At 35.2% G+C, this 132,362-nt stretch overlaps 3 protein-coding genes across 6 annotated transcripts; 2 read left to right on the top strand and 1 right to left on the bottom strand.

Moving 5' to 3' along the window:
• Positions 1 to 15,212: 15,212 nt before the first annotated feature.
• LOC110186968 (hdc homolog, cell cycle regulator) lies at positions 15,213 to 130,465 on the top strand. Its single transcript, XM_020956314.2, has 6 exons — positions 15,213 to 17,815; positions 57,114 to 57,210; positions 113,305 to 113,493; positions 116,673 to 116,761; positions 116,857 to 116,956; positions 117,127 to 130,465. Exons 1-6 carry the CDS (start codon positions 16,521 to 16,523, stop codon positions 117,310 to 117,312), a joined length of 1,956 nt encoding a protein of 651 aa, XP_020811973.2. The 5' UTR covers positions 15,213 to 16,520; the 3' UTR covers positions 117,313 to 130,465.
• On the bottom strand, positions 53,258 to 87,485 carry LOC110186969 (uncharacterized). 4 transcript variants are annotated; one of them, XM_086840693.1, is made up of 5 exons: positions 72,233 to 87,485; positions 53,930 to 54,101; positions 53,778 to 53,860; positions 53,588 to 53,723; positions 53,258 to 53,529 (listed from the first exon to the last, which is right to left on the bottom strand). In XM_086840693.1, the coding sequence occupies exons 2-5, from the start codon at positions 54,048 to 54,050 to the stop codon at positions 53,396 to 53,398; spliced, it is 474 nt and encodes a 157-aa protein (XP_086696819.1). In that variant the 5' UTR covers positions 54,051 to 54,101; positions 72,233 to 87,485; the 3' UTR covers positions 53,258 to 53,395. The 4 variants fall into 4 exon arrangements, with proteins under 4 accessions (XP_086696819.1, XP_086696820.1, XP_020811974.1 ...); XM_086840694.1 differs by lacking the exon at positions 72,233 to 87,485 and adding an exon at positions 54,208 to 54,387; XM_020956315.2 differs by lacking the exon at positions 72,233 to 87,485 and having other exon boundaries at positions 53,258 to 53,536.
• heca (hdc homolog, cell cycle regulator) lies at positions 117,745 to 130,465 on the top strand. Its single transcript, XM_086840692.1, has one exon. The coding sequence runs from the start codon at positions 117,745 to 117,747 to the stop codon at positions 118,624 to 118,626; it is 882 nt and encodes a 293-aa protein (XP_086696818.1). The 3' UTR covers positions 118,627 to 130,465.
• Positions 130,466 to 132,362: the final 1,897 nt, after the last annotated feature.

Below are 132,362 nucleotides of genomic sequence, written 5' to 3'. Positions count from 1 at the left end.
TCTTTTCTTTGACATGGAGGGGGAGCAACACAAATTACGTAAGTCCACAATTGAGGCAATTCCAAAGTCAGAACTAAAAAAAAAAAATAAAATAAAAATAAAAGGGGTAATTGGAATCCTGTGGGAAAGTCTGCTTTAAATAATTTAAAGACACAGCAAGAAAAACTAGGAAAGAATTTGCAAAAATAAAGCTAAGATTTATTCAATCCTTAAGATATTTTTCAGAATAATTCAAAGAAACATTATAAGTAAAAAAAAGTAAATTTAAGCATATTTAAGGTGTTGTAATTTCAATACTATTTTTTATCTTAAAACTATCTCTACAGCTTCTATTTTGGCCCTTCAAAACCTGTATTTAAAATTCGGAAAAAATGTGTTTATGATCTCTGAGGTATTGATTTTGTTTTCAAATTTTTAGACCTGTGTAATTTTTAATCTATAATATTTATAAAACCATCATAAAGAACTCATTTAAATTAATATTAAAAAATTCGTCAATCTATCTATTTTCTTAACATTTTCGTAACACTCTCGCACTTTTTTTCCGTGCATCGATGACGGTCATGGTCTAATTGCACCCAAAAGGGTTAAACAGACATGCAAAAAGTTGATCATGGGAGGAGTTTTAAGGGGGGTTGCGGTGTTCGTTTTGGGGAAACTCTTGACCAAACGAGGCGCATTAATCCAATTCCGATTCCAATTGTCACAATTTTTCCCCCAACAAGAGCGGATGTAACGGTCCGCAGGCGAATGAAAACAACAACAACAAAAATCGCATGATGCGATATTTGTGGAAAGTTGCAACAAAGGTACAACTGCCCGATTTTTTTTAATATATCCCTTTCTGCATCGCTTTTTTTCTGCCACAAATAAAATTGCATGACAATGGAACTGGGCTTCAGCGAGAGCCAGGTTGCCAAAATTGAGTCAAGTGAAGTCACTACGGATAGTTTTATACCCAGTAGATGATGAAAATAAAAGTCGATATAACTATCTATATTTCGATATATACATATATCGATTGTATCGAAATGTTGTTTAATTTTTTTATTCCTAGCTGTAACTGTTTTCAGGAAAATGTATTTTTATACCCTTGCAGGGTATTATAATTTCAGTCAGAAGTTTGCAACGCAGTGAAGGAGGCACCTCCGACTATATAAAGTATATATATTCTTGATCAGGACCAACAGCCGAGTCGATCTAGCCATGTCCGTCTGTCCGTCTGTCCGTCTGTCCGTTTCTACGCAAACTAGTCTCTCAGTTTTGAAGCTATCTGAATGAAACTTTGCAGTTAGTCTTCTATATACTCTCACTCGTATATATGTCGGAACGGGCCGGATCGGACGACTATATCATATAGCTGTCATAGGAATGATCGGAAAAGTTTTACAAAAAAAATTATAAAATTTTTAGTTTTCAACAGAATTTGATCAAATTTGAGATATAGCCATTTCATATTATTCTACAATTTTGTGTAAAATTTTATGAAAATCGGACGGCTATATCATATAGCTCCCATAGGAACGATCGAGAAATTAATTCAATTAATAAGTATAACATTTTCAGTTTTCAACAGATTTTCATCAAATTTGAGATATAGCCGTTTCATATTATTCTACAATTTTGTGTAAAATTTTATGAAAATCGGACGGCTATATCATATAGCTACCATAGGAACGATCGAGAAATTAATTCAATTAATAAGTATAACATTTTTAGTTTTCAACAGAATTTAATCAAATTTGAAATATAGCCATTTCATATTATTCTAACATTTTGTGTAAAATTTTATGAAAATCGGATTACTATATCATATAGCTCCCATAGGAACGATCGAGAAATTAATACAATTAAATAATAAAAAAATGCAAATCTGTGAATGTAAAACTGCAAATATAATATGTATAGGTGAATGAAATGAAAGAAGGTATTACTTCATTGTTTTTTAACACAAATATATCTAATTTATATTGTGTGGATTCCTATTCATAGAAGTTCTATCTGCAAGGGTATATAAACTTCGGCGTGCCGAAGTTAGCTTCCTTTCTTGTTAATTTAGATATTTTCGATATTTATCCTTCGCTTTTTCCATAAGTAATCCATATATAAAAGTCTTATAATAAAGGAAGTAATCGTATCGTATTAGAACTCGTAGTTGTTTAGGGGAATTCGCTTACTTTATTTACAAATTTACGTACTTTATACACCAAAATATTATCAAAAGATTTAAAATTTCTATTAATCCTTTGATTTATTTTGAAATAAAAAATTGGGATATATAAAAGTACTGAGAATCTATAAGTCTAAAAAACCTCATGAATCCAGACTTGTTGCAATTCAGTGTGGGAAATGGGGGAGTTCGGGAGGTGTGGTCTGGTCCCATGTAATTAACCTGCTAAACCGCTGTGACGCCAGTTGGCCTGATATTCATGTCGCAGACTGCACACACGCACACATCAGTACAAGTGAGAGCGAGACAGAATACTGGGGCCCTAGCGCAAAATTTTAAATTGCCATAATAAATGACCAAAAATAAAAATAAAAAATACAAAAAATAAATGAAATTTTAAGCAGAGGAGGAAGAGTTGGAGGTGGAGTGGTAATTTCCTGATGGGAGGAGCTCCAATATTTTGTGGAGCTCTTTCTGTATACCATATTTCCCCGTCTGTGTGTGTGTGTGTGTGTTTTGGGGGTTGCTCCAGTGTGTATTTGTATTTGCCAGAACTTTCATTTTCATTCGCAAAAAGCAGCAAAAAGAATTAAAAAAAAAAGAAAAGCGGAAAAACAAAGGAAAAGCAGCCAAGCGAATGACGTGGCACAGAACAAATTTCTATAAATTATTACAAATGGAAGAAGGGGTAGTTAATAACAGTGACAGAGGTGATGGGAGTTTTCTTTATGCTTCGGAAAATTCCTGTGGTTTAAGCGAGTCGCTGAAATGATTGAGATATTAAAAAAAAAAAATTTAAGAATATAATGTTGGTATGAAAAAATGTTTAAAATTAACAAATAGTCAGATTGGCATTTCTTTATTGGTATTTTGTAAATTTTACAAAATAAATACCAAACAAAATATTATTGTTGTTTTTCTATGACATTTATTCAACAAATCAAAATTTAAAAACTCATAACTCAGCCAAAACAGCACAAATTTTAATTCGGAGAGGTTTTCTATGTTAATTTTTGTCAGGTTAATAAATCTGCATACTTCATTTAAATTTAAAAAACTTTTAATTTTTTTGAATTTTTTTTTGACAATTTTAACAATGTAACTTAAAAATTTTGAAAAAAATTTCTACAATTTTGTTTTCTTCCAGACATGGCTAAATTGATTCGGCTGTTGATGCTGATCAAGAACATACATATATGTATGATGTATAGGGTCGGAAATGACTCCTTCACTGCGTTATAAGCTTCTGACTGAAGGGTATAATTAGATATTTCAAAAACTCTAAAAACATAAAATAGGTTTAAAAAAAATTCCTTAAGCTAAAAAAGTAATTCTTCGATTTTATTTACTACCAACTTTTTTCCCCAAGCTTAGCTTCTTCCCCTTTCTATTTTATATTCAATATATTGCTCACTTCGAACTTTATTAAGGCGTGTAAAAGACTTTGTAAAAACCTTTGGCTAAGCATAAAAGCCACCCCATCCCATATCCCCGCCCCCTGAAGAACTTTTATGAGTCACTCGGACGACCGCAGAAATAAATAGGAACATAAATATGAGCACAAATATGGACATAAATATGTGTGTGCTGTTACAAATAGGAAATCTACGCAACAAAATCGGCTAACAAAGTGCGCAGTAAAAATAAACAGATTCAGAATGTGAAGCAAAGTGCACTAAAAAAAATAACTAGCTGTTAAAGGATGCCTATAGTAAGCTGATATTAATAACCTTTAATTGCAATATTAGCAGAAAAAGAAAAAACATTTTATATTTTATAAATTTTAGTTTCTTAATGATTTTTTCATATCTGTTTCCTATTTATGCACGCTAAATTTTCTCCCAGTGCACTAACAAGCCGATAAACCGAAAGATCCCAACAAAAACTTTCCGTGGAGAGTGTGATAGCTGAGGAAACGCACAGAGTGTGGAAGTGGAGAGATGTTCGAGTCTCAACATAGAACACCTTGTGCCTCCCACTTTTACTCTTCCCCATTCTCTTTCCCCACCTCCGATTTCTACCACTACCCTACCCACCACACAGGCACACAGGCACACACACACTTACACATAGAAACACGACCTCGGTTAAGGAAGAGAATGTTCAACAAAACTTCTAGAAAAACTCCGCAGAACATAGAAAAGAAAAATTGGTTGAAGAGATGGGCGGAAGGGGGAGCTAGGAGAGTTTCGAACGAAGCCAGATGAATGCGATGAAAAGGAAACCCAAGAGGCGGAAAATAATGCAAAAAAATAAAAACCGGCCTAGGAAAATGGAAAAATGCCCTGCAGTACCTGTCATCAGTAATTCATCAACGTTTCATCAACAGCGAAGGGGGTGCTGTTGATGATTCATCGATGACAGCCCATACAAACTGTTGATGAATTTAACATGGGCATGTCCTAGGCTGTCATCAATAGAATTCATCAACAATAAATCGATGATTCATCATCAATTCATCGATGTATTGTTGATGACACATCGATGAAACATCGATGTTTCATCAACAATTCATCGATGTTTCATCATCAATTCATCGATGTTTCATCATCAATTCATCATCAATTCATCGATGAATTGTTGATGATACATCGATGAAACATCGATGATACATCGATGAAACATCGATGATACATCGATGAAACATCGATGTGTCATCAACAATTCATCGATGTTTCATCAACAATTCATCGATGTGTCATCAATAATAAATTAATTAAAAAACATAAATAAGGGATTTCATATTTCAATTCATTCATTTTTATTATATCCTCTTAAAAACTAACATAATAAAATTAAAATTATACATAAAATAATACAAATAATCAAATTAAAAATATTTCTTATAATAATACAAAATACATTTTAAAAAATAATAATACAATAATAATAATTATAATAATTAACATTAAAAATTAAATATTAATGTATTGAAAAACGCTCGGACCACATTCTAACACGTCTTCATCCCTTTTCCCTTTTTTATGTTGCGCCTCCAAATTTTTTGCGCAAGGAAGGCTTTTAGTTAAACGGTTGGCAAGTGGCTCCGTTGCATCAACTTGACTTATTGCATCTGAAAAGGAAAATTTGGAAAATAAATTGATATCAAAATCTAAAAAAAAAATACATAATTACCTAAGAGTGCAGAGTAGAACTTCTTATGGTCTCGAAGCCTTTTCTTACACTTCGCACCATCGATGTATCACAATAGCTGCATGCAGACACGAAGTGGGAGGACGGGAAGATGTACTCAAAATAGAAGACAGAATTGATACGAAAGTAAACTTTTTTTAAATCTTTACATAAAAACTCACCTGATATATAATTTCAATTATTGAAAACTAAACAGAATATTTATATACATATGTATGTAAAATTTTTTTTTTTTAATTTGGCCTGCGCAGTGCGCACACTTCTCACTTAGTTCACTGTTTAACTGCAAGTGAAAACACGAATAAGCAATAGAAAAAAAAAAGGACTGTGCCTCCAACAACAAAACGAACCACGATCCGGAAAAACGGATCCTCAAGTCCGTTTTTTTTCTCTTATTGTTCGTTTCGTTTCACAAAGTCCCGTTTGGCTATCTTGTGTCCGAGTGTTTTGCTTCCTTGTAAACAGGGTATAAAGGATATATCCGACGAGGCAACAAGTTACTTAAAATGTTATTGCAGCTCAAACAATTTTGTTCGATATGCAATTATTTTTTCATTCGCGTTTTATATTTAAAGAATATTTATTCCTAATACCATCATTATAATTGTTAATGATAATATATTATACACATAAAAATGCTAAATTTCTAGGGTGCGAAACAGTTGGTTCGATTTTAATTGTTAACTTATTTGCTTTTGGCTCATCTCACTCGTTTGAAGAGTGAGTGAGGCAGTGAGATAGGCAATCACCATGGCAGCATTAGAGCGTAGGCTTCGTACAAGTCGCAGTCGGCAGAGCGTCGACTTTATAGAAGTCGCAGCCGGCAGAGCGTCGACTCGGTAGAAGTCGCAGTCGGCAGAGCGTCGACTCTATAGAAGTCGCAGTCGGCGCGTTGATGACGGGTTGATGACAGTGGCTATTGATGACACGCGGTACTGCAGGGTGTTCCATGTGCAAATATAAGTACACCCACACAATCATGCATAGCCATACACATACAGCTGTGAACATAATAGGAGTATCTTAATATAATTAAATATGACTGGATAATGTTCTTTATATTTATAACAGAAACTGAGAAACACCAAAAGTTAATTAGCTAAAGTTAATATTTTTACAAAGTATAATACATTTTAAAAGAATATGGAAACATTAATAAAGAAATAAAGTTTTTCTAGTTAATTAATTTGTGAATGACATTTATGATACTATTAAAATTACCGCGAGTGTAAAGTGAAGTTCTTCACTCACACATACTCACAAACGTAAACTCGCAGCTCCAAAGGAGCGAGAACAGGAGGAAAGAGTGAAGCAGAGACAGCAGTTTCCTTTTGACGCACTGACGTAATGCGGCAAATGCTGCGCCAAACTCCCCCTCCCCCCCACGTCACGCTCCCACTTTCCCCCACTGTCAGCCTCACTCCCCCCGCCACTCCCTTTCGCTCCACCACAACAATTTTTCAAGGTTTCAAGGCCCCAGTAGCATAGAAAATTCACGATCAAGAACATGGAAAGTTCTCTGCTGCTCTCTGTCTCTCCCTCTCCCTTCGCACTCCTTTTTGGAGTTTTAGGAGTCGAGAGAGCGACACGCGCAAAAATGTTCGCAAGAGGAGCAAGCGAGAGGGGTAATGAAAAAAGTTCGAGAGAGGGACTGAGGAAGGGGAGCAGACAAGGCGGAGTTGCCGATTGCCTTTGGTGGTGTTTTTGTACGGCGGCTGCGCTGAGAGCGAACGAGAGCGAAAGGAGTGGGAGACAGCTTGGTTGGGGTGAGTGAGAGAGATTGGCAAGTGGAAGGGGGGGATGGGGATCCAAGGCACCCACAGAAGTGAGAGTGAGAGCAAAGGGAGTTTGACTTGTATTCCTTGCTCGCTTACACCCAAGCAAAGCAATTGCCTTTTGTTGTTGCCTGTTATGGGAGAGTGGGTAAGGAGGAGAGTTGGAGTTTCCAGGGTTTCCAGGATTGAGGTTTATTTATGGCCCACGGCTTTTCGGCCAGCATTTGATACCACGTGTTTTGTTGGAGTTTGCAAAAAGCAAGCACACACATACACACACACACACACAGGCTGGGCACAGGAGTTTGGGCCAACAGGAAAACGTTGGCATAGATAATGGCAAAACTGAAACGGGGAGAGAGCAAGAGAAGTGGGAAATAGGGAAGAGGGAAGGAGAACAGCAGGACAACAGGACAACAGTTGCGAAAAAAGGAAAACAAATGACTCATTTGTTCCTGCCAATGCCAAAAAGGGAGTGCAAAACAAAACGGTTAGATGGGAAAATCAATTGAATGGAATATGTTGATAAAGAATGGTATATTATCTGAAAAATTTTAATAAAAACAAGAAAAGTAGTTGGAAAATAATACAAAATAGCATTCATTTATTAAAAAACAGCCAGGAGTTAAAGTAAATTGCAATATTTAAAATTATCTTAACGTTTGATATAAGTTTATTTTAGATTAAGTTTTTTTATTTAATGTAATATACATATTTTGCAACAAAACATATTAGTATAACTTCTTTTGATATAAATTTAAGTCATCATTGAGGAAGTGCTAAAAGTTTTAAAATTATCCTAAAGCAAAGTAAAGTAAATAAATCCCCAAATGTATACTACAAATAAAACGCCTTCTATAATTTATATTTTATTAAATTTCGTTAAAAACCTTATTACAGAAAGCCATATAAATATATTTTGCTTTAAGTTTAATAATAAAAAATATAAAACAATGTAAGGGCCCCCAAAGGCCTTCCATAAAAATATCTAAAAACTTTGTCCGCATTTTTCCCTTGTGCAAATTCGATATTTTCCTATCTTTTATTAAAAATAAAGAAACGAAGAGAAATTTCATTCAATTTCGATACATAGAATGTTGTCACAAAGCCCCAAGCTGCAAACACGTTTCATCGCGTTACATAAGCGAATCTCCATTGGAAAGGGGGATCGAAAAAGGGAGAGGAATACGAACGATAGGAAGATGGACTGGACTTTTGCGGGACAGGATTGTGGTTCCAAAACAGGAAAACGGGCAAAACAAAAACCGGAAGAACAGGATAAAGTGGGCGAAATGTCAAAAAGTGGGCAGTGCAAAAAGTTTGATGAAGTCAGAGACGAAAAAGACGAAAGAAAAACTAAGCTTGCTCTACACTTTTGCCCACGCAAGACTTGTTTTGCATCTTAAACATTAAAAAATACGATAGAAAGAAAGGTTTGTCAATTGAATTGTTTTTTAATATAAATAAATATACTTTTGCATACTTAAAAGTAAAATAAACAGTCAAAATAATTTAAAATTGCATTAAAGATAGTTCTCAAGAAAAATAAAAAACATAATTAATTGCAAAATGAGTACAGATTTAAAGGATCAAAACCTAAAGCTTGAATATTTTTATCATTATTATAAATACACAATATTAATCCTACTTTTCGCAGTGTAGGAGTTGCAAAAAGAAGAAGAGAACAGGAGTGCAAATGCTGCTTTCAAGGTCTGCAGAATAGAGAGAGAAATCGACATCGTGAGAGAAAGAGAGTGAAGTGCACAGAAGTTCCAGAACCTGCTCTTCTGCCGCTCCTCTGCCGACGCCTTCCAAGCGCAGCGGCTGCTCTGCCGCTGCAGTTGCCCTTGGAACTTGAAAAACTCGAACGTTTGTGGTGGTGGAGCAATTGGTTGAGTACGGGGTGGGGGGTGGTAAGCACCTTGCACTTGAAAAACGAAGCAGGAGCAGCGCTGTCAGCGGCGACGTCGTTGTTGCAAGAGATTCTAATGCGCGCGCAGCTCCTCTCATTCCATGCCACAGAGCATCTTCGTTGCAACTCCAACTCGAACGGCAGCGGCGACGTCGACAGCGACACCGACAGCGACTGCGTTTCATTTTCGGCATGTTGCAAATTTCGTTTTCATGCAGCAAATTTCAATTTCATGTTATAAAATCGCACGATTTGTGTTTGTATTAGTGGTTCGGCGGCTTCTTTGCCTGTGTGCGTGTGTGTGATGTGCATGGTTGCATATTTTTAGCTCTCCGTCAGTCCGTCACTTCCTTTTCTTCTGTACATAAATTTTTTTTTCTCTGCCTGGGTCTGTTTCTTTGCCTCTTTTTACCTCACTCCCATCTCTCTTACTCCTTCCATTAATTCAATGTTGAAGGTCAGCGTGTTAGCAAATATTGCATTATGCATTTACATGTGTATGGGTTAGCTTATCAAACTTGGTCACATCGAACTTTTTTGGGTTGGAGTCTGGTCAGTTTGGAAAAGCAGGAAGAAAGGAAGAATTCGGAGTAATCAACTTACAAACATTCACGAAAAAGCATGTAGAAGACAATTTCAAATGGTTTTCAAACTAAGTTGTAAAATAAATAGTAGCATAGTTATGAAAGTAAAGTTAGGAAAGGAATTAATAACAATTAATAACAGAGTTTCTTTGAGATGTAAAAATTGTATTTTCTCAAAAACCTAACAATTTACATTTTTTATTAGTTTATTCCTTTAATTATAAAATAAAACAATTTTTTGTTGACATTTATTTAAAGAAGGGTTTTTACTTCAATTATCTGGGTATTTTTCTTCAGGTTTTCTTTTTCGGAAACCATTTTTCTTTATTTTCTTCATTTTTCTTTTGAGCATGTTCACTTTCCAGCCATTTCTTGATTCATTATTCATTTTCCTGCTTACCTGTACTCTCCTACCTGCTACCATTAATATTTTGAGACTAGTGGGCGGAGTCTCTCACTCCTTCTAGGGATCTAGAACTCAAATTAACGGAACTTGCCACATGGAACACCCTGTTTAGTTATTATTTGTATGTACAAAAGTATTATTTCGTATGTGTGTGTGTGTAAGGATACCGGCATAAAAAAATACCCCCGAAAATGTTGAGCCAAAAAGTGCGTGCGCCTCGTCGTCATCCTTACTTGTCGGCTCTTCTCCGCTCACCACACCCACTCATTCCAGAAATATCCTTGTGGTTGCTGCCACAAAAGGACAAATGAAATTTCAGCATCGAATTTGCCGTCTCGCTCACTTTCACTTGGCGCCACTGAGAAAGGTCTGCACCAAAAAGGAGGATACAGGAGGAATACAGGACTACGGGAAAACAGGATACAGAGCAAAGTGGGAGGGAACAATGCGAACCCCAAAGATATCATTAAAAAATATATGTTGAAGAACAGCTCTGAAAAAATTAAGAAAATAAAAACAAGGATTATTGTTAAAAGAACATTTATAACATAAAAAGTTGGTTACTGTTTTTTAACATCAAAATATCCTTTGAACATATAACATAGAGCCAAGTATTTGAATTTTTACTTTACTTTTATTTTAGTTTAAAATTATATTTATTTGTATAAGCATTGCTTTTGCTTTAAAAAAACAAATATATATATATATATAATATTATATTATATTAACATCGAGAAAATATAAAAGTTAATAAATGGATAGAGCATTATATTCTCAAATCAAAATTTAAGTTTAAATGTTATAGATTAATGGAAAATTGTTCTCCATATATGTATGTAAGTATTTTTTTATACATACATCAAGGCTTATATACATTAAAATTAATCGAAATCCTTTGTAAAATTTATTCCAAATCCGATGCGAGTGTATAATATCCCTTTCGGTAAATGAGAATATATATGTCTATAGGGCGAATGCTGACTTCATTTCGCTTATGTAAGCAAAAATGGAATGAATCAGACCCACATCCTGGGAGAAGAAAGGGAAGAAAGAGTCCTGGGACTCCATCATCCATCCATCCTTCGGCAAGTGCTTGACAAAATGGAGTTTGGGTTATTTTTGGCAACGAAACGAAATTACGACACCCTTCTTCGACGCGACGCCAGCAAAAACACACAACTCTCTCTCTCCCTCTTTATGTCTCTTTTATGTCTACCTACATATATATTCCATATATATACAGGCATTATGTTTACCGTTATATACAAAGTTATCCAGGGGCCTGGGTCTGGGCATGTTGCCATGGCAGTTGAATTTCAAACCCTATTTTGGGTTTCAAAGTTGCTTCCGATTGGATAGATGCGGGAGTATGAGTAATTACAAATAATGCCCAGCTCTGTCAGTGAGAATAATTTTTTGGGAATGGTGAGGAAGTGCTTCGAAATGGAGGAGTTTGAACACATCTGCCCGACACACCCTCAGGACTCAGAAGCCAGGCCAGAAATAGAGGTCTAAATAAATGGTAGAATGGTTAAATTGTTAGTTAACGTTGGGGGAGGGGGATCTGTAACCATCTGTGTGATGTATCTTGTGGACGCTTCTTACACCACCACAGAGTTCCTTCGAGAAACACACTTTCACACTCTGGTTTTGGAACTCAAATAACAGGAAGTTTAAGAAACACGCAGATTGTTTGGAAACCCCAAAGTCATCATTAAAACTTGATTAAATAAAAATAAGTCATAATATAATTCTTTTGCTTATGAGTAACTTTAATATTACCAAAAATATTATGTATTTAAAATATATATACTTGAAAAATTAAAAATCTAAATCAATTTCAGTAACCTTTAATAAATATTATAACGAAATTCATACGATTTAATAGCTTACACGAAAAAATGTGACCATATTCCTTTAAAAAAAGAACTTGAATCAACTTGCACTTCTTCCAGTGAGCCTGCATCCCTGTCGCCCTTGAGGCGTTGCCAGCGTTTCCATTAATTATGCAAAATTTAACTTGATGCGTGTCGCCGAAGAATTATGAGCTCAGCTTTTAGCCCGAGGGATCACCGACTCTCTCCTTCCTCTTTCTTCCCGCCTCCTCTACACGTTTCTTCCCCTTCCAGTGAGCTCACACATGCCATCAGGTCTTCTGTGCTTCTTCTTCATCATCTTCATCTTCTGTTTCTTCCGCCTCTTCTTATTATTATTTTCTTTTTCTTTTTTTTTTGTTATGCATTGGTCATTAAAATTAGGTCAGAGTCGGGAATGGAACACAAAAGCGAAATCCTTGAGATGACAATAACAACAAGAACAAACTAGTTCAGGCTTCTCCTTTGTTCTCTGTGCCTTCCCTCTCTTTCTTCATTGTTTTTTTCCTTTCTTTCTTTCTACCACTTCGATCCTTTTAGCTAGAACAACAAACAACAAACACACGCACACACACATGTGTATGATCTTATTACGCAATGGCTGCCTACCTGACTTAATTATTATATCAGAGAGATCCCTGCTATTCCTACTCCCTCTCTTCCCTACTTCCTCGCTAACCCTATTTTTTTTGCGATTCTCCTTGTTCTCCTCTCATTCGTGGCAGGTCAAAAAGGAGTGCTGGAAACTGCGCAGTTTTGACTGGAAATTGGACCTTGACTTTGCACCACATCGCCGCCTGAAAAAGAAAAGGTACCCTAGATCCTTGCGAGTCCTATAAGAAATCTTCATTTGGAATTGTTCAATTCCAATTCACGTTCCACCTCCTTTTCCCTTGTTCTTCTACACGTGCCCTTATTTCACTGCTTCTTCTCATTCGTTTTCGCATTTTTGTTGTTTTTTTTTTGCAACACGCGCAGCGGGAATTTTATATAAAAGGGAGTCAGGAAAGAGGGAAGTAGAGAGGGAAGAAGCCAGAGAGAATGATAAAAAGAGGGAGGGAGAGTGGGAAACAAGTACATACATGAAGCCTGACGAGGATACAATAAAAGACTCTACGGACAAAAGCTTAATTCAATATTGGCAGTGCCAACAATACCCTAGACTTTAGTAAAATTGATAAATATTTACATTTTAATTGAAAATAACTAATATTTAGTAAATAAAATAAAACTTTTAATTTTAATTAAATATTTAGTAAATAGAATAAAACTTTTAATTCAAAGAGACACTTAAATTAGAATACTTATGAAACAAGGAACGATTTTTATTTGACGATTTTAGTTGACAAATAAAACTTTAGAAATCACATAACTAAGCCAAAAAAGCTTTAATTTTATTTCGGGAAACTTTTTTATGCAAGTTTTTATTAGGTTAACAAATCTGCATACTCATTTAAAATTATAAAAAAAAATTCAAATTTGTATTAATATTTTAAATATTTTAATGACTACAAAATTAAAAAAAAAATGTTCGAAATTTTTATTTTTCCACCGGAAATGGCTAGATTCCGACTCGGCTGTTGATGCTGATCAAGAATTAATAGGATATGTAAGGTCGAAAATGATTCCTTCACTGACAAAAATTATAAAACCATCCGCAAAGGTATAGAAATCTTAGTATTAATATCAATTTGTAGGAATTTATCTAAATTACATTTATTAATAACGGAATCTTAAAAAGCATGAAAGTTTCAAAATTTAAATAAAAATTGCTTCAACAAAATTACCTAAATAATAATAAGCCTTCGAAGGGTATTTCGTATCGCTCTAACATTCAATTTCATATTGCCCCTTCTTTGTGTCTTTGCTTCGAGTATTTTTTTAATGCCTCTTTTATTACCGGCATTCGCATGGCGTTTCATATGTACATATGCATGCACACGCACATGACTGCACATAGAGAATTATATACTAACTCGATACGCAATCAACGAGTGCGACAGAGATGGCAAGTCCGGGGTAAAGAGAAAAAGAGAGATGGCGAACACAGTTATTCCAGTGGCATTAAGAGATTAGCCAAGGAAAGCAAAAGTGCGCTGGCAAATTCAAGGCACTCGGCAACCCTGTTTCCATATTGTTTACTTTGCCGGTTTTTCGCATAAACCCACTCATACACAGGCACACGGGCACACAACCGTTTGACAGCGTGACCGAACCCAAACTTGTTCAATGTTTCGCCGCTCTGCAGTCGAGCACGTTCGAGGGGAAACGACGAACGGCGAACATGCAACGAACCAGCTTCGAGCCGCAACGAAAGTGAATTTTAAAAGTGTAAGTCGCAAGGAAAATTGCTAGGAAAAACTATAAAAAATTAATTTTTGAAATATATTTGGAGGTATTTTTTTAATTACTTATTCAGACTTAAAATTCATTAAAATTAATTTTTAGTACTTAAATAAGTACTTTCATGTTTATGAAGGTAATTTCTTTGATGAATTTACGTATTTGCGAATCTTAATTAACATAAAATGTTAAAAAAAAATAATAAAAATGAGGAAAATATAAATTTTTTATAATATTATATTTATAAACAAAATTAATCAATATCTTCTTTATTTATTTGAAATAATTCGACAAATAAAAATATTTAAAAAATAAAATATTACGCTGTAACAATATCACGCTGTAAATTTTTTACATTTAAAAAAAATTCCAAGACCTAAAAATCATACTCCAAATAAAACTCCCTCCTCCGCAATCCACCCCCAAAATTTTCCCCTGCACCATTTTCCTTTTTTTTAGCGCCAAAATCATTCTTTTTCAAACGCCAAATGAAAAGCGAGCGGTTTGGCGATGGTGGTGGAAAGTGAAAACCAGCCAACCACCACCCACCAACCCCCGAAAAAAGGAACAGCGCGGAAAGCCAAGGAAAACAACGTTGGAAAACTCCAAACTCCGAACGGCGCTGCCAATGCCAGCAGAGCCGCAGCCGCTGCAGTCGCAGCTAGTTCGAAGTTCGAGCAGAACGAGTTCCAACGCGCGCCAGCTCTCTCGTGCTCGCTCACACCAACAGCCAAGGAGAGAAAGATCTTGTTAGCTCTTACTAAATTTTACTTCCTACATGAGAATTCGACCCCATAAAGCGAGAATTCTACCCCGTGTATCTGTTATCGTGTAAAATAGTTCTTTTCACGCGAAAGATGTAAATAACAAGCAACATTTCAAAGCGCTCAGTCTCAGTCTCAGCCAGCACCGGCGTCGACGTCGGCGTCGAAGTTCGAGCGAACAGAACGAGCGCACCGAGCTCTGGCAGCAGAAAGCGAAACGACACAAAAGGCAATTCGAAAAAAAAACTCGACGGTGGCGGTTGTGGCCGCGGCAAAACGTACAGTGAATTTGCAAGGAGAAAATTAAACTTCGTGAATTTGCGAGGAGAAAATTAACTACCGTTGGCTGGCATCAGGGAAATATTAACAAGAAAAACAGTTTGTTCTTTCCATTTACACAGTTTACTCGCTTTCGGACAGATTTTTGGATATTATACAGAATATGTGTGTTATGCGGTGTGTGTTATAGGTGGCATGCTGGTTGTGTTGAGAAATCAAATGAAATGAATATAAAAGAATAATAATAGTACAACGGTTCTGCAATTCAATTCTGTCGGCAAAGATTTTTGCGCTTATTCCTTCACCCGGTTTCCCTTTTTTTCTTGCCGGCAAAAACAAACGGTAAAGCGAGCGGCGGACAAAAACAAAAAGCAAAACGAAGGCAGAGCAAGATGTGAAAAATTGCCGAACATGGCGTCGCGTGTGTAGAAGAGAGCAAGAGCAAAAGCAGATAAACAATAGAAACAATTTTTGATACTTAACGTTCTACAAATATAACAAAACCAACAATAATAAACTCAGCTCAGGTACAACAAGAACAACAAAAATTAAGGAAACTCATTAAAAATAGACTGCAAAACGTGAAGCGCGTAAGAAAAAAAATTCGCAAATTCTTTTTTGGAAATATTTTTGATACACACAGCCAAGAGGTGTATGATAAAAAAATAAAATAAAATAAAACCAATAAAGCAATAAAAAAATCAAGCAATTTAAAATACAATCAAATAATATATACAATTCCGAAAACAACAAGAAAAAATCTTTAGACCATGCAAATTTATTAAGCATTTATACAAGAAAAACTCCGACAATTATACAACTTAAAAAAAGGATCAGAAACAATCTAAGAAAAATTAATGGAAATTTTTCCATTAAATTCAACCGCTAAATTCTACAAATAAATAATGCACGTAAAATCAACAAATAACTAAAACTTCGCGAAAAAAAAATACAAGAAACCAACGAAAATAAACCTCCAAGCTCTATACAAAAATAAATTCTCTATAAATAAAACACTGGAAACATTCAATAAATAAATACAAAAATCTGCAAGCATTTATAGAACAACAACAATAAACCATAAATTTCCAAAGCAATATTTTGAGATATAAATTCCCCATTGCAAAATGCTGATCCGTAAAAGAAATTGAGCTTTTATTCTCTTTTAAAAAAGAAGATATTTTTTCCATAAAAACAAAACAAATATAAATTAAAATAAAAAGCAGCCAGCGTGCATTTTGAGGAAAACCAAGGAAATTTATGGCGCCGCGTCGCAACAGTAATATTAGCAGCAGCGGCAATAGCAACACGCAGCAGCACACGCATCATCAACATCAGCAGCAGCAGCAGCATCAGCATACGCAGCAATTGCTGCACTTTTACTCAGAGAACTCCACTTCCGGTTCCGTTCTAATGGCGCCCATGCAGGGCACCGGAAACGGAGTAGGTGGCGGCGGCGGCGGCGGAGGAGGAGGAGGCGTTGTACGTTGCTGCCTGCCCAGCGGCGATTGCCGCAAACTGGACTCACTGATTGCCCTCAACGAGATCTCATTGGCGGACTGCATCCGTGTGCTGTGCAACAACGAGAATTGCTCCGCTGGACAGTATATGCATCGCGAGTGCTTCGAACTCTGGGAGGCGGGTGTCCTGCAGACCCTCAAGTCCAATGGCAGAACAAGATCCTGGTCGGAGAGGCAGAGATTGCAGCATCTGTGGACCAAGAAGGGCTACGAACTGGTCCACAAGGCCTGCAGCTGCAAGTGCGGAAGAGGACAACTGCGCAAGGACCTCGATTGGGTGGCTCCATCGGTTGCAAATAATTCCCTGATTTACCTAAATGGTGGCACTAACAGGGGCTCCATCAATGGCAACCTCAGCGAGGATGATGACAAGAAGAAGGCCAAGAAAAAGCGAAATCGTAACAACAATAACAACGCAGGAGGAGGAGGAGGAGGAGGAAACAGTGGCGCCGCAGGAGGAGCAGGAGGTAGTAACTCCAAGACGCCATTGAGCCAAAATAATGGCAACACTTATGGCGGCATCACTCCCAATCCCAATGTGGGTGTCATAGGCTCTGGTTTGCCGCATAATAGCAATGCTAATAATAATGGCAGTGCCGCCAACAACAACACCAATGGATCGGATCTGCTGCAGCCCAGCGTGGTGGCCACTCTGAGCAACATCCTCAATCCGAATAATGTCCTGGGCCTGGATCTAAGAGCTCGTGCTGGTAGTCTATCCTCCAGTGGTGCCGGAAGTGGCTCCACCTCGCCCTCGGCCTCGCAGTCCAGCGGTGAGATATCCGTTTCCCCCGTGCAACAGTTGCTGCAGCAACAGCAGCAGCAGCAGCAACAGTCGCTCCTCATGCAGAATGGACTGGGTCTATCCAAGAATCTGCTGATTGCTCCACAGCAGCCACAACAGCAGCAGCAACAGTTCCCGATAAGGGCTTTGGCCAACATTAGCAACTTTAAGCCATTGGCCAGCTACGAGCAGCAGCAACTTGTGCAGCAGCAGAAGAACAAGGAGGTTGAACTATATTCCGAGCGAGTGCGGTAAGTGCAGAAATATATATTTTTTTAATATTTAAAACCATAGAATATGTTTTATGAAAATTTAAACTTAAAAAATTAAAGTGAAGTTCATGTATTTTTTTGTGGGCATATAAAGAATTTAATTCACTTATAATTGAACAAATAGGAATTTCCATGTTTAGCAGACCTAAACCCCTAAAAAGTTAGTTTACAAATATTGAAAATTCCTTAAAAACCTATCATTACTAAAATAACATTAAATACAAAAAGCTTTTAACAAATTTCATAAGAAATATAATTATATTTTATTTATGATATAATTTTTATCATCAAAACCTGGGTATAAACAAATAATCTCAGAGGAGAGTGCTTATAAATTTATTCAATAATTCCAATGAAACAAAACAATAAAAAAAAGTCATAAATTGTATACTTTATAATGTGCAAAAAAATAATAATAATACAAAAAACTTGTGGCTTTCAAAAGTAAAAATCTGTTTATTAAAAAAACACTATTTACATAATAATTATTAAATTTCAAAATGCAATTTATATCTAAATTGTTTAAAAAAATATTTTCCCAAAGAGAAATTCAACGAAATTATGAATAATACACAGTTTTTGATAAAAATCAATATAATAGAAAATAAAATTCTAGGAAAATTGATTGCCAGAACTGATATTCTTTATTTTTGCACTCTGTAAAATCCAAAAAAAAAAGAAAGAAAAAAGAGGCCAAGGGGCAAAGCAAAAAAAAGAAAAAAGAGTGAAATGTGTGTGGCGAAATTCCCCAACATGTGGTAGTCGGGGCTCACATCAGCAATTTCAATATTTATTCACAAAACTTTTATCAATTACACTGAACGGCAAGGCAAAGCCAAAGGGCAAAGAAAATACAAAAAAGTTCTTGCAAGAAGTTTCCCGGGAAATTAAGTTCTCGTTAAAAGCGAAAATTATTACAATTGTTAAGAAAACTTTTGGGAAATTAGCAGACAGATAAAAGGTGTGCAAAAATAAAGTTCTTGTTTACTTACTACTTATATCTAAAATACTTTTGCTTAAAAAAATCCCACTCCTATAGTAAATTAATATTTTCTTATTCCATTATCATGTTGCTCAGTGTTATCAACAATTGAGGCGTTTGTTTGCCCATTTTTCGTTCATTTGCCGATCTTCAACGGCTATATATTATATAATAACCTTGATGTTTCTGTTTCCTTTGACTAATTCGCTGGCTGAGAACAGCTGCAGTCGAATATTTGCAAAAATATTGAAATATAAAATTTGAAGAAAAAAAAAATGATAAACAATTTCTGTCTTTCGAGGAAGTTGACGATTTTTATTTTATTGTTCCAGTAAATTAGCAAGAGACAGGCTGTCTGTCGTCTCCTCTTTTTTTGAGATTCCTTTTTTCATATTTTCTTTTGCAATATCTTCTTGTTTTTGATATTTCTTGCTGTGTTTTTATTTCCTTTTCCTTCGTTGAAGTCAGAATTTTGCTCTGTTCTTTCTTTTTCACTTTTATTTGGGTGTTTGTTTCTTGTTCTTATGTTCTTGTTCAGTTATAAATCATAAAAAAAGGGAAATTATTGAAATTTATTTGCTGCCATATAGCAACAGATCCATCCATCCATATGTATCATCATCTGGAATTCAGACACATGTTTTTCTTCTGCTTCTTGTTTCCTCTTATTTATTTTAAAATGCCTGAAAACATTAATATTTCCGTTTCCAAGCGGCGCTAAAAAAATATTATTTATTTCGGTATTTCTCTGGATTTTCCTATAAAAAAAAAAACTTGAGCAAGAAAAAGGAAACAACAGAGTGTAAGAGAAAAAAAAAACAAGAAAAGGAATTAGATCGTTTTTGTTGTTTTGAACGCGATCTTCAGGTTTTTGTTGTTCTCTTTTTTTTTTTCTTCTTCAATCTCAACCCCCTCCCTATCATGCCGCATTCTTCGCTCTTTTCTTCTAAGCTGAGAACTTTGTTTTGCCTTTTATGGCATAATTCCATTCATTCTTCTGGTTTTTTGTGCGCTGTCTTTCGCTCTCGCTCTCGGTCGACTTTTATTTTGTGTGTTTCTTATTTTTATTTTGCCCACTTTTCAAGGCCACGATATTTGCGTTATTTTTTTTGTTTTTGTTTTTTTTTTGCGTGTGTTTTCACTCTCTTTGATCGTATTTATACCCTTATAGGGTATTATAATTTTAGTCAGAAGCTTGTAACACTGAGAAGCGGTAATTTTCGACCCTATAAATCATATATATTCTTGATCGATTTAGCCACCTTATGAATCCAATTAAAAGTAAGATAGGAAAACTTTCCGAATTAAAATCAATTCTTTTTAGTCTTAGTTATGAGTTTTTTAACTTTGATCTGTCAAAAAATGTCATATAAAAATAATAATAATAACTATTCAAACAATGCAAATATTTTAGGCTTGTTTATTTTATAGATTACAGATTTCATATTATAAATTAATTGTAAACTGTAAGGGTATATAAAGTTTGGCTTCCCGAAATTATTATATCTTTTCTTACTAAGCTCTATTTTTGCTCCCTCTTTTTATTCTCATTTTATTTTGCCTGCAATTTTCGGTTCTTTTTTGGTCTGCAATTCCTTCTTGCTTATCAGCAAATTTCTGTGATGATTTGTGTTTAATTCAAAAATAAACGTCCATAAAATTGTTTATCGCTCTTTTTCGTTTTTTTTTTCTTGTTTATTTCTTGTTTTGTTTGCATTTACTGATGTTTATTTTTAGCGCCACACGCGGCCCATTTTTATTTTATTTAATTTTTTGCACAGTACTTTTTTTTTATTTCATTTTTATTGTTATTGTGTGTGTTGGTAAACAAACTTTGCTGATTTATAAAAAAACGTTGAATTCTTGCCTTTCCCTTTAAATTTATAGCTCCTTCTCTGTTTAATGAATGAAATCCTGCTCAGTGCGTCTCTTTCGCTCTTTTAACTTGTTTTGCCGGCACATTTTCAGTGTGTGTGTTTGTGTGTGTGTGTAAGTATGTTTTTTTGCTGTTCAATGTCAAGGTTAAGACACATTTTATGTATTCATTTTCGGTGGGTGGATGAGGCGGAAGTTTTGTTTGTTTTTGCTTGCCTCTTCCCGAACTTTTTTTTTTATATTTGCAGAAAGCTCTTCCTGCGCGGTCTCTCTTTCTCTCTCTCTCTCTCTCTTCCTGTCCCTGTCTGTCTGTCTGCCCGTCTGCACATTTCCTAATCCATAGGCCCAAAAATCTCAAGAGTAGGGTGCCCTCACTCTGTCTATACCCTAAGCTTGTAATGATAAACGGGTATATTGATTATTATTGAAGGAATTTTAAAAGAAATGCAAAAAACTATATAAATGTCGCTTTTTACCGGTAAATTAAACAATATAATAAAACTATATAAATATATTTAAAAAAAATAATAATAGTTTCATATGGATATTTTTTGTCTTATTTTTTTCTTTTTGAAAATACAACTATTGTCGAAAATTGGTACAATATTATAAAGAAAAGTAAGCAGAAGATAATATTTTTAACTATAGTATTCATTAAATCGACTATTAGAGGTATTTTCTAAAAAGCATGTTCAATTTTTGGCTTATAAACCCCCCAAGTTAATAAAAGAATCATATTTTTAAATGATTACAGGGTACATAAAAGTCTTAGCATATTTTCTCTATAATTATTTCCTATTATTTGTATTTTTCGCGCCCCATCTCCCAAATAATGGCGCAATATGTTACTTTCCCGAACGTTCGAAATATCGCGCTCGCACAACTGCAAATAAATTGCGAAAGGCACGCCAAGAATAGACACACAGCAACAATAACAACAAATAACTACAAATTGCAATTCCAACTAGAAACCGTAATAACAACAAAGTAATAACATTTCTTTGCATTTGCATTTGCCCCTCACAACGGGGCGCTAAAAAGAGTGTGACTAACCCCTTAGTTAAACGTGAAATGGGGTAAATAATGACTAGATAAGGGGAAGTAAAATTATGAAATTCCTTTTGAAATAGCATTTATGGAATTCTATACGAGATTTTAATTGTTCCTCTATTTTTGAAACGAAATATACATACAACCGGAAATGTATTGAGAAAGATAATTTTTATATTAATCCCATAATTGAAAATATAAGCACTAATTCATGGACAATTAAAAAGAATACTTGTATTTTAGTTATAGGTTTCTGTATATCAAGTTATAATACATGATTATCCCAAGTTTCAGATCATTACCACTATTATTTATTATTTACTTTGTCAACAGAGGCGGAAATGCCTCAAAGTAAAGTATTCTCTAGTCGCTTGTCAAAAATACTTGCGTAATATTTGTTTTTAAATAACCAGACACAAAAATGCCACTCCCCCCCTGGGGTGAGTGTGAAAAATACAAAAAAAAAATAAAACGTAAATTAACAACTTTCGCACGACTTTTGTTGTTAAATATTATAGTAATGGAAAGTGCGAGTGAGAGGTACATATGGAATATGCAAAGATGTCTTATAGTATATATCCCCATATCGGTGCATAGTTTATCTTTGAAATTGTGAGCGGAGGGAGGGATTTCTACACACAGTAAATATGATTGAATTATAGTCGTGAGGCATGGCAAAAATTTCATTTAAATTCTGCTTTTGTTTTTCTCGTTATTTTCCATTGCCCCCCTACCACTCCCCTCCCCCCTCTCTTAGCTTCATTCTGTAAAAGCAACTAATTGAGCACGTTCCAAAAAAACTGTCGTCTAGACTTGAAGCATAAATTTCTGCACTGTAAAATTTTTATTAACGCGGAACCCCCATTACAGCCATGTCGATTACGATTTCTGTTTGTTTCTGCCGATGTTTCACGCTATTGTTTTTGGATGTTATGTGGAAGGGAAGGGGAGACCATATCATCATCATCATCATCATCATCATCATCATCATCATCATCATCATTCGTATTGGATATACTTTTTGTGAGGTTAGGGTTTCACTTTTTTCTCAACGCGGTGATAAATAAACAAAAGACGCATGTGGATGGGTAGCGGAGCATGAAATGAAATGGTGCGACTTGGATCTGGATGGTTATATGAATATATTTAGCTTATAGCAATGCAGAGAAAAAAGTTACAGGTATTTTAGAAATATTCTAAAATCCTAATAAAAATAATAACTTAGGCCAGATACAAGAAATAAGTTACTAAGAAATTTAAATACATTTTATTTAAATTTAATTAATTAACATGAAGCATTTAAATGTATATATTTATTAGTTAATAGTTATTCTCCGTGTTATATATCTACATTCCATAAAAGACCTTCGAGGGGCTTGGACAAAGAGGCAGAGAGCAATTAACGACCTTTTTTTTGGGCAATCAAATTGAGGAAACATTAAAAATAGCAGCGCCGCTTCTAACACTTTTTGTTCTTTACAAACAATACAAATTGTTGCTGAGTAGTTTCATCACAGCGGGTTATCACTGTACTCCCCCGCATACAAAATTTGTAACCGCAACCAAATCTGCAAAACCATTTGCAAATTAAAGCGCATAACGATGTGTGGGCAGAAATGGAAATAGTGAGGGAATTGGGAGTATAGGGAGATGTAGTCGAGGAAAAAGTACGTTACGGGGGGTACCACAAAAGGAAGGAGGTAGTATCTATGTAGCTCCAGGGGATAGCTCACCTTTTGTTGGATATCAAATCATGTATGCATTGCTTACTCGGTTTCCCTCCTAGGTTCCCCATTCGAAACCACAAGAGCTATTAATGAAATCTTTTGCCAAAACGATACGCATACTAAAGTTTAAATAAACATTTGCATATCCAAGGTATTGCATACAGTGGTTAAGTGAAATTCTAACGTTTTGGTTTATTATATATTCTATAAATATTTTGAATATATTTTATTTAAGAGCATTAGGCTATAGTAAACACTTTTTTGCCCATATCAACAGGCTTCTTTAGTATTAATTGCTGATGCTCTGAATTCTTACTTGGGAATTTTAAGCACACTTTTTGCAATCACTCTTAGTAAGCTGAAAAATTAAACAAATTTTAAGTTTTACTGATTTATTAAGGTTATTCTAATTTTTGATATAAATTGCAAGTACATTCTCTTTTTAATAAAGATAATTAAAGAAAAACAAATTAAGGATACTCCTGCTCCTTAACCCCGTGAAAAACCCATTACTATGCCATCGTATCTGATGCATTGCAGCTGTTGTCACATCCACACACCCACTGTGCACACACACACACTCACACATACACACACGGAGTAGTGCAGTACGTGGCATGTGTGTTACCTTCTCTTTCTCGCTTCGGCTGAAAGTTGCCTCGACGTCATTATTGTCGTATTTTCATTACCAACAGACAATGCCAGGGCAACTCCATCTCCGCCTCTTCCGTTCTCTTCTGCTTCTTCCTCTTCCTCTTCCTCCTGCATTTACCACCCACATCCGTATCCACATGTACTCACACGCACACACATGTATGTGCAGCACCCATCCGCAGGCTTTTTGCCAACTTTAAAGGCTTCGTTGGCTCAGCAGTTTCGGTTTCTCGCTCTTTCCAACTTTTTGTCGTTCTCGCTCACTCTTTGGCAGAACTTAAATCTACACGGGGGAAAAAAATATATACACTTTTATTAAATTGATCATATTTATTAATTAAAAAAATATAAATATATATAAATAACAATATTATTAACAATTTGATAAATATAATTTTATATATTACATTTTTAAACCTCTTTATGGACGCGTAATAATTAATAAGGGAAGGATAAATAAATGAAAGGATATTCAAAGTCACATTAAAGTAAATTCCTCAATTAAAACAAGATCAATTAAAAATTCAAGTTAAATTAATAAATAAGAAAACCTTGAAGGAAATATATATATATTTTTAAATAAATTTTTGCTAGTTCATTTACCATTCTTTAGTTCCCTACTTAGTTCCTTTTCTCACAGTGCACTACTTCCCTATTTCTGCCCACTGCTTGCTCTCGCACTGCTTCCTCGATATATTGCCAGCATGATGTCCTCTGTTGTTGTTTTTGCTGGTTCATAAGCCAAGCTTTGTGCCTGTGTGTCTGTGTGTGTGTTTATCTGTCTGCCGCCTCCTCTGACGGTGCATCTCTCCGTTCTCTCTGTGTGTATGTGTGCTTTTAGGCTTTTGTGTTGGGCCATTCAGCCAAATGAGAATGAGAATGAGTACCCAGGCCCCAACTCTCTTTCCTCTCTCTCTCTCTCTGTCGCTTATCCCCCCGCCTCTTATCCACTGCAGGCTGAAATTGCAATCAATATTGTTGTTGTTGTTCTTGTTGGCTGGCGAGCAGCTGCCAGACACAAAAATAAAACGCAACGTGCAAAAAAAAAGTGTAGAAAAAAAAAATGAATGCCAACAGTAAAAACGAGCCTGGCGCAATGAAAGAGCAAGGAAAAAGGAGTGAAGGTGGGGGATGGGGAGGAGGTGTAGAGGAGGCGGAAATGGGGGCGGGCGTGGATGAACACGTTGAAAAGCGAAAAGTAAAACAGAAAAAAAACAGAACACAGGCAAGGAATACAAAACATGAAATGTTTGTGCAAATGAAACAAAACTGCAGTTGTCCTGCTCCTTTTTTGCCCCTCGTTTTCCTTACTCTCTCTCTTTTTTTTTTGCCCAGTTGGAGTTCTGATTGGAACCGCCTGTCGCAGTTCAGATCCTATTGGAGGGTACTGGAAATAAAAATGTTGAGTAATTAGGAGTATATCAATTATTATACTAGATAAATAATAATTAAATTCTTATTATAGAAGTGGGAATATATAAGAGAGTGGAGAGTAGAAAAGACAATATATAAAATAGTATTTTGTATATATATTCTAGGTATTCAAATTATATTAATATAATAATATAATGTATAATCGATTATTCTTTAAGTTTAGAACATTTATTAAAATTTTGTAAACGAAAAAGCTTGTTTCTAGAATGTCACTGAATTTAGATTTGGGAATTTTAAGGATAAAAAAATCTATGTCTTCGAATTAAAGTCCTTGCAATTTTCGCCCAGTGCATTTATGCATTTGCAGGCTGGCATTGCCTCTGTATTTGTGTGGGAATGTTTGTTTTGTTCCCTATTTGATATCCATTAAAACGATTCCACATTTGACTGTGTCTGTCTGTCTGCTGCCCCTGAACCCTGACCCTGTCCCCTACTTTCTCCCCCCCCCACCCAACATAATGGGAGTGTGGGGAATCCCCTTGATTTTCCCATTCAATCTGATTGCGAATGCATTCAGAGTTTTGTGGGCGTGGTGGTGCCCTCGGAACTCTTGTGTTATGTTGCATTTTGCAATTTGTGTCGCTTGCAGTTCCTCCTCCTTCACCATTTCCCCCAATCCTTTACTGTTTTTCTTGTATATTTGTTTATTAGTTGCAATTTTCATTTCGTGAGGGAGCTAGATAGAGAAAATGGTCGGGAAGGGGAGAAATGGAAAATTGACAGTCTGGCAGTTTTTTAACCCTTTCCATTTTTTTTCGTTGTTGCCTCATTCAACATTTGACACCTACTCAATCACAGTCCCCTTTTACTTAACCATGGAAAATCCTTGCTTACACCACAAACTCTCCATATTTTCCGCGACGAACCAGCTTTTTCCAGCCACGAGAAGAAGTCAGACAAGAGCAACAAATGAAGCTTAAATTTTAATCGTCACTCTGCCGCCATTTCCCTGACGATAATGTTGATGATTCTCTCCACCAGCTGCCCCGCCCCGCCTTTCCTTTTGCCCTTTATTTTTTCTTATTCTTCACGCTTCAAGCGTCTCAGTTTTCGGGGTTTGTCTTCGCCTCGTCTGCCTCGTTTGCAGTTTCCTCTTCTTTAGCTTCATCCTGCATCCTGTCAAAAGGACAACAAGCGGCGAGAACGTTTCGACGTCGTTCAAAGTCATTTGGTTTTATGATTATTAGCTTGTTTAGTTCTCATTCTACCATTTTGGTGGATACCCTGTAATCTTAGGAAGAGAATGTGGGATGATGGATTCACAGGAGAAAAGTTTGTAATACCTTTAAAGATTTAATAATATTTTGAAAACTATTTAGATACAACCTTTTAAGTTCCAAGTTCACTTTAAAAATGTATTTTTTATATTTAAAAAATTTTCAACTTAAAGCAAGGATTTATAGACATCTAAGGTTCTATTATAATACATACAACTATTCATAGTTCCTTTAAAAATAAAACTACCTTGCTATAATTTTAAATATGACTTAATAGGTTCATTATTTATTCATCATTAAAATTTCATAACAATTAAAGTAATATTTTTATTATTATTGTAAAATTCAAGGATATCCTTAAGGCTTTACTAGTTTTGTTGTAACATTTTTTTCAAGTAGCTAAAGCTGCTATTTTTTCCCCTCTCTTATTTTTGTTATTTGGTGTTTGAATGCGTGGCTGAAGGCAAACATATTCTTTATGCTTATATAATATCTATTTAGTTGCACTCAGCCAAGTGCTTACCCCGCCTTCATAGTTTGTTTGCTTGTTGTCTGTGTCAGGATCGAGCTCATTTTATATACTATATCCTTGCTCTATATCTATTCGGCGACACGACTGATTGCGCTTGTTGTGCGATAACCGTTGCCATTTGTATCTTTTCCATCTTTTGGCCATAACAATTTGACGCTTCATGACTTTGGATAGGGACAATATGCCACACAGGGGCGATGTTTGGTATCGTGTTAACAACAATTGCGTTTTGTTTAATTGAATAAGTGCTTGGGCGGTCCGGCAAATGTCAATGGCTCTTCGGTTTAAGAAAATAAATTTACAAATTTGAGCTTGAGGCGAGCCATATTTTGGTGTTGATTCTCGGATTTGCTGCGGTCCAAAAAAAAGGGGAAAAAAATATAAAAAAGTGGAGCCAGCAAAAGTACCAAGGAGGACATAAAACGCATTAAAGTTTCCCTGTTTTTTTTTTTTTTTTTTTTGGGTGCATGCAACAGCAGCAACGGCGGCAACATCATTTGCCCCGTTTTGGGCAATAAAAGCAAATTATTTTTACGATCAAACCGCCGCAAATAAATAAATGCATTTTTGTAGGTTTTCTCTCTCTCTCTTCAGCTTTATCCCTGAGTAGCATCCCCATTTTGGATTTTATTTTTATTTATTTATTTTTTTTTTTTTGCCCCCATTTATTTCGGAGGCGACGACACCAAATGCATTTTTATGCGTTTCGCCCCGGGGCGTGACAGATCATTAGCAAAAGCCACAAAAAATAAGAAACAAAATTCGCTTAAACAAAAAAAGGGAAATGGGGAGAAAATGCAGAGAAAGAAAGAACAGAAAAAATCGTGAGAGCGAGAGAGAGTGTGGAAAGGAATTAAGCTAATTGCAGGATAATCACACAAAATTCATTTCCTGTGGCCCATAAAAGAAAAAAGGGAAAAACGATGAAGAGAAGTTGAAAAAAAGGGAAAGAGATAGTTTGGCATAATTATTCAGTTAAGTTATAAATAATTTGATTTAATATTTCTTAAATTTTGAATGTGAATAAAACTTGTGAAACAAATAAAAGATCCATATATTCTTCATAAAACTTGATAAAAACTTCAATCTTGCAATGCAAAGTACCGATTTATAACCATCTAATGTTCTATTACAATACATTTAAATGTTCATTGTTTCTCTTTTTACAAACCTACCTTGCTATAATTTTAAATATGCCTTAATAGGTTTATTATACATTTATTAGGTGAATTTCATCAATGAAATTTAATATATCAATTTAAATTACTGAAACACTTACTTTTTGATATTAAATATCATATATCACCCAATCAACTCAATATCTTCAGAGATATTCCCGCTAACCCGATCAATATCAGGGATCCACAACACTCCCACAAAGCCGCAAAACTTTCTCACGCCATTATTTCTCTGTTTAATATTGTGCACTGTTGCCGAGGAGCAACCCAATCACCGATATTTGTAATTAACAAAGATATATATATATATATATGACTAGAGTTTGTATAGTATAAGCCACATGCAACTTGGGGCAACGATCGCTGCTTTTTGATATCCGATGATCGAAGCGGATCGGTTGGTGTTGATGGCAGTGGAGGGGGCCAATGGCTCCATTTCATTGTGTGGCGGCGGCAATTGCTGAAAGGCTGCACGTTGCACATGCGAAAATTGCAGCGTATCTATTGCAGCATGCCACAGCAGCAGCAACAGCAGTAGCAAAAGCAACAATAGCAGCAGCAGCAATAGCAGCAGCACCAATAGCAGCAGCAGCAATAGCAGCAGCAGCAATAGCAGCAGCAGCAATAGCAGCAGCAGCAATAGCAGCAGCAGCAATAGCAGCAGCAGACAGCAGCAGCAACAGCAGCAGCAACAGCAGCAGCAACAGCAACAGCAACAGCAGCAATAGCAGCAACAGCAGCAGCAGCAATAGCAGCAACAGCAACATCGACTTAGACAAGTTTATTGAACTTGGGCAGGCGGCGCCAGCGGCAATTAAAATTAAATGTTAAATGTTGCAGGGAGAGCGGGACGCAACGCAACAACACTGTGTCCAACCTTAAACGGGCAAAATGTTGTCGTTGATTCAATTAAAGCAGGAAAAAAAATTACACAAAAACAACTAAAAACTAATCAACAAAAATTGGGCTCCCAAAGACGGGGTCCGAAAGAGAGCAAAGAAAGATACACACACAGCACAGCACATGTGTGTTAACCCAAGATATATATTTTGTTGTTGCCTTAAAAAGTTAACTTTCACTTTCGAGTGCAACTCCTTTTCCCTACTTCTCTCTCCACCTGATGACAGCCCCCAATAAAAATGCAACATTTATTGGGAAAATGCGAAAGAGGGGGGCGAGGGGTTATACCCCATTATCGATGATATGGTTGCTGCTTCGATCAACTTTACTTTCGTTTCGTTTTTATTAAAAAAGTGAGTGCAATACAAAAAAAAAAAAAACACAACGACATTTGCCTGGGATTTAAATCAATAAAAATGCATAAATTCAGAAAAATGTGTAAAATGGTTAAAAAGCAAAAGAAAGTGGCACTTTAAAGGTTTGCAACAAAAAAAATATCGGACTATAAATAAATATTTACTGTTCTCGCCTTCGATTGTTGTTACACTCTGTGTCCTCGTTCCTTCTTCCATTGCTGACCTGAAAAATCGAAAGCCCCTGAATATTTTATAATATCGCTATAGCTGTCGATGCTTTTGTAATTGCTGTGAAAGATAATACTGCAGCAGCATCTTCGACTTTGTATTTTATTTTTATTTTTCTTTGCACACTGCTCTTTTGCAGTTGATGCACGGATTTCTTTGGGTACCCATTGAAATTGATGTTAATACTCTTTAAAAGAGTATTAAACTTGCTGAAAAGGTTGAAGTTTGTTTAATAATAAATTAAAGGTTTAAAAGTGATATTTATTGCACTAATTTATAATGATAATCCCTTAACGAGATCGTATGATACAATTATAATAGGGTTTAAAGTCTGTTATTTCGTAAACCTTTTAAGATATCTGCCTGAAATTTTGTAACTAGCTTAATCTTTACTAAATATATCATCATATAAAGTTTCAGATCATTCTGGTATATATAAAAAATAAACCACCTCATAGAAGTTTTCAACTTAAATAACACATATATCTCTGCTTTCTTAAAAGGCTTAAAATCCATTTTAAAATCTGGTCTTATTATACAATCTTAAAATTATAAATAAAAATACTTCCTTAAGAGTATTCATTTTTTTTGCAAGATCTCCTTCTTAACCCACAAAATATTTATCTTCTTCACTTTCCTTTGTTTGTTGCCGTTTAACCTTCTTTGCCTGGTTTGCTGTAAAAATACATAAATAAATGCAAAAAAAAAATTGTTTACCCTTTGGCGATTCGGGCAAATGTCCTGCAATAATTTGCAGCATTCAACTGACATCGAAAGGCGCGGGTGAGACGGGTAGCTAAAGTAGAAAAGAGACAGAAATACCCATGACCGTGTTGCATGACTTTGTAGTAAACCTGATATTTTCAGTGTGGAGTTGACTTCGTTTCGTTTTTTATACACACATATATATATATATATACATATATATAAATATCTTTTATTTTGTTTTTTTTTTTCTTGTGGCTGTCCCGCATCTTGTTTATGCACGCGATAAAATTGTTGTACAAAGAAACCAAGGAAAAAAAGAGTGAATATAAAATGTTTAAACGTAAATTCAGGCTAACCAACAACAAAATCCTTGGGAAGAAGTCCGTTGCCAAGTTGAAGTTGGAAGTTGAAGTTAATCTTAAGGTAGCATCTGCTGGGCAGCCTGACATCCACTTCTTTTTTTTTTTAATTTTATTTATATTTTGCTTTATTTTTCTCTGGTGTATATTCATTTATTTCTTATCATTACTTGAACTTGTCAAGGCCTAGGCTATTAACAAGTTTCAGAACAGAAACGGGATATGCAGGCGTGTCTGAGTTTATTTTGTTTATTTTTCTTAATTATATTTAAGCAAGGTGAATAAATGGGAAAATAAAAATGAAGGATAAAATATAAGAAAGGTAAATAAAGAAGAAAATAATGGATTTTTCATGATGGAAACTTAAACAAATCAAAGTAACTAGCCATGAATCTCAGTTTAAGTGTGTTTCCTTTATAAAATACCTTTCCCTTGAGGCTTCTCAACTAGAATTTAATTATATTATTTTTATAGCTATTTTATATACCCTTAAACTATCCTTAACTTTATCTCAAATGTTAACCATTAATTTTAAACTAATCCCAATATATATATTTTCTTTCCTTTCCTTTTACAGGTAAGTGAAGCTACCTGTATAAGATGCGATTTTCTCCACCTTTTCCTCAACTGCAAGAGGCCATAAATCGCGGCAAGTGGCAAGTGCAGAACTTAAGCTTTATGGCCAGGTGGGAGTGTGGTACAGGTAGGAGGATGGGGGGAGGGGCTCTTCTCCTTTGAACTCCCTGAATTATTTGTTTGCCACTTTAAGTTAAATGCTCCCCGTGGCGTCATAAACAAACAAAAAAAACAAAGCGGCTAACGTTTAAGAGCAGTTTAACAGTTCAATGACATAATGAATTTAATATAAAGGGAGAGAAATAGTACAGATTTTTCAATGGTTTTTATAGTTTATTAAACAGGAAATAAAAATACTTGATTTAATTTGGAATTGAGATTGTAATTTGGTCGAAATACTTATAAATAGTTAGTTTACAGAGTTCTTGTGAGGCTTGTTTCTTATTTTATCATTTACCCTTTGGGTTATCTACCCTTTTCTCTCTGTGCATTTGCTGCAGCAGCTTGCAGATGAAGCCTGAAGATGGCTAACAAAAGCGTGACTCTGAGGAGGTGCTTTTGGCCAGGACTCTTCGTCCTCGTCGTCTGCTTCCTTTGCTAATTAGCTGCATTCATAATTTCGTGCACATTATTTACATGCTAAGCAGGCGCAGACATTAAAAAAAGGGGGGAGTTTGGGGCCGCAGACAGAGGCAACCGCAATGTGGTTGCCAATGCCCTTTTTCAACCTTAACCCCTCCCTCTTCTTTTTTGGGCTCATTTACAGTTATGCAGAGCAGAGCATTCTGGCTGGCATTCTTGGCCAGAACTCTTACAACTGCAACAGAGCCGCTAAAAAGAACACTAAAAAGAAGGCTACAAGTTCAGGGGTAACCAGAGAGGAGAAGGAGTAGAGTCTCCTTCAGGGTTTTCGGGTTGAAAGAGGTGCCAGCTTGTTGCAAGTGGAAACTTTTTTAATTGAATACATTTTTCAAGTTTATTTTCAAGTATATTGAAAGTAAGCAAAAGAGGAGTGAAGTTTTCTTAAAGAAATATTTAAATATTTATAAGGTAAAAAAGTTGATGAGGTTTTTACTTAGGTTATATATTTTTAGAGTGTAAAGGAATGCACTTGACTTTAAGCCTGCTCAAGCTAAAGTTTATTCTGGCTTTTCTAAGGTTTCCCTCACAGCATGAGGTCTTTTTTGCCTTATCCTTTGGTATTTCTTGGGTTATCTTGGGAACTTTAATAATATTAACTTAATATGATGGTTATTTTTCAAGACATGTTTATTTTTAATATAGTTTTTATATATTTTCTTTTAAAGAAATATAAATTTTCTGAGAATAATTATCCACGACTTTATGTCCCAAATTTGTTGAGGGTTTTTATTTTGAACCTTTAGCTTTTTTATACCCTTGCAGGGTATTATAATTTCAGTCAGAAGTTTGCAACGCAGTGAAGGAGGCACCTCCGACTATATAAAGTATATATATTCTTGATCAGGATCAACAGCCGAGTCGATCTAGCCATGTCCGTCTGTCCGTCTGTCCGTCTGTCCTTCTGTCCGTCTGTCCGTTTCTACGCAAACTAGTCTCTCAGTTTTGAAGCTATCTGAATGAAACTTTGTAGTTAGCCTTCTATATACTCTCACTCGTATATATGTCGGAACGGGCCGGATCGGACGACTATATCATATAGCTGCCATAGGAATGATCGGACAATTTTTACAAAAAAATTTATATGCCTTAAGCTGGCTTCTCTCCAATCGATAAAATATTTAAATGCCAACAATCAATTTCCATTTCTCGCTGCTTGAACGGCATTATCCTGGCGCCATCTTGGCAGACACTTTGGCCAAGAGCCTGGTATCAAGTGGCTGCCTTCCACCCCCACCTCCACCTCCTCGTCCTTTTTCTGTGGCATTGTGATTTATAGGGGGGAGAGAGAGGGAGTGAAGTACGGGCAGAAGGTCAGACACGCTAATTACCCGATCAACTGTCGTCCCTCCTGGAAAAACCACTCAACTTCTGCCAGGGCAACTCGGAATGGCAGCCAGACATTTCATTCATCCAACTTTATGGCCAAAACCCCCTCGGCACCCCCTTCTATATCCATACCCCCCACAGTCGTCTGGCTAATACGTAACTTTTATTTTTCAATTTAGCCCGCAACTCTTTTTATATACACAGGGTAAGGTTTGGAGTAAGAGGGGTATATAGGTTTTATGTTTCTTATAATTTTGTTTCAAATAATTTGAAATAAACATGTTAACCTATACCTTAATCTTTATAATACATTAAGTCTTCAATGAAATATTGAATTAAATATTAAATTGAAATATCAGGAAATACAAACAAGTATGTAAGTTGCAAAAAAGCCAGGTTTTAGGAGTTAAATCTAAACACAAACTTAATTTTTTCACTAATTACCTATGAAAAGAATTGTGAACAGTTAAAGTTGAAACCCAATTTTCTTATAATTATAAAAAAAATATTTTTTAAATTAAATAAATAACAATGAATAGGTATTCCATGGTTCTATCACTTGGCTCCAACTTTCTTTCCAACTATTGTTTCCCCCCTTTTGCTGTTTTTCATGTTTTGTCAACATTTTCCGCTTTGTTTGCTTCGCCTTTAGACTGTCTGGGTTTTCCTACGCTTTTCTTTTTCCTCACTCCCCCCTCACAGTTTTTCCTGAGTATTATTATCATCCTTTTGCCTTGTTTATGATTACAGTTTTGTGGCTATTATGCAGTTGCATCCACAAATCAATTTGCCCCACGTCCCAAACTCAATTTCAATTATTCAATAATTGTTTATTATTGCCATTAATTTTGGGCTGTCATCCCATCCTCTCTCTATCGCTGATTTGCATTTTGCCAATGGAAAAACAGTCGCGAAAATCCAAATCGTATATAGCGAAAAAAAAAAAAAAAACAAAACAAGTCAAAGCTCAAATTCGGTTTTGTGGCCATAAAAAGCTTTGTTTTTGGCCACTTGGCTGCCAGCTGCCATTTTTCAGTTTTCAATTTTTGGACTTTTTTATATTTTTTACGTTCATTACGCGGCCTGTCAAATTAAATTTGACTTGCAGTTGCCAAATTCGTAAGAGCTCTGAGAAATAAAAACAAAAACAACAAAAATATCAACAAATAAATACAAACAAAAATGTCAAAAGCACAAAACAAAATAAAATAAAATAAAATACGCAACTTGCTATGCGGCGTTTTATTCAGATATGAGAATGCAATTTTAATTTCAATTTTGGGATTTTTATTTCTGTATTTTTTATTTTTATTTGAAAGTGTTTTTGTTGTTCTTATTGAGTGCTTTTAAAATGTGTATTCTGATATTTTACTGTTATGTTTATTTTGTAGATATTTTATAGCAATGTGTTAAATGCTTTTATAAATTAATAAATTCCTTTGCTTTAGTATATTTTTTTGTTTCTTGTGAATTTCAAATGGTATTTCCTAGTTTATATTCATTTTGTGTCTTGTTTATTTTTTTTTTTTGTGTAAAAAAGTGATAATTTTTTAACAGGTCATAAATATATAAATTCCCGAATTCTAGTTATGAATTTTGTTTATTAAATTGTATTTTTTTACACACCAGATGCTTGCTTTATTTAACTAATATTTTCAAATTCTGAATTCATTAGCCCTTTTTAGTTGTTTCCATTTCCATTTAATAATTTTCTTTGAACGTCTTTTTAACAATTGATGATTCATTGATTTCCTTGTAAAAGTTCTTAAATTACTTTGCTTCGGTTATTGCATTTAATTAAATAAAAATTTGTTGCTGTTTTGGCCCCACTCACAAATATTACTCATACGCCCGATCCGCTTGATCGCTGAAATTGGCCATAGGAAAAACGCGTTTGAAACGAGTTGCTTAGCAAAGTATATACATATATAAAAAATACAAATATTGTGCGTAGCCAACTCTCTTACCTTTTCTATATATATATGTATATATATATTTGTATATCTATTTTTTTTTTATTTATCAAGCTATTGCACAAAAAAACGTGCCACGCATTTGAGTGAAGTCAATCACATGCCGGTTGTATATTTATTATATCTTTTTTTTTTCCACCCGACTTTACTGCAGTCAGAGGTAAATGCACTTTACACACGCCGGACACGCCCACTTTACCGCCCAGAAAAGCTACACACACCCATAAGTAAAATGTACAACAAAAAATTTGCAAATTTTGCATGAAATATGCACATTGGCATTAGGCGACAATTTCTGACTTTTAATTAACCATCAAAACAAGTCGACAAAAAAAAAACTGAAAATAAAGAAAAACAAAATATTAAACTTTCAATTTTCATAAACAATTTGCATATTGATTGAAATGTTGCACAGAAATTGAAATGAAATTTTTGAAAAGACACAGGGAGTAGTAGTTGGTAGGATCAACTTTAATTTTCCCTCATTTCAAATCTATCCATTTAGCTGTCAATTTCTAGTTAGCAAATAACCTGTAGGGAAAAAAATCCAACTAGATAAGCCAGTTGGTGTGACGATGGTTGTGGGAAGCCTTGAACGTGCCCTGAATGAATAAAAGAGCGAAAACAAAGGCATTCGGATTTAGTGGTATACCGTCAATAGTTCTCCATTTCCACCCACTTTTAAGTACAGTGGAACTTCGAGGGAGAAAACTTGTTTAAATAAAATCCTAGAACAAAATAAAATTAATTAAGGGTTTCTGTAAGATAATAAACCTTGAATTATTATATTATTAAGATATCATATCATAACAGAAAGATCTTTATAAATGCTAAAACTAAACAAAATTAAAAAAAGTTATTTTTAAGCTTGGAGAAAATTTGATTTTAATTTCAATTTAAATAATATTATATTTGTTATATAATATTTTTATATTTCGCATCATTTAAGACTTTTAAAAACATGTTTTCCCATCCTTAACTTCTCTTCCTGAGTCCATCCATTTGTTTGGTTTTTCTTTGCTTTTGTTCCTTGTATTACTAGGTTTGTTTTTTGTTTTTGTTTTTATTGTTTGCTGTTTGCTGCGATTGTTGCTTTTGCTTTTACAGCCTTGGGGCTTTGTTTCATCGGGCATTAAACTATAACTACGACTATGTGAAAGAAGAGGAGACTTCAAGCACACAATATCAGTGTCAATATTGCGCGCGTATGCCGTGTAATTCTATTAATTATATTTATAAATTACACGCATAGCCATTGCACTGGGATAGAGAAGTAAGGGAGAAAAATATATAATATAATATTATTTATGCAAGTTGGGAAAACCCTTTAAAAATCGTACAACCAATAATTATAAATGAAAGAAAATACTTGTCAATACTTGCTTTTTCATGCATATTCTTGCTCGTGCTTGTCAGATTTCAGCCAGATCTTATATTATAGAAATTTTATTAACTCATTTACAAACTTTTTTAATACAAATTCAACAATTCAAAAAATACAACATTCATATTTATTTTTATATATTTTATGATTCAATTTTTTCCTGAAATTATTTTTATGTCTTGATGACTTTTCTCTCAGTGTAAACCAACCAAGAGATCCGTTGCAACAGTCTCGGCTGCTTCAACGTTTTTCAATGGATCTGTCCTTGGCAAAGTGCATTGCCGGCATCGACTTTAACGTCGCAGTCAGCGCCAACAGAGCGTTGCATTGCGCGTTCATTCGCCTCGAATGCAATTGTTGTTGCAACTGCAATTGCAGTTTGTTTGCTGCCTCTGCCTCTGCCTCAGTCGCTGTTGCTGCTTTGGGTTTGCGCCCGCCTTGCTTTTGCTTAATTTATTGACTTGACTGTGGCAATTTATTTGCCAAGCGACTAAAACTTCAATTACGCACGCACTTTCTAAAAATACAGACTAAAAAAATACAAAAAAAAAAGAAATAAATTAAGGCCCCTGAAAAAAGTGTTTAGTTTTTATTTTAATTTTTTTTCGGTTTTCAGTTTCTCGCGATTGCTGCAAATATTTATGAAACAAACTTAAAAGTTCGTGGGCACAAAAGAGTTGCATTGTTGCCCACTGTTTGTTTGTTGGTTGGTTTTTTTTTTGAGGGCTGTGAAAAGGAAAGTGTGTGTTGCTGGCCGATATGCAAACACACGCTAAGTGGGTCACTTGAAAAGATCAGCTGTCATTGCTATATGTACAATTGCTTATATATGTATATGAACATGACTGGGGTGAAAATTTTAGCCCTACAAGCTTCATATTTATGTAGTTCTTGAGAAATTAAACTTGCAGCAATGTCTTTGCAATTGGGATCAAAATATTTCTAGGTTTTTATAAAAAGAAATATTTTAGGGCACGAAATATTAGTAAAGATTATAATAATTCATATCCCAAAAGAATTAATTCTCTGAAATGAACAATGGAAAATGAACAGTAGAGAAATGAACACTAAGGAAAACAGAAGAGAATACTAGGGAAATTAATACTAGAGAAATTAATACTAGAGAAATTAATACTAGAGAAATTAATACTAGACAAATTAATACTAGACAAATTAATACTAGAGAAATTAATACTAGAGAAATTAATACTAGAGAAATTAATACTAGAGAAATTAATACTAGAGAAATTAATACTAGAGAAATTAATACTAGAGAAATTAATACTAGAGAAATAAACACTAGAGAAATAAACACTAATAAAAGTTCATTTCTATAACAATAAAATGAACACTAGGACTTGTAACAATAAGCCCTAGTAAAATTAACACAAGTCACTTAAGATCAAAAGAAAAATTATAAAAATAAAACCAATCAAAAATAAAACCAATCAAAAATAAAGCCATAAATCTTAATTTTATCTAAAGTTAACCAATGCCAAATTATCAAAATGACTTAATATTATCAAGTATTTTACAAATATCGTCTTGGGACTAAATACATATATTAATTGATCTGCAGCTGTGTGTATATAGCAAAGTTTTCAGGCTCAAGGCTTGTGCGTTGGAGAATTGATAAGAAACTTAAGAACTGAACAAAGGAAAGGGGCCGGGCTTTATCACATTTATTAATATATATATATATATTTCTTAGCTTGCAGCTGGCACTTGAACAAATATTGGAATCGAAATCGTAATCGATGTCTTATCAGGACTAAACTTTGACTTTCGTTTACAAGATTTCGCATTCAGTCAAAGAAAGAGGACCCTTTCATTAGCTAGCCATTAAATGGGAAATTATATTGACAATTGTTCTGGATTTGTTGTTTGTTCGTCTCTCGATCAATGGTTTTGCATTGTATTCGATTGGTTTGCTTTTCCCCCCATTCCTGGCGCCGTCCTCTGGTCACTTGGCTTAACCTTTGGCAACGCCTACGACCTGGAAAAGAAAAATGAAGTACAGATGGTTCACATGAGATAAAGATACGGAACAAGTTTTTGTATAATTTTTTCGTATTTTATTTTTAGTTGAGTTAAAAATTAATATTCTCACGGCGCAAAGTTTTGGTTTTCGTTTTCTCTTTCTCATTTTTTGCAGTTTCGTTTTCAATTGCATTTTACTGTCGGTTTATTTCCTGCTCTTTGCCATATGTCTTGGGTGCACTGTGGAAAATTTTGAAATTAAATAAATAGAAATAATGGTATTTAAAATATTAAAACTGATGTATAAATATTTAACATGGATATTGTACTAAAAAAATAATAATACTAAAAGTAGAAAAGTTCTTTTTTTCATTAAGGTTTTGGGTTAGGGTTAATGTTTAAATCCATAATACATTTTCGGACTATATTTATATTTTTGAAATTCAAAATATTGAAACATCATTTCTATATCTACATTATTATTTATTTTTCTTGCTGTGTTCAACATTTGTTTCTTGTTTATTGCCATCGTCGTTGTCTGACGATTTTTGTCAGTTGATCTTTGACACATTTCAGGGTGCGGCTCTTGCAGCTCCTCCCCGTCTGATTTTTCGTTTATTTTGGCCTGCTTCAATTTGGTTTTTTGTTTTGTATTTTATTTATTTTTGGCTGTGAGTAGGTGACTTTTCAGCCGATGCTTATCATGCCTTTTTTTTTCCCTCCTCCTTCGAGCGACATGTGCACGTACAGCAATTGTTTGTATTTGTTGTTGATTTTTTTTTTATAAAGCCATGTGTTTATATTGGCAGCATGTTCCTTTGTGATGCGCGATTAATTGCATATTAATTTTGTTTATTTTTTAAAAGGGGTGACCGGGGGAAGGCACCTCCGATCTTGGCACGTTTCCTGCGGTAAGTGGGTGAAAAAAAAGCCAAACAAAAGCTTAAAATCCCCCAGAAATCCACATTAATAATAGCAAATAAAATGTGTTTAAAATTTCGTGCGCGTGTTGCGAGTTTTTCTCTGTTTTATTTTATTTTTTTTTGTCCCCCTCAGCGTGAGAACAAAAAAATAGCTCTCGAAATGAAACTCTGTCTTAAATTATTTTAATTATAATTTTTTTGGAAGCACCTGTCACCCTGAAAAAAAAAAATGGATTTCCAAACTGCAATGACTGTAAAATGGAAAGCGAATTCGCTTTCAATTTTCAAGTTATAGTTTCAGTTTGAATGCAATCTTGTTGTAGCCATCTCTTTCTGTTTTTACCACGCCTCTTTCTGATTTTTTTTATATTTTTTTGTTTTGTTTTTGAAGTTGGCAGCTGGCAACGACCGTTATTTTTCTATTACCCATATTCGAGGTGTTTTGTTTTAATTTTCTTGTTTCTTTTCTTTTTTGGCATATCATCTTCATTAGGAGCGCCCCCTGGCGTTAGCGATCGGTAGCAGTTGTACGGTGGTAACAAAGTTATCGATTGTCTGATATAATTTTGATTGATCATCAACTTGAAGATGACTTGCTGTTTAATAATATATTTGAAATCTATTATTACAAATAGGAGGATTTTCGTTATTATTTTTTGTGAAGGAGTCATTTCCGACTTTATAAATCATATATATTCTTGATCAGCATCAACAGCCGGATCGATCTAGCCATCTCCGGAAGAAAACAATTTTTTTTTTAATTTTTTCAATTTTTATAAGGGTTAAAATTAAAAAAAAAAAAAAAAAAAAAAATTAAGAAAAGAAATTTTTTTTTAATTTTAAACTGAGTATGCATATTTATTCACCCAAGAAAAACAAACATAGGAAAGCTTTCCGAATCACAATGAATGCTTTTTTTTGGCGTAGTTATGAGTTTTTAAAACTTTAATTTGTTGAAAAAATGGTCATATAAAAATATTGTTAAATATCGATTCAAAGAATTAGAATTTGTTAAGTTTAAATATGATCGATTTTTGATATGATCCTCTAATATACATATACTTATAAAATAATGTATTTCATCCTAAAATTTATTAGAGTCCATTAAATAGTGTTAGTAATTTCAGTCTCAGTTCATGAGTCTGTTCAGACTAAATTTCCCCTTACATTAACTATTATTTTCATCACAATTTTCCTATATTTTGTCCCACTGTTGGCGTCACCTTCTTCTGAGGCTGCAACTGCTGCTTCTTCTCATCCATCTGACGTGCTGCAATGGCAAAAAATAAATTCGCTTTGTTGCTACTGTTACAAGTTACTTAAACAATTGCCTAGTTGTGTGGTTGTTACTTTTGTTGTTTGTGTTTGCCTTTTGTTGCTCTTTGCACAATTTTGCGTTTGTTGAACCTCGTTTGTAATTTTTTGTTGTCTTTTGCTCTCTGTGTGTGTGATTGTTGCAAAATTAAATTTGTAAAGTGTATGGAAGTAGAAAGCTCACAACAAGTGGGCAATTGTGGGCGTGGGCTTTTGTTTTTATGCTTTTGCTGCTTTTGCTTTTTCGCTGCTACGCTGCTTTGAGGCAATTGTGGCATCTAATTTGTGTAATTATATTCAAATTTAAAACTATGTAAATTTTCTTACACAAATTATTTGCATTTAAATTGCCTCAGCTACGTACGTCATCGTTAACAACAATTATTGTAAATTACTTAGCACAAAAATACAATTTTTTTTTATTTTCGTTTTGTGTCTCGACTTTAAATGATACCAAATTGAGTTTCTCGCCCCACACAAATGCTCTTTCTCTTTCTCCTTGGGTTTATTGATACAGCTCTGAATTGCTGACATCATACTATTATTGTTATTATTTGTTGTTGTTACTGGTGCATTTAGCTGGAAATTGCAATGCTCTTTTAAGTCAACTTGTCGTCGCTCTAACAGTAAAAAAGTAGAAATAAAAAAGCACAATACAACAACTACCGAAGCGTTTTTAATCGAATGATTCCGAATGATTCACTAGCCTAAATGAGTGAGTTTCTACACTCAGAATTGCATCAGGAAAAATATATTTTGAATAATATTATTTATATTAATAGGTTTGACAAAGTTTGCAAAGATTTTTTTTAAGATTTATAGTACTGATTTCTAAGGTTTACTTACTTTATACAAATTTTTATTAATTTGAAACCCCTGTAATCCATAAACATTTAATTTTATATACATTTTCCTTATGATGTCAGTGCAATATATTTTTCCCAAGATAGTCACTAATTAACTGTAATTAATGAAATGTCACTACACATATTGATTCGATCGATGAACGATCACAAATGGAACGACTGAGTCTCGACGTATGTAGATGGGCTTAATTGAATATTGCAGTAATTACAAAATATATATTCTAGTTGCTTTGAATAACAATTAAACGCTTTTTATAATTTATGGACTGTGCATTGAGAGAGAGATCTAGAGATCTATTTTTACACAATGCACTTAATAATTGTCGTTGGTTGGTTGATGATGACATTGTCTGGTGTTCTTGAATAGAATATAAAATAATACATGGGTGTTGACTTACTACCAAGATCTCTCACAGCTTGTCTAATTAGTCATGTCAACTGGTGCGCCATTTAATAATTACTTTTTCTTTTTTGTTCATATTTATTATAATTTATTGAATATCGGTCTTTGTTTTTCGAGCTTTGGCCTTATCTGTGGTCCCTCTGGGCCCTGCATTCTTATCGGCATACCAGGCGTATGCTTAATGTGAGTTTCAGTCGGAAATGTTAATTGAGTTCCTGCCTTGCTTATGTCACTCTCGATTCAAGGCAAGATTTCCGCAATTCCCTAAGGAAATTATTTTGTTTTCTTACATTCTTCAAATCTTTTTTTCTTTTAAGCATATTTCTTGGAGATTTTTGTGGTATATATAACCCCACTTTTTTGATGTCGTAAGTCTCAGCACATTTGTTATGGCCCTTAAACAGGTAAAGAAGGGAGACCTTAGTCTAGCCCTATCTTAATAAGAAATCTTCCGACCGCATAAATAACACTTAACATGGTCTCAACACTTTTGGCCCTTTTTGTTGTCTCACTTCCCCTTTTTCCCCCAATTTTTTTTTCCAAACATATTTCATATGAAATTTGCTTGGTTTTTTTGTGTACTCTTTTGAATAAAAAGGTGGCTATAATTTAGTTAGAAAGTTGGTTGTATTATAAAGTTATCTTATTTACAACATCTAGGGTTCTTTTTTTATTCTTGGCTTCTTGTTGAAATTTTTTTTTATAAATTATCATGTAAAAGTATGTCCGTTATCATTTAATTAAGGTGAAGTGTTAATTTGGGGCTTGAATAAGATTTTGTATTACTTAGGGTTACAATTCTATTTTTGAATCTTGTTGTAAAAATAAGAAAGGTAACTAACTTCGGAAAACCGAGGTTGATATACCTTTGTATTTTGCTTTTGATTTATAGGATCATATCGGAAATCTATCATAACTAAACTTAAAGTATTCACATTATTTAAATCAGAATTCGCAGTTTAAAAATCTCATAACTCAGCCAAAAAAGCATTAATTTTAATTCGGAAAGCACTCTTATGTTAGTTTTTGTTAGGTTAATAAGTCTGCATACTCTATTTAAAATTAAATAAAATTAAAATTTTTATCAATTTTCAAAATTTTAAAAAAATTAAAATAAAGCCGGACATAGCTAGATCGATTCGGCAATTTATGCTGATCAAGAATATATATGATTTATGGGGTCGGAAATGTTTCCTTCACTGCGTAACAAGCTTCTGACTAAGATTATATTACCCTGGAAGGGTATAATCGGGGTTTTCATATTTGAGAATGATTTAAGGGTATATTTCTTGACTTAACTTTGATATATGAAGATTTCTTCTTGCCTTTACTGTGTCTTGTGTTCTTATTTAAATATTTTCTTGTAGCCAAAAATACAAGCTACATCTTTGGTGGCCTGAATTAATTTTTTTTGAAGACACAACTATTTAGGGAAACTTAATTAAAGCCACCTTAAGTTTTCACCTTTGCCATAGGCGTATAGCTTGGTAGTTTTGGGTCTTTTAATCAACAGCTGGAAAGGGGGAAGTATCCCTCAGTATTTTGTGGTCAAGTTGATGGTGGTTGCTGGTGTTTGTTCCCCCTTCTATTTCATACATTTTCTACCCCATCAAAGTTGACACAAAATATACAAAGGTAGTATATGAGCTGTGTTTGTGGTGTAAAAAGTGCGGCAAAGTTGCCTTTGTAGTTGGCTAACGTGTTTTGGGTTTTTTGGTCTAATTATGCTGCCATGTGGGCTGCCGTGTCGTTAAGTGAATTGCTATTGCCATTGCCTTGTGACTTGACTAATTTCTTTAGGAACTCGAAATGTTGGGTATTGTTTTATTTTTAGTTGCTAATGAATTTTAATTGCAATCTGCACTCTGCTGACCCCTCTCCAAAGGGAATTCCCAGCATTTAACCTGCGGTTCTTACATTTTCTGGCTAGCAGCACGGGTCAGTTGTTTTTCCGCTAAAGAATTTTCACGCCAACGCCCACGGAAAAAAAAGCAAACAGCGCCAAGCAAAAGTGGCGATGAGAGGTGGTTGATGACTCAACAACACCAAAGAGCAAGGGGAATTTGTTGACCACAGACAACAATTACACAATTATGCGAAAGACGAGGGGGTACTCTATGTATGTGTGTAGTACTACACACACTACTTGCGTCGTAAAAGCCTTGAATTAATTAAAAATCTAAGCCTAAGCTTGACGGCCATAAATAAGCCAGACGCGGTAACAATAATAACAATGCCACTGCCCAGCAAATGATATTTGTTTGTTAAGAAAATAAAAAAATTATACAGAAATGTGTTACAAAACATAAGTCCAAAAACATGACTAAATAACTAGGCATGCATAATTTAATTTTTAAAGAGTTTTGTCTATCGATTAATGACAATTAAGGTTGTTGTATCGATAACATAGTAAGAGTTGTTGGTTTAAAGCAAATAATAGTTAATTAACCAACTTAATAGTTATGAAATGCATAATAAAGTAATAACTAAATTGTAATTACCAACTTTACATCTTTTACAACACTTAGTATTATTTTATTATATTAAAAACAAGTTGTAGTAAACAAAACAAAACACAAACCATAAAGACATTTGATGTTACATTTATTGTTTATTTTATTATGCTTATAAGTTTTAATAGTTAATTATATTATTTTATTTTATTTATAATTTGTTTAAACACTATATAGTTATAAATGTGTTGAAAATAATTTATCTTGCAAAAATATCAAAATAATTCAAGGAAAGTACAGATATCTAAACAAACATTTTAAAGACATTTCTTTAGTAAGGTGAAAATGAGAAAAAGCTTAAAAATATATAACCTTTTTTAAAGTCAGTTTATTTTCAGTTAACCTATTAAATGACCTCTTTGTTAACCAAATAAATATCTATATATAATTATTTATAATACCCACCTTATATATTTTTCAAATATTTGTGATGTCTATACTCTTTTGATATAATAATTATAGAGTGCCATTGCACATACTTTATTATTTGTGTTAAAGTTTCGTAATGTTTATTATTTTTTGTATTTTATTTTTTTCCATACGCACTGTGGAACCGCACCGCTTAATTGAATGCATAAATCAAGCGAGTGCATTCATTTAGAGTCCTCAATTCCAAACGCCCCTCTCTCGTAGTGCGGCATGTCAAGTGTCAGTTACAGAAAACGTTGAAAATTGTGGAATAAAATGGGTGGAGTTCAAATCACCTCGAATCGTGCCTTTTGTCTATCGGCGTACCAAAGAAATAGTTAGGCTAGACAGAGATATACACACAAAAAATAACAAATGAAACGAAAAATCAACAGAGCGCTGAAAAAAATATTGCCAATTAGAATTAATGTGAGCACTCGCGATGAGATTTTTTTTTCGGGTAGACATGTTTCCAATTATTTTTGAATATTTCTCAGCTATTTGCACTTGTTGGTCAAATGGGTTTGGTCCAAGGCACCAAAAAGAATATACATTGATTTATAGAGGAAGTTTGCTTGCCTCAAAAAGAGCCGCCGCTGACAGCTCAATTTGTCATGAGTCGAAGCAGGGAGAGATACACAGAGATACAGAAATGTATCTTAAAGATACTTTACTTCGGAGGCTGTATCTGGGCTTCTTTTATGCTTGAAGTACGACCTTCTCTTGACTGATATTTACTCAGAGCTGATCTTCTCACCTGTCTTACGCATGGGAGTCACAAAGTTATTCCCATTATTTGTTCTTTAAGTTTTGTTTGAGTTAGTTAAATATTTATTGAACATCACAAAAATCTGTGAAAGGTAAACAAAGTATCTTTTTAAGAGGAGAGTTTAGCCTTTAATATGGTATTAAAACTGTTAACTATTGTTTAAGAGTTTTATATAATTAAATACCTTTAGTTTAGCAGCCAAATATTGATCCCTAAAGTCCATTGTTTCCTTTTAATACACATATTTACATGTAAATGTTCTGTTTTCACACGAATTCACCCAACACATGTTGTTAGGTTCTTGGGTTAAATGTAATTAAATGTGTTTTACTTCTCTGCCTTCCCTCCGAGAAAAGCTGAGAAAAGGCAGGCATTAATTAAAGCAAAAAATAATATTCAAATGTGTCCCATGTCTGGGCCTGGCTTACACATGTTCTCCACCATCGATCCGTTGAGTTTTTTCCCCATCTTAGGGAGTTTTTCCTTCTATTGAATAATTTGAATACGAAATAAAATAAAATGTTAGTTTCTGGCAAAAGTTTGTGGCAATTAATTTGACGCCTTTGGACAGCCAAGCATGTGTTGCAAGAGAGTCTACAAAAATCCATTTTAATTGCAAAAAAAGCTGTGCGTGTGGCATGTGAAAAGGGATCAAGTCACAGCCTAGCCTGCTCCATATATATGTATATCTATATAGTATAGTTTAGTATAGTGTTGTATCTACAGCCTAGAGCCTGTGTCTATGAACTTGCCACCGCAACACGCAAACTGCTGCGGTCTAGTTGCTGTGCAAAAAAACTTGGCAACTTTGCACATTTCTGGGGCCCCCTCCTCAGACACCAAACTAACACTGCATATTTGTCCAAAGTAATGAGACTTTTCACAGCTCTTTTTTATTATTATTTTTTGTTGTTGTTATTCTGTGGTTTTTGTAGTATTTTTTTTTTGTGTAGTGCCAGCACAGCGTGAAGTCGTAGTTGTCTCCTAGACACCAGCCTCGAAATGCATTATGGGAATTTTGTGGCATTTTCATTAACAGCCAACGAACGTCTAGTATATGTGTGTCCCCTCCTCTTTTTCATATTGCTAGTATAGTATAAGTGTGTGTTTTAGTTTCAGTTTTAGTTTTTAATTTGTTTGCGATTAACACGCAAGCGTAAAAAATAGTTTCAAGTTATTGAGTCTTTCTGTGAGTCATGGGGAGTCCAAGTCTGACGAGGGGTTTAATCATGCGAGTTGGAGATTAGGTAAGATTTAAGATTTATGAGAATTAGTAAAGTGTTAAAAGGGGGAGAAATTAATAGTATTAAATATCTAGAGGATTTTGTAATATTTAAAAAATATTAAGCAGATTTTACAAAGCAAAAAGAAAAGCATTTATAGTATCATTTCTTACATACTCTTTACACTTGCACTTAGAATATTTAATATTTTATAAATTTAGTGCAGACATTACAAAACTAAAAAGAAAGGAGTTTTAATTATTTATTTTATGCTCTTTTGAAGCATTTAAAATATTTAAAAAATTATTTTGACATTGATTTATGTTTAATTTGTATTCAATAATATAAGCACTTACTATATCATTTCATTTAAGCTCTTTAGGTGCATAAAAAATGACTTGTAATATTTTTTAAAGATTGATTTATGTTTACTTTATATTAAATTGAACTAAATTCAATTAAATTTACTTAAATTCACTTAAATAAATATTTTGTTTATAAATATTCCTAACTAAAAATACCCTTTTCGTGATCATAATCCCATTTAAAGTTCAAGAATGCAAAGCAAATCGTTAAAAAGAATTTTCTCCTTTCTACAATTTGTCTTGATTTCCTTACTTCCAGCTGTAGGAAGAGCCTTAAATTTCTTGGCTGCCAGCTTCTGACGGTTCGTGAATTTATAGGATCCCCCCTATCAAACCTCCAGATACTCTTTCCCCTTTCTCCTTCCCCAAAAACACCTCTTTGTGGGGCCCCGCCTGACCGCTTGCAATTAATTAGCGGCAATGAGCTGTTGCCCCTGGTTGGGTTTTGCTTCAGTTTCAGTTTCAGTTTAGGTTCGAGGCTATAATATATATATATATTTCTATGTATATATATCTAGATATATATATGTGGTGTATGCTTCAGTTTATGGCAACTAATGTGCCATGTTGTTGTTACTTTTCCTATGTTATTGCTCTCTTTATGTTGCAGCCACATCGCAGCAACATTATTTGTACGTTTCTTGTGCTGCTTGGCTGGTCCAATGTCTGGCTAATTTTCTATTTATTTGACCACAAACCCAGATGGAACACCACGTCGCTTACACACAGCACGGATAAGGCTAGGAAGGCGCACACTCTTGGCTAATTTATGGGTTTCTTGCACTCTCTAGAGTTGGCTACGAAAAAGCATTAAAGCCTTTTCCTTCTTGCACTCTTAACTTGGCTTAAAGTTTGAGTTCGTGTTGGAAAGGAGACCGCACCCAGAATGTGAATAGGGCTGCTCCTTTGGAGTCCTCACCCCCAGAGGCTCGAGAACTAGTTTACTTTCCAGCGAGTGTCCAATTGCTCATCAACCTGATTTGACTTTAGTGACATTCACGACTTGGTTGTGGGGGGACACTTGAATAATATTAAGTATATTTTATTTATTATTTTGTTACCAGAAAAATCCCCCTAAAAATGAACTAAAATTGAAAAGGGGATTCTAGAATTTTGTGCATCTAATTGTGTGAGTTTAAAGAAGTAGAAAATTAGTTAGATGCAAGATTTAATTCAAGCTTTAACGATGAATGTTTGTGTTTCCTTTTGTTCTCATTACATTATCTTATATTGATTTAAATTCTTGTAAATTATTTATATCATTTACCAACTCTAAATCCCTACTTTTCCTTTTTAGTAAATCCCTTATATCCTTTATGATCAATTCTATATTATTCTCTGTGTTTATCATATTGTTTTCTATTTCTATTGATTGAAATTCTTGTAAATTCTTTTAATAAATCCTTTTTAATAAATCCCTTGCTTCCTTAATATTAATTTTTTAAATTATTCTCTGTGCACTCTGATGATTTCCCTTTGCTATTTGTGACTGTCTTGGCTTGGGCACACGCCCACCTTCGACAATTGCTACTGGGCTTAAAGTTCAGGTCAGGTTCAGTTCGAGTTCATGCGTGGCTTGTCTACGTCCCCCTCCCTTCCCTGTTGGCCCCACAAACCAAGTTGGCCTTTTGCGAGCGGATTTCGATTTGGAAAATATATTATAATTTTTTTTATTTGCCATGATTTATGTTTTCACGTTGCGCTTCAAGTGCAACAGTTTTTGTTTTATAATAAATGGGAAAAGCCAAGAGAGGGTGTGCTCGAATTTAAAATTAATTTGTAACCAGGATTTTTTTTTTTAGTTATAATGAATTGTAATAAATAAATATTATAGAGTTTGGGGGTTATTTAAAGTATTGTATAGTTTTCTATAGATTAAAATATTGAAAGTAAATTCTATCATAAAGTTTTGACACAAATATAAAGGACTGATATTACTAGCAACATTTTAAAGTCTTCAAAATTATGTAATATATTTTGATATATAACATTTCTATATACAATTTTATCCAGTATTATTTTTATTAATAATTTATATCTATGAAGTATTTCTCTGATCCAATATACCCCATTTTTCTGTGAATTTTTCAACATTTATTTAGATGTGGGTCGGACTGGCTTGGCATTTGTTGTTACTGCTGCTGCTGTTTTAATTAGCTCAGCATTGTTTATGCTTATTTCGATTTGTTTCATTTTTTTTTCTCCATTACTTTTCCCCCGCGCTCTTTTGTATTGTTTTTATTTTATTAATTAATTTGCCCGCTTCGTACTTGGAACAAAGGCGGCGAATGTGTGGCAAGAAATGAGTTTTGTTTTGTCTTTTTGTGGCAGGGAGAGAGAGAGACACAACCCACAACAAGCCACATGATTAACATTTGCTATTTCCATGGATTAAATCAAAGCCTCTTGGCTAAATTTGCGCAATTAACTGAAGCTAAAAGTTCGTTTCCATTTGCCATAGCAATTTGAGATCGTTTACTAAGATCGAACAGATGCGATAGTCATTCAGCTTAAACTGGTTGCCGTTTTAAGGCATAAACTACAACAATTAATAATAGCAACCCGCCAACTTTTCATGGTTTCGCTTTACACAGCAACAGCAACAGCAGCAGCAGCAATAGTAACAAAAAAACAACTAAACAGCCTGGAAAATGTTTTAAATATTTAGCATCCATTAATCAATTTGCACTCGCCGTTGATCTTGCATCTCGATGCGGTCAGTATTTTACAATTTTACTTTTTTATTTGGTATAGAGATCCGATTGCAGTACAGTTTAAAGTCGCTTATAGGGGAAATTAAATTGTTGCCTTTAAATACTGTATTTATTTAATAATAATTACTTTATTTTTAAATTAAAATCTAAATCTAAATACTATAAAAGTGATCTAATATCAGGAAATTTTAACAAGATGTATTTGTATTTTTTCGTTACATTTTGTGAGCTTTTCTAAATTAAAAGTCTCTCTTTACATTGCTAACTAATAATTTATAATTTATTAAACCCTGTTTTATTTATTTTTCCTTTATATCCCAGTGTTTACTGTACCTAATTTTAATTTCCAAACAAGATTGCATATAACAGCTATCGCATTTCATATATTTTGTAATTTGTTTATGTCTGCAACATGGAAATGCATTACCTTCTCTTGCTACCCAAAAGCCGATAAGGAAAATTCGTTTCAAATGTTTTTAATTTATTTATTACCCTTAACATTTATTTATATATTTTATGGGTGCGTGCATTTGGGTTTTTGAGCCTGGGAAAATGATTGGAAAATAAGGCCGCACCCAGGAGAAAATTTGAGCAAATGAAAGTATAATATATTTTTTGTTTTTTTATTTGATTTGATTTGAACTCAAATTCAATGTGAGATGAAAACTCATTTCGAGTTTGATTCGTCGCTTGGAGTGCCAACTTTGCCATTTCAAGTGTTTCCATCGACCACTCACTCTCCTATTTGCATTGATTTATCTTTGTTTTGGCCTACTGCAGTTTTTCCTCTTTGGATTTCATTTCGCTTTGGGAAAAGTTCAATCAAATGATAGGCGAAACAAATGAAGGGGCGTGATCGAATTGGAAGGGCGGCATGGGATTGCCAAACTTAATCAATAACCAGAAGCAATGCCAAAAATCAAAAGAAATATATATCCAAATTTATTTATTTATTTTTTTTATATATTTAAAATTGAATTTCAGGTGTTTGGGGGCTGAAGTTTTTGTTTATGGGAAAAACGTGAGATGTGGCTATTGCACGAAAACTGTGTACGTCTCTTGTCTATTTACTTTTGGCATTATTATTATTATTTTTTGCATTTATTTGCGCATTTTCGGGCAGCGTCTAATTTATTGAGAGAGGTGTGGCTGAAATAACAGCTATCGCAATCAAATTATCGAAAATACAAATCTCTATGACAGTTGGAAGCGAGCCTGGGGAATCGCAATCTGGCAGGTTTAGGCACTGGCAAACAACATCGGAAAAAATAAATAAACTCGACAATTGGCGGCGCCCAGAATATTATTATTTTTTCTCTCCTATTAATTGAGATTCGCAAATCGCTGTTATATGCCATTTATTTGGAGGCCAAAACAATCGGAAGAAAAAATAAAACTGACTTTGAGTTGAGGTCTGATTTGCATTTAAATGCAGATGAGATATCAAACCGAAATGAGATCAGATCAAAGATCAGAGATTGGTATAGAGCAGAGCAAAAGTTTGGCCAAAGAAATATCAACAAACATTGAAAATCATCATCATGGGACAGCTGCTTGGAGACAAATCTAATTTTAGCAGCCTCGGAATATGAATAACATAGATGAAACAGTGGGGAACATGACTATAAAGACAGTTTTTGACTTAAACTATAAACAGTTAATGAAAAAGAAAGGTATACACAAAAATGTGTAAAAATTAATACAATAAATTGAATTGTTATCGATTGATTTGAACTTTAAAGTATCATGAACGTTACTAATTTAGCTAATTATAAAATAACATATTTGATTTGAAATATACATTTTATTTTATATATTAAGGTGGAAATTATAATATAATTAAACTCATCGACAAAATTGATTAATTAATCGAAAAAATGTATTAAGTAATCAACAAAATCGAATATATTTGTGAATCTATCATTGATATCATTGAAATGCTTTTACTGACTAGAATCTTTAAAGCATTTTGCTGCTAATATCGAATTAATTACATTATCGATATTATTGTGTATTGAGTATATAGTATTTTTTTTTGATAAAGTTATCGATAAAATCTTAATCGCCTAAAGGCTGCAAGCCTTGCAGCTTGAAAACGTCTTAATATCATGATCGATAAAATATCTTTATCGAATTTGAACTAGTGATCGATGAAAATATTTAGTTTTCTCATCTATAAACGCCTTACGTCTCCGTAACGCACTGTTACTGGCCCGCACTGTATTTGCATAAATTAAACTAATTGGGCGCCAAAGCAAAGTCACCGCAAATGAATTTACATAAACCGATGGATGACGACTAACGAAGAAGAGGGGGCCTTAACACAGAGACGGCGAGTTAAAGGGGGATCCACAATATCAAACTTGGAGTAAAATAACAGCTCATTGCTGTTGTATTTGCTTTGTGCTTTTTTGCTGTGTGGCAATTGCAAAAGCACAGAGAAGACCGACCGAGAGAGACTGAAATTGAAACATTTCACATTTTTAATTTGTACGTGATAGGGCAAATAGTTTGCCACTTGATGGGTTGCCTCTCTCTCTCTCTGCTCCCCTTGAGGAATCCCTCCATTTTTGTGGCACGGAAAATTATGCAGCACACAAATCAGCTCCAGTTTTTCACCCTCCCCGTCAGAGTTTTCCTTGGGTGCATGCTAACGTGGCAGGCAGCGGCAGACAAATCGACTGCTTTTCCGTCTGGCAGCATTTAGCACGTGATTGAAAATTGCCCGGGAATGAAGTGATTGGGTTCCAAGAAGTAAAATAGTTTAGTTTTTCCCCCTCCTGCAACTCTCTCAACCTCTTTTTGCAATTCTGATTGGCTGCAATTCATTTGATTTTCCTTCAGGCGAATACAAAATATTTTTCTTTTCTTGGACAAACAATTTGCGGAACTTTGCTCTTTTGTCTGCAATTTTCGTTTTTGTCTTTTTGGCATTAGAAATTAGTGTGAAATTAAGGCCAAACATAAAATAGTAAAAAGATCAAATACAAATACTGTCTAAAAGAATACACAAGAAATAGAATAAATAATAATAGTCTTCAGTCGTCATTTTCGGGATTGTGCTCCCATTGAAGTCGTCGCAAGTAAGCAAATGCCACCATCCAAAAGTAAATGCTAGAAACTAAAGGGAAATAAATCATTCTTTAACTATAAATAATAAAAAATCACTCACCTAATGTCACCAAGGAGGGAATGCTTTCAAATACACAAAAATGGCAACTCAAGGCATAGTCTATGAGAAAGACGGTGCAAAAGATCAGGTGAAATATATTCGTTCCTAGATAGATGATCACCAGGAGTTCGATCTGCTGCAGGAGATGCAATGGGATCAGAGAACAGTTACATAAAAATTGATCACATACCAAGAAACTGCTCATTAGCAGAAAAATTGAGCCAATGAAATGCAGCAAATAGGCAGAACGACCGATCAGTAAAAGACGACTCTCTGCAAATTGCAAAGGAATTATTTTTCGATAATGAAATTTTCCAAAAAGCAGAGCTTACCTCCGCTTACCTTCGCCCACCATAAAGCCAAGCACCGCTGTCAGCATTTCAAAGAGTGCCAGGAAGCAGCATCCCGCTCTAAGATCTACACAGCAGCAGCACGACTTTAGCCTCCGTCCCCGACATTTCATCTCTCGACTGACAGTTGGACGAAGGCCTCCCCCGTAATGTTCATCCTAAAACTGAGTATGATTTGTTATTGAACTCACCACAATAATAAGGGTCAAAGTAATGACAAGAAAATATTTAATATATTTGGAAAAATTCCATGAAAATATATTTTCTCACTTGAAAACCTCTTTATACAGCTACCAAAAAAGCTAATTCCACAACACTATATAGCTTGGGTATTATATTATTTATTTTTCGGCCATTTCAAGGTCAGAGTCAGCTGCTTGGAACATGTGATAATGTTTGGTATTCTAATTCGAAACGCCTTTGTCTTGGGTGCTCAACTCAACTCATTTCAACTCATTTCAACTCATTTCAACTCATTTCAACTCAACTCGGCCCATTCAATTTGACAGCCGTCGGACGGAAGCGACGCCGCCTATAAATTACAGCATTCATTTGACTTGGAATCCGACTGAGTTTCTGATTCTTTGGTTTGAATTTCAGTTTGAGTTTTGGACATATCCAACTAGCCCTGCACTTCAGTTCAAACTCCATTCAAGTCCAAATTGAAATCAACAAAAGTCCCAGACAGGAAGAACGGGCACAGCCCACTAAACCAATGAATATCGATTGTTTCTATGACAGGCAGGCGAATATACTATATACTATATATTTGGAGATGACAGGAGGCGGATCCAACTTATGAGTCACTTAGGGAGATCTTGAAACGATTGTTTGGTGAAATACAGAAATTTGTTCATATGACACACAAAATTTAGTCATATAAATACTCTGACTCTATCGAGATTTAAGGAGAAAGTCTTTAAATTATCATAATTAATGTAATGATATTAATTGTTGCGATATATTTATGTTACATTGATATATCGAACCAATTTAATAAAAATAAAATGATCCTTTCGTTGGAAAATAAAATCTTTAAAAAATACATGAATATATATTGTTATCGATACTTATCGACAATTAAATTAATAGCAAAAATCAAAATAGTTTTATGATCTGCAAAGATTAAATTAAGCTAAGCTTGATAAAAAAAAAATTATAAATGCCTCTGAAGAACCTTTTATTGCACCTATTTACAAAAATCGATATAAAAACCCAATAAATGTAACATTTAAATCGATTAACTTCCTCAACCCTCAGTTTCACTTAAAACCCCATTCACCAAGTTTCACAATTAAAAAACAATTAAATGCGAGTGTCTAAGATGTGATGATAATTCATAATTACTCGATGCGCCATAAATTCGATGCCCAAATTAAATATAGATGCATAAAAACAATATTTTCTGTTTATAAACAAAACCATATTCGATAGACTGACTTTATTTTAACACATTGTGAACCGCATAAGGAAAGGTAGAGTACTTTTACGATCGTTAAAATCCAGATCGCATTCGTTCTATATATTTTGAAAAGAAGGTCCGAGAAAGAAGGCAATCGCACGTGTTCCGGCCAAAATAAATAGGCGGCAAAGGCCAACGCATTTGGGCCATTAAAATTCATTAGCCGTGTGCACATCTCGATCTGGAGTGCGATCGAGTTCGATCAATAAGCAAACAATAAAGAGCTCGGCCAGCTGCTGCTTGGCAATATAAAAATTCGAATTAAAATTCATATATTGCCCAAATTAGCAGCAGAATCTTGAAATTATTATTGATGGGTTAACGGAGGTTACGAGGGGCCATATTTTGTGGGTGGAATGTACGTACGAAACGGTTTGATTTACTTAACCTTTTCAAAATTGAATTTCCCTTCCTTAAATTACAAACATTTCGACTTGCTTTGGTGATTAGCAAAAACCGATGACTAATTTTTAAGAACAAAACGTTGGATGACGCGACATTCAGTCTGATTTGTTTACGTTATATAATCGAAGCCAAGGTGTAAATAAACAACTGATTGTTATAGCATTTTTAATGACTGCAAAAAAAGTAAGTTCAACTTGATAAGGCCTTTTTGTTTTTTCTTGTGTTAAATACAAAACTCAAGCAGATAACTTGAAATTCCACACATGAGCTAATGGCTTTCCGCCCACTCAGGCGGGTTTTGATAAGAGCTAAGTTTGAGAGAGCTTTGTGGAAATAACATTAAAATTAAAATAAATGCTAATAAAAGAGACTCAGAAAGACAAAACAAAATCTATTCAATGTCAAGGTCAGCTGAGACAGGCAACAAATAAATTCGACTGTTTTTTTTTTCTCTTGACGTTTCTTTTTCTCACTCTCTTATTTTGCTTATTGTCGTTTTTTGCACAATTTTTGTTTGCTTTCGTTTTCTTGATACTTTTTTTTTGTTGGTGAATATTTGTTGTTGTTGAATATTGTTGTAGTTGAGTTTTTTTGTTGGTGTATTTTTTTCTTTGCTGTTTTATATTGAGCATTGTTGATAACTTTATTTGCTTTGACTGTAGGCAGTAACAAGCTGGCAAGAAAGAATAAAACAAAAAAATTGTCAGCACCCCGTGCCGAAAAAAAGAAACAACAACAACAAAGCATCTGAGCTTGACGGAATTAATTTAAATTTTATTTGTTTTAATTTTATAATTTTGTACATTGACTTTCGTTTTTAAGCTCTTAAAACATTTAAACAAATTTCGTTTTATTTTATGTGGCCAATGACGTCAGAGAGAGATAGGGGAAATGGTTTATTAAAAAAGAAAAGGTAAACAATATTTAATAATGAAACCCAAGAGACATTAAAGATTTTCATTTTTAAAAGAAAGTAATCAAAATAAAAACTAAACAGTCACGTAATAATAATAAATAATATTGAAAGCATGTTTATATATATTCCCCTGTGCAAATGTTACGTGGCTTATAGCCAATTTATATTTTAGAGTGGAAAATCCTTATCATCCAAGCCATCCGGCTTGAATTCGAGCTGCAAGGAATTTCCGTTCGCTTGTCATATGCAATTTCCAAGCTGTCATCGAATTTACATTTTTATTTAGAGTCACAGAAGGAATTTGCATTCGCATTTATACTGAGCTTATCTATCTTTTTCTATGATATATATTTACTTATATATATATTTCTTGTGTCTGTCTATATCTTTTAGCTCCACATCTGGCTGCAATGGGATCTTTTCACGTCGCCTGGACTTTACGTCGTTCAATTTGCTGCCAAAGACTCGTTTGAATTCTTATCAAGTCAAGGTGAGTTATGTTCATGAATAAATATCTGGGAAAATATATAAAAAGTGGTATATATGACTTCATTCACTACTACTCTCTGCTTATTAGTATTCACTCATTGAGAAACCGCAAAGTTTGTGCTTGAATTTGCTTTCTTGGAAGGAAACACAAACAAAAAAAATAACAAAATCTGCCTGACTTGGCAAACTTGCAATTGGATATGCCTTTTGGCTTATTAGAGATAGGGATGAGGAGGGGCTTGTTTACTGGATTAGATAATTTCCAGCTGGTCTGCGGAGGCTGAGTCTGAGCTAGAATTCTCGGGAAGAACCGATCTAAAAATGCAGCCAAGAAGAAATACAAATATTCATTATCTAAGCTGTTTCTGTTAGCAGTCACATGAGAGCCAGCTACTGCAGCTAGGAAAATAAGCGGAAAAGTGGGAAAAACAAAGGGTTAGGAAAATGTTTAGGTCTTTATAAGGGTTTTGTGAGAGATGGAGAAATATTTTCATGAAATCAAACATATATTTATAGTCTTTACTCATTTTTCTTTTATATTAAATGGCGTTTTTAAAAGTCAAGATCTTTGGTACATATACATTTTGTGTTGATTTTCAATTAATTAAATAGGTTTTTTTTTTTTGTTGAAATATTATTATTGCATTTTGAATTGAATTCTATTATTACAAAATTCAATTATTATTGAATTCTACTAATATTGAATATTATTTATCTTTGGTATCATTTAATTATATTATTTTTGAATTCAAATATTATTATTATTTATTTCTTTCGGTGCACTAAAATCATCGATTGTGAATGAGTGCATTGGAAGCCAATCAAGAGGAAAAAGTCTTTGGTCTGCCTGCTTATCTTTCAATCTTGCCGCCTCTCATTCAATCGTTTTTATATTTTTTTTCTCTCTTATTTTCTTTATTTATTTCTTTACTTTACTTTTTATATATCCCCCTTGGAATTGTTTTGGATTTCTGTTTACACTTGGTGTAATGCCAACGCAGGCAATTCCAGGGGCGTGGGTATGAGTATGAGAAGGGTATCAATGATGGATCTTATACTTAGATGATTTTCACTGTAAAAAAAGAAAGAAAATCACTACGAAAAAAATTATAAAAGAGTTATTTATATAATTTGTCAGATGTTTATATTCTTTAACATTATATCCTAAAAGTACTCCATTCTTTTCTGTGCATTTAGAAGTTTGCAGTGTGGAAGGATGCCTCCTTAAGCCCTTCAACCTCCACAATTGTTGGATGGATTATATATATAGGCTCCTTTTGTTAATGTTGCTTTCGATTGATATGATTGGGTTTGCGGTTTGAGGCTGTGGTTGTTTCGGGTGTATTGAACCAAGCAAACCGAATGAACCGAGTATAAACCTCAGACTCACAATCCGACTATTCTGGGCTTCGGGGTATTGGTTTTCAAGTGGCAATTAGCGAGCCTCCAAGGCGAACTTCACTGCCCCTCCTCTCTCCATTCTGTGGTTGGACGAGTCTTCTGGTCAGCAAAACTCATGAAATCATAACGCATTCGTATCTGAGAGATGCAGAAATCCTTGGAGTGCGCCTCTGAATATTTCATAAGTAGCAGACGGAAAGGGAGAGGGACTCGCTCCTTTCACCTGTCTCCCAGGACTTTGAATATGTTTTGCGTGTGGCCAAAATTGTAGCTGTATCCTCTGCATGTGTATCTGTATCTGTATCTCTGTACATGTATCTCTATCTGTATCTGTAGATGCAGCTGCTCCCCCAAAGGAGAAAAGTGGATTCTCTGAGAGTCTGAGTGAGAAAGCATTGTCTGGCAAGCGAATTGCTTTTAAAAACTTTACAATTCAATCTGTTTGTTGCTGTTGCTGCTCCTTTTTTTTTGGCATGCATTCCGAATTGCATTTTGTATTGAATTTATAAATATTTAATGCCATTCAAAATGCCATGCAATCCCAGAATCCAGAATCCCAAACCCAGAAACCTCAAACTCTAAAACCAAGGCAACGTAACGCGTTGGCGTATTAAATTCTTTTCTGTCTAGGATTTGTTGGCTTAAAGAACTGGAAAGAAAAAACTAAAAAAAGGGAAAACGTTTGGAAAGGAAAGTTTGCTAAAGTTTTCTGGCTGGATTTCCTTAAGCCCTTAGCCAAACAACTCAGATCAAAATCGAATGGGAAAAAACCAGTTTGGGTTCTTCATAATTAACACAAGTCAACTTGTTAATCATCTAGCAATTTGAGCAATGAATCCCAAAAGGGTTGTTGCTTTGGCTTGGGTTGATTTTTTAATCAGCATATCATAGACTCCTCGAGAGGGTTAAGCCCCGTCTGTACTTTTTATTTTTCTTGTCTTCCAATCAGCTGTCGACATTTTGGCCGTCAAGGGATTTGTGTCAAAAAATAAACGCTAAAAAAGGCACCATAATTATGATTAACAGAATGCCGGGGATTGAACTTTAAATTCGGACTTCAGTCCGTGAACATCTGCTAATTGTTTCATCTCTTCCTTAATCCTTTATTATTATTATTTTCAAAAGGGGTGTGTCTCGATGATTCAGTTTTGAAATCTACTCCGTTTTCTTCAGTTTCATTTGCTGTTTTTTTATTGCCGCGTTTTTAATATGCCAATCAATCTTTGTCGAATTCTTTTGCAGAGCAAACTTTAAGCAAGAAAATAAGTTTTTTTTATATAAATGATTGATGAGCAAAATGCCACATGGTTTGACTGTATATTCTTGTGTCTGTGTCTGCAATCGCAGACTGAAATTTTAAATTTGAATAGAAATAAATAAATGTTTTACTGGCTCTTTGAGATAATATTTTTCTCGTATATTTTCCTTAACATTTTCAAGTGTCATTACAGGGCTTTTCCTCTTTCCTTTGGTTGGCGGAAATTTTCCCCGAGTTTTGTTGTCAAAGTCACAAGTAGAAGTAGAGAAAACGACAGACATTTTCAATGGTTTTGAGTTCCTCTTTTGGTGACACTCTTTGTAAGATAGTTTTTCAATTGAAATGAAATCTAAAGGCAATATTTTTTTTTAAGAATTCTTGAATATTTATTAAAAGAAATTTTGTGGAAAAGAGTATCCAACATTTCATTTCCTTGATATTCTTTTCGTATTTTTTTTTGTGGTACTCTGAAGTGGCGACACTTCCACAGATTGATGGCTGCACATTCTGTGTGCGCCCCCAAAAGAGTTTTTCCGTTGGTTCTTTGCAAGTGTCAGCGAATTTTACTTTTTTTTGAGCTGAAAATTCCAGCGGAATGGAAATTCAGTTGATGGAGCGCCACTGGACAGGCTCAACAAAAATTTATGCAGTCTACAATAATAAAAGCCTGCTCAAAGGGAGCATAAAAAACATATACATATAAAAAAAAAGTGTGGCAAAACACTATATAAACTCTGGTACATTGCAGTACAAATTCCAAGCGGATTTAAATTTTTATTAAAGCCAGTAAATTTATGCACAAGTTCTCGACGTCTCAGACTTGTCTACGCCCACTCAGGTACGAGTGGTGGCATTGCTTCGGGCCATGTTTGCCAAAGTTGTTGCCATTGTGCTGCGCGGATGTTGCTGATGGAGTTTGATGCTGATGCTGCTGCTGCTGCTGCGGATTCTACTGCCTGGCAGTTCCATCCAGTCCCTTCTTCTTCGAGGACTGATGTACGTCGCTTGACTGCCTTAAACATGACATTTATTGTAACTGTCTTTCGGGGCCTGCCATCCCGCCACATTTCCCGCTTTTGGCCCCCCTCGAGCTTTGTCACACGTTGATGTGACTGGTTCCAGTGAGAAAACATTTTGGGTATATTTTGTAGAAGGAAATAGTATAAAGGTTAAGAAAACCAAACTTGGTTGATTGCTGTATGTCAAGGGTCAAGATTTAATGGTTTTAGGAATTATTTTCATGGTAAAAAGTGACTAAATGAAGTAGGAATGAAAGAAGAGATCGATCTATCGATATTGCTTCGATATCTTAAGGCATTAAATTGAATACAATCATTTAGATGAGATGTTATGCCTGACTATTTAAATAAATAGATATTGTCATGTGTATATTCTGGTTGATTTATGGCAGCAATATAATCGATAAATAGCTAGAAGAACATATATACAGAAAAGTATCGAATATTTTTCAAAAATATCGATATTTCTGCATTCAATTCGATAAATACTCATATTTAAAATGTCAACATATCAAAGTTTACATAAGTTTCGATATGATATTAAGATTCATATATAATTTTTGATATATCCGATTGTACTGCTCCTTACTATACACTTCCCTCCATTTTCCCTGACATTTATGTCACCTCAACTACATTTTTCTCTCAGTGCAATCGCTGATGCTTTTACTGCCGGAGGCGGAGATGTTGCGTTGCCTGTTGTCATTTAAGCATTTGATATGCATTGTGGTATGTCTGTCCGCGTGTGTACTTATACTATATACTATATAGATCTGACTGTGTGTATATGTTATTTGTGTGTATTTTGCCAGACGGCGCCAAACGTCGACAGTCATTGTCATGGCAACATGTTGCAGACACCGCTGCAATGCACTATACTCCACTCCATTTGTGGCACTCTCTCTGTGTCTCTGCGCTCAACCCCTTTTGCTTATCAACCATTTATTTCAATTTCTGCACTTTTGCGTGGTGCAAATTGCACAAAATTTGCTCAAGTGCCTCCAAAGTGCGCAATGAAAATGAATAATTATGTTTGTGCTGCATTTTGTTGGTGTATACATATATATTTTCTATACAAGTTTCTTTGGCCCCTGGTGGTTGTCGGTTGCTAAGCTTAATTAAATGCCTTCGAGGCAGTGACAAAAACATATTTCTAATAAGCATACAGTGAGAGAGAAAATATAGGAGCATTTTAAGGGTTTTAGTAAAAGAAAGGGAGTTTATATATTTTAAAATATAATTAATTATATCAGTATTATTTTAGGAAAATTATGTGCTATGCACATAAGTAAGTAAAGTCTCTTAATTGAACTAAACCTTATAAAACTTAATTAGAAAGCTCAAATATTTCTTTATAAACTTTAGAATTAGTAATTTCATTTATATTCCTGTTTTATTATTCAAATTTCTTCACCAAACTTAGTTAGTTAACTGACAAAACCTCACCTATTACAACTTTTAACCGCATTTATGTCTTTGGTCTGATCCCCCAAAAAGCATAGTTCATTGACCCATCGGCTTAGAGGTCCTTTTTCGGTAGCCAATTTGGTATGTCATTTTGTGGGGGAAAATTTAATTTCAATTTTCTCATCAACTTATTGCGGTTATGTCTCTTTCGCTCGCCTTCTCTCTCTCTTCTTCCCTCTATCTCTGTCTCTCTCTCTCTCCCTCTATCTATGTCTCTGTGTGTATGTTTAGGTGATTTTCCCCGCATTTCCCGTCGTTAAGTTTTGCCGCCTGGCTGAGACAGGCACAGGATAATGTCGGCGCCGTCCTTGGACAGACTGAGACGAAGACATGTCCTGACAGACATTGAGAATGATTGAATGAGGAGGGACAACCTCCGACTGAAGATTGAAAGAAGAGGAAGGGGGAACAGTAGACCCAGCGACCGACATTGAAATGTTGTTGAACTTGCCTTGGTTTTCTGCCGCCATAAACAGCGAAAACCAAATGTCAACCAAATGTCGGAGAGAAGAGGATTAGGGGCAACAGGTAACCATTAAGGAAAGGAGTGGGGGTTAAGGTTGGGGAACCCCCGAAAACATGAGACATCTCAACACAAATCCCACATTCTGTTCTGCCCCATCATCTCATATTGAGTATTTACTTTATCACATCGATTAGGTCTTTGTGGAGGGTACAGTAGAACTGAGAGCGGGAAAATTAATTAAAATATATTGAATAAGTCAAGAAGAAATTAAGAATTTTAGGGATTTATAATATTTATTTAAAAGAATGTATATAATATATCATGTCTAGAGGAAATCCCTTATTTATACTCCTTTTAATCAAACTAAAGAGAGGTTTTTCTGAATTGTTTTGAGTTTATTGTGAAAAGTATTACAAGAATTGTGAATTTTTTACTATATTAAGAAACTTATTACATATTTTGTTTAGTTTTCTTTTGTCACCAATCTCTTTCCACAGTGAACACTCGTTCATTGCGTTAATTACAATCGCAAATGCTAAAAAAAGGCGCGCATTAAACAAATTTAAAATGCATTGACTTGTGTTGTTAACGAGCACACAAATACATTCACAAAAAAATACTTATAGTACATATACGCACATTTATTTAACCTAAAAAAAATATCACACAAACACTTGAAAGTCTGCCCACACTTACAGGGATCAAAAAAATTAAATAAAAACATTTCAGCGTCATTTGCATTCAACAATTAAGCATTTGTTTACAATCGACAACAATAATAACAATAACAGTCGAGTGAGAAAAGCAGCAAAGTGTATATATAATATATATTTATATACATATGTATTTATATATCTGTTCTCTGTCTTTTTTTTCTCCGCTTGAGTTAATCTCACACCCACAAAACATTGACGTTGTCTTGCGTCTCAAATTTTATGATTTCATTTAGATTTATCGCACACACACACGAAAAGTTAAACAAATACAAATGGACAATATGCTATATATGTGTAAAAACACAACAAAAGTGTGGCATTGTTTATAAAGTACAGTGAAAGCTAGTTAAGGGGAAACACAAAAAAATAAATATCTTTATGCGTTTGTTAGCCCTTTTTGGGACCTTTTCTGACAAACTTATTAAAGGGTTTATAGGGTAAGCAAAGCATTTAATTATATATATTAAAATATTGTAAAAATAACCTAAAGTTCACTCTTTAGAGCATTCACTGTACCCTGTTTAGTTAAGCGAATGAATGTGTTGGAGGAGTCGCCAAGTCCGATTCCGAGGCCTTTATGAACATAAAAATCGAAAATGTTTAAAATGTTTAAATGGCTAAAAGTGCAGCAAGGTCAATGAGATTTAACTGACATTTCAATTCAGCTTCCACTTAAAAATCTTCAAGTTTATGCAATGACATGGTTTTGCAAAAAAAAAAAAAAACAACAAACTTGAATGCTTGCTAAATTTCACAGATACTTAAAACGTATCTAATCACATTTGTCAATATGTTTTCCAAATCAATTTAATTTTAAATATTTATTTTTCCTATCAAACTTAATTGAGTGTTTGTCTAAAATATATATTTTTATTTTGATGTTTAGCAAAAGAAAGGTATTATTTAAAATAGCTTTTTCCAATGAGACAATAAAGTAATTGAAATATTTTTCAACCTGATTACGCCATTCAATCTGTGTAAATTTAATTAACTCTGACAAAATAAATATTGTTCATAAATTCTGTCTACAATAATTTCAATGCATAGTCGGTGACTTTAAATCATATTTTCAATATTCATTGAGGGCTTTTCTGCTTAACATTTAAAATCCATTTCGTTTGGCATTATGTGATGTTCGGAAAATATTTAATATATTTATCGCGAAACAATTTTCCGCATTGTTTTCGCGCTGGAAAGTTAATTGAAATTTTTAAGGCTCGGCCTGGAATTATTTTTCGTTGTACTCTGACGTGTGTATATGGTTGCAGTTGCAGTTGCAATTGCAGCTGCCGTTGTGCCACTGAACCGCAACGGGTTGCCATTTTTTTGTTTCTGCTGTTTTTTATTTAATTCGCTTCTTTTTAGCTTCTTTTTTTTAACGCTTCATTTGCCTTGAAGAGAGAGAAATTGGCCAGAAATTTGAGGGGGAGAAAAACAGTTGAGGATGAGGTGCAGTCTGCAGTCTGAAAATGTAATTTATATGTACATTGTTTTTACTTTATTTTATTTTATTTGTTTTGAGTGAATTTCGGGGATTGTTTTGCCTTCGAGCTGGGGAAACAGACAACTTTGACTGGAGCTGTATGACAGCTGCCTGACTGACATAATGTCCGTTGTTCGATGCTAATGACGATCATCACCACCACGACGGCAATCATCGTTATCATTATAGTCATCAACATCATCATCATCTGTCATCATCAGAGTCGTCGGTCGGTCGTTGAGCGTTTTCAAGTGTCAGAGTTGTCGAGAGCCAAAAGCAACTGCAGTCTAATTGTGCGATGTGGAATATCAATCAAGTGAAGCTTATTGAAAATTATTGTAATTCAGAGGCATCAGATTCATTATGATGATATGCCTATCGAGCGGAGAACGTTTATCGAGTAAAATAAGTCTTGAAACTTGAAGGAACATTTCATATTTTGGAGGTATCGATATAATATATGATTGAAAAAATATCAGAAACTATTCTAACAATATACAAATATTATAATTCAATATAAAGAAGTCTCAGACCATATCGAAAAATATAATTTTAACCTGAATTATTGGTTACATCGATTAATTATTATATAAAAATGAAAGTTTTATTCAATTTGAACATTTTTAAATGTTTTTTTTTTTGCAATAAACCTATAAAAGCGAATCAATATTTAAGTAGTATTCGTTTTTCTATACAATTTCTTTTCCATATTTATCGAAATTATCGAAATTAATTAACTAATATAATATTTTATTGCAAATAAATCGATTTCGATAAATAATGTATCAAAACGTACACTTTCTGCTCAAAGATATCGATTGTAAAGTTTAATTTTCGCATATTATTAAAGTTTGAGCTAATTCAAGCATTTTCACATATTCCTTCTTAATGTTTTATTAAATTATCGATAACGTAAACCCATCCCTAATGCAAATTGTGCCCCTCTTGTGAGCCCCATAGCACACAAACATTTTAATTGAATCGATTTCATTTGCTGGCGATGACATAATTCCTAAAACCGCTCTACACCCTCAAGTTTTGTTGCCCAGACTGAATCGGAGACACCTACTACGACTACAACTACTTACAAAACATACATCACCCCCATTTCGGGCCTATAAATCTCCTTAGTTCGGCTTTAGTTTTGCTGTTGGGATTTTAATGTACCATGTTGTTCAATGTTTTCCCATTTGACTTTGATTTATGTTACATTTTTCTCTCTCTGCCTCTCGTAATTGTTAGCTGGTTTTCCATCTCAACATATGTGTGAGCGAAATTCAATTAAAAATTGTTCCTTCAAGTTGAAAACTTTTTCTCGGATTCTTATTCCTTCTTTTTTTCTTTGGGGCGTGGTCACGCTTGAGGGCAGCAAATTAATGTTTCTTTAGTTTTATTTGTGTTAATGAAAATAAATTGCTTAATTTGTTTAGTTTCGCAGCAGCAGCTTGCTTGCACATTGAAAAATTTAAAGTAATTTTTTGTTTTGCAGTCATTTGAGGGGGCATGCAAAAATAAATTTAATGTTTTTCGGCTGTCATGACAACAAACAAACCAAGCAAAATAAAAATGAACAAAAACAACAAGGCCAGTTGGCGCATAAACAAAAGGCAAAATGGAAAAACGTTAATTATGCATTTAAAACACTTAAATTGCAGCTGAATTCAGGGACTTGAAAAATATAAAAAATAAGTAGGTGAAGGGTGTGAAATCTGTACCGGAATAATCCTTAAATTATTGTGATAGTTTTTCGAAGAAAAATCCCCACGATCGTTGACTGGCTCTAGCTTATGGCCAAATAATCGAACGATATTTCTGAGCTGCTTCTGAGCCAGGAAAATGCTTTTTATTGGCCATTCCCATGCAAGCAACGATGGGGGACAATGTCATTATCCTCATTCGCCTCATCTCGTTTTTATCCAATGTACGCTGAAATTACCAATTTCTGGCCATAAAATCAAAGAGAGAACAAGTTGGATATTGTGTTTCCTTCCCAACTCTTCCCTTTCTTTCTTGATTTTTTCTTTTTTTTTATATCCTTTGAACTTGCAACATTTGCTGCTCAGTTTTGGCGGTGGTGTTGCAGTCATAACGGTTCTTAAGCTGACTTTATATTGGCCATTCTCCAAGTGAACTTGTCAAGGACTTGCAGCCTCAATTTTGGGGGGAAATTTCGGTTTGGAATTTACTATGTAATTTTTTTTGTAGACTTTGTGGGGGATTTTACGATTTCTTTTGGTTTGAAAATTGGTAAGGTATTGGTTGTTATTATTATTTTATGAGATTGTATTGTAGAATTTTAAGTTTTTACCTTAAAATATAAAGGTTTTCGAATATGTTTGCACAACTTAAAAGGTTTTATTTATAATTTTATAAAGTTTATCTTATTTTTAAATTTCAATTCTATAATATTTTTTTAACATCTTTAAGAGCATTTAATGTATTTCCTATATACAAAAATTTTAAAACAACTTGTATTTTAATACTCTTGCAGGGTATTCTAATTTTATTCAGAAGCTTAAAACACCGCGAAGGAATCATTTCCGACCCTATAAATCATATATATTCTTGATCAGCATCACTAGCCGGAGCGATCTAGCTATCTTAGGGCGACAAAAAAATTTACAAATTTTTTTCAAATTTTATATCATTAGAATTGTATAAAAAAAAGAGAAAAAAAAGAAGAATTTTTAAACATTTTTAATCGAGTATGCAGATTTATTAACCTTCTAAAAACTAACACTGAACAAGTTTCCGAATTGAAATTAATGATTTTTTGACTAAGTTATGAGAATTTTAAATTTTTATATGTATATCGAAAAAATTTTCATAAATATATGGATAATTTTTAATTCAAAGAATTCAAATATTTCAAACTTAGTTTTATTAGATTTCCAATACTGTTCTATAATTTCATTACAATCGCTAAAGCTATATAATCTTTGGCTTTTCGAAATTATTTTCCTTTTTTGTGGAATGAGTAGATAACAAATTCTAGAAGATTTTTAAACACCTTTTAGAGAATTTCAAGCATAGATTTTTGTATTAGAATCTCTCCTCTTCCTTGTTAATTTCCTATTGGCTTGACTTTATCAATATTTTTTGGTCAAATTTTTATGCTTCTCTTGGCGCTTTTTTTCGGCGTCTGTCTACAAAGTTGCCAATTAGGAGAAAACTTTTTAATAACAGCAGCTGCAGTGGCAATGGCAGCCTGAACTTAGCTACACTTCCACTTCCACTGCCATTTCCCTTTTCCTTTTCCCTTTTATCAGTTTTTTTTTTTTATTCGTCCAGCCACTGACCTCGTTCAATTGAGCAATTGTTGTTTTTATTTTATTTTTTACATATACCTAAAAATACCTATATATATATAATTTTTTTTTTTCTGACTGCCACTTCGCTTCGCTGAACAGTTTGTCCGTGTTCCAACACCTGTCGTCAGCCTTGGCAAGGGGGAAAAAAATATAACAAAAAAGCCCGAAAGAAAGAAGAAAGACAGCTGAAAATGCGCTTTGAACCTGAAAATGGACAAGGAGCAAAAGAAGAGTAGGGAAAGGTCAGAAGGGAAACCAATCAATTTTATGACAAAGCCTTGGTCCTTGGTCCTCTCTCTCGTCTTGAAAATTCCAAATTTAAATATCAAATATTTACGGTGGGGGGGGGGGGTAAAGGAATAATATCAACTTTTATTGCCCAGGACCCCGGCTATTTATTGTCTGTGTGCAGCATCAGGTTCAGGCACCTAACCGTATTTTTTTATTCTCCTTCAATATTAAATTGTGTCTACACCGAATGCCATAAAATCCCACTTAAAGCTGGAAGCTCTTTCCCCAACAAAAAACACTGATTTTTCCCACGCATATATAGCAGCACGCAGGCATGCCTGAGTTTTCCCTCCCAAAATAAAAAACCCCCCACATTCGACCTTCGCCTTGAATAATATATAAATGCGTCAGACTGTTTTTTCGGAGACGGAGGAAGGTCAGAAAGTCTGCGTGCCGCACATTTGCCAAATAACTCCCACAGGAGGCGGAAGGGGGCGTGGCGGCGGTAGGCGGGACATTAGGCGGGAGATAGGTGCAAGGACAAGGTCAAAGCACCCGGCAAAGCTTAGGCTCCTAAAGGGGGAGGTAAAGGTATAGGCCTGCGCACGCCCTCAAGTGTGCAGGCAAAAGGTTTATTAACATTCAAAAGCAGAGGCTTCTTACACGGAGAGAAAAAGGGATTGAATTAAGGGAAAATATATAGAAATTGGGAGAAGTAACAAATTAATTATTAATAATAAAGAAAGGAACCTAAGAAGAAAGATATATACCAACAATGGGTCCTACAAAATATATTCTACAAGAAAGGATCCTAAAAAAGTATATATATATATATATACCAGAGGATCCTTAAAAAAGATATACTTAGAAAATATTTTAATAAAGAAGAAATATACCAAGAAGGGATCCTAAAGATGAATATATATTCCTAGAAAGGATGCTAAAAAGGAAAATATTTACCAAAAAAGGAGTCTAATAATGAAGATATGGTTAGAAAAGTTAAATTCAATATATTTCAGCAAAACTTAAATAATATATATATAAAGTACAAGCAATTTTCTAAAGTTTCTTATTAAATTAATTATGTAAAATTCCATAAATAAAATAATATATAAAAAATCCTGATTTGAACATATTTTAATATCATCTACTTAATTAAATATTACCTAGGCAATATATATTCCAATCAATATTATTAGCCAAAAGTAACAACCAATTTAATGGGCCATAATTTTCTCACGATATGAAAATCAGCATGAAAAGCAGCCCGCATTTTCCTCACAATGCTTCCTTTTTTCCCCGCCTGAAAGGCTAAACATGAAAAGAAAAAGCGTGGAAAAGCGAGGGGCGGGAGTATGGGAGTTTTTGGGAGCCTTGATATCCTGCGCCTACGCAAGGGCAAGTGCAAGGACAACCATTCAGAGAGAGAGCATTAAATGTGGTAGGAGGTGAGCCATATGGCACTTCAATGCCAGGGCCATTGTCACGGCCATGGCCATGGGAAAACGAGAGAGAGGAAAAGCCGGCCGGCTTTGCCATTTTCCACACTCTCTCTCTCTGTCTCTGCGGAAAAGCTCGCACCGATTGTAGGAGCCGATGCCTATGGCGCCTGCGTAGAATTTCCTGTAGGAGCCGTCGCCGTCGTTTTTGGGTTTAATGTCCTTTGCAGAAAGAGTGTAGAGACGGCTGCAAGGCTCTGAATCTCCTACTGCTCCTGCTCTTGTTTTTGTTGTGGGAAAATTGAGAAAGTTTCATGGAAATGACCGTGTGTGTGTGTGTTTGTGTGTGCGTGCCTCCAAAAAATCCCCCGTGACTAATGTGGCGACTAATGGCGTGCCGCCTCTCCAGGGGGGAGGCGTGCTGGCCTGCTGTTGTCCTTACGGGCCTATCCTTGTCTATTTTTGAAATACTTGGCTTTTTATGGCATACTTTATGGCGTTGAAATTGCGCTGCGCTTAATGTCTCCGTAAAAATAAGTTGAGTGTAGGAGACGCCGTTGAATTCCCAATGAGTTTGATACTGGGTTTGACCCATGAATAACTTGGCTTTAGGTGGAGGGAGAAGTGAGAGGTTTTGTCTAGGAATTTCAGAAATCTTTCAGCTTTTGGGTAAAGATATTTTAATTGTGCGAAAAATAAAGAGAGTCACAAAATCAGGTATTTATAATATTTTGGTGAAATTCCCCCTGTTTTAATTAGCATTGCTTATAAATTATTTGTTAATATATGCTCAAATTTATGGTCAAATTAAATATTGGTATTTAAAGAAAAGTTATAAATTTAAAAGGTAATATATGACTTCCTAATGGCCGGTCTCATGTATTAAACATTAATTTTCATGCAAATTTAATACACTTTTAAGTGATGATTCTGTTTGGTTAATTATGAGTGTTAGGTAACTGGTTATGAATAATTAAATAATAATTAATATTTAACTTGTATAAAGTGAAATGAAACTAGTTTAGCAGATGATTTCAATTAAAGAAAATATACATATATTTTAAAGGAGAAATGAGAGGTTTTTGTGTCTTTAATTCAGACATTAGAATGTGCCTAATTTCTGATAACTTAACTACTATTTCTTCTACAGATTATCATTTCTCCCAGCATATGCTTGACAGAAACATTAATATATATTTTATATATATATAAAAAAAACTACACACGCGACATTTCTTCAAATTTTGTCCCTCGATTTCCCCTTCAGAGTTGTCTTTTGCTCTTTGTCTGCTCTTGTAATGATTAATGTCAAGTTTTTTGTGTGTTCCTCTTGGCTGCTTGGCAATTTGCTGTATTTTTTGTGTATTTGAGTTTTCATTTTTCAATGTTTGCAATGTTTTATTTGTACTTCTTTTCCCTTTTCCCTCTCCTATCAACAGCACTGTCTGCAGTTTAATTTCGCTTAATGAAAAATTGCAAGTAAAAAGAGTGAGTGTGACTCACATGTGGAGGACACTCATTTAAGTGAAAGAAAGTGAGAGTTTATATACACTTCTTTTTATATTTTTTATATTTTGATTGTGGGTGCATATAAATATGTTATTCACACGACGAAATAAAAGTAAAATAAAAACTTTAGCGACAAAGATTCGCTTGTGGTTTTTGTTTTTTCTTTCGCCTGCCGCTTACATTTGGCGATGATTAATGGTTCATGTTCATGTCTGATGCGGTTTTTAAAAAACACTTTAGGAAAAAAAAACGTAGATGATTTTTCACAAAAATGAAAAAATAATACAAGCAACTGGGAGAACAATGATATTCAACAGAGTTTTTCCCCTGTCCCAGAAAACGAATGCCGGGAAAATTAATGAGCGACTGGGAGCAGTTCACATTTCAGACTGAATCATTTATTTCGTGGTCACGAAAGTTATTAAAAAAGCATTGGGACATGTGAACAAAAAAAAAAATAAATAATAATAACAAAAACCGATTTCTTTATTTAATATTTAAATATTCCTTTTTTCGGAGTGTTTATAATTATTTATTTCCATTTTTCCCCTGTTGTAAGCTTGCACACGTTTAATGATTTTGTCAAACATTTTTGTCATTAATATAAATTGAGGTGAGAGGGGATTTTATGACTTTTTGATACTGCGGCATTAAAATCAAAGGGAAAGAGAGGTCATTGCAAAGAAATAAATAAAAAAGTGGAGGAGAAGAGGGGTAACTCACTCTGTCTGGTAGAACAATTAATCATTCTGGCCAGTGACCGACCGTGTCAAAGCCCGTGTTTGGACCTCTTCTTCCTGGGCTTCACTTTTATGCGATTTTAATGACTTTTTTTTTTTGCTCTTTGCCTGTGGCACGGGTTTTCCACGAGTTTTCCGCCGTTGCTTCCACTTGAGCGACGTCTTCCACTTTGATGCATTTCCAGCTTGTGCCTCTCACCTGAAAGTGCATCCATCACGAATGACTGAATGAATGAATGAGTGAATGAATGAGGAATGAGCTGTGGGTTGTGCCAACTCTGTGAGGCTGATGAGGTAAAGAGGCGTTGGACTGTAAACCTAAAGATACATTCTGCTTTTGGCTTCACTCTCGTTTTAACTAGTTTTTTTTTTACAAAGAAGGGGAGTGGCTCTGGTTTATGGAAATGTTTTGTATTGTTTTGGGAATTTTATGAGTTGAAAAATTAAGAGTATTCGGGTTATAATGGTATGTTTTTTAAATCTATAATAAGATTTGTGAGTTTTAAAAATTGGCTTCAATGTAGTTCCGACATTTAAACACCCTTTTATGGCAGAGTTATAGAGGAAATAATACCGATAGTTCGATTACTTTGCACAGCCCAAAACGGTCACACTAATTTGTTTAGTTTTGAATTAGAAAAAATGCCGAAATTCTGTACAATTTTGTTATCGTGAACTTTCTTTCTGCAAAATCCTCTTATACCTTGCATACTATTTGAGTTTGTAATATTAATTTTTAACAAACTTTATCTTTAAATCTTTCATTCAAAAAGAGTACCCATCATTCGGTTATAATAAAACCTTAAACTTACCTCTTTATCCTTATTATTGCTGTTCATCTTGCTGGTTAGCTTCCCTTTTTGTGTTTTGAATATTTTGCATTTATTGTGTTGTGTTTGGGGTTTTCCTTTTTTTTTGAGTATTCCGGATGGTTCATGTGGCATGTGTGTGTTGTGTTTGCTTGTGAGCTTTTATCCTGGCATCTAGCAAACAATTCTCCGTCTTCTCCTCGACACTCGACAGTCACTTAAATTGCCATTTTCAGCAGCTCATTTCATTGCTTTTCGTTTCGAGTTCGTTGTCTCTTCTCTTCTGCTCAGTTCACACGTGCAAATCAACAGCAGCAGCTGAGAGCTCAGGTAGTTCAACTTTAACCATTCATCATACGCACTGTTGTACCAGCGAAAAAGCAAACTTACATATATACAAGAATGCTGCTTGTTTTTTTTTTTTTGGTTAAGGGATTCCTATTGAAGACTTTGATTGCCTTCAAAGATAAGACCACAAGAAAAAGAGAGGAAAAAAGTTGAACAACAGGCTGGTACTTTAAGGGACAACTAAAAAAAAAGGAGAAGGAAAGGAAATGGTTGGAGTTGAAGTCCAGGTCTGACCACATGCTGCTGTTCTCCATGTTTTTCAAGCCCCTGCCATACCTTTTAGTAGTTGTTATCTGCCACAATTTAGTGGCACTTCCTTGCAAAACCGTCGCCGGTCACAGAAGTTGTTACAAAAACGAAAGGTACTGCAAGAAATTAGGTATTTATACTCGGAAATTATAAAAGAAATATATAAAAGGTAAAGGAAATGTTAAGAAATAGCGCAAATATATTTCCAATATCACAGAATATAAGATATATATAATTAAATAAATATTAAATTAGGAGACTGGTCAATAATATTTTCAATAATTTGAATGCTCTTAAGTATAAAAAATTAAAGGAATATTCTAAAAATTTGTAGAATATCCAAAGAAATATTAAATAAATCAATGATATACCTTGTATTCTTCTTAAAAAAATATTTTTAAAGGTGTTAGGTATACAAAATGCTGACTAATATTTCAAATCTATGTAGAATATTTAAGGAAATAAGATAATATATGAAATAATTCAAAACTACATATTGGAGGCTTCATAAAATTATATGTTAATATCTTTCCACTTTTAAAAATCTTACAAAATATCTTTTTGGTATCTAAAGCTCTTCAAATTATTCTAGTATATATTAAAATCAATTGTATATAATATTTTTTCCTCTCTGTGTACAACAACAACAAGTTGCTCATCAAGAACAGGCAGCAGTTAGAAGAAGCGAGTTCATTGCTCGTTAAGTTATTGTCACCTTTATAGCTGCTCGACCCGACTCAAGTGTCTGGGCCATAGACTTGCCAAGTGCTTACCTTTTCCCTACCTTCTCTATATGTTTTTGTTGTCAGTTTTGTGTGCATAAGAAATTTGTAGTGAAAACACCCACAAAAAAAAAAGAAGAAAAGTGTCTGACCTTTCGCTGATAAAATACTGCAGGAAAATTCGATTTTCAAGTGGAAGTTAAAGTATTTTTTTTTTGTGCACACTTCCGCTGTGAAGGACCCTAGGAAAAATAGCATTTATGTGGCACCTGCTCTCAGTGCTCAGTTGAAAGTTGAAGCTCCTCTACTAAGTACACCTAATCCCCAATGTAAACGAAACTAATTCGATTTGCTCAACTGCACACCAACTTTTGTTTCCCCTAATTACATTCTGTTTACTTTGCCAATTAAATCGAGAGATTTCACACAGGGCCAAGCCACATGTGTTAATAAAATAGAAATAGTGATGAAAAAAAATAATGAAAGAAATAAAATAATAATACTGAAGAAGTGGAGTGAATTTATTGGAAGTTAGCTCTTTTTTATATTGTTTATTTAATATGCCAGAGATCAACTTGCAAATCAATTTCAATTTTTGGGGGGGGGGAGGAATGTGTCGCTGACTTACAACAAACGGTGGTTCCCCTTTTCCCATTTCAATTTTTTCATCTTCTGCCTTTTTAGTTCCCTCAGCACGTAGACTCCACTTGACTTGGTTGGCCCTGGAATAGTTCAATAATAAATGCGTTGTTCTCCTCTGTCAAGGATTATTGTTTCAAGCACTGCTTTCCAGGGAGAGAGAGAGAGAGCACAAAATATATATAAATTGCACCTGTGCCTGACGTGCGTTTTTCTTTTCTTCTCCCCCCCCCTTGGATTTACCTTTTTCTCTTAACCATTTCCAGAATTAATTAAAGCTCTTGAGTTTGCTTTAAGCTCGCGGAAATGACGGGGCAAATGTGGAGAGAACACTTTTCTTCACAGCATTGGGGGAGGGGGGGAAATTGGTGTGGGTTTTCCAACTTCCTTTGGCGTGTTTCCGATTGCTTGTTAGACACACTCCACAGTGTGCCAGACATGCATTTTTCTACTTAGTTTAGCTCCTCCAACCCAGGAGACTCTTACACGGTGAAAAAAAAAGTAGTTATAGATAGATTTTTTTAATTATATACATATTTTACTAATCTGCAGACATACAATATTATGTAAATGGTGAAAAACTAATGGGAAATATTAATCTAGATGAAGTAAATATTATTTAAAATATATAAATATAGTTTATTAATAAATAAACAATCTTAAACTTTCCAACAAATCTTATTTTCTCACCAAGTATCTGAAGTAACAAAATATCATTGCATACTTTTAGACCCTGGCAAAGAAGTTAAAAAACCTTTGGAGATTTTTTTTTTAAGTAATAAATCAACTCTTTTTCTTGATTAACTCTTTTTTTTGTAGTGCCTTTTTAGACTTTCCCATCATTTTCTCTGTGTACACTAAGCTTTTTCCTTGAGTTGTGTTCACATGTCTATGGCAATTTTTATGGCAAACTTTTTATTTGCACCTCATAAAATGCGGCAAATGCGCCTTGCTGTATGCAGCACAATGCCAACGAAAGTTTTGCAGTCGTATACCGGCGTCTCTCTATATATGGGTTTTAATGCACATATGTGTGTGTGTGTGTGTGTGTGTGTTGTGTGTGTATTTGTGTCTGCCACAAATGTGATATTTATGACGCTCGCCCAGACAAAGAATTCTTGGCCAAAAAGCTGCAGGTGCTCCTCTGCCTCAAAAGACCAGAGAATGGATGATGGTCTTCGTCGTCGTCCTGGCGAAAACATTTATAGCAAAAAAATAAAAGAGTTTATGTTAGTTACGAGCTCATGTGCCGTTGCTGCTGCCTGTCTGTTGGGGAAAGTCCTTTATTTTTTTTATTTGTGAGAAAAAACTTTCACTGAGCTTCGTTCTTATTCATTATTTTGGTTTTATATTCCTGCTCGTTTTGTTCGCCTGACCTTTTGTGGGCTCTGTCTGGACGTTGAAGTAATTAAATTTTAATTTCCTCTTTCACACAAAACAACAAGCAAATCCTCTTTAATTGATATTAATTTCATACGTTTTCCTTTCTTCTTTACAGGTGAGTTAACACTTTTTGTTTATACATGGCTAAGGGAAATGATTCTCGGGTGAGTAAGTGTCTGCAATAGTTTTTTTTAGACAAAAAGTGATGAATTTATAACTTACAAGGATGAGAATTAGTTTGAAAAAGTTAGAACTTGAGATTAAACCTATAGTTTTTAGTCAAAAAGAGATTGGAGGATGTGCTTTAGCTTGGAATACTTGGGATTAAAATAAAACCTCTTAACTTTACAAGTATTATAACCTTAGTTAGTACATTTTGATACTTTATGACTAGCTTTAAAATCAAGACTATCATCTAGATAACAAATTTATCACAAAAAACACATAACTAAGCAAATTAAAAATAGTTTTCCACATCTTTAACACTCACTTCTCTACACCACATGCCTTAATTTTTATGGCAATCAACGGAAACATTAATCGGTATCTAGATCAGATAGGCTTTATGATATTTTTTGTTGACCACAACTCATCGCTTGCAAATTACTTGCTGAAGCATAAACATATTTCTTCTTGTTTTATTTTTTATGGATCCGTTGTAAAATTAGCAATAGTTCCCAGGGGGTTAAGTACACACACACACAGCACAACATACACACACCTTTGTGTGTAGTCTGCTCACGTTGCGGCCATTCAAAACTTTTATAGACCAAATTGTGTCACTATCCCAGCGCTCTTGGTGCGAAATGCAATTTCCTGAGCGCGTAATTTTGTTTTGGGGTTTTCTTCGTTTTTTATTTACAACGCATAAATGCGCTTAATAAACACGCTTCTGCTGCAGTGAATGTGCATTTGCACTGAAAGAGTTGTAAAAACACAGCGAAATGGTCGAAACGAAGTTCCGCTGCATTAACTTGGCCAAGAGGGGTAAGGTGAAAACTTTATTAGTTGCCAGCCAGCCAGCCAACAGTTTCTTTTATTTGTTACCAGAGTTTACCTTTAGCTCATCGCTCATACGACGTGTTGTCTATTTTATATACACTTTTTGAGAGGGGTATATGGGTTTTGGTAAAGGTAAAGAGCAAGTTTAGGATTTTGTTTTTCAGTTTAATATTCACAAGAAACAAAGTCATAAATTTATCTAAGCTGGGAAACATTTTTACAGTCATAATTTTGAGTCACAAATTGGTCCTTTGAGCAGGATTTATAATTGTTTCGGATAAAGAAAATAAAGGTTTTTCTACCCTTAATTTAACTTAACTTGTTTTTTAGAAGCTGTTAATTATCTTAAGTCTTAATTTACGTTCCGAATAAACTAAGTTATTTAAATATATAACAAATAGCCATATTTTGCAGTCATTATATGATCTTTTGAGAAGGATAAAAATTGTATTGTTTGGAAGAATGAAGATAAAACTACCTAATTTTCTTTTAAATCTAATTTTGCTTTCTTAGAAAGAGTATTTCCTTTATAGAAATCCACCTTGCACTTTCCCATTGAAGTTTTTTACATGCAGCTTCTGTTTTTGCTGCTTTTGGTTTTATGCTTTTTTTTCTGTTGGTGAAGCAAATTTTATTAGCTGCGATGGCCAACAATGGCTGAATTTGTATGCTTTTATTGCCTTGCTACTCCTTACTCCTGCTATTTGTTTGCTCAACTCACTGAAGCTGAAAAGGTGAACAAACCACGTCGTTTGACTCCCCTTTTCTTTGGCCATTGATGAGTTTACCCCTTTCCCTTTGCCATTTAGGATTTATCCCCCTTTCCTTATTTATCCCCTAGGTGCTTAATGTCCTTCTCTATTTGCGTCTCAATTCGATTGTTTTCGTCCTGTGTTGGCTTATCTGCGGTGTCGAGTCCTTTATGAAGCTGTCAGTCAGAGGCCTGAGGCAAAACTACGCACTTTTTCGACAAGCTTGTGTCAATCTTAATTCTAGAAAAACTGCGCATTTAGCAAGGATTTCCTTGTTTTCTATTTCTAATTCTGATCTGACGACGCAATTTCCAACTGCGCAGGTTTTCCTTGCTTAAAGGATACCTCCCCTTGCCATTGTTATCCTTACATTATTATCATTCAAAAAGTCAGGATCTGGTTGGAAGGATAAAAAACAGGAGAGAGCTAGGCAAACAATAGGAGATCATCAAATCGAGTTGAACAAAAAGCGGAAAACAAAAGCAAAATCAAGTTAAAGTCTTTTCCAGCTGCCTGAATCTATTGTGTTTTTGAATTTTTTAGAGCAAATACATGTAATCTGAATCAGGTATATTTTTATAGATAAGCGCTTGTTTTCTATTACAAAATAAAAAGTTTTATAGAGTGTTTAATTACTCTATAAAATATTTTCTCCATTTTATACCCTAAATACAGCCTGTTGACTATTTTTAACCCACCTTTTCTTCTCTGTACTTTAAAGATAAAATGTTTTATATATTTTTAAAAAATATTCAAGGGTTTGCAACCCCCTATATTTATTATTTTTTGTGTGGATGCACATGCAGTTTGCAGTTGATCCTGTCTGCGACTGGTTTAATTTGTTACGTCTGAATTGCTGGCAACTCGTTTTTAATTGCCGCACGAGTTGCTCTGGGCAAAAGTGTTGCAAGTAGTTTGCCTAATTGCTGTTGCACATTGCCAGGAACACGGAACGGGAACTCGGAACAGAAACACTTTTCCTCCCTTATATGGAAATTGCAAATCGATGTCACAGCTGGTGCAGTTTTTGCCAATTATGAGACTAAGCTGCAGTTTTGCAGACCCAGACAGACGTCGTTCTGGGATTAGTCGTCTGTCTATATACTAGAGGAGCCTTGAATATTTCCCATTTTACTTTTTATTATATTTCATTTCATTTTCCATTTTCTTCCTTGAGTGTTATTTTTCTCTTTTGCTTGCAGCCCGGAAAGTTCTCTGGAATTATGAATTTAAATTGCGGCTAATAAATCGCCGCAAATAATCATATTTTTGGTCATTTTTCTTTTACTGTTGCGGAATTCGTTTTTCCAAGGCAAACTGAAAGCCAGGACATCCTTTTGCAAAGATTGCAAGTAGTTGATAAAGTGCATTTTGTGCTGGGCTGAAGCTTCCATGCAAATGACACAAACGACAAACATTTCCTTGGAGACTTCCTTCGACTTTTTACCCTCTTTTTATATATATATATATAAAATATATTCCAGTCAGAAATCGTTGCAGTTGAAATAAGTAAAAATGGCCAACTGCTTTTTATATTTTTTTGTTAAGACCTTTCCCTTTCCCTCTGCTGGCTTCATGCAAATGCAAAATGGATTTAAATTGGCCAGACACAAGTCTGCAGTGCATGAAAGCCAAACAAAAAAAAAAAGCAACTACAACGGTGGGAGCTGCAGACTTGGCTTTAACAGTTTTGGCCCATTGAAATTGTAGTTTCCAGCTGAGAAGCGCTAAAAATGCAATTAAAAGCGTATTATTTCGAGGGAGTTTTGCCATAAACTCGCAATGTTGCACAAATTATGCTCAAAGAAAAATGTTGCCCAATTATGCAATTTTTACTTTTATGTCCAAAAGAAAAGGATACAGTTTCAATTAATTTTAAGCTCTTTTCGCATTTCGTTTACCTTTTTTTCCCTCTTATCTCTCGGAGGATATGGAAATTTGATTTATCAATGGCTTAATAATAAAAAGTGAAAGGGTTTTCTTTTTTCACTCTGGAAAAACGGACTCATAATTTGGGCTTAGAGAACATTAGATGGGGGATTAAAAGCAGGAGAGCGTAAGTTATTTCCACTAGATTTTCCAACCAACCGAAAACGAGAGACAAAGATACTTTGGAAAATCATTTGATTTACCCCACTTTTCCGGCTTTTGTGTTATTAAAGGAGGGAAGTTATTACTACATTATTGCTGTCCATAAATTCGAATTATATTTTTTAATGTCCTTAACGATGCCTAATCCTTTTGAATGGGTTTCTTTTTAGAAGGGGTTGAAATATTTCCTCGCATTTTAATTTTCCTTTTTCTTAAGCTCAGTTTTTTGCAACTCAAATTTCAGCGATAAACTTATTTTGTTCGAATGAAAGGCATATTTATGATATTACCTTTAATTATCCCCCTGTTTTTCTGTGGATTTCTCCACCTCATTGACAATGCACGCCCACAGAAAAATCCGATCTGCAGAAATCTCATTGCATTGATAACCGCAAAAGGAAAGAGTGCCCAGGGGGGGGAAGATCGTAATTCAGCCTTTAATTATATAGCCAAGGAGTGGTGGTGCCTACCGTTGTTACCTGCTCTGAATTCGTTCGTTGGTTGGATGGTTCGGGGTTTCGTCTTAAATTTCCAGTATAATTCGGAAGGCTTCTTCTTTTTCTTCTGTGGCTCAATGAAAAGAGCAAAAGACAAAAGCCAAATCCTGAAGCTGAAGCGGAATCCGAATCTGAAATCCATGTGACAGCCGAAAGGCAGGGACACTGAAGGAAATAATTTACAGGAAAATTGAGTTTAAAATTTGGTTGGTTTTGGTATACAAAAAAATATTATTAGTTTACATTAACTTGTGATCTTTTAATGATTAATTGGTTTACTATTGGGTTTAATTCGAAACACGAGAGAATGTTTTTATACTTCTGCAGTTTGCAATCGATGCGATATGGAATCGAATCGGAAATCAATCATAATTAAGCTTTAAATATTCACATTCTTTGAAAAGATATTTATTCATATTTTTATATGACAATTGACGATAATTCAAATTTAAAAAATTCATAACTCAGCCAAAGAAAAGCATTAATTTTGATTCGGAAAACGCTCCTTTGCTAGTTTTTGTTAGGTGAATAAATCTGCATACTCAATTTAAAATGTAAAAAAATTAAAATTTTCTTTGATTTTTTTACAATTTTAAACCCATATAAAATGTGATAAAAATTGAAAATTTTTGTTTTCTTCCGGAGATGGCTAGATCGACTGGGATTTTGTTACTGATCAAGAATACATATGATTTGTAGGGTCGGAAATGACTCCTTCACTGCGTTTCTAGCTTCTGACTAAAATGATAATACCTCTTTACTGCTCTATAATTCTTAAGCAGGTCTAGCTGCACAGTGGTGAAAATAATAAAGAAACTAAGATCACCTTTCTAACTCTGATATATATATTCCAATTTAATGCTTAAAACATGAAAGTTTATATACATTTATTCTTATTAAATCATATATAGTACCTGAAATCCCTATAACTATATCCCAGTGTATAGTTCCTCACCTCCGAATGAAATACAAATATCTGATCGCAACAGCCTCTTGGCAGTATTTCCTACCTGAGGAACTGGAATTCGTGAGGTAGTTGTTTTTCTGATATATATTTTTTTTCTTCTTGTTCGTATTCCAGTTCGCATTTCCCATTGTTCATTGATCTGTCTGCCACCCCTTCCCCAGATTTTATTCTGAAAAGGGTCGAAATTTGTTGTATTTTTTTTTTTGGATATGCGTTGACAACAGGCAGCAACGGCGGCGGCAACCGCAACGAAGCTGATCAGATTACATAATGTGACATAATTAATTTCGAAATTTATCAGAAAATACCTCCCTTGCCAGGGGGAACTTTTGCCTAAGAATCAAGATAGATGTGTTGGCCCTTTTTTGGGCAATTAGTTTTGTTTATTTTAGTTTAGTTTCTTGACTAGCTTTTTTTTTAGAGGGCCCTTTTAATCGGATTTGGGTCATCGAACATACACGTGTAGGCACGTCGTCTTCGTTGGGGGCTCTTTTCCAGCTAATTTTCTGCTATCTTCAGCAAGAAGATCGCTGCCAGATTTTTTACATGGCCTGTAACTCATTTCTTCTCAAGTATTTATTCTTAAATTTTGTTTCTTCGTGTTTTATCTGTTGGAAAATAAATCAAACAATTGCCCTGGTCACAAGAGACACAACACATATGTCTTGTTAAGGCACCTTAAGGTCGAAGTAGCCTTGTCTGCTTTCTGTTATAATTTCATTTTATTTATCGCTGAAATTGAATCGTCTGCAGCGAATGGAGACAATGAGACATTAACCCAATAAAGTCTACCAGCAGATGGAAAGGCGACTTTTCTTAATAAATAAAATTGAGATTCAAGAGAGAAAAATTTAAACTTTAAGTATGATTACAAAACAAAATTGGTTACTGTAATGGTATAAATTTAATATACAACATTATTTCTTTTTAACTAGAATACTTAAATAAATGAAATCAATAAAAAACGTGAGAGCTTGATTTGTTATCAAATTGGTTAATATTTATTGCCATTAAATAATTTATGGTACTTGGGCTGTAATTTTCTTGTATACTTTCTGTTATGAAATCCTCTGATTCAGTTTTTTTTTTATACATATACTTGTTTTTAGCCAGTTTGCATGTCAAATTCGCATTAGGGAAGTGCACTTTATCCAGTCCAATTCTATTTGTTCAATTGAGATGCAAATGATCACAGACAGAAAGAGCCATGTTATTTGCAGTTGCTGTTGTTGTTTGTTATTGTGTTTATTGTTTTAACAATTCAATTTGCATAAAAATTCAGACAAAAAATGGAGGGAGATTTAAGCCAAATTGCGTCATGGCATTGTTTATTTTTATTATATACATAAAAATGTACCGTGGAAATCACTCTCCCTCTCAATACCTGCAACTACTCCTCTGTTTTTCTCCCCCATGCGACCCAATTTTGCAACAAAACTTCCTTGGAGGGGGATTTCGTAGCATTTTCTACTACTTGTTGAAGCTCCCTCTGAGACCCCGTATGATATTTGTGACTCCAACCGATAAGGTTCAATCAGCAACAACTCGTCGAGCTGCTCAAGGATGCGAGTGCCATAAAATCCCCAACAATATTTACCATAAGTAATAAAAATGCGAGTAAATTGCTTTTTTAAGCTCAAGTAAATCAGAGACTGTGGCCGGACTCCAGTCTGGCCGGTGGTCTGTCTGGTGAAAAGTGTAGGGAACTATAAGATACCCTATATTTATAAATTTTATATAAAATATAACAACAAATTATTATAGATTCGTTATATTCCTATCAATATTTCCATTTACTTTTCAAGTTTACAAGTAATTCCACATTATATACCAACTTCCTTTTCTGATCTTGACTTTCATTATTTATAAAATGGTCTGAAATCTTGTATACTGTTGGAGAAGGGCTTAAATATTGCTCATACCAAAAATTTATGGAAAGTCTTTAACCCGATTCATGATAATAAAGTTTTAAAATTAATAAATAAAATTAACACTTTAAAATCATATTAAATAATAGAAAAAACTCATTATAAGAAACTTGAATGATATCCTTTAAGCCCAATACACTCTGTCCCAAAATAAGGGTGATAAATATATACATTATTAGCAAAAAACAACAAAAATAAAATCAGCAAATGGAACGAAGCGGCGGCAACAAAGTTTTGAGTTCGATAAGGGGGGCAAGTCCCCAGACCCTGAAGGTTGCTCGGACTCAAATATAAATACGTATATATTATTATATGATATGTACAATACAGTGCAAATCGTACAGTGGGGCACATATCACTATAGCCACACATATGTTAAGAGAGCTTGTGTAATTTGAAATAGTGGCCATAAATAATCGCGGACGGATGCCATTTGCGATTGTTGTTCATGTACGGATCGGATACGCGAACACTATATAGTGGCAATGGGTTATGTTTTGGCCCAGGACGTGACTTATGCAGCATGTATTTATGTTAGGGTACTAGGGGGTAGGGGGTAGGGGGATCGAAAAACAAAACCATAAACCTCGTCTGGGGCACATAAAAAAAAAGCCTCAAGTTTTTCCGCCCCGTCAAAGGCGTGGGCGTGAAGGCGGATGCATTCCACTTAGCTTCGGTTTTTATGCAGTTTTCAGTTGCTAATGTTGTTTTGCACATTAAAAACCATGCATACATACCTACGGTACATACAATAATAATAATTATTACTGCCACTAACCTCGCCTCCTCTCCATTGTGTTGCGCATCTTTTGGGTTTCACTTAATTGAGTCGTAAAAGTTCTTAGCATAATTGTTATTATTATTATTGTGGCTCAGTGCTAATTACGTTTATTTATAAAGAGTGCCAGCCAGAGCCACATCGTTAAACAATTGACTCGTAACAATTGTTGTTGTAGTTGCTTTGGAAAATGCGTTTTTGCATTTCCCTTTCGCTCACAAAAAAAGCTAAATACCCGAGTTCATCGCTCCAATTCAATGAAATGAACGTGGTGGCGTGCGTTCGTTACCTGCCTATATATCTTTACACAAATATATACAATACTATATACGTATACGTATATGTATAAACATATATGGTATTCCGATCTACGATAGTTTGTTTGTGCTATTGACTCTTGGCCGAGCCAGCGAATCAGATAGCGAAAATCATCATCATCGTCGGCATCCAAAGTGCAGCGTTCGCATATCTCTGTTTGCTGATCTTTGCCATCTTCGGAGATCTTGAGACTATAGCTAGGAGTGTGAATATATATATAGAGCTGAACACTCATAGATTGTTAAGAAAATTTTAAATTAATAGGACAAATTAAAATTAATATGACTATTTACAATACTAAAATTTATTATCATAAATAAGTTGTATTACCTGTTTTTAGGTATACTTGTTTTCTTTACAAATCTATAGATTGATATAAAACTTTCCATATCAATTCATAACGGCTTAATAAATCCTGATACCAAATTTGAGCAAAGAATTTTTAAAAGATCTTGAGATATTTATCCTTTCCACCTACCCCTATAGATAATCTATGTATGTATATTTACAGGTTGAAACTAAACAGTTTATAACTATGTTTAAACTTTGTAGGAAATTTAAATAATAAAAAACAGTAAATATCAAAATATAACCCATTAATTATAATAAAATTAATAATGATACCTCACATATACAAAGACATTCGCAGAGATGATTCAGCTTTTTCAAAAACTCAATTTATTTACTTAGTAGTAATGGCTTAATTATCCATTGATTGGGTGATGACTTCATTACGAAACGCTTAATAGAATAATTAACAAAGCAAAAATCCATTAATCAGTCCCATGTGCGGTTTGTGGTGTTAACCATTTAAACTCGTTTTAACTGGTATTTAAACTACTTTTTATGGGTTTCACTATTTGAATTTCCTGCGCTGTGTTTTGATGTATATTTTTTACTTTTTGGTTACTTTTATCGAAATGGAAATTCGAATTTACAATTTTTTCGGTGTGCCAGATTTTGTAGCCATATCTCTATTTCTCCCTCGAAACACATTCAAAAACGATGCCAAACATCCGTTGTGCGAGTGAGATAGATCAAAAAAGAGAAACATAACAAAATGAAATGAAAACAAATAGATAAACAGAAACAATGCAAATTAATGTGAACAGCCAGCTAGCGCATTAAACATTAGAAACACTAAAAGTCAGCGGCTAATTACAAATTGTAGTGGCATTGTTGTACATAAAAAAAAGACAACAATTGCAAGAACAATATGAGTTTGGAAAAGAGAGCAAGCAAAAAAGAGCAAATAAAAAAACACAAAAAGAGACCAGCTATCGACGAAAAAGATCAAAAGCAACAGCAACACTTTCGTGTTCGCTTGTTCTCTCATTGCAATTAGTCAAATTCAACAACTACAACTACCACAATACACCAACAAACAACATCAACAGATGATGAATGTTGTTGTTGTTGCATTATTTGATTTGCCAAGAGAGCAGCGCTGCCAGCGGCGCAAAAAGAGTGCAATGCACGACGCTGGCGTGCTAGAGCGAGATGGCCATCAAAAAGCAAGCAATAGTGCGATAGATGAATAGAGATAGTGGGAGCAATAGATATAGATAGTTGGAGGTGAGCAGGCAGCGATAAGAGATGCCAAATTGGATTCTTTTGAACCATGTAGGGTTATGGGAGGAAAATAGGTTTCTAATCGTAATCAGTATTCATATAAATAAAACGAAAGTTCTGAGCTTAAATAATATTTTAATTATTTCTTTAGTTATATTTGTTCATCACTATTTTTCCCTAATCTATAGTTGTAGTTGTTAAACAAAAATAAAATTGTTACAACTCTCTCTCACATTCACTGATAAGAGCAGCAGCAAATCGCAAAAAAAAAAAACAAAAACTGGGGGAAAACGTAACACAACAAAACATTTGACGAGGCGACTGCCCAATAGCAAAAAATGTGCGATAGGTCGGAGTTTTCAGTTGTGTGTGCATGAGCTTTTCCATTTTATTTTCCTCTCTTGCTATTTTTTCTTTATTTTTTTTCTACGTGTTTTTGCTGTTGCTGCCGCTTTGCTAATTGTTTGCGCTGACTGCAATTTGCATGTGTCGCGATTCGCAATTCGCGAAGTTTATTGACCGCTCCGCGTGGGCAGCTCAGCTACTGCAGCCGCTAACCGATGGCAGCGACGTTGGCAGCACGCCCAACTATTAATAGATAAGAAAATGTGGCAAAAAAAAAAAAAATAGAAAAGAAACGTACACACAACTGACTAAAGAAAAACTATGAAAAACGTTGAAGCAACAACAAAAAACTGCAAGAGTTGCGCAAGCGGTAATTGCACTAAAAGAAATTGCACTCGCGGTATTTTCAGCGAATGAAAATTAACGTCGAATGCATTTCGGGTGAAAAATTCTTAAAATATATTTGCAACATAGTTTTCTTGCGAAATTTTTACGCCGTTCATTTGAATTGTGGTTTTTTAATTCAGTAAACGAGTTGAGTTTTGGGAATTGAGGTAATTAAAGAAGGAATTTTCTTATTTACAAAAGAAATATGAAATAAATTTGAAATATTTTTAAAAGCGAGAGAATTTTTATTTATTTGAATTGTTATAATAGTTAACTATTTTAAAAAATCATTTTAGAACTCTGAAAAATTTAATTCAAACTTTTTTGGAAAACGAAGTAACAGTACAATTAACTTATAAGATCGAACCGTAAACCATAAAATCATATAAATATTTATAGCTATTTTTATATGACAATTGCCAATAAAATGAACTTTATAAAACTCATAACTCAGCCAAAAAAGCATTAATTTTGTTTCGGAAACCGCTCCTATGTTAGTTTTTGATAGGTAAATAAATCTGCATACTTAGTTTAAAACAAGAAAAAATTCCATTTTCGCTAATATTTTTTTGACAATTTTAACCCGATAAAATTTTGAAAAAAATTTCGAATTTTTTTTTTTCCACCGGACATGTCTAGATCGACTCGCCTATTGACGCTGATCAAGAATATATATGATTTATGGGGTCGGAAATGATTACTTCACAGACTAAATTTAAAATTCCCTACAAGGGTATAGAAAATGAATATAAATATAATTTAAATTGTAAGGATTTTAAAACAAAAGTAAATATTTCATTTTTAAAAGGTTTATATAATATAATTTTAAATACTTGAGAAACTAATTAATAATTCCAAGTGATTTAAGTAAAATTCCGCAGAAAATAGTTTGTGTCCCATATTTGGTCGATTGTAAAAAAGGGGGAAAGCACACACACAACACTCTGTGCCATATTGGGTTGACTTTAGTCGCCTATCTATCAATTCCTCTCCTATTAATATATTTTTATAGCCCGAGACGATGATGATGATTGCATCGGCTCAATGGGAATCAGTAAAAAAAGGAGGAAGAAGATCAAGAAGGAGGAGTAGGAGGTAGTGCTGCAACAGAAGATGTTGCTGACCGGATGTTGCACATTGCTTCAGTACTGCTGCAGCAGTTGCTAGTTGCTGCTGCTGCTTCTGTTGCTGTTGCTTTTGTAGTTGCAATCATAGCGCAAATGAAGCAAATATTTGCTGTTAACAACTTAATGCGCTTGTCACCGCCTCCCGCCGCTTTTCCCCCTCACTTTTCCCCGCTGATTATGCGCCTCAATCAACTGGAGGCAGCGAGACACAAACATTGCTTGTGTCGCCGCTGCCTGCACTTCATAATTTCTGCTATCTGAGCTTCGCTTTTTATTTCAGTTTTAATGCAATTAACTTGGCACTTGTCTGAGTTTTCAGACCCCCTTACTTCCCCCTCTCTTTGAGCCACATCGAGTGGGCCGAATGCCTTAGTTGGGCTGCTTTATGGCCAGCTAATGCTGTTTTTATCTGTTGTTGTTTTCATTTTTTTCTGTGTTTTTCTTGGCCAAGATTTATTTTATTGTTATTGAAGAGGAAAAGAGAAGAAAAAGAAACAAAAACTTTCAATAAAAGTTGTCAGCTGCCGTGGGTTTGAATTTTCTCGGCGAGAGACGTGTGTGTCCGCAGGGAAATGGGAAACTGGCGCTCAAGTTGTTTGTCTGATTAATTCGCCATTAAACCGTGATTAATGTTGTTTATTCTGTGGCAACTTATTAGCTAAATGTGTTAATTATGAGTGTCGATTGTGCAGATTACAGTATTAGCGCGTTCTTTTTTCCTTTGCACTTGCTCAGATGTAAGAATTCTGTCACAAAAATAATTATACATACAGTTGGGGAAACTTTAAAAGTGGAAGAGTAATTAAAAAGGGTTGGTTTTTTCTGCTGGTATTATTATTTACAGTTGCTTAAAAGTTATGATTAAACAATCATATAGAAGGGACTTTTTTATACAGAAAAAATGTAGAGTTAATGGGGGAATTTATGCTATTTATTTATGAAATTTAAAAAGTTTTACAATAATAAATTATTATTATTAGAAGTCCTTATTGATCTTTTATAGAAAATAGTCTGAAAAGTCTATAGTATTGAGTCCTGGAAAATTTCTTCGACCTACCAACTTTACGTGAAAGTTTTTACAAAAAAAGCACCTAAAATTCCTAAGTGCGAATTCTGTTCAAAATACAGCACTGTCAGACAAAATATAAAAGTTAGATAGGTCAGTAAAATAAGTACTAATTTTCGTGTATTATAAAATATTTTCATCTCAATTAAATTCACTTTATAATAATAATATGAATTAACTTTAACTATTACAAATTCCACTGTATCATTTTGAACGCTTTTCATGCAATGTCATAATTAACTGCCAATTATTATTCATATTTATCATGTTTGCGATTTTTCCCGCCTCCACTCGTCGGCTACAGCGGCAATTATCGCCGTCTGAGCGATCAATGATCACCCCCGCAATGAAAACACGCACTCTGAAAAATATATTCATGAATAAATCAGACTCATACTCAGAAACTCAGACGCAAATCGTCCTTCACAGTTTGTTGGCAATTTGCATTTGCCATTTTTGTCAACGGCGTCGTCGTTGTCGCTGCCGTTGCCGTTTTCGCATTTCCATCACTTTTCACACCAAACATTTAAATGCAAAAATCAATTAAAAATGTTTGCCACTGCGAGGGGGGGAGGGGGATCGAAGGGGTAACAACAACTACAATGTACTCTACTCGAGGTTTTCGTGGTAATGACCGACGAGCTGTGCGACGGCGACAACCGCCGGCGAAGTGTCCATGACAAAAATGCATAAATAACAAAGGCAAACAGCGGCAAACAAACGACAGACACTCAAAAGAGATGATGATGGCATCCAGAGGGGGCGAGAGGAAGGGAAATGAATAAACAATAATACTAAATGTTAAATGCAAAGAAATCATTTAAATAGCTAATATTTTAGGGACACAAAAAGCATCTGTAAGCATCCAACATTTTATAAAAGATCATATTCGATTTATATCATTAAAAGAATAGGCTAAAAAATGGCATTATATGTTTCTTAATAAAAAGAAAACGTACTCCGAAAAGCCGAAAGTAAAACACCTTTACAGTTTCCAATTAAATTATAAGATCGAAACAGAAATCGATCATAATTAAGCTTCAAAAGTTCGCATTCTCAATATCGATATTTATCGATATTTTTATATGCCAATTTTCCCAAGAAATCAAACTCATTACTAAGCCAAAAATTTATTAATTTTAATTCGGAAACCGTTCTTATGTTAGTTTTTATAATGTTTATTAATCTGCATACTCCACATAAAATTTTAAAAAAATTTAATTTTTTTTTTATTTTTTTCAATTTTTGGAAATTTTAACGATGTAACCCCTTATAGAATTTGAAAAAATTTCGAAATTTTATTTTTCTTCCAAACCTGTCTAGATCGATTCGGCTTTTGATGCTGATCAAGAATATATATGACTTATAGGGTCGGAAATGAGTTCTTCACAGCGTTTCAAGCTTCTGACTGAATTTAAAATACCCTGAAAGGATATACAACTATATGTTTATTTCTTAACAACAACCTGCATTTTTACCGATTTATTCAAATGTTTAAATGTGAAACCACATTTTTTAATTTAATTATCCCATCTTACTCTACAAAAATAGTAAATGCCATTTGGTTACTAGATAAATCAATGATTTTAATTTAAGTTACAAGCTAAAAATGTGGTTTTTCCAGAACCCTACCCAACTCCTAATTAAATGTTCTCATTATGACATTCCAAAGTAACTTGGCTTTGGACATTTATTGGCTATAAACCCATAGGCCCCCGATATCTATTGGCAACATTGACTTCGGTCACGACTTGGGCGACATGTGACACCCACAGTGAATATAGAGTATAGAATATATACAGAAATCGAGGCAGATCGAAGCGAAGCAAAGTGTACATACTTTTTTATATGTTCGGCTTTTTAGCATTTGTACTTGAAAACTTGCAAATGTCTGGCGGCGAGTAAATTAATTGCGATTTAAACTTAAAAATATTCCACAGTTGGGGGGGGGGGAAACAGGGCAGCAAAAAAAAAGGGGGGCGTGGCTATGCATAATTACAGGCGCTGACAAACGGACAAACGGACGACGGACAAATGTGGGGCTTGACTGTAATTTGACCTTAATGAGGTGGTTTGCCGCTCAAAATGCAATTTAATTACAAAGACATTAAATGGTGGGGCAACTACCTTGATGTGTGCACAAGGAATTATTTAAGGCATAAAACTATACTTTAATTAAATATTATTACAAGTTGGAGTAACAAATTAAATGTCAAAGAAGTTTAAACAATATTTTTTCCAATAGAAAAAATAATCATTTGATCTACTTTCATTTGCCTTTTCTAATTTTCACCTATCTAACATTCATTTGCATAATTCCTTCTCGTGCTTTGTGTTCTATTATATATTATTATTGTTTGTTTTTTTACATAAAGAATTAGGTCAATGTCGAATAAAAATCCAAACCAATCCCCTGAAAAGCGCTACTAATTTAGACATTCGCTGACATTTATGAGGCAACCATAAAAATGTTTGTTGACCGTGTTTGGCCAGCTGATTGTAATGTCGATGCAAGCGTAACCGTATATTTATGTCTCGCACTGTACGGCACAACAATTGGCCACAAAATGTGTAAGTTTACGATGCTTGCCTCACTTGGCTACTTGTTTTTGGGATCCTAGACCTATAAATGCCCAAGCTCTGGCTCTGGCTTTTCGGTTTGCCTTCTCTACTCTTGGCTCTTGGTAGCTGTTGTCTGTTGGCAGTTGGCTCTTGGCCATTTTATTGGGCTATCTTTACTGGCCATCGGTCCATGTAGGCTCTGCACATTTGTCAAATTGATTGCGAAATAAATTCGAGTGCGGGATTTCTTCATTAGTTCGGTGGGGTAAAGCAGGCTGCAGTTGACATTGTCCAAAGATGATGCATGTGGCATGTGTGGCACACAGAAATGGATAATCTGCATAATTTAATGCTGAATTATGGACTTGATAAATTCTATTAAAAAAGAAGAAGCAGGCAGGAGAACTTGACAATTAATTGGTGAATAAATTTCATGGCTTTCAGTTCTGTTGAAGATTCCTTAAAAGGAGATTCGCTTTTGTGGGTTTTAAGCCATGGCTTTAAGATGTAATTTGATAGAGAGACTTGTGTTTTTGGAGATATTTATCTTGGGGGGGGGGTTCTTTAAGCTATTATTATTTACGTTTATTTTGTTTTTTTTTTTTTTTTTAATTGGAAGAAGAACTTGCTTAATTAGTTTGACAACTAATTTACTGTCTATAATGAAATAAAGATCAGGGATTATCTCATATTTAATTAAGAGATCCTTATAATTATAGTTAACATTTCTCTTCAGCACATCATTTGATCACATATCATCATAATATGATCACAAATCATCATAATGATCCATTTATGATAATAATTATGATGATTTGCTATTGTTTTTTCTTAATTATATTCCATTGAACATTCCTTTTGTGTTATATCTTTTACCTTTGAGTAACCAATGAATTAATCACCATTATTTCTTTCTTATCTCTCTTTGCAGGTATGTAACATGTCTTTATCCAACTTCCTATATAGAGCACTCTCTATATTCAATGCAAGTCGTGAGTATTCAAACCGGCAGTCAGTCGGAGACAAAACGATGAATCAAAACCAGATCGACCAGACCTTTTTTTCTGCTCTTTCTATATATAAATTTTTTACCCACACAATCATTGTGTGTTTCCCATCTGCGGCTAATTTGCATAATAAGCGCACAGCTGTTAATTAATAACGGGCAGCTGCCTAAAATGATACTGGGAACAAAAAATAAAACCAATACATACTCGGTTTAGACCTTCGGCAGCAGATCAAAGACATCGAAATCGAATCAGAAATTATGAGAGATTTGTTTTTAGGCCGATCTTCTTTGTGGCTTTAATATGGAGGGGGAAACACCACCACGTAAGCGTGAATTGATCTCGAGTGGGCGGAGCAGCTCGGTGACGTTGATACCTCAGCATTTCCGCCTTGTGGCGGGGTATCCTGTGGCAAATCACTTAGAGTTGACTGTAGACATGCACGCCTCTTGGCCTCCTCCCCACTGCCTAACCAAAACCGTTTACAAGCTGTAAATTTGGCCGAGAGACCAGGGACCAGGGGGGTGGGGAGTGCAGAGACAGCAAACTGGCAATTTTCAAATTTGCGATCATCGACAGGCGCCACCAACGCGCCGCGTCAATAATGCACTGATAAATAATTGGGTAAAGAAGGAGATATATATTGAAATAAATTGGAGAAGAGGAAATAAAAATATTTAATAAATTATTCCCCTTAGGAACAATCTATTTATGGATTTTTAAAAAGTGGCTACAAATAAAGCTCTTAAAATTCCCAAGTGCGAATTCAGTGACAACCTAGTATAAAAAAGAGCTCTAGAAACGCATAAAAACTTTTATAGATATTTTTAAGTATTGCAAAAATTCATCAAATTATTCTATTATATATTTTAAATATTTGTAGCATTTCCTAATGCATTTATTTCCCTGTATTATTGCTTTGAGTGGCTCTCGTTGCAAGTTGCCCGTGTGGTGCATTTGCTGCTGCCGCCAAAAGCGGCAAATGGCAAAATGTTTTGCAATTTTCGCTGCATTTGCAGACAATAAATTGTTGGCCATTTAATTTGGCCATCGTACAAGGTGGAGTTTTTTTTCCCCAGCGAGAGGATATTGTGGAGGCCTTTAAGGGGGGTCAGGTGCAACGGGGTATGGCAGCGGCGGGGAGAGTGGGAGTGCCCCCAAGCTCTATTATCGCGCTATCTCACTCTGTTTGCGCTGGCTAAATTGATTTGTTGCGGCTGCAAAGGCACGCAGTCAATCAAGCGCTACAATCTCTCTGGAAAATCTCAAAAAAGGCCTCAACGCCCGCGCCCCCCATTTAGAGGGGGGGAGGGTGACGGGAAGGGGTGAAGGGGTTGGTGTACAAGATGCCACCGGGGCGATAAGAAAATGTTGAGCAACATTGTTGCCAATCGACAAGAAATTGCACTTAAAATTCGCGCGAAAAACTAAATAGAAATAAAATGCTTGTTCGTTGGCTTTATTTGATCCGTTGCGACGAAAATTCGCTAAAAATGTCGAGTGCCGAATGCCAAAGCTGAGTGAATGATGTTGTTTTCTTTTTAAGCCTAGCAATTAAAGGGTAAACGTGATTGGTACATCGTTTAGGTGATTGGGAAATAAAGATTAAAGTGTAATTTTTAACTTAATATATAAATAGTTTTAAAATTTTTTATCATTGTGATCAAAAAAAAAGAATGGTAAATTAATATCTATACCTTTTACTGTAATTGATATCATTATATTTAGGTCTTATTGGCGCCTCACCTTAAGGGTTAATCTAACATCATAACATTTTAAAGAGAACAAAAGCACAGTTAATCACAGTTGGAGAGCTCTCTCCCTGCACTTAACCCCCCTAATAGGCTCCCCTGTTTTTAGTTTTTGGCTGCCTCTGCCACTGCCTCCCTCTCTCACTCTCCACCCCCTCTTTCTCCACTCTCTCTCTCTTACCCACTCTCGTGAGTGCATACGTGACAGCCGGCACAAGAAACTGAAAAAAGAAACAAAAAAAAAAAAACAAAAAAAAAAAAAAAACGGTGAACGCCAACACATGCAATTGTTGCTGCTGCAATTTTTAGCTGTGTTTTTTGCTATTGCAGTTTTTGCGCTGGCTCTGCCTCTGCCGACGTCGGCTGTTGTCGTTTGGCCGCCATCGCAATCTAATGTCAGATAGTTTTGCGGTCGCTAACCCGCCTCGCTTCGACTGCAACGTCGACAGCACAGCACAGCGGTGCTGTGTCTGTGTTTGTGCACGAATGTGAGTGGAAAGAGCGGCAAAAATCGAGAAAATGGCACAATGCACAAAACGCACAAACACTCAAACGCACTCACGCACACATGCGCATATATTGTGCAATTAGTTGTTGCGCTGATGAATGCAAATTAGAATTAAAGTTGCACAGTGGAGTCCAAAAATAATAACGGCGGTGCAAAAAGTTGCAACAAAAGTTGGAAGACAAAGTTTTTGTGAATTAATTATTTTGGGTTTTTCTGGGGTTTTTCAGTTGGAAAATTTAAATAAAGGGAGTTTTGAAATAAAGTTATATATTTTCTATAGCTTTCTAAACTTCTTTTAGTAACGAAAAACAACTTTTACAAAATATTTTATTTTTTGTGTTTTTTATAGTTTTAAAATGTTAATTTTTACATTTATTTAATGATTTTACCCTTAAAACCTTCTAGCACTTTTTTAACTTTTCTGTTTGTGAAAACATAGAATTTTGTAAATGGTTTATTGTTTTTAATTTATAATTTTTAAAAAGTTTATGACTTAAACCTTTTAAACTTGATTCAACTGAATATTATAGTTATTCTTTTCAAAAATAAAACAACATTTAACTTAACGTCTTGTTTTAGAAATATTAAGTATACGTATTTACAAGTCGTACATGGCGTATACTTAATATTTCTAAAACCAGTTGGTATATCTTGTAAATACATGGCGTATACTTAATATTTGCAAAACAAGTTGTTAGGTTAAATGTAAATACATAGCGTATACTTAATATTTACAAATCATACATGGCGTATACTTAATATTTATAAAACAAATTATGTGGTTTTTATATTTTGATCTAATGAATGAAAGAAATTAACTTAGAGTTAACAATAAAAGCGTGTTTAAAATTATATTAATTGATTTAGAGAGTTAATTAGCTAAATTCTACAATATTTTTAATATAAAAGAAAATATATTTTCCACTTCCACTGTTCAACCTCTTGGTTCTCATGTAAACGATATTTAATCTGCCATTTGGTTGCACCAAAGCAACTGACTTGACTGTCTCTCCTGCCAAGAATGCGATGCGGCTCAGAGAGCCTGACCATAAATGTGAACATTTGTTGACATCTGCCACACGCTTCGCTTTCGGCTCTGCCTCTGCCTCTGCCTCTGCCACTGCCTCCTTGCCTCCTTGTCTCCACCTCGAACATTTAGTTTCCTTTCGTTTTGTCAAGCCTGTCAATCAAGTGGTCGTCTTCCACAATTATCCATTCTAATGACGGCGAGCGACAGAGACAACAAGTTCAAAGATGGCTTGCACATGTTTCGCTTTGACAAAATGCCAACAAAAAGACAGCATATGCGGCACTTAAATAATTCTCGAAAAAAATAAGCCAGAGACCGACAAAAGGAATAAAAAACTACAAAAAATAAGAGACCCCAAAAAAACAGAAAGAAAGCCCCTAAACAGAGAAAAGTCCAAGAGATGTCATGGCATAAGGCACAACACATAATTTTTGTTATTGCCCAATGTGGTCCCGTTGTTTGTCTGAAAATATGTTTTAAATAAATGCCCAAACAGGCAAGATAGAGAAAAAAATATGGTAAAATGTTGAAAGAACGATTCAAGAAGCAGAAAAATATATCTTTGTATATTTTTATTCATTTTTTCTTTATTTTTCATACAAATAAAGTGTAGATATTATTTGTAGACACCTTAATTTCCCAATAGATTGATTTTGTAATACTTCTCACAAGGCTATAATTATAATTAATACTTCTATTAAACTACTAATGATGTCACGCCATAAAAAATTATATTTCTGCCTGCCATAAATACAAACAAACTGAGAAAAAAAGAACACCCACTTTTGCTTTCAGCATTTTTTCTCAGTTAGCATTTTTATAGCCCACAAGCCCACACTAACTAACCTAAGACAATAATTAGCAGAACAAACAAAATAAAGGCTGATAAAGCCCCGTCCCCCCTTCCCCCGTCCCCCCTGAAACAACAACAAAAATAAAACTGAGAGTGAACACGAAGAGAGAAAAAAGCTATTTAATTTTTGGATATTTTGACCGGACAGCCGCAAAGTAGGCAAAGCTTTTTTCCAATATGCATTAATTTCCAGTTCAAATGACAACAACATGCGGCGGCAGGCAGTTCGTTGACTTTTCCGCCGCCGCCGCCAGTTTGTTTGGTTTGACTTTGTAAAATTTGAATCGACGGCAAACGGCGCTTTTCCATTTTCCATTATCTAGACCCTAGGTTGTGCAATTTGTCCCTCGGGGGGCTCAAACACCTACCACTTTGAGCGTTTACTTAGCTGCTAGCTGGTGGCTACTTTAGCTTTTCTTTGCCTCTGATGAATGTTGTTTGGCCAAGAGCAAAATTATCATCATCATCATCATCATCGCCAGAGAGGCCTCTTTAAGCCCGCTGAGCTTCCAAGATGCGCCTGCCCACGGGACGTATGCGTAATATTTTGCTAAATCGTATCTAATTAATAATGCAAATCGTTGCAGATCAACGATAAGTCTCACTCCATGCCAGTTGCAACAACTCAATTACCAACAGCTGCCACAGCTTTGGGGCACAAGCGTGTGGCAAGCTTATTTTTTATTTTATCGCACAAAGGCGATCAGAATGACGCCCATAAAAAATAAAAGTGGGGTAGTAGGAAGGGGGCAACCGAATACCAAACATTATTTATATGATCAGTGGAAAATTATAGGTTTTGGTTGATTTGTGGACATTGGTCATAGAGAAACTGAAAGGTTTCAAATATTTTAAATCAATTTCAAAGAAAATGTTAAATTTTTTATTAAAAATGTATATTTTAAATAGGGGTTTTAATTCGCATATAAGATTGCTGTTAATTAAAGAGCTTTGTTCAAAGAGTTTCCTTTAATCAAGGCTTTTAAAACTAAGTGCCTTTCGATCGCTTCCTTTCTACCTTCTATGTAGTTTTAATGTCTTCAAATTAGATGTTATTATTAAAAACTGGGATCTCTTTTTATAATTTAATGGCTTAAAGGCATGCCTTATTTGAAGAACCGCCTATTAGAATTGTAAAGATGCCATGATTATTATATTATATCTTGGCAAATGCATTTCCCTTTCTGCTTCAATCAAACGTGCTTACTCGTTAAATTATGAGGCGTTTTTAATGGCTTCCTTCGTTTGCAGTTGCAGATATTTTCCTCTTTTTTTTTTCATTTTCAGCATCGCGTGGCTCGTAAAGATGCCTTTAAATAGCTTGAGGAAAAGGGGGAAAAACTGCTGCCTGAACCTGAAATGGGTGGAGAAATCGACTCGCAGTCTGCCCAAAAACTTGCACTTCAACTGAGTCTGCTGTTGAGTTGTACTTTTTTTTTCGACTGAAGTGTGTTTGTTGGTTTTATATATATATAAATATATACATATTCATTCATAAGCGGCTGTCGAAACATTTTCGCATGCCGATGATGCCTGATGTTTGAAGTGCCTTTGATGCTCATTTCGCTGGCAAACGAAATGTAAAATGTATTTTAAAAACTGGCATGAGGTCCGCCTATTGATTTTTACGACGACCAGCCAAAAAGGTAAAGTTCATTGAACTTAATGTGCCAGTCACACATGGAGGAGACTGGAGGTGAGACGATGGTCTGGAGTTGTATTTCTGTTTCTACCTGAAAATAAATACGATCCCTCACATGCTGCATATTTTTTCATTAACTTAGTCCCCACTCCCCAGAGTCGCCACCATCAATTAGTCGCATCCGTTGGCTCGCATAAGTAAATAAATTTCATTTAATTTTTATGTTATTTGCTTCTCTCGTATGTTTGTTGGCAAATCTTCAACTTCAGTTTCGGTTGCGGCCCAGACTTTGTAGAGTCATTGACCAACTTCAACTGGGTTCTCCTAAAATCCTCCTCATCTTTCCCTTTCGCTTAGGGTTAGCTTAGGGATGTTTTTTTTAAAGAGGGGATAATATATTGAAAAATATCGAATATATTTTAAAAATAGAATATTCTTTAAATACCTGTATATTTTCAATAAGTAACACATATTAAAATATTAGATAAATACTTCCCAGTACTGATATCGACATATATATCGAAAACATCCTCAGAAATATGAATTTTCTGATATGTTAAAAATACATCCCTACAAATTTTCTCTCTTTAGTATCAATTTATATAGCTTTACTTTTGATTCAAATATCATTTTTATATAGTATTCCTTTTTAATACCTATTTCCTTTATCAATATCCTAATTATCGATATATATCGCTTTAAATCCTTCCATCTCTAAACACTCTCTTTCCCTGTTTTTCCCTGGTGTCCACTTTCTTTTTTTTTGGACTTTCGGTTTGTAGGGACAGAGCCCACAGGAGGAAGAGGGAGCCTTTCATGTCTGTTTAACTTATTTGACATGGGTCGCAAAAGAGCTTTTCCTAAAAATATATCGAGAGTGAGAGGAAGGACACTGTCTAGTAAGGCCATCTCTCTCTCTCCCACTCTCTATAGCTATCCTGGGGCAGTCCATTATGTGCCGGCTTATTTGTTTTAATATTCGCTGCTCGTTTTCTAGCTAGTTTTCGGCCAAAGTCCTTTGCATATCGAAGGGGAAGGATATACTATATATACTATAACCCAAAGTCCTACGCTCCTTGTTTTGGCTTATCGTTAACAGCACATTAAAGGATTTCAATGCCGTCGGCGGCTGTGGCAGAAAACATTTTGTGCACCACAAACATTTTGCTTATTGACTTTGTTGCCACTTTGACGCCTTATCGCCCATCTACATGGCTATATCTTGGTCTAAGTCTGGTGTCTGGCCAAAAAGAAGCAGGGAGAGGAGTGAAGAGGCATCAGGGGGAAACCCTTGGCAGACAAACATTTCCGCTCTGCTGGCTGCCTATGGTCACGTGCCTCTCTTGGATTTAACTTGGCTTCGATTTTGTTTGTCGGGGGCTTTCGGTTCCAAGATTCCGGGATTTTCACTTCCTCTCCATTGCCATTCTTGCCATCAAGGATACAAGTTTCAAGGCGCAAAATCAATAAGATTATCCCAGGACAGACGTATACTTTTGGCCGATAATTGATATATAATTTAATTAAAGCGGATTTAAGCTTTAATATCTTGATTATAAGGTAAAATAAGTTCTTCAAGGTTCTTTTAAACAATCTAGTGCTACTTGATGCTCTCTAGTCATTTCTTGGGTCGCTTAAATTTCATTAAACTAATCCATCAGAAGCTCAGTGATGGATCCGTACCCTCTCTGCTCCTCATTATCTCTCTTTTGTCTGCATTTCAATCAAAAATTTGCCTTGGCTTTGCACAAAAACAATTGAGTTTGTCTCGGCTTGAGTGCGGAGATTGAGGGGAGAAAGAAAGACTGAGATGGCTTTTTTTTTGCTGGCATCGCTTAAGGATTCTAGGATCCTGGCATCCACTCACCCTTGCCACCTGCATTCGGGGACACGCCCCAATTGTGTTTTTGGCATTGTCGCGGACTGTGTCTGACAACAACTCTCGGCAGACGCCACTTGTCACGGTCTCCCATTCCCCAAAAGGACGAAAAGTTCAGCAAGAATTTTCCTTGAAAGGAAATCTTATTGTTTTGGAAGGTTTCTTGTATGCAGGCATAGAGAAAAAAGGGATTAAAATATTAAATATTTAAGGGAAAATAGGGTTAATCATATTATGTTATATTTTATTCAACCTATATAACTTCTTGACTTTATATAAAGATCTCTATAAAACCCCTTAGAATATATAGAATTTTCTTTGTTTTCTTATAATTTTCTTACTTTTATGTAATAATCTTACACCCTTTTATAAGTATTTCTCTTCCGTGTAAATTTCCTTTAGAATTTTAAGTGTTTTCCCTGGCTCCTTTTAGGCCACCTTAGTATCCTGAACCCCTACTCTGTCTCTCTCGTCCTTTCTCTGTGCTAATGTCACTTGGCAAACTTTCGCTGCATTTGCCATCGTTGCCGTCATTGTCTCTTGTGTGCCGCGCCTCCTCCTGGCTCCTGGCTCCTGGCTCCTGGGTCCTGTATCCTGTATCCTGGCAAAAGGGAACTCCACCGATTTGTCCTGGTCGTTATCTATTGCTGGCAACGACAGGCAGCATTGATTTAATGACGTTGATGGGGCCGCCACTCTACCCGCTTGATGCTTTATTTATTGATTTAACTTTGCAATATTCCCGGGCATATCCTTTCTCTGTTTGGCGACGCTTCTTATTTTTTGTTGCAAACTGGTTTTTTCTTATTATTTTGGCGCACTTAACGCGTTTTTGTATCCTTGAATGGATTTCCTTTTTTATTTCTGCAACGCTGGCAAAATTTATGCGCTGCTCTACTCTCTCCTTTTGATCCTAAGCTTCTTTTAAATAAATAACCGAAGGATGAAGGAGGGACAGGGGAAGTTGGGTGCTGAGTGCATTGAACTTGTCTCCTCGGTACTTGGTTTATTGCCTTTTATTGGTTTTTGATTTGTTCCTTACCTTTTTTTTTTATTTGTTTCCCCCTTTTTTCCCCACCGATCTCTCTATGTATTGTTTTGTTATTTTCTGTTCATTAGCCATAAGCAGCTCAAGTTGAATTGGAAATCGCAGTCGTGTCTCAGTGGTGATTGCAAAAATTAATTAAGAACCAGTCACGCCCCCAACGCCCTTTTCTTGTATCTGTCGGATTTTACTTTTCTTTTTTGTGAGCTTTATTTATTTATTTCGGGATTCATTTGAAAGAGGATTCAGTAGCTGTATCTTTTTCTCATTCTGTGTGAATGTAATGAAATTATCCCGAGTTCTCGACATGCGTGCCCCTTCGACAAGTTCAAAATACGTCCTTCAATCCTGTAAGTGAATACCGAGCCTGGTAAATAAAAAAAATATATAACAAAAAAACAGGGAGGAGGAAAAGGAGAACAACCATCAGACGAGTCGCCTGCAATTTAATTACTCTGCGGTTGATGTTTGAAAACTGTTTGCTTGTGTGTTTTTCATGGGGCTAACCTCGGTAAGAGTGTGTGTATGTGTGTGGATCCTTTGGCCACCTGGCAGCACAGGAATTTTTGCTTTTTCATAAAAGGAGTGGAGTCAAGCACCCGGCGAAGGACTTCCACTCAACTCGACTCGACTCTCTGACCCTCTCACATGTCTGACCAATGCAATTTGTAAGCATTTTTCCCCTTCTACTCTGAGGTTGTTGGAGCTCGGAGGAGGTTCATTAGTTTGATTACCCAAAATGGAGTTTTTCCCAACAAAAATTTAGGGGTGCAGCAGCCATAAACATATGCTATGAAATATCCAGAAATTTAGCCTGAATTGCACTTTGAACTTTAAAGCCATTGAAAAGGACACATGAAGAACAACTTGACAAAAGCAGCGAAAGTTCTTTTAGAATGAAGGAATAAAGAGATTTAAAGGGAAACACTGAAGGAAAAAGATGAATTTACTTTTATCCTAGCTTAAAAATGATCTAACATTACAGAAGTTATATAGAATTTGTTGAATTTTTAGCTATTATTTTTCTCCAAGTTTATCGCTTAGGAAAAAGGTCCCTGTCCTTGGCCATGTGCTTTAAATCATTTTCATTTTCCGCTGAGCGCTGACAGCAGCTGTTGTTGTTCTGCCCTTTTGTGGATCCTCCCACAGTTTTGCTGCGTCCTGTGTCCTGTATCCTGTCTTCTCGACACCATCACCATCACCTAACCTAACCATCTGCTAGTCCTTGGTCATTGTCCTGCGCTGATTTCTGTTTTTGGCTGATTTTCCCCTGTCTGAGCAAGCACTTATCGCACCTTGTTTAGTCAGTTAAACTGTCAACTTGGACGAGAGGAGTTTTTTAACCCCCTCACACTCTCTCTCTACTCCTGATTAATTGCAATTTGTGTGCTTTGTACTTGATGAAGTTTTTAGTGTCCAACAAAGTGCTGTGAAAAAATAAGGGAGCTGTGGAGGGGAGGTCCTTGCTGGCTGGCTGGCTAATTATTAATGTAAATGTTTTCACTTTTAATAGAAGCTTCTGCCGCGCCCTCCACTGTCTGGGTCACTTTTCTCTCTTTATAAAAGATATATACTATAGTATAATATATATTTAAGGGGTGTTGTGGCAAAGTGGGCGGTGTTCTCTAATTGCCGTTAAACATGCAGCTTACATGGCCAACGGCCAGTAGTGAAAATTACTGGAAAATTCTGAGAGAGGAAAACGAAGCCAGCGAAAAGCACTTTCCATTTCCATGATAATCCCCATTTTCATTTCAACGTCTGAGCAGTGGCAGGTGTCATTATCCTTGCGGCTCATATATGCGCGACTGTAGCTTGCTCCTTAATTAGAAATGCTAATGAGCTGGAGGAGAGCTCGGCGGGAGCAGCCAAAGCTACTTAGCGATGTTAGTGACACCTTCAAAAGTGATTCAACCGCAGGTGGGAGGCAGGTGAGGAGGTAAGGTGAACCGAAACCAAGAGCATTGTCTCTGTTTTTTGTTCTTTTGTGACGCGATTAGCGCCGAAAACTTGGTATCATCAGCATATCATCAGCATGTGGGGAACATCTTAAAGAGAGTTGTGGGAAAATAGAGATGTGTGTCTTAGGAACTAGAAGAAAGTTTGGGAACTAGTTTAGCAAAAAAAGGATTATCTTGCAAGGAGATTTAAAAGTATATTCTAGCTTAAAATGCACACAGTTCCAGTAAAATTATAGAAGAACTAGAAATAAAACTAATTCTCCCAAGCCGAATTTGATATACCCCTGCAGTTATAAATTAAATTATAGGATCGTTTCGAAAATGGATCATAACTAACCTTCAAATTTTCGCATTCTTTGAACAATATATTTATTTATATTTTTAAATGGCAATTTTTTCCACAAATCGGCGTTTTAAAAAACTCACAACTTAGTCAAAAGACAATTAATTTTAATTCGGAAAGTGTTCCTATGCTTGTTTTTATAAGATTAACAAATCTGCATACTCAATTTAAAATTTCAAAAAATTCAGAATTTTTTTTAAAAATTGTGGACAATTTTAACGATGTAACCTCTTTAAAATTATGAAAAAATATCAAAATTTTATTTTTGCCCTAAGATGTCTAGATCGATCCGGCTGTTTATGCTGGTCAAGAATATATATGATTTATAGGGTCGGAAATGACTCCTTTATATGTTTACAAGCTTCTGACTAAATTAATAATATGATTTAATACTAAATAATAGTAAATACATTCATATGACAATATTTCAGAGAAATCAAAGCTTAAAAATTGCATCACTCAGCCAAAAATGCATTAATTTCAATTTGGAAAGTAGTCTTTTCTTAGTTTTTATAAGATTAATAAAACTGCACACTCAATTTGAAATTATAAACAAATTAAAATTGTACGATTTTTTTTTTACATTATAAACGATTTAACCCCTTATAAAATATTGAAAAATTTCAAAATTTTATTATTCTCCCAAACATGCCTAGATCGATTCGGCTTTTAATTCTGATAAAGAATATATATGATTTTAAGGTTTGGAAAGGAGTCCTTCACTATTTTACAAGCCTCTGACTATAATGATAATACACGTTAAAACAAGAAAGGAAGCTAACCTCGGCACGCCGAAGTTTATATACCCTTGCAGATAGAACTTCTATGAATAGGAATCCATACAATAAAAATTATATATATTTGTGTTAAAAAACAATGAAGTAATACCTGCTATCATTTCATTCACCTATACATATTATATTTGCAGTTTTACATTCACAGATTTGCATTTTTCCTCTACATCAAACGATCGCTTGTATGGCACCTATATGATATAGTCGTCCGATTTTCATGAAAGTTGGCACTAAATTTAAAGACTAATATAAAATGGCTATACCTCAAATTTTATGAAAATCTGTTGAAAACCGAAAAAGTTATAATTTTTAATTGTATTAATTTCTCAATCGTTCCTATGGGAGCTATACGATATAGTAGTCCGATTTTCATAAAATTCTATGCAAAATTGTAGAGTATAGTAAAATGGCTATATCTCAAATTTGATCAAATTCTATTGAAAACTGAAAAAGTTAAAAATTTTTTTGTAAAAATTTTACGATCATTCCTATGGCAGCTATATGATATAGTCGTCCGATCCGGCCCGTTCCGACATATATACGAGTGAGAGTATATAGAAGGCTAACTACAAAGTTTCATTCAGATAGCTTCAAAACTGAGAGACTAGTTTGCGTAGAAACGGACAGACGGACAGACGGACAGACGGACAGAAGGACAGACGGACAGACGGACAGACGGACAGACGGACATGGCTAGATCGACTCGGCTGTTGATCCTGATCAAGAATATATATACTTTATATAATCGGAGGTGCCTCCTTCACTGCGTTGCAAACTTCTGACTGAAATTATAATACCCTGCAAGGGTATAAAAATTAAGTTTGTGAATTTTTAATAAAGTTGAAGCTCCTGAAAAAAAGACCTTCCACACAAAATTTAAATTCAACATAATACTGTTTGTAATGGGAACTGGTTCCCCCACTGGTTTCCAGTTCTCTCAGATCCTTGGAGTGCCAAATAAGCCCTCATTGAGGTGCAGCCTCAAGGACCCTCGTCATTTATTGGCCTTTAAAGCGGCGTCGAGTGCAGTGCCTTCTTCTGTCTGTTTGTCCTGACTGTGTGTGTGTTTGTGTGTGCTCACCCGTCTCTTTGGAGGTTTTCGAGGTTTTTAATGTCGTGTTTATTTTGACATTTTCATTATGTGCGTATCTTGTTTGTGTGTGTGTGCAGGATTCGCGTTCATTGTCTGCGTCTGGCTGCGTTTTTTATGGTTGCTCCCCCCAGCACACAACCCACAGATTTTCCTTTTTGGCCTTCACTTGAGCTGTTGCGGAATTGCTTTTGTTGTTTTTGGAGTAGAAAACCCACGCTTTTTAATTATATTATTTTGAACCTTTAACCTGGAAATGTTAAAGTTTTCTTTAGCAAACTGGAATAAGAGAGAGGAGGAGCCTTGCATTTGCAATGCCATTCTTAAAAGTTTCTCTCGCCGAGTTGCCTATCGAGTGTCCTTTTTGGGGAAAAGTTTTTCTGTCTCTTGTTTTAATCAAACTTTGGCCAGTGGAAACCCGCGCTTTTCCCCCAAACGTTTTTTTTTCTTTTTTTTTGGTTTGGTTTCTTTTTACTCAGCTTATAACTTTTCCCTGAGGTTAGAATTTCCACGCCATTTTCCTCTTTTGTATTGTAATTAAAATGCAGACGGCTGTCTCTGTACTATGCTTTTGCTTTTCTTATTTGCAATTTTACTATTCTGAAATTCTTTTCTTGTATTTTTTGCTTTAGCTCTGGCAATTATAAAGATATGCTCCAAATGAGAGTTCCATTTCAAGCGATTTCTCACTGCAGCGTGATAAAAAATTACAGCAAACAAAAGAGGAGAAAATGAAAAATAAATAGCAAACAAAAAAAAATGGAAAAAAAAAAGAGTTCAGAAAAAATAGAGAGCCTGCAAAAAAGGCAAATTTAATTAGGTTCAACTGGTCTCCTCACAACCTTTTCCCTTTTTCTAACGATCAATTGGTGGGTAAATGCAGCCGTTTGTTGCTCAGTTTGTTGACTCCCACTTGGCCCTAGTCTTATCTGTTTTTCCTACACTTTTCCCTGCTTGGCTTTTCCCTCCCTCTGTCACTATTTGCACTTCGAAATGGAGGCCTGTCGTCCGACTATTTCTGTTGTTGACACCACTTATCGGTGCCTTGGAGCTGGAAAAAGTGTAGTTCGGTTGAGGTTCATTGATCCATGGACTCGATAAGAACTATAGAGGAGACTTAACCCTAGAAAATGTTAAGGAAATTGCAAGGAAAACTATTTGTTCTTGGCAGTTCCTGAAAAATAAATGTTGAGTTAGTATACTTGCAAAACATAAAGCATAATTTTAGGACATTTTCTGAAGAGTTTTTAAAATAAAAGAATAATTTAATACAGTTTTATATGAAACAAACTAAAAATGCTAGTATATTCATAGAAGAAATGTAAATAAAATGTATATTTATAGAAAAAATCTATATTAATTTCAAATTTATAGAAGAAATGTATATAAAATATACTTTACTGCAGAAATTTCCACAAAGTTCAACCCAACTCAATGAGTTTCTTAGTTTTTATACCATTTTAAAAAATATTTAATATACATTAATAAATCAATTCATTTAAAACAATAATCTTATAAGTCGTTGGGTTAAATTTCATCAAGTTAATCATGTCTCTCAAGCCACATTACGTATACGCACCGTTCGCCAGTTGATAAGAAACCCAAGTAAACGAAACGAAGAAAATAAATAGAAAAACGCCAGTGTTTGCTGCTATATAAACACACATGAGACTGGCAGCACCTCCCCAATTGGAGCGATACATATGTTTGCCTGCCTTAAAGCATCAGGGGGGATTAAGTTAAGTGGAAGAAATTACACCAAAGAGGATACTACACTCCAAGCATTTTTCCTTCCAGCTTTTCATCCTCCGCCCTTTTATTTCCTCCTTGTGAGTTTCGGTGCCCGCGGGAAATGGCTTACAGTTCGTTTAGTTTTTCGGTTGCTAATGTCCTGGGGATTAAGTTCGAATCAAAGCAATGTACTGTGACTTTGTAAAATGCAGGACCCTCCAAAAAAAAAAAATAGTATGGAGTGCCTTTAAAAAATAATTAAACAATTAAGTTAAACAAGAGGCAATGTAATAAAACTATTAACGGCCACCGAATGCATTTAAATTGCTTATTTAGCGCTGAAAAAATACAGAGGCGTGGATACGAAGGATACGCAGGATCCCAATAACCATCAATGTCTGGCGTATGTCTGGGAGATGCCTTTGAAAATTTGCTTTTCATATAAAAATAATTGTTATGCTCGGGAATAAAGTTTAAAGCGAAGAGCCAAAGGGAGCAGGGAGAGAGGGAAAAGCTGGAAAATAAAAAGCGAAAGGAGCCTCGCGGCGCAGCTGCAGTTCAATAAACTGTGGAAAAAAGGCAAGAAAAAAGCGAAGCATACTTCAAGGCGCTATGAAATTGGAAATTGCATTTGTTTTTGTACATAAAGCCCTCTCCTCACCATTCTGGCCAATCGAAGAAAGCCATTATGCCATAGCACATTGAACGCACGATAAATAACGAGACCCAGGGTCCTGGGTCCTGCGTCCTGCGTCCCGAAAGTCCAGTCCAGTAAGTAAAGGAACAACAAAAGCAAATACAATTTATTTGCAAATTGATATTTAAAGGTCAGAAGAGGGATATTTTTCTTGTGTTTGTGCTAAAAGCAAATGCAAAAAATAAATGGAAACTGCAAAGATCAAGGATGAGTAGGAATTAAAATGATAGAGACGATGATGGCCCTTCAACTGAAAGGGAATCTCTTGGCAAGGACATCAAAAATAAAACTTGGCACACGCTGGAAAAGTTTCTTGAACTCGCGAAAAAAGCGAAGCTATGATGTCGCAGCTTATCAAAAACATTTCGAATGCGCCTAATGAAGTTATAACCCAGACACAAGAACCGACTAGATATGCAAAGCTTTTCACTCTTTTCCTTTTTTTTTTGTATATATACTTTTTATTTTGCAATTGTGTCGCGCATTTGAATTAAGTGCAAATGACATGAGATTTTCCACGGGGGGATGGGGATGAGAGGAGGAAAAACAATGCGAATAGCAGCTGCCTCTTAGGAGTTGCACTTCCCTCCCCCCTCATTTTACCCTGGACAAGCTTTTAAGCCACTTCACAGTTGTTGTACAACCAAGTGCAGTGCTTTTCCACAGGCTTTTCCCTTTGACTTGGCAGCGGGCACTCCTTTTGCTTGTTTTTCCACCCTCCCCCCCGGTGAAGTTTTCATTGTCTGGCTTGGGTTCTTTTTGAATTTATTGAAATGTTTGTTTGTCTGCCATGTTTGCTATATAGTTTTGTTGTTGCCTGGGTTGCATTGTTGCTGGCGTTTTCTGTGAATTCTTCCCCCCAAAACCCATATTAATTCCACCGACTGTCCTCTCTCTCTCTATCTCTCGGTGCTTCTTAGGATCCTGCACAGCTGCGCCTGGCGGTATGCAATGTTTTTTCTTGCCAGAAAGTTTTTAGAAAATGGTCGGGGAAGAGGGTATGTTGGTTTTTTTTTTTATAAGTTTTATAAGGTATGGTATACCTGATATTAAAAACTAATTTCTGAAGAAGTGAATTAATGAAGTTTTTATTGTTTGAAATCACCTAAAAGGTGCCTGATCAATAAAATAATATTTTAGGAAGCACACTTCTTTTGAAAAATATAAAATGGTTGTAATATTTATGCCTTTTCTGGTCCCAAAAACTATCGGGATGTTCTGTTTAAGCTAAATTTGTGTATTATTTTAAATCAATAAATACATTCAAGATTTTCTAATATCTCATATCTTGAAAACTTCTGTAGAGAATATATATTTTTAGTGATTAAATTTTATTGTTTAAAGTACATTCGCTTTATCTATTAGTTATAATTCCTAATAAATTATTATAAACCAAGGTATTCCATATTCGAATCCATATTTTTATTCCATTTTCTCTCCTTAGCATTGGCTGCATTTTGTTGTCGCAAAATATTATTACTCCATTTCATTTATAAAAGTGCGCCCGCGCCCTTTCCTGAGGATTTTCCCCATTCTCTATTTCCAACTGCATTTTCATTGTCAGTGTCTTGTTCTGCACTCGTGTATACAGTATATAGTATAGAATAGAGAGTATTGTTGCCATTGTCGGTGGCTTGTTGTCATTGGCTTTAACTCCTAATCCACAGGTCACATCTGGCCCATTGATCAAAGTGTCTCGCTTGGGGAGACAGCAAACTTATTTCTGCTGCTTAAATTAAGCACCTAGCATCACGCCACGCCCACGCTGTCAGCTGTCAGCTTTTCCCCGATGACAATTTTCAAATTTATTCTGCCATTTCTTTTGTCTCTCCGGTAAGAGCAGAACGCCTACATAGAAAATGCGAGGAAAAATGAAAGAAAAACCATTTAAACAGCAGACAATTTTTCAATTTCCCCACACACAACGCCCTGAGACAATTGACAATTGAGAATGATGGTTGCGGTAAACAGTTTTTCCGGGTTAATAAAATAGTTTTTCTCCGCAGTAACGCCCACTGAACGGTAATGAGGATTTTTCCCCCATCTACAAGAAAAGGTAACCAAAAAAGGTAAAAAGAAGGGGTTAGAGGAGCAAAGAGGAGGCACACCATGTGTGTTTGCTCAATGTCTGCACAAACACTTGGCGGGGGCACAAAATCCAACAAAGGCGAATTTGAAGAATATTAAGCAGTTTTATTAACTTTTTGGGCATAAAGCTTAAAGGAGCCAAAGGCAGGGCGAGGAGAAATGCCAAAAAAGGAGTGGGGGAAATGGCAAATGGAGACATTTTCCCGTGGTGGAAGGAGGAAATTCTTGAAGTGAAATATTTATGGCTGACATTTTTAATGGATTAACTAACAGCCAAGACTTTCTTACTAGAAACAAATGCCATTTAATTTAATGTGTTTATGAAAAGCAAAGCACTTTGAACCCGAAAACTAACGAGAATTGAATCGCATTGAATTGTAGTTTTTGGTTCAGCCCATTGTCTGTCTTGGATTTTCTTTTTTCCTCGTTGGGGTGTGGCTGAAAAAGAAAACCTTTTTGATTTGTGGGCTTTGGGTGTTGTTGTTGGATATTTATGGGCACGCGGAAAAGGAAGTTTGGTGCCTGATTTATGCCAAAGGAAGTGACAACTCAATGGCTTCATTAGTGCTTCGTCCTGTTGAAGTCAATGCATTTGAGAGAGAAAGACAGTTCTAGGAGTTTATTGCACTTCGACTTTTGACTTTTACGGGGTCGCAAATATGAAAAGTTTTGTTCTCCTAACAAATAATCTTGAAATTTGGCAATAATAATTTCATGCTTATAATTTGTGCAGAGAGAAGAGCTTTCCCTCTGCGTTGCGGTTTTGCCAAAAAACTTGTGCACACGCGACTCTCATAAATTATGAAGAGCAAGACAGGAGACAGAGTCCTCAATCCTTTGCTCCTGAATCCTGGAGTTCATTCTCTTCTTTTTCGGGGGTTCAACAGAACCCGAGCAAGAGCCTCGAACTCGAGAAATTAGCAAATCGTCACGTAGCGAACATGAAGCAGCGAAATATTTATGACTCAAGACAGAGAAATAAAATACGAGGGAGATTTTTAAAGCAATAATTTAAAAGGGAATATATATAAAAATTATTTAATTTAAAATAGACTATAAAAGTAAGGTATTTATATACCTTAATATAAAGTTTTCCTGGCCAAGAAAGCATTGAATTGAAGTCTATTTTAATTAGGTTTAAATTGAAGACAAATTTTATTCTAGAAATACTCTAAAAACTCAGAAATATATATAAATTAAGTCATTATTTATACATTTAACATTTTCTTGTTTAAGATTCTTAAACATAATTTCTTTCTGTGCCTTGAAAAACCCAAAGAGAAATCCGTAGAAAGTCCTGCCAGGACTATGATGAAATGTACTACACATGTGCGTCTGCATTCCTTTATTATTTCTTGTATATTTTTTTTTTGCTCCTTTTTGGTCCTAGTAAGCAGAGGCGATACAGGCGGCAAAGAGGAGCATTATTTGCTGCAGTTGCCTCTGCTATCTGGGTTATATTGTTATCGTTCGTAATCCCAGACGAGCACAGGACACCCCACACCCCCTGCCCAGGATCAACATGGTCTCCTTGAGCAATCAACTTAATTGCTTTAGCAACTCACCCTTCCTCGAGGACGAGGACGAGGACAAGGACTGAGACTCCTTTGTTTAATGAGTGAAAATTGTGCCTCGGTATCGCTTACCAAGGCAGAATGTGAATACACAGAATGCAAACATTCATTAATCGAATCTCTGTTGTTAAGAGTTGATTTTATTGTTGCCAAGATTTATGAGCTGGTCCCTCCCTCCCCCCTCAAGAAGTTGGCAAACAAAAACAGGCAACGGGGAAACAGAAAAGACAATTGCAATGGGCCCGTGCAAATATTAATTTGTTGATTATTTTAGCCAAGAGTTGATGTTGCTTCTAGAAATTGTCATCCTTTTGCCTGGGCAAAAGTTCTTGGCAAATATTAGCACAAGTTGCCAAAGGGGATTTAGGGGGTTTGTGTTTGCCCAACCAACTTATCCTTATCCTCATTCTCGTAACTCCCTTTGCTCGCATATTAAAAGTGCATTAAACTTGGTGTCCCCAAGTAAAGACATTCCTCAGCTGCAATTGATTGGTTCTACGTGTCGTTTGCCCTTAATTTCGTTACACTCACTAAATTATTCACCTGTCCATATATACTATATATATAAACTATATATATGTATATATGTTTCTTGTCTGAGTGCTGTTATTCCGTCTGGTCAGGTGCCAGTTGGACCTTCACAAATTACCCGAAAAACAGAGTCACAAATATATATATATTTGTATTCCCTCATCATTGGGTTAGTTGGCTTTGATTGGCGGCGATGGCCTCTAAAGCAACTATTCCCATCTTAGCCATATTTCGTGGATCCTTTCAACACCTTTTTCGCCTTTTTGACGGCTTTATTACACCAGCACCTAGTATAGTATAGGAAATGCCAATTGGAGTGTGAGACTCCCTCTGCCGCCGGCTCGCCATATTGATTATCGATTTGGGAATTGGCCTGGACTGGCTGACTTAACTTGGCTTAGATGATGGTTACCTGGTTGTGTGTCCTGTGGGTGTGTGTGCATTCAATTTGGGCAACGTGTTGGCCACTTTGGCTTAGACAACGAAGTCGAGGAGACTCTTTTGGGTTTTTTTTTGTATTATTTCGTTTGTTGTGCCGGCACGTTTGGATTTTATGGTTCATTTGTTGGCGCTTAGACGCTAGCTGGTTGCTTCGTTTAGTCCCTCGGCAGACATATATTGGGAAATGTTCATTGGACACACACACACACCTCTTGGAAGAGGAAAAACACACCAGTGGTTCAGTGGCTTTATATTATAGAAGAGGCTATATGTCGGGGTAACGAACTTTTTGCTTATTTTGAATTTTAAATATTTATATTGGAAGATCCAAGAGTTTGGGGGTTCAATAATAGAGTTCTTTAAATATACAAATTCTGTTTCTAATATATAATTGTAAATAATTCTTGAAATATTATATTACTAAATACCTTGTATCTTTGATTTCCCCTCAATAAATAGTTCATAAGTTTACTCTTACCTTTAGGCTGTGTTAAGTTGCTCAGATTTGTTGCTAATTTTCCTTATTTTTTTTTGTGGATTCTTTCCAGATCGAAGACGAGGGCAACCATGGCAATGATGAGACCCGTCTCTTCATCCTCTCCTCGTTGGCCCAATCCCAGATGAGCCGCGTGGCCTGCATTCTGTGCGAGGAGCCGCTGCTTGTGTTCGATCGTTATCCGCTGGTCGATGGCTCCTTTTTCCTCAGTCCCAAGCAGCATTCCAGCGGCTGCATTGAGGTGAGTAACGACAGGCACTGAAAGAAATAATATATATATATATATATAAATATATAAAAAATTTTAAATATATGTATATATGAGAAATTATGAAGGGAGGAAGCAAAATATATAAGAAATTATAAATATTCGAATGTTTTGTTAGATTTTTGCTTTTTATATGTTATATGACTTGTTTTTTTTTATAACTAAAGGCGAAAAATCATTTTAATTTCACTCTAAATAAATCGAAACTCAATTATAATGTCTGATTAAACACATATATTTCCTATAAATCAAGTTTAGTAGGTTGTTTCTGTTCTATATTCCACTTCCTTCCTCAACAAAACTCTTTACCAAATATGTTTCGCAATAACAATAACTTTCACGATTTTATATTCTCCTAAAACTCTTTATTTCATTAACAAACTACACAAAACTCCACTACAAATTTTCCACTCCTACTATAAATAAATTTCCAGTGCATCCTCATCATTTATAAAACGTCAAATGTGCTCTCAACTCCACTCACCTCCCACTCGAATAGCAAAAGAGAAAAAACCTTTCCGCTTTCACTCGCCCACGTGGCCCCCAAAGAACTTTCAGCTGCAATTAGCGGGACGAAGCCTGCTGCAGCTCCACCTTTTCGGGATGGACTCCACCTTCCAAGTGTCTCCGTTTAGCCACATCTCACCCACATGCACAACCTCCTGCCACATGCCACCGCTGGCACTCCCATTGGCCTGGAGACTGTCTGCTGTCCCCGCAATTTATGACCCATTTAAGTCGGCGTAATTACGCCAGGGAAGGGAGTTGGGAAAACTGCACATTGCACATTTTGTATTTTGCATTTTGTCTGCACAGGGGAAAAAAATATATAACAAGAAAGGAAGCTAACTTCGGCACGCCGAAGTTTATATACCCTTGCAGATAGAACTTCTATGAATAGGAATCCATACAATATAAATTATATATATTTGTGTTAAAAAACAATGAAGTAATACCTGCTTTCATTTCATTCACCTATACATATTATATTTGCAGTTTTACATTCACAGATTTGCATTTTTCCTCTACATCAAACGATCGATTGTATGGCACCTATATGATATAGTCGTCCGATTTTTATGAAATTTGCCACAAAATTTAAGACTTATATAAAATGGCTTTACCTCAAATTTTATGAAAATCAGCTGAAAACTAAAAAAGTTATAAATTTAATTGTATTAATTTCTCGATCGTTCCTATGGGAGCTATATGATATAGTAGTCCGATTTTCATAAAATTTTACACAAAATTTTAGAATAATATGAAATGGCTATATTTCAAATTTGATTAAATTCTGTTGAAAACTAAAAATGTTATCGCCACCGCGATTGTCAGTCTTCCGACAACAGCCACCGCCATTCTCATTCCTCTCAAATTTCTCGATCGTTCCTATGGGAGCTATATGATATATTAGTCAGATTTTCATAAAATTTTACACAAAATTGTAGAATAATATAAAACGGCTATATCTCAAATTTGATGAAAATCTGTTGAAAACTGAAAATGTTATACTTATTAATTGAATTAATTTCTCGATCGTTCCTATGGGAGCTATATGATATAGCCGTCCGATTTTCATAAAATTTTACACAAAATTGTAGAATAATATGAAATGGCTATATCTTAAATTTGATCAAATTCTGTTGAAAACTAAAAATTTTATAATTTTTTTTGTAAAACTTTTCCGATCATTCCTATGACAGCTATATGATATAGTCGTCCGATCGGGCCCGTTCCGACATATATACGAGTGAGAGTATATAGAAGACTAACTGCAAAGTTTCATTTAGATAGCTTCAAAACTGAGAGACTAGTTTGCGTAGAAACGGACAGACGGACAGACGGACAGACGGACAGACGGACAGACGGACAGACGGACAGACGGACAGACGGACATGGCTAGATCGACTCGGCTGTTGATCCTGATCAAGAATATATATACTTTATATAGTCGGAGGTGCCTCCTTCACTGCGTTGCAAACTTCTGACTGAAATTATAATACCCTGCAAGGGTATAAAAATAAGAAAAGAATGGGGGGAAACTGCACGCACGACCTACGCTTTCATGGGCTTATTTTCCCTGCTTTCCCTGGCTGACAGGGTTCTACGACTGCAACTGCAACTCCTCTGTGGGCTTTAATTTAAGCCTGGATTTATAATTCATTGCCAGCTGCCGCTGCTGCTGTTGCTGTTGCCTCTACTGACTGCTTTTGGAATTGGCTCTTTTGTGCCTTTTCTGGGGGGTTCCCCTCCCTTGACTTTGACTTGGTCTCGGTCTACCCGGGGACCTTTTTTGTTCGTGGGCGGCGGCGGCATCGGCTTCAGTCTCGTCTCCTGGACAAGTTTATGCATTTTGCATTTTATTTGAAATTATTATGTCGCGTCGCAATGGCAGGGCTCCTCCTAGCTTCAGTTCCTACTCCATCTCCAGGTCCTTCCTCCACCTCTCAGTGCCTTTTGTCAGGCATGCAAGAATGCGCTCAATTCTTTGGTCTTTGAAGCCCCTTCTGCCTGCTCTATTCTTTTGCCCTTTGACACAAGTGGAAAAGTAGAAAATCAGAAAGCTGATACCCTAACAAAAGGCGGTTTATTTGCTTTGGCGGCTTTGTAAGGGTATTTAACTAGACAAAAATAACACAAAAATCAACTTTGGTAGTTTCTTTGAACACAAAAAATAATGGGTAGCTTGTGTTTGCTTATGGTTTGTCTGGATTTTAGTTTAAATACTAGTAATAAAAGGGGAATTTATGATAGATGGTAAATATAAAAGTGCAATTTATAGCTTTTTATGAGTAATATTTCAATTTAAAAGAAGTTTTTTAACTATCAAAGATTGATAATCGCTTTCTTGACTCTTTGAAGATCAGAGTTTATACTTTAGACAGAAAACTAACCTTAACGTTTAATATTTCTCAATTGCAATCAGTATTAAATCCTTGCTCACCGCTTTTTTCCCAAGTGCATTTCAGGGTCTTAGAATTTATTCATTTTCCTGCCATAATTTCTCATTGTTAGTGTATATGTGTGTGTGTGTATATGTCTGAGACCCTGAGGCTCCTGCTTGAATTATGCGGCTGGTTCCTGCCCCTCTTTTAGCCTTTTGTCTGCACCTTTTTCAACGCTTCCGCTTTTTCGACTTGATTTTCTTGCAGGTGAAATACGAGGGACGCACTCTCTACTTGACCTGTGTTTGCATGAGTTGCCTGGACGGAACCTCCAGCAATCGCGTCATCAACTGCAGGTAAGGATCGCGTGGGGGAAAACGAAGGAAATGTGGGAAATGGACATTTGAATGATATATACTTACCTCTATACGATTTCCCCCTCCAAAAACAGATTCTGCAAAGAGCCTTGGGATGGCTCCAGTTTGGTTCTGGGCACCATGTATGCATATGATATCTTTGCGGCCATGCCCTGCTGTGCCGAGCGGTTCAAGGTGAGTTTTAACTGGAAAACATGGTTAGAAATAAGTAATTAATAAACTTAAAACATATAATAATGCTAGAAATATCGATCTAAATTGTACATTTCAAATGTTATTTATTTAATTTTTATTTTTGCTTTAATTCCAACCCCGCTTTTCCCTTCTCTTTTGTCCCATTTTAGTGCAATAACTGCTTCAAGATGCTTATGCATCCGCAACAGCGTCTTAGCTTCTACAGTGATTATTCACATGGCGTGACCTGTCCATATTGCAACACCCAGGATACGCATTTTGTGAAGCCATTGAGCTTCTGCTATGCCAAGAACCCAGTGCCGATTCCATCGACACGGCTGCCAACGCTCGCATAACATGAGGCCCCGTTGGAGTCGCCCGTGGGTACAGCAACAGGCGCCGCTGCCATTCAGGCGCCAGGTGCCCAGGGCGCTTCAACGGCCTCCGGATCCGGTACAACATCGAACGGATCCAGCTCCAAGCAGTCCAAGCAGCAGTTGTATAATGCCGCCATTGATTATTCGGCACCGCTGCAGCAGCAAATAAATCCGGACTTGATTGGAGCACATCCCCATGCCCAGCAACATCAGCAGCAAGGGCGACAGCAGCAACAGCAGCAGCAGCAGCAACAGCAGCAGCAACAACAGCAGCAGCAGCAGCCAGCTCAACAGCAACATCAGACGCAGCAACAACAGCAGCAGCAGCAACATCAGCCACAGCAACAGCAACAGCAACATCAGCCTTTCCAGAGAAGCAACTACCAACAGCAGGCTAATAAAACCATTAACATGATGGCCATGGCAGATGCGATGAGCAAGTATCAACAGCAACAGCAGCAGCAGCAGCAGAGACAACAGCAACTTGCAACACAAAAAGTCCCCGGATCGGGACCAGGACTCGAGAGCCTTCTACTGACCAACACAACAACAGCTAATAGCATCAGCAGCAGCAGCAGTATTAGTAACTTAATCATTAGCCATAATTCAGCAACAGCAGCAGCAGCAGCCGCAGCCAGCAGCGGCAACAACAAGATGCAGTCCAATTGGGGCCAAAGTGATGCCATCTCTGCCCTGTGGGGCTGCTCCAGCAGCAGCAGTGGCTGCTCCTCGGGCAGTGGATCACAGCCCTCGCTAAGTCCCACGGTGAGCAATCATGGCAATGACACCTCCAAAATGATGTTGTGGAATAGCCAGGGAGCAGCGGCTTCACTCAGGGATCAGCAACAGCAGCAGCTACAGCAGCATCAGTCGCAGCAGCACCATCATCAGCAACAGCAACATCAGCCCCATGCCGCCTCACCGACTGCCTCACTGACCAGTTCCAGTTCCTCCTCCAATGGATGGAGTGGTGCCTCGCATTACGGCAAACCGAATATCTGGGAACTGCCGGGTCAGCAGGCAGCGATACCTGGAGCCAGGACCAATCTAACCAGTCACGACATCTTCACCGATCTCCTGTGCAACCTGAACATCAATCAGGATCAGCAGGCCAAAACCGATACCTCCGATGTTAGCTCGAATTCATCCTCCTCGGCGGGTGAGCTCCTCGAGGCGGCCAATATCTGGGGAAGACCTCTATATGGCAACCAGCTGTTCCAGGAGGCGGAAGTGGTCAATGGCGGTGGCGCCGCTTGCATGCAGCTCTTCAACGATTATCTCAACATGAACTAGGATCGCATTTTGTTATTTTTTAGCTAAAATTTAACAACAAAATGAAGAGCACGGGAAGAGAGAGCAGGAGCCACAAGTGTTTAGTTTTTAAAATCATTGATTTTTTATGTATACCACAAAGCCACACACACCCACACACACGTCAGCAACAACAAAAGTAAGAACACCGAGAGAAAAACAATGCAAAACTAAAAACAATTTCTTGTTATTTTTTGTTGAGTTTTTTTTATTTAGATTTTTTTTTATTTACACACACACACACATCTAACTACACCTATCTACCTAAAAACAAAACCGAAACGAAAGCAATGATTTATTTTTTTATTTTTTAAATCAAATTTTTTATACATTTTACCAAAAAAAAAAAACAAAAACCAAGCAAAATGTAAAAGCAAAAAAAAAAAAAATAAGTAGAAGGTAGTAACGACGACGAAACATTTACATCACGACGAGGGAAACACTTTTATTTAGCATAAATTGAAGGCAGGGCATTATAAATTGTTTAAACAAATCATAATAATTGCTGTGCTGCTCAATAACACACAAAAAAAAAGAAAGTAAAAAAAGGAAAAGCAAAGGGGGAAATAAGGAGATAAAGAGTAGAAGTAGAAGTAGATGAGAGAGTAAAGCGAGATAAATGGGAAGAACATACGAAACATTTGCTACAATTTAATAAGAAAAATAAGTAAAATTAAACATAAACCCTAAATTTAACAAGAAAAAACAACAACAACAACCTAAACGATAAGTTGCACATCTTTACCTAAGCGATTGGTAATTAATTCCTAGTTTTTAGTAAGCAAAAATACAACACACAAAACACACACACAATCTCTAGGCCTATTAAGTTTCTCTCTTCAATCTTTGGACACAAAACACACACCCTACACACACAGTTCAGTTAGGTCCTCCTCCGAACCACACCCACAAACAGCAGCCAGAGGCGGCACATGCTTTCAACTTTAACCCCTCAGTATTTCAAGCAGTCTTAACCCTCGCCCACGACCCCCTCAACTCACTCTCTATGTTGTAAGTCCTCAAAAAAAAAAACAATTAAAAAATATACAAAAAAAAAGTAAATAATAGAAAACATAAAGAACTTTCGGCGCAGCGTGATCATTAATTAGTAAGCTTAAGATTTAGGTTATAGAGCGATCTTCGTATATGTATCTATATACGATTTAGGGTTCTTTCAAGCAGAGCAGCCGTATGTGATGGATCTCTAAAATGGTGGCGAGTCCTTAGCACTCCTCACTGTCTCGTTTTTTTAGGCTTAGTAGGTTTTAAGATCGATTTTTTCTAAATTTTACTAAATGGTATGCAAGCAAAACATCCAAACAATTTATATAGAGCGGTTCAATGTTTCCTGTTTTTGTGTTTATATATTCCGTGCATTGAAAAGTCACCAAATCCCCTGAAAAATTAATCCCCAAACGTCCCCTCCCCATATCCCCTCAAATTTCTGTGAATTTTCAATTGAATTGATATGAAAATGTATAACCCCTTCTCTGTGTATGTTTAGACCCACCTAAACCTTAAATTTTGATCAGCAAAAATCTGTGTTTCCGCAAAAATTTCTTATATTGATTTATAATTTCTCTATTTTTCCTGCATCTGTGAAGTTTTTAATAAAATTGAAAATACAAACCACCTTGATATTCATTTGTGAATGAGAGTTTAGGCCACCTAGACCTTAAAACTTCTTATTTTCCATATATTTTCTCAAAATCTGTGAAGTTTTTTAATGAAATTGAAAGTAAAACCCCAAATTGATAGATACCCTTCTGTGAAACTCAGTTTAGGCAAGCTAAACCTTAAAACAAATCACCGAAAACTATGTTAGATTTTTCATCTTGTGTTCTTTTAATTTCCCATTTTTAAACTCTGTGAAAATTTTAATAAAATTAAAAGTAAAACCCCCTTTGATATGTCCCTATCTGTAATAAAAAGTTTAAAACTAACCACCCAAAACTGTGTTAGATTTTGCACTTTCTTTTCTCTTAATTTCCCATTTAGAAGTCTGTGAAAATTTTAATCTAATTAAAAGTAAAATCCATTTCTTATCTATAAAAAATTTTAAATACAATTTAAAGTAAAGTCCCCTTTGATATGTCCCCATCTGTGAAAAGCAGTTTAGGAAACCTAAACCCTAAAATCAATCACTGAAAACTGTGTTAGATTTTCCACTTTCTGTTCTCCTGAGTTTTCATTTTAAAATACTGTGAAAATTTTAATAAAATTAAAACTAAAATCCCTGTCCTGTCTCTGTGAAACTTTTAATAAAATTAAAAATAAAACCCCCTTTGATATATTTCCAACTGTGAACTGCAGTTTAGGTAACCTAAAACTGTGCTTAATTTTGCACTTTCTGTTCTCTTGATTTCCCATTTTAAAACTTTGTGAAATTTTAATAAAATTAAAACTAAAATCCCTTGATATATACCCTGTGAGAAGTGTTTAACCCCCCCAAAAAAAAGATCAGCAGAATCTGTGTTAAATGGCCTCCAAATCCCAATTGCGTTCGATACGAACCTTAAAGTTTAGACCTTTGTAAGTGTTTCGTCAAATCATCTGTGAAAAGAGTGGCTGGGCTTTCCCCCATTGCTTTTTCCCTTTCGGAAAATCAATTATTAGTGGGGAAACCCGAAGCTCATTTAACCAATTTCACTGTGAGTGTTCGAAACGAACGAAATTTTTATAAAAAATTCTAAAAAATAAAACCCTGCTCCAAAAATGTGACTAGGCCAGGCCCCTCTACCAAAATCCAAAGGAAATCCCTCGTGAAAACCCTGTTGCAAACAAACATTTTCTGAAAATGTCTAAAAACAAAACCCCTTGACCAAAATTGCCTCTGAAAAGACAGCCAAAACTGTGACAAAACCCCGATATTTGCTCAGCCCCTGTGAACATTGAAAATGTAATTTTTGTATTTCTGTGAATTGCTGTTCGAAAGGAACAAAATTTTTGAGAAAAATTTAAAACCCCAAGAACCCGAAAGCAATTGTGAATGCATCTAAAAATTAAGCGAGTTTCTCTAACTTTCAGTTTATTTTTATTTCGATGGTTTTTTCAACTGGATTTTCTGTGTTTTCAATCAATGCATTGCATGGAATTTTTTGGGAATTAAATAAAAAAAGAAAACCCCTTTTCGAATATCTGTGAATGCTGTCCCAAAAATATCCTGAAAAATCCCCATTTTAATCCCTATATTTGGTGACTTTTGGTGAGGGTTTTATCTGCTTGAAATACCAACTTTTTGAGGGATCTACAAGAACTGCATGTGCTGACCTTTCTTTTCAAATAATAATTAATAATTATAATAATTAACAGCCGCCTCTGTTTATTTTTTTCTTGGGCATTTAGCATTGCCGCCATTTACATACCAAATATTTAATAAATGTTAATTTAAAGGACAAAAGTTTTTCAGAAGGCGTTACACTGAGTGATAGAAAAAGGATTTTTTTTCATACAGACACACACACACATATACACACAACCTACCAGTAACGAGAGGACTTCGTTATAAATACTTATATAAAGCTACCATTAAGTTACCTATAACCTATGAACCTAAAACCTAAACCTAAACCTAAATTTTGATAGAAACTAAACGACAAGCGACACTTTTTTTGGCATTTACTTGAGAGGATTATATATAATATAAGTTTGGCACACACTTTATATATAATTTTCGTCTAAATTTAAGGTTTTAATCTAACTAGAAGAGGAGAAGAGTGAACGAAAGTGAACTTATTTTATAGGAAAACCCCAACACACTCATACACACACAAAAAGGAAACATGACACAACAAATAACACACAAAAAACTCCCCCCCCCCCTAATGCAGCATATATAGTTATATAGATATTTAATTGGTAATAAGTTCTATGCAAGCCGCACCACCAACTACTATGTAAGTCAGCCCCGTGTTTTAGTTTGATTTTCAGTGTTTTTTGTTTTTAGTTAAATGTGCTAGGATGATGCGCAGTCGATAAACCACAACAAAACTTATGCCCACCTCAGCCACCAAGAAGAAAAGCGATAAAGTATATAGAACAGAGAGACCCCCGCCCCTGAAACAGTAATAATTATAATAATGATAATGATAATAATAGTCAGACTTCCGATCACAACTAAACTAACTCTTAAATGAAGGCCGAGGCCCTGAAGGAAGTAGGAGGCGTCCTGAATTGGCAAGGACGAGGCGATAGCAGTGACGAGAGCGAGAGTAAAACACATTAAAATGTAATTTATATTACCTCCTTAGCAAAAATCAATAACAAATAACAAATAACGAAAATAACAAAATAAATCAAATAACAAACTAATAACAATGTTTTCTAAATGCATATTAAACTATGATAAATCAAGGCGAAATAAAACAAAATATGTACGTTTAAAATTAATCAATTTATAAACAATTTAAAGCAGTTTTTGTTTTAGTTTATAATTTTTTTGTACTCGAGAGAACTCTTCAAAAAACACACACACGAAAAAACACACTATATATAAATATATATATATATATATATATATATTTAAACATATATACTTTATGTTAAATGAAATGAAATATTTGCTCGCTTTTCCCCCAATTCCCTTGCAACTTAATTTGATTTGTGGTATTTATTTGACGATCTTTCTGTTACTGAAACAGGCCAAAAAAACAAAAAAAAACTCGTGCAAAATGTTTAAACTTTAACCAAAATTCTTAAAAACCAATTTTTGATGGCTCCCTTTGAGCTCTCTCAGATCATCTGATGACGCAATGTACAAATTGGTGAAGTTTAGGCACTTTCAAAAACCGCAATTCGATCCTCTTCAAATATATATCCGAAGCAGCGCAGCAAATATTTCCGATCCAATCTTCTTCTATATATTATCCTGAAAAATCCCATTTCCAAAATTTATAGATCCCTGATTGTAATTTTTGTTTAACTTAAATATACAAACGAACACCCTTAGCACACTTTTGTTTATGCCTAATTTGTAATGTGTAATATATTATATGTATACTTTGTACCTTCTTATGTTATACACCTGACTCCATCCCTCGCCCCTTTTCCACTTTTCCCCCCTCTCCCCACCCTTCTCTCTCCTCCACACACACACACACACACACATATATATACATTTTGGCAATTCAACTTGAATGTCTACTTTTAATGTAATTTAGTTGAATATTTTAGTTGATTTTTATTATTATTATTATACTATTCGTACTCCGTTCATCGTGCTACGTGAACGGGCCACTAAATAAATTTAATTGTATTTCAATAAAAACAAAACAAACACAAAAAAAAACTACATAAAAAAGAAAAAAGGACAAAAATTACATTACTTTCTGCTATTATTATTACTACAATTAATATTGAATTTTTGTTGAATTTTCAAATGATTAAATGAAATATTTTTAATAATTTGCATTTGTTTATTTATTTGATTTCGATTTTGGTTCTTTTTTTGGTTTTGCAAACTGCTGCATTGATAACAAAAATATGGATAACAAATTAAATGCCGGACGACAAACTGCCGACTAGGAGAAGGAGAAAAAAAGGTATACAAAAGGTGGGGCAGCAAAGATCTTTACGGATATATCTTCACCGATTGGCAAATCAAATCCGATCTAGATCCAGTTTCCTCCAATCGCGAATTAGTTTAGCATTTAGCAGCTACCTCAGTTAGTCACATCTACACACACACATACCACATATAGGATCTTAATCACACTGAAGTACATAATTACTCGACGTAGGAACATGTTAATCGCAGCTTAAACAGATAGCTTAGAACCGACCTCCTTTAAGATAATCCTAATTTTTAATCCCCAGTTCCAGTTCCAGAACCTTTTCTTAAATCTTTAGCAAACTTGATTGCTTACTAAGTTACCTGTCTGTCCTAACCCAAAGCACTAAATCAATTTCTTAGTTGAATTTTAAGTTGAAAGAGCAGAGAGTAGGAGTGAAAGTGGAAAATGGAAATGGAAAATGTCGAAAGGTCGAAATGTTGTAGTCGAATTTTTGTTCACGTTTGTTCTCGTTATGTTGAAGATTTCATGCCAAAGTACAAACCTTAAATCAATTCTTCGTAATTCTTCCTAAACTAATCAATTAACCCTTAACCCCATGCCTCCCCGATGATCCTTTTCCAGTTTATGATCCCCAAACCTAAGTTCGCTTGAGAGGGCTGCACTACTTGTTTAGCAACTAAGTGTATTTATATACATAAATATATTTGTATGGTAACGAGTCAAGAAGAAACACATATGTATGTAATGCGATCTTCAATCGATAACGATAACGAAATCGAAATATTGAAATCCCCCCGTAGGTGACTTTATTTGCAGACATTTTGCACAGGTTTTGCTAGAAACGAATTTGATTTACTTGCGAGCATATTCGTATTCGTATTCGTATTTGCTATTATTGATATTGGTATTGTATTGTATTGAATATTGTATTGGAATTATCCCTATAGAGTACGTGTAGCAATTAAGCATTAAGCGAGTGCTACAAGAGCAGAGCCGATAATGTGGAACGGAACCGCTGGTTAAGTGGACCAACAGTCGGTTGATCGGTTGATCGGTTGATCAGGTCCCCATATTTCCGGGATGCCCCTATATAATTGGGGGGTTCAAAACTGGAGTGTTGAGCAAGCAATACGAGCGAAGGCCCCACAAGGCAGCCATCATTTACTGCGGAAGCCCCAACTCGCGAAAAAATCCCTAAATCTCATCCCCTCTATCAGGGCTTTTTTGATTTAGCTAATAGGTTTATTATAATAGGCTTACAAGTAGGAAACACAAAGCTACACTACACTACAAGACACACACGGGTGTGTTTATATATTGCTTCAGATGTTGTAATATATGGACCTTCCCTCTATAAACAGTATATATCTATATATATATATATTATATATCTTTTTTGAGGCGCACTCGTGCTGATGGAGTATGAATTGTCGAACAATCGTTGCCATATTTATTTCGCTATAAGTCACCAAGTCCAAGTCGTGTCTATATGTTGTACTTAGGTTTTAGCAGTGCCCAAACACACACCACACCACACACACTACACACACAAATTCGTTTTAACTTGTAACCCTTGATGTTGTGTTTTGTTCTCTGTAGGATCATATATTACTCTAGACTAGATTTAGGCTAAGCTTCATATATATTTAGGGATTTAGGGATAGCATTAGCGATAGCCGATAACCGATGGACTGATCCTGTGCGAGTGTGTGTCGATATTTTGATGAAATTGTGATGAGCAAACAGCGACTACTGACTGACTGATGAAATCTGATGAATTATCTCCAATACGTATATAGAGAGCGTGATCCGTATCCGTAGGGGAATAAGTACTAAACATATATAGAGAACATCCAAGCAATTCAGGTATGCGAACTAATCAAGAAGAATTCAAGGACTTCCAGCGAACACAGAGACTAACTACGAAGCAAACAAAAAGCAAACAGAACTCTCTACCTCATTGTTGAAACGTTTGTAGCCGAGTGTGTGGCTCTTTAGCACCCGACAATACCTCAGATGCAGAACCAAAAAAATAAATGAAGAAGCGATAAGACAGTAATCGATATCGATAACCAATGATCGATGATCGTAGATCGAAGCTAGGTGGGGGCAGTGAAAAGAATTGAAGGAATCAGAAGAGATGAAGGACTTGCAGTGTAAATTTTGAATACGTATTACATGTAGTTAATGTACAGCATTCAAAGGGTCATTTCCATCTTCACCATCACGTCATGTGTCATGTCATGTCATCTCATGTCCAGTCACGTCAGTCATACAACAGAAAAACACGCACACACACATCGCCACAGTCTAAGGACGCAGGACTCAGGACCCAACTCGAATCATTGCATTCCATTTTAGAGTTAGTCACACGCAAGAAGACAACACCAAATCAAATCGAATCGAATCAAATCCATTCGAATCGCACTCATTTAGTCTAAGCGCATACTCGATTCGAACACTCCCAGGACAGCCACAAACTAGTTGATAAGCACCATTGGCATTAAAACTTAAATACATATGTATATGTATGTATAACTTAGGTTTTTGAAATCAGGATACAATCATTTTGCACACTTTAATTTGCATTTGAATTCACTTGATTTCCGATTCGAAAAGAGCTCCCCGATATGTGATATTTAATTCGTAATTGCAAAATCGAAATTGAATTTGAATTTGAAATTGATAAGAAGGCGATGGAAAAGCAAAGGATAAACTCAACATCTGTGAGCATTGGCTTAGCAATTAAGTTCGAAAGAGTCTTAAGGTTATATATACATACTTGTATTTGGATTCGGATAAGGAACACCAACTGTGAGAGCATTAAAGATGATCGATGATCTGAAATCAAATGAAATTTAAGGAAATGATATGTGGTATATTTTTTGGCTTGAAATTTGTAAAATTCGCATAGGAATCGAATTCGATCGTCTATATTTTGGATATTGTACTTCGGTAAGCTTAGGTTTAGTTGTTTCCAAAAGGCAAAAAAACAATCAAGCACTTTCCAAACACACACACACACTCATAACTGTGACAAAATTTATACACACAATCTGGCATTCTGCATAAAATTTTCCCTAAGTTTAATCAAAATTAACAAAAAAAAAACAAAACAAAATTAACAACAAAAAAAAAGTGAAAAAAAACAAAAGAAATGTAAACAGTTTTGTGGCTGCTTCGAAGAAAGAAAAGTAAAATAACATAAAATAAAGTAAAGGTAATCACTCTTGCTAAGTAGAATCGCTTTGGGTCCCCTAAGGACTCTCAGGCATAGGACTCTAAGCTCTAGGCTAAGCACGCTTCCCAACTAGCCCCCCTTGGAAACCGAACGAAAAAGGATCAAGGGGGGCAATCATTATACTCACTCTCTTAAACAACAACACTCACACACACTCACACGAATACAAATTAATGGAATAATTACCTCAGATTAGAATTTTTCTAGTTTAATTCTTACAAATATACATATAAATGTTAAATGACGGAAAACAAAAACCAAAAGCAAAACTAACGAAAATATTATGAAAATCACTTATACACTCCACAAAAAACAAAAAAGAAAAGAAGAAACAAGTTTAAAAACGAAACGAGCATTTTTTTAATGGCGAGTTATGAGAAATTTTAATAGTAAAATTCAAGAGCAATTTATTATACAATGGCAACAACAAAATACCAAGTAATACCTAAGCAAAAATACACAAATACATCAAAATGCATGCATCTCAACTAAACAAAAATAAAAAACCAAACTAAACCAAAAGTCATATAAACTACGAGTAACTAAATTAAATTTAAAACTTAAGAAAACTTTTAACGATTCCCCCACAACAAGCAAACCGATTAAATATTATATATAGAGTACTGTCCCCGCATTTATATAAAAATACTCATATAAACATACCAAAAAAATCGCTGCCAAATTATCGAAGCTGCCACGCCCACAGAAATCCCCAACAAAAAATAATAATGAAATACAAAACAAAATATTAAAATCCCAGCTCAAGAGCCGCTATAGAAACATGGGGAGTTACCATTATTAATGTAGGGACTTTATACATGTATATCTTTTATCGTATATTGATCTTGGCTATTATTATTGCATTATTACGAGTAACGTGTATCGTATATCGAGTAACGTATATCGTATATCGTATATCGAGTATCTATTATATATGGCATATATTGTATATGAAGTTTTCATTGTACTATTTAATAATCTATTGGAGATTGATCCTTGTATGTTTCGTTATAAGTATTTCATACCCATACACACTCATACTCATACTCACACGTACACTTACACACACACACACCAACACAATGGCACTGACATCCTGTTTAACTTTTTGTGTCCTTCATGAATTTGCGGGAAGGCGGGACGGGATCCTAGATCCTGTGGCGTGGGCGTGGTCGCGTCTACTCACATAGATGAATTTCTGCTGCTCAGGTAAAGGCGTTGACCACGCCCCGCCCGGCTAAGGGACACGCCCACCACCCCCGCCTTTTCCTTTTCATGGGATCAGAATAGCACAGGATGTATTGTGTCAAGGATTTTGTGTTAAAATTCCGTTTGTTTAGTTAAACTAGAATTCCGTCTCTTTCCCCACTCTAAAAACTCACTCAAGATTCAAGATCTTTCAAGTAGAAACGGAAAAATAACCGATTACTTACCGATAAATATCGAAAACTTTCCATCTCTACTTCACAGAGCGAGCAAAGGAGTCGAAAGAGCACGAAAATGATTAGAGGAGCCATAGTGGAATTTTGTTTAAGTTTTTTGTTTCGTTTCTATTATTGAAAAAGAAAATTTATGCAAATAATAAGATAATAATATTAAACAAAGTACACTTTACCTTATTTAGATGCAATGAAACTTTAATTCCTTGAATTAGTCAAATTTGATTTTGGACCTGAACAAAAAACAAAATACAAAAAATATAACAAAAAAAAAAAAACAAAAAACACAAAAAATACAATTACATGTGTAAAGAAATCAAACAAATACTTGCTAAACAAAAATAGACAAATGTGCCGACAGGAGATGGGGTTAGTGTAAGACGAAGGATCTTAGGAAGAAAGCCGGAAATTTCGGTATCCGAAACGCTACTTTCCCCGACCCCGATCGGTACTCCTCCATTTTGGATTTTGCGTTAAACAAGCAAACAAATCGAATATGAATATTTATTGTATCTCTAAACTAAAAGCGAGCATCCTTTGATTTCCTTGTTGAAACTAAAGCAAATATACAAAGCGTCGAGCCAGCGGAGAGAAATTACAAAGTAACATTGAAAGATACAAAAAACATGAACCTCAGCACTCCTGCATCCTACACAAAATGTAACGAAAATGCAAAAAGATAACCCTAAACAAATCCTAGCGAATCAAACGAAGAAAGCAGAAGGCAGAGAGCGGAGAAAGCTAAGAAGAAAGCGAAGCCGTAGAGAAAAAGCAGAGAAAGTCAAAGCATAAGTAAAAGCAGAAGCAAAAGCGCCCCTCCCCCTTTTCGAAAGTACAAATTGTTTTAATTGTGAGAGGATCTTTTATCGAAACAAAGTTGAATGGAAAGATTATCGATATATGTATGTACATATATCGATCGATTGGTGTCGATAGGCAGGCAGAGTCTGAGGAACACATCGCGAATTCTGTTCGATCCATAGTTTCAGCCCAACTTTGCTTCCGAAAAACCAACCGAAACCCAAAACCAAAAAAAGGCTTACCAAAATAACTAATATTTAACTTGGAGAATGCAATCCCAGTAGACGCTTATCGAATATCGTTTATCGATAACAGCAGCAATAATCATTTGCCAGCCTCTCTCTAAGCTAACACTAGCACACACAACACACACACAACCACACCCTCATCTACATTCATTCACACTCATCATTGGCATATAAAATCATCAAATTAAAAAAAAAAAAAACTAAAACAAACAAAAAAATGATAAAAATAAAATGAAAAGATAATTCTAAACACACTCATATACACACACAAACATATATTGTACTCCCCAACATTTAGCACTTAACACATTCATACATAAATCACTCATGATATGCGTATTTGTCTCTATTTATAATAAATAATAATAATAAACTAATAATATACGAAATATGTAACATTTACTATGTACTACCTTATGAATCGATAACACTTCTAATTATATACCTAAAAATATATATATATATATATTTTGTATAAGCGATCGGGTTGAATCTCGATCCAGCAGACTCTCAAAGAATCCAAAGAATCTTTCAATAAAGTGCGACCATTGTCGCTTATAATCATCAAGAACCCAAAAATGATTGCAATTCATTTATTTTTTGGGCAGTTAAATATTTGGGTAAGTATAAGGGAGATAATGTATCTAATAGATATGAATATTAAATGCATTTATTATCTTTAATATATAGCAATAATGAGACAGTTAGAATGCGAGAGCAAAAGGGTCTTCCTTTTCAACACACAAGATTTGTTTTCGAAACCTTAAATTTTGAGTCTTCTTCTGGGCTTCTTTGGTAATTAAATGGATTGCATCAGAACTAAAATGGCTATAAAATATATATTCTTCAAAACACGCTTGATAACAAGTCAAAATTAATTTCATATATTCCTATTCCTTCTTTAATAAATAAAACCTCAAAAACCACTTGAAAACTACTTTGTGTAGAAGCTTAACCCCTTAAATAATTAGTTACCCCTGTTCAGACCCCTTATTCTTTAACTTAAGTTTTCTCATTTTTGCCAGTGGATGACTTTGATTGACATATGCCAACCGATAAGTGCCCCCTTGTGTGACTAAATCACTTTTGTTTCATGGGGGTGGTAAATCGGTAAATCCGATCCCATTCCTTTAACTAATAATCGAAGCTCAGGTCCAGCTGTGGCAGTTCAATTAGTGTCTTCCAAGCAGCCACCAAGTGTACCTGCCTGGCTTTCTAATTAACTTTAGCTAAGGGGCATGGATTGGGACGGCGGGGAGTTTTGGTTTAGCCGCAGCTGCATCATGTTCGCTATTCGCTGTTCGCTGAGTGGCAATATGGAATCCAATTTCGGTGCGGCAACAAAATTGCACTTGAACGGAGTCTGGCACATACAATGTACAAATTCAATTGCAACTAATGCACTTCATGCGTCTTCCGAGGAAGCCTCCTCAAGACTCTCTCTACCCGTTGGCGGCACCATTTCCACATTTCCACTTTCCCGTAGACGTGTCTGCGTGTGAAGTTTAAGCTGTTTGCCGGCGGTGCCCGAAGGACGAAGCCCAAGGATGTGTGTATCTGTATGTGTATGCTCGGCAAGTCAAGGAGCTGAAAGCGGAAATCAAACACGAGGCGAGGATTGCTCGCTTCTTAGCCCGCAGATGAGCGTTTGGGCAATGGTAGGCGGAGACTCCTTGGAGCTCCTTGGCTCGATTAACAATGCAGGTGCACTGCAAGAAATTATATAGATTTAAGCCATGAAGAAAAATATGCATGAAAAAGGATGCTTAATAGCATAGGCAGTTGTAGAGCAGTTTATTGAAAGATAAAGCCATAAATACGGTGCCAATGTCATATCACATCGTAAACTTTGAATTTATCATAAACACCGAAAGGTTATATAAAGGTATATATATGAAAAGCCTTAAAGATACAATAAAAATCCCAGATAAAGTATACCAACTATTTGAATACTTAAGTTTTCTTTGACTGTATAAACGTTTCCTTCTCGAGTGCCCCCGTGTCAAGCTGCCAACGTGGCTGGTGGGTGAGAAAATGGGACTTGGTGGTTTACTATGCTTCTGTTTAGCCCTGGGCTCTTGGTTGCAGCTGTGGCTCTCTGGCTTTAGCCCTGGGTACCAAGTCCTGGCCACAGGATATGCTGGGACAGCGCTTTGGATGCGAAGTGAAGCTGGACTAAGACTGGGAAAACCCGGGAAACCCGTGGCTCTGCGTGGCCGGCATGGCAAATATTTAACGCAAACAATGCGCTTAAATCAAAAGCGAGCCATGTCTGCAGCATAACTGCGCGTCAGGCAGACAGAAGCCCCAGCCAGGACACAAAATCTATTTAACCTCACACGTTCCAGGTCCTTTTTCGCTTCCTGCTGCCGCTGCTTATGCTGATGCTGACTCTTTAGTTTTAATGCCCGAGGACCATGGCGAGCGGAGGAGCATGCAAATCAGCTTTTTATTCGACTGGCCTCCCTGCTGAATA

The sequence above is a fragment of the Drosophila serrata genome, unplaced genomic scaffold (assembly GCF_035046125.1).
Source record: "Drosophila serrata isolate PLE 108 unplaced genomic scaffold, ASM3504612v1 contig_382, whole genome shotgun sequence".
NCBI classification, from domain to species: Eukaryota; Metazoa; Arthropoda; class Insecta; order Diptera; family Drosophilidae; genus Drosophila; species Drosophila serrata.
This window is presented reverse-complemented; position numbering and strand designations above follow the sequence as displayed.

What these genes read in the sequence shown, in the direction of transcription:
- heca (XM_086840692.1), top strand. Translation starts at nt 117,745, where the DNA reads ATGATGGCCATGGCAGATGCGATGAGCAAGTATCAACAGCAACAGCAG.
- LOC110186969 (XM_086840693.1), bottom strand. Translation starts at nt 54,050, where the DNA reads ATGAAATGTCGGGGACGGAGGCTAAAGTCGTGCTGCTGCTGTGTAGAT. An exon ending in TGGCTTTATGGTGGGCGAAG is followed by an intron (nt 53,861 to 53,929) that starts GTAAGCGGAGGT and finishes TGCAATTTGCAG; the next exon opens with AGAGTCGTCTTTTACTGATC. An exon ending in TCCCTCCTTGGTGACATTAG is followed by an intron (nt 53,530 to 53,587) that starts GTGAGTGATTTT and finishes TTTAGTTTCTAG; the next exon opens with CATTTACTTTTGGATGGTGG.
- LOC110186968 (XM_020956314.2), top strand. Translation starts at nt 16,521, where the DNA reads ATGGCGCCGCGTCGCAACAGTAATATTAGCAGCAGCGGCAATAGCAAC. An exon ending in CTATATTCCGAGCGAGTGCG is followed by an intron (nt 17,816 to 57,113) that starts GTAAGTGCAGAA and finishes TATATCTTTTAG; the next exon opens with CTCCACATCTGGCTGCAATG. An exon ending in ATTCCAGCGGCTGCATTGAG is followed by an intron (nt 113,494 to 116,672) that starts GTGAGTAACGAC and finishes ATTTTCTTGCAG; the next exon opens with GTGAAATACGAGGGACGCAC.